General features: G+C 39.1%; 3 protein-coding genes across 12 annotated transcripts; 1 reads left to right on the plus strand and 2 right to left on the minus strand.

The window, feature by feature from the left end:
* The first annotated feature begins 800 nt into the window (after positions 1-800).
* On the plus strand, positions 801-70486 carry TCOF1 (treacle ribosome biogenesis factor 1). 10 transcript variants are annotated; one of them, XM_051978709.1, is made up of 27 exons: positions 802-1353; positions 4887-4942; positions 15942-16084; positions 16821-16906; positions 20039-20264; positions 21342-21412; positions 22099-22314; positions 23029-23256; positions 23930-24112; positions 24266-24460; positions 24653-24883; positions 25065-25292; positions 31792-32016; positions 32585-32815; positions 35694-35924; positions 36698-36928; positions 37295-37534; positions 37639-37812; positions 39010-39219; positions 42151-42288; positions 43636-43818; positions 43922-44131; positions 46954-47106; positions 63123-63291; positions 64126-64207; positions 67980-68130; positions 69863-70486. In XM_051978709.1, the coding sequence occupies exons 1-25, from the start codon at positions 1036-1038 to the stop codon at positions 64194-64196; spliced, it is 4647 nt and encodes a 1548-aa protein (XP_051834669.1). In that variant the 5' UTR covers positions 802-1035; the 3' UTR covers positions 64197-64207; positions 67980-68130; positions 69863-70486. The 10 variants fall into 10 exon arrangements, with proteins under 10 accessions (XP_051834672.1, XP_051834669.1, XP_051834668.1 ...); XM_051978708.1 differs by lacking the exon at positions 64126-64207 and having other exon boundaries at positions 67920-68130; XM_051978711.1 differs by lacking the exon at positions 64126-64207 and having other exon boundaries at positions 43922-44107; positions 67920-68130.
* Positions 70487-78981: 8495 nt separating this feature from the next.
* On the minus strand, positions 78982-90217 carry CD74 (CD74 molecule). Its single transcript, XM_051978719.1, has 9 exons — positions 89936-90217; positions 83765-83937; positions 83481-83560; positions 83081-83134; positions 82126-82221; positions 81730-81826; positions 80077-80268; positions 79784-79836; positions 78982-79626 (listed from the first exon to the last, which is right to left on the minus strand). The coding sequence occupies exons 1-9, from the start codon at positions 90010-90012 to the stop codon at positions 79624-79626; spliced, it is 825 nt and encodes a 274-aa protein (XP_051834679.1). The 5' UTR covers positions 90013-90217; the 3' UTR covers positions 78982-79623.
* Positions 90218-106344: 16127 nt separating this feature from the next.
* Positions 106345-110357, minus strand: RPS14 (ribosomal protein S14). The gene is made up of 5 exons (XM_051978720.1): positions 110267-110357; positions 107556-107706; positions 107297-107458; positions 106831-106907; positions 106345-106459 (listed from the first exon to the last, which is right to left on the minus strand). Exons 2-5 carry the CDS (start codon positions 107702-107704, stop codon positions 106392-106394), a joined length of 456 nt encoding a protein of 151 aa, XP_051834680.1. The 5' UTR covers positions 107705-107706; positions 110267-110357; the 3' UTR covers positions 106345-106391.
* Positions 110358-144179: the final 33822 nt, after the last annotated feature.

Genomic DNA, 144179 nt, shown 5'->3' on the forward strand with positions numbered 1-144179 from the left:
CTCAGAGTTTACAATGTATTAATCAATTGTGTAGATTTTTTTCTCTTAAAAAATGCTATTTATTATAGTAGATAGCTGGGGGAGAGGGGAGAAGGATCTTTGGGACAACAGTGACAAAGTAGAAACATTACATGTTAATAAAAGCTTATTTTCAATCAATAAACTTTATTAAGCACCTAGTGTCAGCCAATTAATAAACATGTAGTAAGCGACTTTTAAGTGCCAGTCGCCGAGCTAATAGAGAAAAAAAATAGGCAAAAGACAGTCTGTCCTTCAAGGAGATTACAATCTATTTGACGGGAAAATCGTGACATTCTACACAGAGTGCCACGGCCAACAGTCTCCAGCACCGCTGAGCACCGCCCCCATTTCTCTCTGGCCGCGTGAGGAGCTCTGAGCCGCTGTTCAGGGGCCTCGAAAGAAACTACATTTCAATATTTGGTGATTTCTGAGATGTAAATGCTCACAATCAATATTTAAGATTCTCAAACCTAATCTAACTCCAGTATACTCCTGCCTAAAAGTGTCTCATTTTGTTCCAATATCAAACTTAAATCATGGTGGAACTATCCTAAATCAGAACATCATAAATAATGAGTAAATTTCATCTTCCAAAAGAGAAAGTTGATGCCCTGTTTTGTCCACAGTCACGAAGGCAGAATTTGAATCAGTGTTTGTAGTTGTGGGCTACTTTGTTATCACGCTATTCTGAAGGATTTATGAAAAATCCTATCCATACCCATAGAAAAAACTGTGTCTGAATACAGATTGAACAATACGCTTTCTTTTCTTTAAACTTTATTTTCTTTGGGGGGGAGGGGTCTTTGTTTTTTTGGTGGAGGGGACATCTATGTTTTCTTTCCCGACATGACTTTTATGAAAATGTTTCGTATAACTTCACGTGTGCTTGTTTAATGGGGTTTGGGGATGGGGATAAGGAAGAGAATCTGGAACTCAACGTTATAAAACAAATGTAAAAATTATTTTTAAATGTAACTGGGGAAAAGCAAAAATATTTTAAAAAATTTTGTTGTCATGAAAGAAACTACATTTCCCAGCACAGCCCGAGGCCGGGGAAAAAACTCTCAGGAAGACGGAAATAGTAGAACGAGGTCTAAGGGCGGAGGGGCGGAAACTAAGAGGAAAAGTTGTGCGCGCGAGCCTGCAGAAGCCGGCCTGCCAACCCTTCGGTCCTCGTGCGCTCCGGACCCCGGTAGCACCCGCGGCTGCCCAGTCTCCGGAGACATGACTGAAGCTCGAAAGCGGAGGGAGCTGCTCCCGCTCATCCACCACCATCTGGTGCAGGCTGGCTACGTGAGGGCGGCGCGGGAGTTGAAACTGCAGAGCGGGCAGGTAAAGGACTGAGGCGCTGAGGGGAGATCGGTCCAGTCCGGGGCAGACCCCCTGCGGTGGCGCTGGGAGTTTCCTAGGCGAGGCTCGTGAGGAAGTGGGAGCCCGAACTTGAGAGCATTGTCCTGCAGGCTGTCCATGACACACACACACGCCGGCAGACCACGATGCTCTCCTATGGCTTCAAGTTCTTTTTGCTGAGTTCTCTTGCACGATTTGCGGACTCAGCCCGGGGAGAAATACTTAGTCATGTCTTCAAATACTATGGGATGACTTGCTAAGCGGCAGATGGCAGGGGATAGCGGGCGGAGGAGGAAGGGCATAATCCTTTGGGAAAATTGGCTGGTAATTGCAGTTGTGCCAACGGGTATGGGATAAGCCCAGTCGCAGCCCTTTAATTTAGTTTCCGCACTGTGTGTGTGCTTGGGGGAGACCGGAAGTTTGTATCTGCTGGAGATGGAAGGAGGGGTTAGTGGTGTCTCTCGGAGCAGACACGTGCTGCTAGGTCACTAGCTGCTCCTGGGAAGATCTTGGGAACGTCTTCGCTAGGAAGGCAGATTTCTGGATGGCTCTAGTACTTCCCCTCAAAGTGGCTTAAATGCTAAGAGGCAGCAAAGTGAATTAAGCTCTGGCCTAGGAGACAGAAACACCCGAGTTCAAGTCCCACCGCTGCTCCACACTTGTATATGACTATGGCTAAGTTAGTTAACTTTTTTTGAATCTCGGTTTCTTACCTGTAATATGGAAGGAGTTAGACTAAATTACCTCCAAGGGCCCTCCATCAGAATCTATGAGAAAGAGTCTGTGTTCTGAACATTCTCTCATTTCTGATGGCAGAGAAATGTTGTAAGGGAAGGATGCTCTTTAGTGACTTCCTTCTAAACTATGCTTTGGCAGTGGCCCTGGGTTTACTCCACAGAGTTCTGGGATTTGGTTCTAGTGTGTGGTAAATTGATTACAAGTGTAACCTTGATAAGGCTTCCTCTCTTGGGCTGTCACATACATAAAAGGAAAGTTTAGATTGTAAAGCTCCTGTAGTTAGGGCCCTGTTTCCTTTGTACATCCTCATTCTCCCCTCAGCAGGTTTCTAAGTCTTTGGAATCATCATCTTTTTGGTTGTCTTAGCCAGAAAGGATCTTGTTAGCGTTAACTTAATTTATTGTCTTGTTCTCCAAACTATGGATAGCTGGGGGGGGGGGGGGGGGGGCATACAAAATTGCAATAGATTTTAGAGATTAAGTAGCAGTATTAAGTAGCAGTTTCTCTCTTTCAGAGTGAAGAATATTTGCAAACTGAAAGTTTTTCTGAGTAGGAGATCTCCTGTTGCAGGAAAAGCAGAGATTTTATACACACAATAAATGGGAAGGGAGAGGGAAAGTGGATTATAATATAATCAGTTTCAGGACCTGAGTGCTTTCCCATGACAAACCTACAAATCCAGGACAATATGAGTGTTTTCCAGTCCTATAGGAATACTTTATAAGTGGTTGTTTCATATCATGGGAGCTGTTACTTGGTGGGGAGACAGGATCAGAGTTCTATGACGAGAACAGTTTCTATAATCTTTGAATTACTTCATTTAACATACACAGGAGAGCGTTGTCAAGAATAGATTGATCATTTCAAGCTGCATTGTAAGACTGTGACTCCCAGGCCAAAAGAAGCAGTTCTGAGAAATCGAAATTATTAGGATATTCATTACACACATCATCTTGTGATTATAAAAATATAATAATATTTCCTCAGTAGAGAGGAATCTTAGGGGAATTTTGAATCTTAATCTTAGGGAAAAACTGAACTCCAGAGAAAGGGAGCAGATATGGCACTAGAATCCAGGTCTCTTCACAATACTTTATAAGCATTGTCTTATTTGATGATCTAAACAACCCCGTGAGGTAATTTTTGCAGGTATTAGTCGCATTTCTCAAATGGGGAAATCAAGATTTATACAAGTTGTGACTTACCCATGATCCTCCAACTATCAGACATCCATATACCCAGTTCTTCCTGACTCCTTTGTCCATTGTGGTACCCACCACTTCATGCTATCAAAATCCTTTATTAGTATTGGACTTCATTCTGAATTTTTTTCCTTTGGAAAGAACTCTCTAGTTAGCCAAATCTCCCCTCCCCCAATACCCCTTGTCTTCTCTGTCCATTCCCTTAGGGACATTCCTCTCTCTCTCTCTCCCCATTTACTTTGTATCTACTCTGCTTGTACTTTGTATTTACTTAGCAGTGTTGTTCACCTCCCTATCCCATCAAAAAAGAGTAAATTCCTCTAAGGGAGAAGCAGTTCTTTTTCTTTCTCTTTTCCTGTTGACTTTTCTGCTTTGCCCCACCTTACTTGGTAAGAGAATGGGGAGCCAGGGATACAATCTTGGCTTTGTTTTCTCCTGAAGTACATGCTAAATCAGGTATACATTTTCTTTTCTGTTTGTTCTTGGGAGATTGGATTGGATGATTATAGGGATGAAGTGTTTTGGGGAGAGGGAGTTGGTGCCCTAGATGCTTGAGCTTTGCTTTATCTAGTAAAACTAGAGTGAACTTTGTCTCATGAAAAATCAGGAATGGAATGAAAATTGGCTGTAAATCTCCAGACTCCAGTTTTCTAAACCTATGCCAGGTATTGTTCTTCTCATCATTTAGGATTGGAACTGATAGGAAGGAAAGGATTTTCCAGACATACTATTGGATACCTCTTATCTCAGAAGTGTCAAAAGACCAGAGACTTCCTGGTCAGTCAGGAAGTCTGGAAGTCAAATTCAAATTCCACTTCTGAAACTTAGTAGCTTTGTGACTGGTCAAGGAATGAATTCTTCCCTAAGCTTTAGTTTCTCTGTAAAAAGGAACAATACAATGATTCCATAATCCTATTTCATAGGGTTCCTATGAGATTCAAATGAAATCATATGTATCATTTTGAAGCACTATATAAACTTCAGCTTTTATTTTTATTTATTTTATGAGTAATCTGAAAATATTTTCATTCTTTCTCCTGCTTTGGTTTCAAGAAAGTGATACGTAGTGTCCATGGACTTTGTTTTTTTTTTACTTACTTGTTATGCAGCAGGTCCTATTTTCCCCAACAAGGTTGCTCCATTTAGAATCTTAGAGGCTAAAATCTATTCAAGCTCAGTCATTTTATCCAATTTTACTTCTTTTCTATTTAAGTTTTTAGGCAGCCTCAAATTGGAAGAATCTCAGATTGAAAAAAATTGTAGAGTCCATCAAGTCTTATCCCCAAATATTAATTGAAATTATGCGTTAGTTGTAAGATGTGGATAGGTCTTTCCTAAAAATATCTTGCCTTTTCAGTTTACATTTCCTCAATAATACATACACACACATATATATATGTATATATATATATTAGCTCAAATCCCTCAGTGTAAAAAGTTGGTTGCTTTTCTCCTTCAGGTATTAAAGCAGTAATGAATCCAAGGAAGCAATCATTTCCTTTTTTTTTTCCTCTAGTTTTGTTGGGACCTTTCTGATTACATGCAATTAATCCTTTCTCTTCTATTCCTTCATAGAAAACTTTCCCAGAACAATCAGTGACCCTTCTGGACATCTATACCCACTGGCAACAGTAAGTCTGCACCTTGGTGCATCCAATTTGGGCTAAGAAAAAGATAGAAAGATAGCAGGTCTAGAACATAACTCCTCTGGAAACCGTATGATGACTGCCTTGAGTAGGATAGCTTGGTATTAGTGTTTGAGAGGTTGTAGGGACCCCCATAGAAAACAATAGAGAGGGCAGCTATGCCTACATATTGGTACTGTTGGGGTTGCAGGAGTTAGGGTGGGATGGATGTATGGTCTATGGGATCAGGTCAAGAGGATGAATATAAACCTAGAGTTTTCAGTCAGCTTGAACTTAGCTTGACCTTCATAGAAGTTGCAGAGTTAATCTAAGAATAAGGAAAGAACATTTCACAGTTAAATGATAAAAGAAGGGCTCTTTATCTGAAATTTTGTTTTTGTGGCCTTTGTTGGCTGTGGTAGAAAAGAATCTTAAATTGGTTTGGTTGTATTCTCTCTGAATTATGGGAAGGAGCCATTGACCCTGGATTACATTCTCAGTGGTGAATCAATAAAAGTTTATTAAATGCTTAACTTATGTCAAGCACTCTGTACTTTCTAAGGATGCAAAAAGGGGCAAAAGACGTCCCTGCTCTCAAGGAGCTTTTATGCTATTTTAAAAACCTCTGCACCAAGATGAATAACCTTACAGGTTTTGAGGTTGTTTTTTCTTCTGCTTTATAGTATTTTTAAACAGGATATAAAGACAAAAGTTTTTTGTTTTTAATTTTTATTTTCTCCAGTTATATCTAAAACCTTTTTTTTTTTGTTGTTATACATGTATATTCATTTTTTGACATATTTCCTTATGAGAAAAATCAGAACAAAAGGGAAAAAACCACAAGATAAAAAACAAAAACAAAAAAAAAAAAAAGGAACATAGCATGTGTTGATTTATATTCAAATTCCATAGTTCTCTTTCTGGATGCAGATGGTGTTTTCTATCCAAATCTTTGGATTGCCTTAGATCACTGAACTGATGAGAACCAAGTTTGTCATAGTTGATCATCACACAATCTTGCTATTGCTATGCACAAAGTATTCCTGGTTATGCTTATTTCACTTAGCATCAGCATAAGTGCAGAAATATATATAGAAGAATTATACATAGAGGGAAGAGAAGAAGAAAAATTTGGAACCCAAGATTTTGCAAGAGTGAATGCTGAAAACTATCTCATGTATTTTGAAAATAAAAAGCTATTTTAAAAAAAGAAAGATAGCAGGGATGAATTTGGAGAGAGTAGTTTCAGTTGAGTGATGAGGTCAAAATCCAGGTTCCAAATGATTAAGAAGTAAGAGGAACAGTAGAGGCAAGAGATATCATTGTCTTTTTTCTAGGAATTTGTCTAAGAATAGCTTGTGGAGATGGCAGGGCTGGACATTAGGAGAAGAAGCAGTAGATAGAGAGAAATTGAAGATTATAGAGGAAGAGATTTGGAAGTCAAGCTCTTCATAGAGACAGGATGGAATAGGTCCAAAAGTTAATCTTGGTAAAGAGAAAGGATATTTCTCTACTAGACACTTGAGGCAGAGGAGGAGGGAGGGATAAATGTCAAGGAATTTTGATATATTAAATAGAAGACAAGAGAGAGCTTATCATGAAGTGATTAACTTCTGGTTTTGTTTTTGTTTTTTCCTTTAAAACATATATGTACATATATGTATATTTAGTAAATTTATTTTGTTTGTTTTTATATCACATTTTCCAGGATAATCTCACTCCCCTATCCTTTATGATAAAGACTATAAAAGGAAGAAAGAAAAAGAAATCCCACAAACTATTCAGCATATTTAAATATTAAGAAAAAAAAAAGAATGATGCTATATGTAGTAGTCCATTGCTATAGACCTCCCTTCTGCAAAAGAGATGTGGAAAATTGTATTCTCATATCTCTTCTTTGAGGCCAAATTTGATTATCATTTCATTCGGTTTCAGTTTTTTATTGTTAAACTTTTCATGCACATTGTCATAGTCATAGTATAAATTGAGAGCTAAGACCCTTTACTGAAGGGATTGGGTCAAGAGTCTGTAGAAGACCTTTGCAACAACTACCATATGATATGTCATTTAGGTATGAGGCAAAATTACTTGGGACAGTGAGGACTCTGCTGAGATTGGATAATAGAAATTTATAATGGCACATTTGTGACTTCCTGCACAACCAGTAAGCAACTTTTGACTAGGATTGGGGAAGGTGTACGGTTGGACATGATCCATAATGGGGATTCCCAAGGCAGGAACACTGGATGTGGTACTTAAGGAATTTAAGAGTGGATGGAAGATAAGGCACCTAGCTGAATTAACTATAGGGTAAAATTGGGAAGAGAGAACTGTGAAGTTAAAGAACACTGAGAAGTAGGAGGGACTGAAGTTCATTGTGAGGCTGAAGATAATGATGTTGATAATGGTGGTGATAATAAATTATATTATTAATCAATTAAATGATACATAACTAAATTTTATAAACTATCATCTAGCATTATGTAGAAAATTCTATGTGTGTACATATGTATAAATCTCATCATAGCTAACATTTATGTAAAACTTAGTATGTACCAGACATTGCTAAACATGGGTTCTCTTGATCTTGAAAATAGAACACTGAGTTATTTTCCATCTATTCTCTATGTCTGCTATGTACCTAGTTATTCATATTATCTTCCTGATAGACCATGAGCTTCTTGAAGGTAGAAACTGTTTTTTTGCCTTTCTTTGCATCCCTATTGCTTAGTACAATGCCTGGCAGGCATTGTATACTCTTGAATAAATGCTTGTTAACTGATAATCAAATATATGACTGTCCCTTTGTGGGACTGTGTTAGAGTGAATTGGGAATTGAGGAGGTTGATGACCTGCATAATTGGTGTATTTGAGTGATCATCAATGTGTATATTGAAATCCTCAAATATAAGGATAGGAGTATGGGTGGGGAGGAAAACTGGGACCAGGTTCTAAACTTGGAAAGAGAAGAAAATGACCTAAGCTCAGCAGGTAACTTAGCTAAATTTTTGGGGTAGCGTTAGGTACAAATACTTGGGCATGTTTTATTACAAGATAAGCAATATGTTCCCTCATGTGCTCATGCAATAGCCTTTATATCACAGAGGCTAATAATAGTCATACTTCCTTTTAAGTTTTACTTTATAAATTTCAAACTGTTTCCCATTCATATTGTTTCCCATTCATATTGTTTCCTTTGATTTGCACAATAGCCTGTGGAATAGGTCAGATGAATATTATTTTCCCTAATTTATTAATGAGGAAGCTGGTTTAGAGGTGAGCTCCCTTGTCCAAGATCACATTGCTAGCATATAAGAAAAGACAGGACTAGAATTCAAGTCTTTAATGGGATCTTAGATTTAGAGCTGAAGACATCTTTGAGACTATGTAATCTAACCCCCAAATTTACAGAAAAGATAACTGAAGCCTAGAGAGGTTAAATGCCATGTCCAAGTATATACAGCTAATGTCAGAGGGGGATTTGAATGCAGGTTCTATAACTCCAAAGCCAGTACTTTTCTACTGTACAGCCTGACTCCATTCTAACTATTGTCTCCCTGGATGGCCGGGCTCCTGGGTTGAATATTTCTACCAGGTGGAGAATTCTCTACCCCTCCAAGTACGTTCATTCATTAGCTTCTTTCAAAGCCCAGCTGAAATACTATCTCCTAAAAGAAACTCTTCCTGATGCCTTTTCCACAGAATTATTTTTTATTTCTTTGTATGTAAGTTATATTTTCTTTGTATTTGTGTACCTACTGTTTTCCCCAGTAGAACATAAGCTCTATCAGAGCAAGGACTGTTTTTGTTTTTCCATTGTTATCTCAATAACTAGTATAGCTCTTGGCCTTTGGCACTTAATAGGTGCTTAATAAATGCTTATGAATCAATCATTGTATTATACACTTCTTTAAAAAGGAGAGGGCCCAATCTTCCCTTTTTCTGTACTGGTGAGAGGATGAGCTGTGATAAGTTCCCTGATGTCTTTCAGTTATATCCATATGAATCTGAGTCCTCAGTCCTGGGAAGAAGGTAGGAGAAGGGAAAATATAGTTGTGCTAAAGCCCTCCCCTAACCTCATCGCCAGTCCCTTCCTGCCATTCCCCGGCGCAGGACATTGATGGTGGGGCCAGCTTGTCGTGGCTGACCCAGCTGACCCATGCTGGTTGGGATGAGGAGGGAATAAAAAGTCAGGAAACGTGGTTTCTCTTCTTTGCTGTCTTGAACAGACAGTTGGCATGTCACTGGATGATCTTTCCTTTGCCCCACTTGACAAGTTGTGTTAGAGTGAGGACTAATTAGTCTCTAAGGCCCCTCTGAAGAAGGTGCCATATAAACACAGGATTCCGGCATTAAAATTCTCTCTTCCACCTCAGCAACTGACTCCATTCCAGGTAACACTTTCTTTGCTGTTAGCGAGAGGAAGAGTGGTCTAAGGGATAGAGGGATGACCTTGGAGTCAGAAAAATCTTGTCTCAGCAAACAGTGTGTCTGACTGCAAGCAAGTCACCAGACCTCGGAGCCCTTCAGGCAGCACTTCAAACTCTCGACCAGTTGCCACATCTGTTGAGGGAGTTTCCATCCTGGAGGAGGTTTCCCCACACTGATGAAATCACAAATCTGGCCAGAAAGGTGCAATGGTGGGATTTGGGGCCAAATGGTCACTGGCCTTTAATGGCTGCTTACTGGGATGGCCTTTAAGGAATGCTTACTTACTGTCCACCTTGAATGGGGCTGGTACTGTGAGGAGTAAAGTACAGGTTAAGACACGACCCTAGCTAAAGTGTGGCTCGCCTTGGAAGACCAAAGCATGGGAAACTGGAGTATATAAAACCTACATCAAACAGGCCTTAAATTGTATGATTTAGGCTAATGATCTCCAAATGGGGCTTCAGGATATGAAAGATAATCCATTAGGGTTCTAGAAAGTATTTCAACTTCTTTTTTAATATATTTTTTAATCTACTAAGAAGGAAATTAAGTTTTACTAACATTTAAAATGTAGCTTGATACTGGTGCCCTGATTCATTGTTCCCTAAGGTCATAAGGAAGAGGGAAGAGTGAGAGTTTCTCAGCTCAGAAACATTGACACAGTCATCCTCATTCTTCTGTTTTCAGCGGGTTGCAGCCTGTTGTAATTTATTTGGAACAAGTTAAATGGATTTAGAGATTACAACTTTTAGCTAAATTAACTCTTATAAAATGGACAACTGGGTTAAAAAGATTCCTGCAAAGAAATCGCAGAAGGAAGATAATACTAATAAGATTATTTGCACGGGGGAAAAACTAAAAAATAGTAGAACTCATATTTCTCCTACCCCTATTTATAAGTTTTTCCATCAACTATATTGCAAGGTAGAAAACCATGATGAACTAATCAGATTTGGCAGAAGTAGCACAAAATAAGTTGAAAATATCAAGACTATTGCTATGAATTTATTATCTACTGTTTTAAATAGTGAGCCTGTGCTTAAATGTATATCATATCTTAAAATATTAATGATAGTATGAAACCATCATGACAGCAAGACATCAAAAACTGAGCACTTGTTGAAAAAAATTATCATTTATATAAAAATTCTCAGATCTGCATAATTTGAAAACCTGGAAACAGAATTTTCTAACCTCTTAAATCTTCCAGTGAGCTTCAGTGGAATTTGAAACTCATTGGTTAAAAATAGAAAAATATTATACTTTTTAATGAGTTAGCAAAAATAGCTGATTAACATAAGGGAAGATGGAAATTGACAAGTCAGATCATAGCAAAAAACCTTTACATAATTAGTGGATGGATTGAAAAATGAATATCATGTTTTACTAATTACAGCCAATCATGTATTTCAGTTTGGATCCATGAATATTTGTGAGGAATTTTTTTTTTAAGTTATTCTAAGCCAAGTAGTAAAATAAGCAGAATTTAAAATAGACCTTTGAACTGCTATATCAAAATGTGCTAAATCAGGATTTTTAAAAATAATAAAGCATACTCAGTTATACATTAATTGATTAATAAATGCTTTTTCTACGTTACTTTCACTATAATATTAATCTTATAAAATAACAAATATTTTCATGAAAGAAAGGGAGCTTTGTACTTTGGTAAAACAAGTATTTTAAAATACTGTATAATTCATTTTTCATCTCATTCTTTTTAAAAATTTAAGTGAGAATGAATTACATAGTATTTATGTTTGTGTCTGTTTTCCAAAGTGATGCAGTAGCTAGAGTGCTAGGCCTAGAGTTAAGAAGACTCATCTTCATGAGACCAAATCTGACCTCAGACACTTAATAGCTTTGTGACCTTGAGCAAATCACTTAACTCTGTTTGGCTCAGTTTCTTCATCTGTCAAATGAACTGGAGAAGGAGTTGGCAAATCACTCTCTAGTATCTTTACCAAGAAGACCCAAGTGGGGTAGGGTATGAAGCCAGAGAAAACTGAATAACAACAAATGTTTTCTAATGTATATAATACTAGTACAATAATCACGTATATGATTTATGAATAAATATGCATATACTTAGGGTACTTAGCCAGACATATTTATTGATGGGTTAAAATTAAGGTTGGCAACCACTGTTTTAGACTCTAAAGTCAGAGAAGGGAGGGATCATTGTGGGCCTGAGTCATTAGGAGAAGGTTTCCTTAAAGCAGTGAAGTTAAGCCCAGACAGAAGATTGGCGAGGATTTGGATTGATAGGAGTAAGAAGTGTATTCTATAGGACAGAGTGGTAATGATACTCTTTAATAAAGTGCTTTGGGGGTTCATATTATGATAGTTCATATTTAGATCTGAGCTACCATTGCATAATAAAGATATGAACTGTGATAAGGAGCTAGAGGAGCTATTATAAAAATAATATTATAGCATAATAAATACTCTTCTTATAACTACTTTGTCAGGTAGGATGGAATGTGTTGTTATCCCAACTTTATAGATGAGAAAACTGAGACTGAGAATGGTAAATTGCTGCTGGTAATCCTGGAGTTGTTACTGATTACAGTTATACACTGATTCTACTCTAAACCTAAAAGGTTTATTCTGCTTGGTTTCCGTGGTTGGAACTAGAACTAGTTTGGTAAAAGAAAGGAATTTTCCAATTCTCAACATTCAGAGCTATCCAAAAATAGAATAGAACTGTCATGCATGGAAACTAGATGCTTAATACTGTAAGTGTTGAAGAAGAGACTGCAACACCAATTGTTGGGATGTTGTAGAAGTGTTTTCTACATAAGTAGGAATTGGACTAGGGCATCTATGAGATAGATCTCTTCTAACTCCTGTGATCTTGTGATCATATGTAGAAGGTCAAAGCAGTCTATAGACAGGGCTGTTCAGTATTTGTTCAGGCCTTGAGTTAGTTATGAATGGGACTGGGCTGTGAATCAAAACATGACTCAAATATTAACTTCTTGGCCATTCTCGAGTTTAATTATTGTTTGAAATAGATGAGCTTGTGTTTTCTTAATTCATTTTCCCATTTCACTTTTAAAATGAATCTGAACGAGTTCTAAAGGAAGCATAGACAAATAAAGCAATTTTGTTACTATCTTATTAAACTTAATGTACTTTTTACAGAAGAGTTCATAATTTCTTATATAACCTTTTCTTCCCTTTGAATGATTAAATGATAATTAGAAAAAAGGAAATATATAAAAATATACAATAAATCTGATCAGAAAAAATAGAATCCAAAATCCAAAAATAGCATGCCTGCTAAACACAATAATAAGAGGACCAAGTTGATAATACCTACATACAGAAAATGTCAAAAAGAATTAGGAGAAATGGTGATATGATTATTAATACATTGAAGTCATCTTTGGGATCAGTGCTAACAATATCTTAGTGTTTTAGTTTAAGTTGGTCCTTTTTTAAAAAAAATTATTTCCTGTACATGTCCATGTATTTGGATGCCTGTATTTGTTAATGTGATAAAGTGATAAAGAGGGAGGTTTTAAGGCAGTTAGGTTTGAGGGGTTCTAGTAGGCGAGATCTTGCCTGTTCTGGGAATCTAAAAGACTGAAAGATTATAAAAGAACACATTCCTTAGATTTCTTCATTCCTAGTCAACCAAGAGCTAGGAAGAACTTTAAAGATCATCTATGACAACCTCCTCATTTTACAGATGAGGAAACTGAGGCTGCGAGAGAAGTGGTGTGACATGTTCCCAATCACACAGGTCTGTCCCAGCAGAGCTGAGAATGAGACTTGGCATTCAGGGCTTGTTTCCCTGCACAATTCTCTGCTCTCCCACTTTTTCCTTATGATCCCAAACTTTTATGGGTTGTTAGGATTGTTGGGATCTTTTTAAAGTATAGATCTGACCATGTCATTTTCTACTCAGGAAGCTCCATTGTCTCCCTACTTCCCGCAGTGCCTGGCATTTAGTAGGTGCTGAATAAATATATATTGATTCATTGACTTGAATGCTATACATAATGAATGCCTTGAAAAAAAAATTAAGTATATGTTCACTTGTCCTCTAAGGCCCCTAGCATAGTCTTTAGACATAGTAGGTACCTGATAAATACTTGTTGAATTGAATTATTAACTGTAAGGATAAATAGTACAGGATCCTTGGATAAGAGACATGGGTGAGAAGGAAGAGCCTAAAAATATGAAAAAACATGGAGAGAGCATGTGATATATTTAAAAAAAAAAAAACACTAAAATCAGAAAGATCTGACACTCTTGTAAACAATTTGTGTGCCTGAACAAGTGTCATTTTTCTTTGTAAAATGGAAATAATATACCAGTTTGTGCCTGTAATAGAGCTGCAAGTACTTCTTCACAAATGTGAGGTGGAATCATAAGAAGAAGGAGGGGACATCAGAATAGATCTTTGAGACCTTGCTAAAGACCCAAAGGCTTAATCAAGGTCTCTCTGTTGGTGCTATTCAATCTTTTCTGTTTTCAGTGGATGAGACATTTCTTTTTTTTTTTTTAATTAAAGTTTTTTATTTACAAAATATGCATGGGTAATTTTTTTCAGCAATGACTTTTGCAAAACCTTTTATTCTAAATTTCCCCCTCCTTACTATAATTTATTCACCCATTCTCCAACTGATGGGCATCCATTCAGTTTCCAGTTTCTAGCCACTACAAAAAGGGCTGCCACAAACATTCTGGCACATACAGGTCCGAGGAGAATAGTTGGGTAAATTGTGGCATATGAATGTTATGGAATATTATTGTTCTGTAAGAAATGACCAGCAGGATGAATACAGAGAGGCTTGGAGAGACTTACATGAACTGATGCTAAGTGAAATGAGCAGAACCAGGACATCATTATATACTTCAACAACGATACTGTATGAGATTCTGATGGAAGTGGATTTCTTTGACAAAGAGATCTAAACTCAGTTTCAATTGATCAAGGATGGACAGAAGCAACTACACCCAAAGAAAGAACACTGGGAAATGAGTGTAAACTGCTTGCATTTTTGTTTTTCTTCCCAGGTTATTTTTTACCTTCTGAATCCAATTCTTCCTGTGCAATAAGAGAACTGTTTGGTTCTGCACACATATATTGTATCTAGGCTATACAATGACATATTCAACATGTATAGGACTGCTTGCCATCTGGGGGAGGGGGTGAAGGAAGGGAGGGGAAAAGTCAGAACAGAAGTGAACAGAAGTGAGTGCAAGGGATAATGTTGTAAAAAAAATTACCCAGGCATGGGTTCTGTCAATAAAAAGTTATAATAATAAGAAGAAGAAAAAAGGTATGCACAGTTTGATAACTTTTAGACAATAATTCCAAACTGCTCTCCAGAATGGTTGGATTCGTTGAACCAACACTGCATCAGTGTCCCAGTTTTCCCACATCCCCTCCAACATTGATCATTATCGTTTCCTGTCATCTTAGCCAATCTGACAGGTGTATAGTGGTATCTCAGAGTTGTCTTAATTTGCATTTCTCTGATCAATAGTGATTTGGAACACCTTTTCATGTGACTACAAATAATTTCAATTTCTTCATTTAAAAATTGTTCATATCCTTTGACCATATATCAATTGTAGAATGAATTGAACTATTATAAATTTGAGTCAATTCCCTATATATTTTAGAAATGAGGCCTTTATCAGATTCTTTGGATGTAAACATTTTCCCAGTTTATTGCTTCCCTTCTAATCTTGTCTGTATTAACTTTGTTTGTACAAAAACTTTTTAACTTAATATACTCAAAATTATCTATTTTGTGATCAGTAATCTCTAGTTCTGCTTTGGTCACAAATTCCTTCCTCCAGAAATCTGAGAGGTAAACTATCCTATGTTCTAATTTATTTATGATATTCTTTATGTCTAGATCATGAACCCATTTCGACCTTATTTTGGTATATGGTGTTAGGTATGGGTCTATGCCTACTTTCTGCCATACTAGTTTGATGGAGGCATTTTTTAATGTAGCAATTTAAAAAATTGTATTAATAACTTTCTATATATAAAACATATGTATGGGTAATTTTTCAACATTGACCCTTGCAAAAACTTCTGTTTCAACTTTTCCCCTCCTTCCCCCCACCCTCTCCCCTAGATGGCAGGTAGTCCCATATATGTTCAATATGTTAAAGTATTTGTTAAATACAATAATATTCTATAATATTCATATACTACAATTTATTTAACCATTCTCCAATTGATGGGCATCCACTCAGTTTCCAGTTTCTGGCCACTACAAACAGGGCTGCCACAAACATTCTTATACATACAGGTCCCTTTCCCTTCTTTAGTATCTCTTTGGGGTATAAGCCCAGTAGAAACACTGCTGGATCAAAGTTTGTGTCCCTGTTTTCCCACATCCCCTCCAACATTGATGGAGGCATTTCTTAAAAGAATCTTAAATAAGTCAGTTCTTCAGAATGTGATACAAAGCATTCTTATTGATCTGGGGAACATGATCTTGGAGAATGGGATGTTGGACAACATATCACATCCCCTCATTTGTTAATTGTGCTTACTATATAATCTTTTTCTTCCCTTGTAAAATCTTTCCTGTAGAACTTCAAGAGTTGCTAAGAAACGCAAGGCAGAAGAAGCAGATGGAGAAATTCCCTATAAGGTTAGAGTGTCTGATCCTACAAGCAGCTCTGAGAGCTCAGAGGAGGAAAAGGAACAAGAGAGAATGGGGAAAACTGTAAAAAGTAAGTCTAACTTTTAGATTTGAGGAAGAATGTGAGGAACCACATGAGTTCCCTAGCATCCCAGGCTTTTGATTTGTTGACCTGTTTCTTCTCCTCTTTGCCCATCCCAGAACTCTGGCATGATGTCCCCTTTCTTAGTGGTATTGGTGGCTTATGTTCATTGAATCTAAGCGAGTGAAAATTGTACCTTTGAGATAAAAGCCACTGAGTCTCTTGGGATTGTCTGTTCCCACGACTTCTCTTTTTAATTAAGCTCTGACAATACTTTGGTGGGTTTTGGCTATCTCCAGTATTTTACAGAGATTGGGATTTGGAATTTCCAACCAGAAAAAAAGCTAGGAGAGGAGAATGCAGAGGAGGAGGTATTAATTAGTGTGTAGGAGAGGTATATTGCCTCTGAGAATTTGCAAGTTTTTTGTGTGTTCCCCCATGAGGGTTTCCTTCTAGAAGCCTGGGGAAAATCCATCTGGAGGTTAGTTTGGATTTTTTTGGAGATAAAGATAAAACTTGCCTTAATACAGAGTTTATTATTATTAGCGGGAAAACATCCTGAGTCTTGATTAACCACAATAAGCTGGAGTCTGGACAGCATTTCTCTTGTCCCTTGAGCTCTATGTCTAGACTGTTCCTAGATAATAAATATCCATTTTTATCCTTGCATGCCTGCTTAGCTGGAGAAGGTCTGGGTTCTTAATTAAGCTACAGTTGACTCTGGCCCCCCTTCCCCTTATTTCAGCCCTCAGAGTGCTGCACTCCAATTCTGTATCTGTGATAAAGGACACCCAGTGCAAGAATTCACTGTCACCTAAGGAGAAAGTCAAGGTAAGCAAAAAGGCTACTTCTCATGAATTGGTGCATTTGGGTGCTAAAATCCTGGCAGGCAGATATCCTTAATGGTTCCATCAAAGCCTGGAGTTAGGTGTAGATAACTAGGCCTAGAGAAGGAGGCCAGGGAAGTGTCCCCTCCCTAGTAGTTCTTGAGTTGCATCATCTAGGCTATCAGTCCATTTGTCTACTCTATATATATACTTAGAAATCATAAAATCTTAGAGCTGTGAAGAACCGTGGTTCTCAAACTTTTTGGTACCAAGATCTCTTTAAAACTATTTAAAATTATTGAGGACCTTCCAAAAACTTTTTATATGGATTATATCTTTCAACATTTATTCAATTAGGCATTAGAAGTCTTAATGTGGTTTTGAAAGTAGTTTTGATTTTAAAGGCCCCCTGAAAGTGTCTCAAAGGCCCCCAATGGTCCCTGGACCATACTTTGAGAATCTCTATCTTAGAAATTAGTCCAAATACATCATTTTGCAGACTCCCCACTTCCTCAGGGGCCCCACATAGCTATTTAATGGTATAACCACTAGAACCTATATCTCCAGACTCTAAAGTTAGTGTTCTCTCCACTATATCTTATTTCTCTTAGCTATCTATATCCTCTTAAATTTTCTTATCAGTGAAGAAAATATCAGCTTCCTTTATAAAACATCACTAAGGAGAAGGGAAGAAATTTGAATTCAAGCCTCCCAGAAACCTTTCATCATAAAGCCTCCATTGTCAAAACCCAGTTCCTTCATTTCATCATGTAATAATCATTTAATGTCTGCAATATACAAAGCACTGCCATGCACTGTTGGAGATAGACAACTAAGGCCCCATCCTTATTCTTAGAGAGCTAACCTTTTGGCCAATGATATTATATATGCACAGATATCCACTACCGTGTAACTTAGAGTGACTAATGAAGCATAGAATACAGTTAGATGTACAAAATATGCTGAGGTCTAAGGAAAGGAAGTTTCTAACTGGGAATACCAGAGAAGGGTTTAGGGAGGGGGTGGCATTTGATTGGAAGGTATGGGTAGGATTTCAACATGCAGAGATTGTGGGGGAGGATATCTTAGCTGTATGGAACAACTTGAATAGAGGCCAGAGAATGTGGGATGTATATGAAGGAAAGTAACTTACTGTAATTTGTTAAAATAGCTCAGTGTGGAAAGGAACAGTATGAGATAAGATTAGAAAGATGGAGAAAGATACCAGGATGAGGAATATGGACTTTGTTTAATAAATAATAAGATTTTTAGCAGAGGAATGACAATAGATTATAGGTTCATAGATTAAGATCTTGGGAGAGACCCTTGAAATATAAGCTCTTTTTTTTTTTTTTTTACAGAAAATAAAAACTGAAACCTAAAGAGTCTTGGTTCAGGTTCACCCAGATAATAAGTGAATGTAGATTCAAACCCAGGCCTTCTAATGCCAAATTTAGTACTCTGCTACTGAACCATACTTAGCCTATCTATGAATAAGGAAGACAAATATGGCAGTCAAATGTCAGGTCTCAGTAATAGAGATTGAGAGGAAGCTGTTTTATTTGTGCCAGTAATTGTAGCAAGCTGATGGCAGTGGAGATTCAAGAGATGCCATTGGGAATAGTGTTGTCCAGGCAGGTTATTAGCAAAACCTTAGAATGGAAGAGGGCATCAAGTCCAGCTCTGATCTAAAATAGGAATCTTTCTCTAACCCCTATTCAGTCAGGATCCATCTGTTTGAATAGCTGCCAGGGACAAGGAATTTGGGTGAATTGAGAGGGTGGGGTTATAGCTCAGAAAGAAGCTTCTGAACCTCCCCCAGGTAGGGGCTTCTGTTTGACATTTTGTGTCTCTGCTTTGCTGTTGTGGCAAAAAGACGCGGGTCTCCTGGGCATGGCCCCTTTGTCATTCCTAGGGCTCTAGCACAATAAAGTAACTAGCTGTCCTGGTCTCAGGCTGAATGTGGCTGCCCTTAGGAACCTGAGGGGCTTATAACAGTAGGCCTTTCCAAAGAGCTGTGAGAGCTCGGGAGCTGGGACATGAGAGCCCCAAGGTCTTCTTTGCTGGGCACCCCTGTGTTCGAAGCTCCAGGGCCTTAGGTTGTCAGGCCTCCCAGCCTGTGGGGAGAGGCAAGTCTAAGGCAAAGGGTCCCACTGGAGCCTCGTCCATCCCCCACAATGCTGTGGGTGAGCCAGACATCTCATCCAGCTTCCCTCATTTTGCAGATAAGAAAATTGAGCCTGAGTTTTCAGTGACTTTCCCAAGATCACAGAAATAGTTATTAGCAGAGCTGAGGGCTGAGCTTAATACAGAAGAGGGGAAGGTGGAACAAGCTTGTGAGGATGGACAGTTGGTTGACAGAAGGAAAATGCCCTCTTGAAGAATTGGTTGGTAATCTCGGCCAGCTGGGAACTCCCATCAGCACATGTAAGAGGAGTCCTGATCCAGTGGTGGAGTGCCCACTCTGTGCCTGGGGGAGACTGAAAGCTTGTACCCACCTCGGGGAGGGGGGAGGGCTGGCCAGCTTTCTTAGCTATGACGTGTGCTGTTAGGTCACTAGCAGATCTTTGGAGAGGAAGGCTGGGTACCTGCTGTGTGACTGGGCAAGTCACTTAGCCTCTTTTTGTCTCAATTTCCTCATCTGCAAAATGGAAGGAGTTAGACTGATCTGAGTTGATCTGAGTCACCTAACTCAAGCATTAATCTGGTTGTTCTAACCTCTGGAACCAAGTAGAAAAAGACTACAGCACTTTAACAAAGTGACTTCTTCACAACAATCCTAGGTGAGAGGTAATACAAAATTAACTGTCCTCATTTTATAAATAAGAAAAAATGAAGCTCAGACAAGAACCTTTTAAAAAGGGATTTACTTAGGACATAACACGCTGTAGGTCCCCTGGATCTCACCATCCTTCCCATGACATCATTGAGTTAAGATATTAAGTGAATAGCTAACTTATCATTTTCTTCCTGCCTTCTCCCATTCCTCAGCATCCCCAGGACTGCTTCTCCAGGTCAGACATTCCTTCATTCTATTCATCAGTGGGAATGTTGTGGAAAGGCACAAGACACTTCATAGGTTTTCCTGTCTCTTGTGTATTATCTGCGATTATGATTGTTTCTCTTTCTTACATAGACAAAGAATAAAAAAGGAACCGCGGTGACCTCTGCATTACACCCTGACCCCCTTGAAGCACAAACCGCCTCTGGAAAGCCAGATCCAACTGTGTCAGTGCAGTCCCATTCCAAAAAATCCCCAGCAGCCCCCAGAAAGCAGGCAACACAGCCTGCGAGCAATAGCTTGGCCACACACAGTGAGGAAAAGGTCGCTTCCCCTGTTGTTAAGCTGTTTCCCAAACCTGGTAAGAGGATTTTCCCCATCACCTCTTGAATTGTTGCGACATTCCTGGGTTTAGGGGAAGGCTCTCTTCTTCAAAACACAAGACTTTATCCCCGAAATGAAGGGACCAGAAGGAGTCGTCGTCTTTTCTGTGTCCTTTGGATCCTTTCCTTGGCAGGGTAGGAGGAATTATCTTCTCCCCTCTCCCCCCCTCCATATTTTCCACAGGCATCTTTCTCCTTCCTTTGGGTTTATAATGTGTTCATAACCATAATGAGCTGTGGGGAGAAGGAGCGGGTGATGAGGGGGACAGGTAATGCCTTGTGATGCCTGTCTGAGATGCTGGAAAGGGAATTCCTACATGGAGTTCAAGGCTGGGCTAGGTGACCGCAGAGATTAGGAGGGGTCTCTAAGGCTAGAATCCCACTCCTTCCTGTTTTCCATTAGCTTCTTTTGAATGGGCTAGTACTGTCTAAACACCTTTATAGCCTCTGAAGGAGTTCAGGGATGCCACTGACTAAGAAGAGAGAAAAAAGCTTGTTCTAGGTCCCTTCAGAAATTATTAGGCACTTCCTGTGTGTAAGATCTTATAAGGAATACAGAGATACAAAATGAATGGGAGGATTAAGCATTTATAAGAGTCCTATTGTGTACTAGGTATTGTGCCAAGCACTTTATAAATATTATCTTATTTGATTTTCATAACAACTCCGGGAGGAAGGTGCTATTAGTATACCCATTTTACAGTTGAGGAAACTGAAGTGACTTGTCCAGGATCTTATAGCTACAACATCCCTGAAGGGCTTTGAACTCAGGCTTTCCTGATTCCATACTTGGCACCACCTACTGCCTGCTGGAAAAAGACAGTGTGGAATTAAGCCTCAGTTCATTCAGATGCATATATGGAGACAGCTGTGGGCAAATACTCTAACTCATAAGAAACCGAGCAGCTAAACAAAGATAAACATGGGCTCGGGGATCACTGCTCTTGGTTGATATTTAGCCTCCAGCCTTTCCAGGGCTTCTGTAATAGACTTTGTCCTCTGCTCCGCTGAGGGAAGGGGGCAGGCTTCTATCTCATGTTTTTCTCATGTTCCAGCCACAATGCCTCTGGACAAGAAGACGGAGAGCAGCAACGAGGACTCCTCAAGTGATGAGACAGATATAGAGGTAATTCCCGTGTCCTGGTACCCTTCTGTGCCCCTTTCCCCTTCCCCCCCACATCCCAATATCGATAGTAACCAGTTCCCCCAACTGCCGGCATAATCAGTCTTTTATGTATTTGTTCATTCTGTGCCAGGCCCTCTGGGACCTAGTGGTCACTTGTTCTCACTAGAGGTTAGTAGGTTGGATAAAACAAGTAAGACAGGGGCTGGTCTCTTCCTTTTAAATGTGATGGGATTACATAAGGCACTCTTGGATACTTTAAAGCTCTAGTATGATCTTTACTATTTTGTTTGGTTTTTTTCGGGTGGAGGGAATGGGATGGAGGGGGTAGAAAATATCCAGACATCTGAGGTGAAATGTATTAGATGATCAGAGTAAGAGAACTTTCTATTTATTTATTTATTTTAATGCACAATATTTAGTATTTTAGTACAGAAGCCCTGGAAATGCTGGGGTCTCTTGGGTATGCTATAGTGGAGCTCTGTTACTGCATTCTGCATGATTCCCTTAGAATTTCACTGAGCCCACTGTAGACAAGTACAAGAGAATGGGAAAATGTGTTTTGATGCAGATGAAACACCAGTATATTTGTCTGATTCCTATTTTTTATATATTTTCCCTGCCCCAGTTAGCTCACCACGTTGGGCTACTAATAAGTTCTTTCTTTTTATGATCCTTTCTTTGATCAGATGGAGAAACCAATGGGAATTCCCCAGGGCAACTCTGTACCAGTGAAAGGTGACCCTGCTGCCTTAGCTTCCACCAAGGGAAACCAAGTGATTATCCCATCTCCTATCAGAGTAGTGGCTAAGGTTCCTACAGCTAAGGAGGAGAGTCCAGAAGAGACTTCTGAGAGCAGTGATGAATCTGAGAGTGACGATGATGTCCCGTGGCCTCAGAGACAGGTGAGGCTTTAGGGGTAGAGACAGTATAGGTATAGTTTAATTATCAAATAAGCCTTTGTTCAAGAAGAATATACTTCTAAATTGATAAAAACTGAGTCCTGAGGCTTCCTTTCTCCTTTGGACCCTGCAGGGGGGAATTTGAAGTTTTCCCTAGAATACCTCTTGAGATCACTTTTTAATATATCCTGCCTTTAAATAATAATAAAAAAAAAACACACATACACAAGAAAAACCTGAAAGGGATGATGATGTTGATCAGTGGAAACTCTTTAACTCTCAGAGAAAAAAGGTTTGGCTTCAGCTAATCTCTAACAGTGGTTAGAGAATATAGCCCAAGGCCAGCCCTCACAACTGGAAAGTGTGAAAGGAGGCCCAAGTGTGCCAAGGATAAAAGTCTCTTTTACTCAGTCCCCGTTAACCATGAAGGAAGCATTTGTAAGTTCCTTTACCTGCTGAGTTTTCATTCTAAAGAGGGAGAAGGGACCATCACCTACCATTACCCTCATTTTCATGTTTCATCATGATGTAGAGAAAAGGACAGTGGAATGGTAATCACAGTTCATATCCCAAAGGTGTCACTGATTGGCTTTGTGAACTTGAGCAGATTGTTTAACTTCTTGGCACATCAGTTACATCATCTGCAAAAATTAGTGGGTTACTAGTTGGTCTTGAAGGTCTGGCTCTAGAGTTTATGAGTTTCCTTTATGATTCTAGGCACAAGAAGGGAAAACACCTCATCTTGGAGCAGTGCCAGCATGGGAGGGCAAGACCACTCCAACCGCAGGGAAAACGGTCACTCCATCCTCCAAACCGAATTTGGGGCTGCCCTCCCAGGTAGCTGAGACCCAGAAGTCAGAGGAGAGTTCAGAGAGCAGCGAGGAGTCAGAAAGTGAAGAGGAGAATGCAGAACTTAAGAGGCCACAGATGAGGACTGGGGGAGAAGTAAGATATGAACCCTGCTGAACCCCAGCTAACCTGGCCTATTCTAGGTCTTTATAACTTGAAAAAAAATCAGGCCTGTAGTCCAGCAGAGCTGCTTGGCTGGGGATGGTAGTTGATGGATGGGGGTGGAGTTTGACTTACTTCTTATCTTACTGGTCCCACTATCCATTTCAAAATTTGCTTTCCAACAGAAGGTGCAACTTTGACCCTTAGATTAGATCAGAAGTCCCCTTAGATTCCTGACCTCCCTTCATCTTGTCCCATCTGTGTAACTGGTTTTCTGGAAAAAGCTGACAGTGATAGCTCTCTAGGTCAACTTTCTCTGAGCAGAAAAGGCCTCACTCCAAATTCCATCAAGATCCACCCCCCAAAAAGTGACTGATTCCTCTTGCTCTCTAGAAATTGATGATGATGGCTGCCAGGGCCAAGATGAGAGCACCTGGACCATTGGCTCACTGTAAATGCTCCCCCAGCCAGGAGGAGACTGAAATCTTTTCAGAGCTGTCGTTCTCTACAACAATGTCATCATGCAAATGTTGTCTGGTTCTGCTCACTGCACTCTTCATCAGTTCATATGGCTCTTCCCAGTTTCCTCAGAATTCTCCTTTGCATCCCTTTTGACTGCCAGTGCTTTGTACATGATCGGTGACTAGTTAAGGTTTGTGTTCTTCAGGTTAAAATTGCCCCAGCCTCTGCTGTCAAAGTATCCCCAGGGAAAGGAGTGCTTCCTGCTTCTGGTAAGCCAGTGGCTCCCCAGCTCCAGGCCCAAGCCTCAACACCTGGAAGTGCAGAGGCTGGTTCGGAGAGCAGCGAGGACTCGGAGAGCGATGGAGCCGCCTCAGCCCCACGGGGACAGGTGATGCTCCCCACCACCCCTGAGCCCAGGCAGCCCTGCAGGTGTGCAGCTCTCTCAGAGGGGCTGGCCTCAGGGCCTCAGGGAGGGCTCTGCAGTCCAGAGAGCTGCTTAGTGTGAGTCTCACACTTTCGTTCTTCTCTCCTGTGGTCTTAGGAAATGTCATCCGTGAAGTCTCCCCAGGCCAGCGCCGCCCCAGTAAATAGAATCCCTGCCCCCAGCCTCACTAAGGGACCCCTGAGCAAAGGGACCCTCCAGGCTAAGGCATCTGAATCCAGTGTTTCAGAAAACAGTTCTGATAGTAGCGAGGATTCTGAGAGTGAAGAGAACATCATTGTGCCACAAACACAGGTGGGGCCTCCTAATTTACACCAGTCTCTTTAGTGTAAGGACCTATGGAACTCGGGTTGCGCAACTCTGTGCAAGCAAGTTTTCTCTCATTTGGGACGTGTTTGCTGGTCAAGGAGAGCCATGGAGCCTAGCAAGGGAATCACTCTGAATCTGATTTCTTCCCTCTCTTACTCTTTCTCCTTGTGATCTTAGGAGAAATCATCAGGGAAAGCTCCCCAGGCCAGTGCTACAAAAGTGAAAGGGACCCTTCTTGGTGCTGAAAAACCAGCGTTTTCATCCCCCCAGGTCAAGATGGAGCCATCAGTGGCCCAAGTCAGGACAGGGCCATCAGCCATGGCTTGGGAACCTAGAAGTTCAGAGTCTAGTTCTGAGAGTAGTGAGGAGTCTGAGATTGAAGAGGAGATCAAAACACCTCAGGGAAAGGTAAGGATGTGGATCTGTGCCCTACTTGGGAGGTCCAGGCTACTGCTGGCTAGGAGATCCTTTAGATAGGCAGTCTCTCAGTGAAATTACTGTTCAGTTGGGTCTTGTTTACTGGGAAGGAAGTCCTGAGAGTTCAATGGAGTTATGACTCTGAATTTTTTTCTCTTTCTCATCATCTTAGGAAAAATCACCAGTGAAAATTCTCCAAAATAATGCCATAACAAAAAAGGTGGCTTCTGCCCCCAGTCAGGAGCCTCAGGGGAAGGAGGCCTTTTCTAGTCTTGGGAAATCAGGAACTCGTACTGTTGAGATTAGGGTGCCATTGGCTGTAGACTCTTCTGGGTCAGAGACCACTGAGAGCAGCGAGGAGTCAGACGGGGAAGAAGAGACTTCTACACTCCAGGCTCAGGTAAGACTTGAGAGAGGAAGACATGAAATAACTATCTAGGACCAAAGTTCAGGAAATAATGACTTCTGAATACCAGTTTCACCTTTCCATTCCTGAGTTTGAGTTGTCTAATCAGCAAATGATTAGTGTATAGATCCTTCAAGATCCCTTCTGGGCCTGTAGGTGGAAACAGCAGCGGATATGGCCCTGGGTAAAGTATTAGAACTCATCTTTATCAGTTCAAAACCAGCCTCAGACACTTATAAGCACTGTGACTCTGGGCAAGTCACTTAACCAGTTTACCTCTTTTTTCCTCATCTATAAAATGAGCTGGAGGAAGAAATGGCAAGCCATTCCAGTATCTTTTCCAAGAAAGCCCCCAAAAGGGTCATGAAGAGCCAGACACAACTGAACAATAACAAAAGACCCTTTAATAATTCTGACTCTCTGATTAATTTTGCATTGTCCTATATCTCTGACTACCTTATCTCCTTGTCCTGTTGCCATACCTATTCTAGTCCCTCTGTCCTGGATCACCTCTACCATCTACCTTCTCTATTTGTATTTTCAAACTACTGAGCATTGTGGAAGAAAGTATACCATTGGGCAAACTGAGTTCATCATAAGTTCTTGTTCTCCATTCTTAATGGCTCCCTCACTAATACACAGAAGTATTCTTGTTTTACTTTGAGTAACAGTCTGTCCCATTCTTCTCTGTGATTGTTCTACACCCTTCTCTTCTTAAGCCCCAAAATGTCTCCCCTTTTGTCAAATGTTCTTTACTTCTGTATAACTGAGGAAGTTGAAGCCATTCTTAATTTCCCCTACTGCCCAATATAAAACTGCTCTACATTTTCACCATCTCTCCTGTTTTACTTCTGGCCCCTTCATGACTTCCCATTTCCCTGAAGAGCCTGCCTTAGTCTCATCTTTGGTCCTACCCTATCAACTCTTTCCTACAATTGCTTCCCACATCCTTAAAAAACACTTGCACTTGATCCTGCTAAGCTCTCAAGCAATTGTTTTATTTTTCCCTTTCCCTGTTGTACTCCTAAAAAAGAATTTTCGGTCCTTGCTACCTTTATTTTTTCCCTGCCCACTCACTGCTCCATTCTACACTATCTGCTTTCTGACTATCATTTTTCTTTGTACATGAAATTTTTTTTACTAAATAAAAATGTTTTCTTTTTTCCTCCCTACCCCCAAGAATGAGGAGGAAGGGAAGAGTCCATTTTAACAAGTAGGTTTAATCGAGCAAAACATTTACCATATCCAAAAAGTATATATTTTAGTCTTCAACCTGAATTCAGCCATTTCTTTGGCAGGAGGTGGGTGATGTGCTTCATCATGAGTCTTCTGGAATTGTGGTTGGTCATAGTGTCGATAGGAAGTCTTAAGTCTTTCAGAATTATTGTCTTTGTAGGCTTTGTATTGTATCCTGGTTCTGTGCCTTTCATTCTATTTCAGTTCAAACCTATCTTGCTAGGTTCCTCTGAAACTAACCAACCCTTTGCTTATTTTTAGTAAGAAATAACACTGGGAGGATTCTGAGACAATGGCAGGGCAGGGCAGAAAATTCAAGGCTCTTCAGATTTCCCCTACAAATAACAAAATTGTGAACATAGATTGATGAAAAACAAATAAAACTGGGGCAGAACAGGGGTTATCTTTGGACAACTGGAGAAGATCAGAAGAAAGATCCCAGGACTGAGGTTTAACCAACATGAAGTGTAAATACTCGAGAATATCTGGGCTAGTGGGGAGACCTGGGGCTAGCTGGGTTGAGAGATAGCCTCAGCCTAAACCCCAGGAACTTTCAGCACCTGACAGCTTAGAAAATCTGGGGAATAGGGGTCTTAAGTCTAGGAAGATTGCGGGAACCTTTGCTGATAAGGAACATCAGGTTCATCTGTGCTTCAGAGACACAGCCCTAGGTGAAAAAGAACCAGTATCCTGGTGAGAGCAGAAGCAGTGGGGCACGGTAGCTGCTGGCTACAGGCCAAGAGGTTCGAGTCCTTGGTTTTAGATTCCAGGCCAGAGTGGGGAACTGAAGTGAAGCCAGAGGTATCATCCTTCCTCACCGGAGGACTAGAGGCAGTTAAACTAGTAAGTTTTAATTTAAAAAAAAAAATCAACAGGCAGAAGAGAAAAGAACCTATACTATATGATTAGGGAATACCAGAGTTCATCTTCAGAGGAGTACATTAAAGTGAAAAAAAAAAAGCCTCCTCTACACCAAAGAGTAATGTTAAATGACTATCTGTCCACCAAGAATTTATAGAACTCAAAAAAGACTTTAAAACAAACAAAAATTAAGATCCAAGAAAAAGAAGATTATGAAAAGAAAGTCAACCAAATAGAAAAGGATATCCAGAGTCTTAAAGAAGAAAATGATTCTTTGAAAATTAGAATTGGACAAGGAGAAGCTAGTGAAGGCATAAGAGACCAAGAAACAACAAAACGTGTGTGTGTGTGTGTGTGTGTGTGTGTGTGTGTTTAGCATTTAGTTTTATTTTTTAATAATTAAAGCTTTCTATTTTCAAGATTCATGTTTTACAACATTCACCTTTGCAAAACCTTGTGCTCCAAATTTTTTCCCTTCTTTTCCCCTATCCCCTCCCCTAGATGGCAAGTAATCCAATATGTGTTAAACATGTGCAATTCTTCTATACATATTTCCACAATTATTATGCTGCACAAGAAAAATCAGATCAAAAAGGGGAAAAATGCAAGCAAGCAACAAAAAGAGTGAAAATGCTATGTTGTGATACACATTCAGGTCCCAGATTATCTCTCTGGGTGTAGATGGCTCTCTTCATCACAAGATTATTGGAACTGGCCTGAATCGTCTCATTGTTGAAAAGAGCCATGTCCATTAGAATTGATCATTGTATAATCTTCTTGTTGCTGTGTACAATGTTCTTCTGGTTCTACTCACTTCACTTCAGCTTCAGTTCATATAACTCTCTCCAGGCCTCTCTGAAATCATCCTGCTGGTCATTTCTTACAGAACAATAATATTCCATAACATTCATATACCACAGTTTATTCAGCCATTCTCCAACTGATGGGCATCCATTCAGTTTCCAGTTCCCTGCCATTACCAAAAGGGCTGCCACAAACAGTTTTGCAAAAATAAAATCTAAAGAATGAACAAATAGAAGAGAATATAAAACATAAGAAAAACAACAAATCTGGAGAACAGATCAAAAATATAATTGGATTACCTAAAAGTTATAACCAAAAAAAAGAACCTTGACACAATAATACAAGAAATACAAAATACTCTTTGATTGAAGAGCATTGTCCTGAAGTGATAGAACAAGAGGAGAGAGTAGAAATAGAAAAAAATCCACCAATCGCCACCTCAAAAGACATCCTTCAAGGAAAATGCATCAAAATATTATGCTAAATTTTGAAACCCTGAGATCAAAGAGGAAATTTTACAAGAAACAATTCAAATATGCTGGATGTATAATAAGAATTGTAAAGGATTTATCAGCAGCTACAATAAAAGACTGCAAGTCTTGGAATATTATATATTGACAAATAAGAACTAGCCTGTGGCCAAAAATATTATATCTAGCAAATTTGAGTATAATATTGAACTTAAAAAAATGAATATTCAATGAACTCTCAGATTTTGGGGAATTTGTCTCAAATCTGAATTCAGTAGAAAATTTGACATGTAAGAGCCAACATCAAAGACTAATTTCAAAAGACTCAGTAAGCACATTATATCTTATACTTGGAAATATAAATCATACGTCTAAGATTAGCACCAGTAAATAGGTAGTCAGAAAGATTGGGGCAGAGCTGAGTATGATCTGACTCCAAAAAGGTAAAAATAGTTATTATAAGAGTGAGGTGCAGAGAAAGAATAAACACAGGCATTTAAAGGGAGAAGGAGGCATGGTAATTATAAAAACCTACTCACATCATGAAGGGGTTAAATAGGGAACACTTTGTGTGTGTTTGTGTGTGTGTGTGTAGCACCCTCCAAAATCTATAAAGAAATAAGGGAGGGGAAGAAGGAAGAGCATAAGATGAGGTATAGAAGGATACATGCAGATTAATGGGAAAGGGATAAAGAGGGAAGGAAAGGGTGACATAGGATGAAGTGGAGTTCAGAATGTTGTTTAGATTAACAGGAGTGGGATATGGTGTATACATATCCAGTTGGACTGGGATAAAGAGGGAAGAAAGGGTGGAAAGAAGAAGACAGGATCCTTGGGTGAATAGTAATTGCAAGTTAAGGAGTAGTATTACAGTAAAAGAGTTTGTAGGGATAGGAAATAGATATTCACAAACACAATAACAAGGGGTCAGAAGCAGAACTTATTATGAAAAAAAGGTAGGACTAGTAATCATTGATCTCAGAGTCAAACTTAAAGATTCAACTAAGATAAATCTACATTATATGTCAGCCATATTGTTTTTGATGCATGCCTATGCATTTGTAAATGCATATATGTGTGTGTAGATATACAAGTAGATGTATATATGTATGTGTGTATAGATATGTGTATGTAGGTGGGTGGCGAGGTGTATCTCTGTGTGGGTGTATGTATACATAAATATATCCAAGAACTCATCTATAGCCCATTTGGGGGAGGTAAGGAGGATGAAAGGGAGAAAAAGGATAAAATTTAAAATGTACAGCATAGAACAAAAGAATAACCTACAGAGAAGCACCCTCTCCCTCCCCCAAAAAAGGACAGTCACGAATATATTTCTTCTATTATGATATATACTTTATTGAAATGGAAATTTATTGTTACATATTTCAAATCCTTCCATGTTCTGCTGCACACATGACAATTTTTTTTCCTTTTTTTTTTCATAATTATAATATTATTATATTCATAATTATATTTATTGACAGAACGCGGACCTGGGTAATTTTTTACAACATTATCCCTTGCACTCACTTCTGTTCCGACTTTTCCCCTCCCTTCCTCCACCCCATCCCCCAAATGGCAAGCAGTCCTATACAAGTTAAATATGTCACAGTATAGCCTAGATACAATATATGTGTGCAGAACCAAACAGTTCTCTTGTTGCATAGGAAGAATTGAATGACAATTTTTTTCTTATTTTATATTTAGTTCAAGTAAATAATTAAAAAAAAATAATAATAATACCTTACTGCTTTCCCATGCCACCAATTTATTTATTTTTATGGTCACTCCCTTAGTTTGCAGTTATTTGCCATCACAAAATGATCTGTTGTAACTTTGTGTACATTGAGTTATCATCTTCTTTCATTTGGGAATATAGACCTACCCTAGTAGTGATATAGCACAGTCTAAAGAGTTGTACAGTATATTAACTTTTTTGTATCTGTTCTGTATTGTTGAAATGGCACATTTCAGAGTTCTTAGTGATCATTTAATTTAATGACTTTTTCTCAATTATCCACCTTGATTTCTCTAAAGCTTTTCATACTGTTTTGTTAACACCACCACATTCTCTTCCTTTAGGTTTCTATAACATGTTCTTTGCACATCCTGTCTGTATGACTATTCCTTCTCTTTCTTATTTTCTGGATTATCAGTATCCTACCCCCTAACAAGGGCTCTGTTCTAATCTCTGTGATGCCTCTCAGATATAAATTGATAGATGGATAGATAGACAGACATCGATGGAGATAAATAGATGTATGTCTAGAGATAGATGTATAGAGATAGATGAACAGACAGATAGACAGATGAATAGATAGATAGTTATTCATCCTTCATTGCTGTCCTGAACTCTTCTCCCCACTCTTACTCCCTTGCAGACATCTCCACCTGAGTGTGCCTTTATCATCTTAAGCTCAGCAGGTCTCAAATGATTCTTATCAAGCTCCCTTCCCTTTGGATTAATTAAACTTCCCTTTTTATTGACAGAACCCATGCCAGGGTAATTTTTTACAACATTATCCTTTGCACTCACTTCCGTTCCGATTTTTCCCCTCCCTCCCTCCACCCCCTCCCCTAGATGGCAAGCAGTTCTTTACATGTTGAATAAAACCTCCCTTTTCAAGAATTCATCTCTGTCTGGTGAGAGCACTCCATCTCCCAAGTCCCTCAAGTTTGTAACCCTTACCATCCCTAACTCTTCACTCTCACTATCCTTCTGCAGCCAGTTACTGCCCAACTCTTGTCCCTGTACGTCTCCCACATTCTTCCCCTTTTCCCCTCCCACCCTGTTAGCTCTCATTCTACATCAAACCTTGCTCATTTCTTCCAAGGTTAGAAGCTAGATGACATTATACATAAAGTGAAGGGCCTTAGAAAGACCTGAGTTCAAATGTTACCTCAAACATCTATTAACTGAGGGCTCTGTCTGAACAAACCATGTACTCTCCCTGGCCTCAGTTTCCTCACCTGAAATAATAGAATTAAAGGACTTTGCAGACCTTAGAGCACTATGTAAATGCTAGGTATTATTCTTAAAATATTCTCCTAATTGGACTATTTTGATTTCCTTCCATGACTCCTAATTCTTTCTCTGAACTTTAACTTTCTCCCTCTAGGTGAGGCCTTCAGGGAAAACTCCAGTTAAAGCTACCCCTGCCCCGCTCCCCAAGAGCCTTCTAGAGAAGGGGGCTCTTCAACCTTCTGGGAAAATGGCGACTGCAGCTCCCAGTACCAAGGGGACTTCTCCAGCCAAAGGGATGAGACCTGGGGGATCAGAAGACAGTTCTGAGAGCAGTGATGAGTCAGAAAGCGAAGTGGAAACTCCTACATCCCAAGGACAGGTGAGAAGTCTGAGAGGGAAGTAAACAGCAGTTGGAGGCAGCTGAAAGGGCCAAAAGTTGTGACCTTCATCTGATATCTCTTCCAGCTCTAAATCCTATGATCCTGCTTGAACTTCAAGTTTCCTCATCTGTCAAATGGGGATAATAGTGCCTTGTGCTAGCTATTTAGCAGGAATGGTTGTAAGAATCATAAGTGTGATATATAAGAGTTATGTGATATTTAAATAATAAACACACTGCCTCCCTCATCTGTCTCCAAGTTCACAGCTTATAGTCACAGGTATATGGTCTTTTGGAAAGTTTAATTTTCTTTTTCTTTCTTTCTTTTTTTTTTTTTTTAGCCAGCCTTTAACTGAGGTAATCTGAAAACTTTACCAATGTTGCTTTTTAATGATACCTTGAGTTTCCTCTCCTGTGGGTGTGGGGGGAATCTAACTGGATATTGCTTGTATTTCAGATAAAGAAAATGGTTTTCTCTTTATTGTCATCAAAACTAGCCCCAAACGGTCTACTTAATTTTCTCATTTGACTCCTAATTAATTCTCTGGTTCTTCTTTCTTCCCACCAGGCAGTATCATCAGTGAAAACTCCTCAACTGAAAGCCTCTCCTTCCCCTACCACCATGAGGCCATTGGGAAAAGGAGTTCTTCCCACTTCAGGAAAGTTAGTATCTGCAGCTTCCAATGGCAAGGGGCCATCTCCCACCAAGGCCGTGGGGGCTGGGAAGCCAGAGGAGAGTAGTTCTGAGAGCTCTGATGAGACAGACAGTGATGTGGAGGTACCTGTGTCTCAAGGACAGGTAAGTCATCATTAGGCTCTGACTTCTCTTCAGACCTGTCTTTGTGTAGAATAGGAACAACATAGCATTTTCATTCTTTTTATTGTTTGCTTGCATTTTGTTTTCTTTCTCATTTTTTTCCTTTTTGATCTGATTTTTTTTATGTGCAACAAGATTATTGTATAAATATGTATGCATATATTGGATTTAAGATATATTTTAACATGTTTAACATATATTGGATTACTTGCCATCCAGGGGAGAGGGTGGGAAGAAGAGGGGAAATTTGGAACACAAGGTTTTGTAAGGGTCAATGTTGAAAAATTATCCATGTATATGTTTTGAAAATAAAAAGCTTTAATTTAAAAAATTAGAATAGGAACTGCTTCTGGCTGGAATGCCAATCTCTAAAGTCAGCCAGTCAACTGGTACCTATTAAGTATCTGCTGTGTGCTGGACACTGGGCTAAACTCTGGGCATACAGAGAAAGATGAGAGTTTCTGCTTTCTGGGGCCTTGAATGATCTAATGAGAATGATACCTGTAAACAACACTGTTGAACAAGATCTCAGGAGAGGGTAAATTGGAGAGAGTCACTGAGGGAAGGCACTCAGATTAAGGAGGAGTAGAAAAGGCAGAACTTTAACTGAGGCAGGGAGCAAGCCAGGAGGTAGAGAGGACAGAGTGCATTCCATGGGCAGCAGCTACTGAAATACTTAAAAGTTAGGAGGAGTATCTCCCATAAGGAGATACTGGATCAAAGAATATGCAGGAGTACATAAAGTATAGGAAGACTGGAAAGGGAGCCAGGTTATGAAAAGCTGTCCAACAGGATTTTATATTTGGTCCTTGAAGAGATAGGGAATTTCTGGAGAGGGTGGGAGGTAGTATGGTCACACCTGAGATTTAGGAAAATCAGTTTGATAGCTGAGGAAAATGGATTAGAGTGGGGAGAGACTAGAGGCAGGCAGACCATCAGCAGCCTATTGCAGTAGTTCAGTCATGAGGTGATGAAGGCCTGCTCTGGGGGGTGGTAGCAGCATTGAGGGGAGACCCAGTCTTTGTGATGACATAGGGGAGTGAGAGATAGTGACTGAGAGGGTGGTAGGACCCTTGATGTGAATAAGGAAGTTTGGAAAGGGGGGAGGTTCAGAGAGAAATAATGAACTCCATTGTGGACGTACTGAGTTTAAGATATCTCTAGGACATCCGATTCAAGATACCTACTAGGTGTTTGGGGAGGGCAAACTAGAAGTATTAGGGAGAAAAATTAAGTTTGAACTAGTACATCAGAAGCATGTGCATAAAGATAATAATTGAAGATAGTAGAGTTTATGAGATCACCTGGTAAAATAGTAGAGAGAGAAGAGGGCCCAAGAGAGAGCCTTGGGAGACTCCTAATCATAGGGATACCACTAATCCTAGTGGGCATAATATGAATTAAGAGCCAATAAAGGAAACAATAATTAGTCATATGGGCAGGAAGAGGACCAGGAGAGAGCAATGTCTGCAGGTTTGGGGGTGAAAGTCCTTCAGGTCCATTTTATGCTTAGCTTTTTTTGTTCCAGACCTTAGTCTCTACAAAAGTAAAGTAACTTCCAGCCTGTTTTGCTGGGCAGTGACAGATATGAGGTCCATAAAACAGATTTCCTGGAAGTAAGGAGGTGAATGAGTACATAGATCCAGATCTCTGTATTACAGGAGGTCCTCAGAAAAGGATCTCTTCTCCACTAGGACAAGGAACAACCTTGACAGTAGTTGTTGGTGACCACAGGAGACAAAATGTACATTCATTTTTACTTAAAATCAAAGCTTTTTTGTTAAGTTCTTGAACTCTTATTAATATTAATATGGCATGGGGGGTAGAAAGTGTAACTGTACCGATTTGTGTCTTTTCCCATTCCCTGGGTTTCTGGAAACCAAACCCATTTGGCTTGTGCTCAGATGATTGAAGTTTCTTTTCTTTCTTTTCTTTTCCCCTTTCTAGCTTTCCCAGTTTGTAATACATAGTGAACAGCCTCTTCCCTTCTTCCTTCTCCCCTCCCACCTACTTTTCTTTTTCTTTTCTCCTCCCCCCCCCTCCTCCCCCCCGCAAAGGACAAAGATTTTATTACACTACTAAGAGGGTGCCAAATCCCAAAGGTTTTTAACAAGGATAAGATTTTAGCAATTAACACAGAGGAAAATACCAGTAAATGCCTTGAGGCATACATTTTGATAGGCAAACCCTAAAACCCTAGTTAGCTTCTGAATGGGCATATTTTTTAATAGGGGACATATTGGGGGAATTGACATCATAACTTGGCTTTCTGATTGGATACAATAAAAGTACAGTTTCCAAAGACTTCCACCTGGGGTGGGACTATAATCAAAAGTCCATTTGAACAAAAGACCTGCTTAAGAACAGAAGGCCTAAATAAAAAAAAAAAGGGATTCACTTATAATTTTATGAGTGTTCCCCCCTGCTTGCCCCAGGGAGTAGCCAGGTTTCCAGATTGTTTACTGAGATTCTGACTTTCTGGGCTAGTGTCCACCTAGTTATGCAGGACCTCACCATTTCCCTCCCCTCAGTAAATGGGACCCAGAATCTTTTAAGGTGAGGGAGAAAGGTCTCTTCTTTTTGAAACTACTTTCTGCTGGGCATAGAATTGTCCCTCTCTTAGAGATCCCACTCAAAGGGGTGATGAGCTCTAGAACCCAGAGGCTCCCTACTTTCTTTTTCTTTCCTACTACTTTCTTTTTTTAACAGGATAAAGCACACTCTTTTTTTCTTCCCTAGGAAAATACAATAAATAAATAAAGACATTGGTATTGAGGGGAGAAAAAAGTGATACAGCTTCATCCCTGGCTAAGAGTCCCCTAACATTTCTGCTTGATCTATTTTTCTTTTGTGACCTTAGACAAAACCATCAGTGAAAACTCCCCAAATCAATACCTCTGCACCGAAATTGGACACCATCACCTCCATCTCTTCTAAGGGCACTCAGGGGAGAGTATCTACTCCAGCTCCATGTAAATCAGGGACTTTGCCCCTTCAGGCCAAAGCAGCAGGACCTGGGAGACTCGAGGACACTTCTGAAAGCAGTGAGGAGTCAGAGAGTGAGGAGGAGAGCCCAACATCCCGGGGAAAGGTGAGACTGCATGAGGACCCTTGGGTCTTTTTTAGATCTGAAAGGGAGTTGATCTATGTAGCGCCTTCCTTTTACAGATAAAGAAGCAAAGGTTAGTTTTCTCTGTCCAGTTACCTTCTGGTCTGCATTGGTCCTTTTTGACTTAGAAGGGGACCTCTGAGTCCTCAGGGGAAAGAGACATGTTGTTTGAAATGCCTGTGGGACACACAGTTGTAAGTTTCTAGTAGGCAGTTAGTGATAGCATACTGAGCCTAGAGCCCAGAAGAGATTCCCAACTGGATATTCAGATGTGACAATCTGCTTTGAGATTAAAGCCAAGATTGCAGATGAGGTTGTCATGAGGAATAACATAAAGGGAGAAGAGGATCCAGGACATGGGGTACACCCTCCTTTAGGGGGTGTGATGTGCAGGAGCAGCCAGTAAAGGAGGTGGTGAAGGAGCACTCTGATACTACTGGTTGGTGGAGAACCAGGAGAGAACCAGGTTACCAAAGGAAGGGTGTCAGGTGGAAAGAAGGCAGTTGAAGAGCAGCCATCCAGTAGGACAGTTAAGCGATCACAAATAACTGGTTTCACCAAATGAGGAGGTTGGAAAACCAGACCCGTTAGGTGTGAGCAGTGAGTGCTGCTGCTTCCTTTCCTTTGACTCAGCATCTGTGGTTTCTGATACATTCTCATCAGTTTGTTTCTAAGAACATGAGCAGCTTTGATTTTTGCATCACAGTCCTCTATTCCTGATCTTCATTTATGTTTTTCTCTTGGTGCAATCTTAGGCAAAGCCCACCATGAAAGCTTCCCAAGTCGATACTCCTCCAGGAAAAGGGGCCCCCGTCATTCCTCTCTCCTCTCAAGACACTCAGGGGAGAGTATCTACTCCAGCTCCCTGTAAATCAGGGACTTTGCCTCTCCAGGCCAAAGCATCAGGACCTGGGAGACACAAGGACACTTCTGAAAGCAGTGAGGAGTCAGAGAGTGAGGAAGAGAGCCCAGCATCTCGGGGACAGGTGAGACCAAAAGAGGACCAAAAGACCTTGGGTCTTTTTTAGATCAGGAAGAGAATAGTGAAGGTAATTCAGTGTAACTCTCGATTTGTAGATGATGAAATAGGAGTTGCTCATACTCCAAAGCCATGTCCAAGTAGATTGTGAACTTCTAAAATCTGAGGCATAAAAGGGAATGAAAAGTAGTAAGAGCAGGAGCTTTCTTATTTTAGGAGTGGCTCTTGTCATGCTTTCCTTGGCATTTGGTTCAACTTCTGCTGATCCTAATAGCTTCTCATCTATTTGATTTTTGATCAACATAGAACTGGAATAAGCCTTGATTCTTGGATCACAGCCCTTGATTCCTTTGTTTTCATTCTATGGTCTTAGGCAAAACTGGCAGTGAAAACCCCTCAAGCTGACACCATCTTAGGCAAAGGGACCTCTGTCTCCCCTAAGGGCACTCAGGGGAAAGCATCTACTCTGTCCGCCTTGAAATCAGGGACTGTACCTCTCCAGGCCAAAGGAGAAGTCCAACAAAAGATAGGTTGGCTTGGGAAACCAGAAAACACTTCAGAGAGCAGTGAGGATTCAGAGTGTGAAGAGAGCATCCCAGTATCTCAGGTCCAGGTGTGTCCCTTGTTTGTAATTATCCTCATCCAGTCTCTTTAATCTAGAGGGGACCGTTAACCCCCTTGTCTATCTCTTCTCATAGTGCTTTCTCTTGGTTTTAGGTAAAACCTGCAGTCATACTTCCTATAGGTTTGGAGGGAAAGAAAGGGACTACTGCATCATCTCCTAAGAAGTCAGCAGTTCCCTCCCTTCAGGCCATGAAGGTGGATTCCAGCAGCTCAGAAGAGAGCTCCAGCAGTAGCGATGAGGTGGTGATCCCTCCAACCCAAAGACAGGTGAGGTCAGAAGGAAGGGGGAAAGCAGTCATTGCAGCTTGAGGCCATGTCAGATTGGCCTTGTTCCCCACTTCAGTCTTCAGGTAGAGCATCCAGAGAGCAGTTAGTGTGATGCTGACCATTCTCATCTCCCTTCTTTGTCACAACATGGCTCGGCTCTTTAATGTTCTTCAGAATAGATAACCTGATGCATTGGAAAGACCACTGGTTTGGGGGACAGTGAACCTGTATTCAAATCTCAGCTCCAGGGGCAGCTAGGTGGCGCAGTGGATAGAGCACCAACCTGAAGTTAGGAGGACCTGAGTTCAAATTTGGCCTCAGACACTTAACACTTCCTAGCTGTGTGACCCTGGGCAAGTCACTTAACCCCAATTGCCCCAGCAAAAAAAAAAAAAAATCCCAGCTCTGCCTTCTGTGTGGCATTAGATATGTCACTTAACCAAGAAAGTAAAATTGAAAAGTGAGGTTATCTTTGTACCTTTAAAAACTCCTCCACTCTAGATCTGTGGATTTTGTATCTCCCTTGTAACTCCCCATGTTCTTTTATCATATTCCTCTTGCCAAAGGAGGCAAAAAAAGTTTCTGGGAGGTCTTTTCAAATACTCCAAGCCACCATGCTTACACTTCCAGTGATTGCCATCTCCAGATGTGTTTTTTTGGGTTTGTGACATTTATAGCCTTAATCATCTCCTTATCTATGCTTGTTAAATTCCATTGAAGATGCTTATCTCTTAGGCATTTATTGTAAAGATGTTGATCAGAAGAACATGTTCCCAAGAACTCTAAAACTCCTTTTCCCTAGTTTATTACCTCTCTGGAGGTTTGGTCCTGCAGTAAGTGAGGTAGTTAATAATGATGATAGTGATATTTAAAAATTCTAGAGTTCTTAGCAGATTACAAAATAGTATCCTTGCCATAGACTTAGGAGTCTAGATTTTATTCTCATTTTACTGATGAGGAAATGGTCTTAAAGAGGTGATTAACCTATTCAGGAGCAAAAATGTAAAAGTATTATTCACTAACAATCAACCTAGTAACTAAGGTAATTAAAGATTAACATATCAAAAAGTTAAAGTGTATGTAGGTATATAAAAAGTAAAAGTGCCCTTGTATGTGGGTATGTCTGTGTCTGTCTTTGTGTATGTCTAGGTATGTAGACATTTATTCATTTATGTTAATCTTTTGGTACAATATTAGGCAAAACCCACAATGAAAGCTTCCCAAGTCGATACCCCTCCAGGAAAAAGGGCCCCTGTCACTCCTCTCTCCACTAAGGACACTCAAGAGAGAATATCTACTCCAGCTCTCTGGAAGTCAGGGTCTGTTCCCCTCCAGGCCAAAGCAGCAGGATCTGGGAGACCCGAGGACACTTCTGAAAGCAGTGAGGAATCAGAGAGTGAAGAGGAGGTAAAAAGCATCTCATTTGTTTCCATGTTCCTTTCTAAATGTTTTTGACTGCATTCATCAGATGTTTGTTGTTATTACTATATAATAGTAGCAGTATATGTGTTCTTTTATGAATGTTCTTTTCTTCATTCTACATAACTTGAAATAAAGTCTTCCTATGTTTATACCTGTTTGTCTTATAATAACTGTATCCTCAAGTTATTCTATTTCCTAATCTTTGGATGCACTGGTTTTTATAGTACTGACTAAATAAAGAATAGTACTGACTAAAATATTTTTGTATAGATGAGTCTTCCTAGCCCTAAAATCTTTAGATCAAAGGATATAAATAGTTTTGTTGTTTTTAAAGTATAATTCCATATTGCTTTTGAAAAGGCTTTGTTGATTCAGAACTCCTTTGCCCACTCCCATTGAATTGCTTCTTGTCACAAAGGAAAACACTTCCAGTACAGGGACCACGTGTAGCAATGTCTGCTGCCTTCATCCCTGTCCCTCCCCAACCCCTCTGCCTCAAGTAGGGCAGTATGTTCTCTCAGACTTAAGTTTAGGTTTTTTTAGTTTCTCAGAGTTTATCTTCTTTTTTAGCGATCTTATCGTTTTTATTGTAATCATTGTGTATGTTCTTTTGTTTCTGTTAAGCTCATCTTGTTATCAGTTCATGCACATCTTCTCTATTTATGAATTCCTCATTATTTCTTTCTCCTCAGTAGTTATTGACTTCACATATCATAAAGGTTTGGGTTTTTTGGTTTTTTTTTTTAGCTTTTCTCTAGGAAATGAGAATCTGCTTTGTTTTTTTACTTCTTTCATCACAGGAAGTGCTACCATGAATATTTTGACATCCATGGAGTTTTTGTTCCATTATTGACATCTATAGGGTACATGCCTGATCAAAGAATTCCCATTTCAAAGGAATTGGCCTTTTCCTCCTTAATTACAAACTGATAGAGAACAAGCCTCAGTTTTCTTATCTGTAAATAAGAGTGCTAGACTTCATGGCCTGTATTTTATTTTTATTTCTTTTTTTTATTATTACAGCTTTTTATTGACAGAACATATGCATGGGTAATTTTTGCAACATTGTTCCTTGCACTCACTTCTGTCCCAGCTTTTCCCTTCCCTCCCTCCACCCCTTCCCTTAGATGACAGGCAGTCTCCTACATGTTAAAGTGTATCTTAGATACAAGATATGTGTGTAGATCCATACAGTTCTCTTGTTGCACAAGAAAAATTGGATTCAGAAGGTAAAAATAACCTGGGAAGAAAAACAAAAATGCAAGTAGTCCACATTTATTTCCCAGTGTTCCTTCTCTGGGTGTAGCTGATTCTGTCCATCATTGATCAATTGGAACTGAATTGGATCTTCTCTTTGTTAAAGATAACCACATCATCAGAATACATCCTCATTCAGTATTGCTGTTGAAGTGTATAATGATCTCCTGGTTCTGCTCATTTTACTTAGTATCAGTTCATGTAAGTCTCTCCAAGCCTCTCTGTATTCATCGTGTTGGTCATTTCTTACAGAACAATAATATTCCATAACATTCATATATCGTGGCCTGTTCTTAATGGAAGATTCCTTTTAGGTCTAAATCTATGATTCTTTTTTTTTTTTTAATTTAAATTTTATTTTATTTAATAATAACTAAATCTATGATTCTTTGTTAGCATATTAACCAGCGGTCAGATCTCCCAGCTTCGTAATAATGTGTTTTTCTTCCCGTATCTCATCCAGCATTTACCAATCCATTTTTGTCATGTCTCCCAATTTGTACCACCTGCTTCTCAAAAAAAATTTTTTTTCCAGTTACATATAAAAAAAAAACTTTAACATATCTTTGTTTTTCTTTTCAGTTTTTGAGTTTCAAATTCCTCACCTGCTTTTTATATTTAAAAATATCTTTTACTGTTTGATTAATGTCATATAACTTTCATGTCTGTGAAACACAATATACAACAGTCAGAGCAGAGTTTACTTCAGTGCTTTAAAAAGATTATTATTTCTTTGATGTGGGTACTTGCTATAAATCTTGGTCAACAGTTAAGAAATAAGTCACAGATACCATTTAAGTATATTATCCATTTACTTAATTGCTTCAAGTTCTTATTCACTAAATATTTCCTAATTTATCATCCTCATCTTTGACTTCTCAGGCCCTTTTCAATATCTCTGACTTCTTAGTTCTAATTTAATTTTATTTATTTTAACTTTGATTATATCCTTAACATTCTCATTCACAAACTTTGTGAAAAGTCCCAGCAAATTTATAATTCTTTCTAGAACTCAAAAGTCAGTATTTTCTCATTAATAGCTCCTACTTCATAGGATTATTATGAAAATGGAGTACTTGATGAGGTTAATGAGGTAACATACATAAAGTGCTTTGTGAGCCTTAAAGGTATGTATAAATACTAGCTCTTATTATTTGGGCAGCTGAGTGGCCCAGTGGACAAAGTACTGATCTTGGAGTCAGAAGTCTGAATTCAAATCCCAATTCAAATCCTTACTAGCTGTGTGACTGGGCAAGGCACCTGTTTGCTTCAGCTGTAGAAGGAAATATCAAACCATTCTAGTATCTTTGCCCAGAATCCCCAAATGGGGTCACAAAGAGTCAAACACCAGTGAAATGACTGAACAACAACAAATTATTGTTGGTGGTAGTATTTAATTATTGTTGTTGTTTTCATGAGGATGATTCCTGTATATCAGGAAGATAACTTAGTCATTCTGAACTGTAATTTTTGATAGATAACCATTTAGTCATAGATATCCTGACCAATTAAAAGATCCCTTTAACATCTGGCTTCATGAAAGGACTAGATTCCTAAATTTTCTAAACATATAAAGCCATCAAAAAGTCAAGTTATACCCAGAAAAAGTTAAGTAGATTTCTGCACAACTTGCTTGTCTTTTTTTAAAAAAAACTCTAGGTAAAGTCATCTGCCCAAATCCCCCAGAGCAAAGCTGCTGAGAAGTCAATGGCCCCTGTCACCACCGTAGAGGAGACATCATCAGAAAGCAGCCAGGATACAGAAAGTGAAGGAGAAGTCCCAACTCCTCAGGGGCAGGTATATACGTGTGTGTGTGTGTGTGTGTGTGTGTGTGTGTGTGTGTGCGTGTGTGTGCATATAACCTATATTCCGTCTTTCTGGGCACAGGAAAAGAAATTATACAATATTAAGTGTGTCTATAGTCAGCAAGGCAGTAAATGTAAAAACAGAAATAAAACTTTCCCTGCCCTTAAGGAATTTACATTCTAGAGAGAGAGAAACATGTATATCTCTTCAGTATGTTCAAAATAAGTATGTGGTAATTTAAAAGTATTGATAGAATTATAAAGTATGTCACAGAGGAGGACAGCTAGGTGGGAGGGTAACTTAAATTCAATCCAACCTCAAACACTTGACACTTACTAGCTGTGTGTAATCTTGGGCACTTCACTTAATACTACAAAAAGAAAAAGAATATCACATAGAAAGTGATGTTTGATCATTTTTTCACTTTTTTTTTTCCAACATAGCTAATATGGAAGTATGTTTTGCATAATTTCACAAGTATTCACAAGTATAATTATTATCATGTTTCTTGCCTTCTCAATAGGAAAGGAGAGGAAGGGAGAGAATTTGGAACTCAAAATTTTTTTTTTTTAATGTTATAAATAATGAATTCTTTTTTGGACAGAAAAAAAGTAATGCTTGAACAGAGCTTTGAAGAAGACTAGGAAAATTTGGGGGCGGGAGCAAGAAGGGAGTGCATTCCAGCAATGGAGACACAGGCTGTATAAGAGTGTGGAGATGGAGCCTTGAACAAAAGGGAGTAGCAAGAGGCCAATTTGGCTGGTCTGTAAAGCCCGTGAAGGGGAATGCTGTGTAATAAGGCTGAGAAAATAAGTTGGAGCCAAGTTGCAAAGGGCTTTAAATGTCAGATGGGGCAGCTTGGTGGTGCAATGGATAGAGTACCAGCCTTGAAGTCAGGAGGACTTGAGTTCAAATCTAGTCTCATACTTTAACATGTTTAACATGTATGAGACTGCCTGCCATCTAGGGGAGGGGGTGGAGGGAGGAAGGAAAAAGTCAGAACAGAAGTGAGTACAAGGGACAATGTTGAAAAATTACCCATGCATATGTTCTGTCAATAAAAAGCTATAATTAAAAAAATATATAGTCTCAGACACTTAACACTTCCTAACTGTGTGACTCTGGGCAAGTCACTTAACCCCAAGTGCCTCAGCAAAAAGACAAAAAAAAAAAAAAAAAAAAAAAACCCAGGAATTTGGAAAAGTCATAGGGAGCTATGAGATTTGTTGATCTCATGAAGTTCATATACTTCAAAGGGTGTCTCTCTCTCTCTCTCTCTCGCTCTCTCTCTCTCTCTACCTCCCTCTCTCCCTCTCTCATATTTCTTTGTGGTTTAAGATAAAAACTGCTATGAAAAGTACCCAGATCAATACAGCCTCAGGAAGAGAGAGCAGGAGCATATCAGCCTCAGGAAAACCTGTGCCTTCCTCCCAGGCCACAAAAACTGAGCCAATAAGCCCGGAAGAGCCTTCTGATAGCAGCGAGGAATCCGAAAGTGAAGATGAGGTCATCTCGGTGCAGGTATGTCACCTGTCTTTGTTCTCCTTAAGTCATTTTCCCAACAGGTAGTCCAGTTTACTGAAGGCTCCTTCTTTTCCTTATAAATATTTCCTCATGGTTTTAGATAAAAACTGTAATGAAAACTCCTGAGGTTGCTGCAGCCTCAGCAAGAAAGAGCGAGCCCGTACCAGCCCCTAGGAAGTCTGCGATTCCATCTCCCCAAACCCAGGTGAGGCCTCCAGCTCAGAGCGCTGAAACCTCAGGGTCAGAGGAAAGCTCCAGCAGCAGTGACGAGTCTGGCAGCGAATTGGTGAGCTCTGCATCCCCTGAGCAGGTGAGCCTGCACTTGGGCCTGGCACTCCCTTCTAGCCTTTTCCTGAATCCTGGACTTTAAGAGCCATCAAGGACCCGAGAATCAAGCTAGATCAACCCCCTCCCCTTTTTTTTAAAACAGAGAGCAACTGACACTTGTACCACACTCAAGTTTGCAGGGTGACTTACACACAGTGTCTCTCATTTGAGTCCCAGAGCTTAAGTTTCCATGCTTTTCCAGTTCCAAATCCTTGGGTCCCAGACTACATGCTCTTTTCTTTCCGCTTTGCCTCCTAGGAAGAAACTGAGGTCTGGAAAGGAGGAAGGGGCTTGTTCCAAGTTTCATGGCCAGTCCGTGGCATTGTTAGTGACAGGACTGGGGCTTGGAACCAGCCTCCTAATCCTCAGGCTGCTGCTCCATCTGCTGCCTTCCTTTCTACAGCCATCCCAGGACCTGTCCCTTGATCCTAGAACTGGTAGTGGGAATCCTGAGGCAGGGAAGGAATTAGGACTTGTTCTTACTGAAACACACACTTTTGTTTATACACACATGCAGCTCATGTTTCTAGATGTGTTTTTTGTCATTTTTTTTGGATTTCCATTTACCTATAGAAAGTGACCAAGCACATGTCAGGAAGCTTATTTGTTGACCATAGACCCTCTTTACACTCCAGAAGGTTTCAGTATTCTCCTTTTAGTTTTCTTATCTCTTCTGACTTTGACTGTATAGATCACAGGCGTTTTTTGGCAGCTAGTCTTTTTTACCTGTGTGGTTTGAGTTACTTTCTCTCTCCATTTGGTTCTGATTAATTCTGAAGACTTCTAAAACAAGCAGGCCTGAACACACAGGCTCCAGCTGACCGGCAGATGGGCTCTGCGGTTTTCACCCAAGTACACCCTGGTTATTCTCTTCTAACCCCAGCATCTTTTCTGCATCCCAACTCTCCCCAGAGAGGGTGTGTGTCCACTTAATCCCCAGCTGGGAAACAGGCTCCACGAATGTCCTCCTCAGTGCCTCATGGTGAAGAAAGCTGTGTCACTGACGTCTGGGCCAGTCTGCTGGCTCTGACCACCAGTGCTCATCAGCCTGGAAAATCTTTGCTCATTGGTGATTTTTCTTTCCATTTTAAAGGTACACTAGATTTGGAATTGGAGGGTTTGAGCAACTGTCCCAGCTCTGTCTTCTATTGTCTGTATAACATGGGGCAAATTATTTAATGGCCCTAGATCTCAGTTTCCTCATTTATAAAATGTGAAAGTTGGACTTGTTGACTACTGAAGTCCCTTCCCACTCAATCTTATGAGTATGTGTTACCAAATTACTACAGAAATTCATCTCCTTTACATGCCATGTGGTTGGAATACTGTAATATCTAGTGACATCAAAGCCACCCCCTCGCAAATAGATAATCACAAAAGGACACAAGTCCACTATGTTCTAAAAATGATGGTTAGAAGGAAGAAAACAAGTGTTTATTAAGCACCTACTATATGCTGGGCACTGTGCTAAGCACTTTACAAATTTAGCTCTCCCAGCTGCCCTGGGAGGTAAGTGTAAGTTTTTGGTGGGCAAAGTAAAATTTGCCTACACTCACATAGCTAGAAAATGTAGTCAATACATGAACTGATGCTAAGTGAAACGAGCAGAACCAGGAGATCATTATATACCTCAACAACGATACTATTTGAGGATATATTCTGATGGAAGTGGATCTCTTCGATAAAGAGAGTTAATTCAGATCAAAGATGGACAGAAGCAGCTACACCCAAAGAAAGAACACTGGGAAACGAATATAAACTGCTTGCATTTTTGTTTTTCTTCCCAGGTTATTTCTACCTTCTGAATTCAATTCTCCCTGTGCAACAAGAAAACTGTTCAGTTCTGCACACATATATTGTATCTAGGATATACTATAACCTATTCAACATGTAAAGGACTGCTTGCCATCTAGGGGAGGGGGTGGAAGGAGGGAGGGGAAAAATCGAAACAGAAGTGAATGCAAGGGATAATGCTGTAAAAAAAAAATTACCCTGGTATGGATTCTATCAATAAAAAGTTATTAAAAAAAAAAGTGTAGTCAGAATTGAACTCAGCTGAACTGGATAGCATGGGATGGTACGTTGATATTTGAAAGATACTAAGCAGAGGAAAGATCTCAGCACATTGTGGATGGAAGATTTTTGGAACCATATGTGCACGATCAACCCCATATATATCCTGGAAGTGCTGTGATCAGCCATATTGGGGCAAGATCTGTAATATCATCAAGCTACAGAGCATTCAGTAGAGCAGGTGGGAGAGTTGGCTGCTTCAGTCTCCACAGATTTGAGGTTGCTCTGGGATGACTCTGGTTTCCTGGGACAACTAACATGTGATTTTTCTCTGCTGGGAGAGTTGAACTTCCTTCTTCCTCTGTAGTCTTTCATAAAAGTCAGCACAGAAATAGGGAATCCTAGTTCTGGCCCTGCCACTAATTCCTGGATATGAAATCTTGACCAGGTCCTTTAATTTTCCTAGACCTTATTCTAAAGAGAGCTACAGCCTGGGCCTATATTTCATTCTTATACCTTAGGAAATCCCTCTATCCATGCAGATTGTTGCCTTCTCAGAATCTTGCCAACCTAAAAGTGATTTTGTTGAGAGTCATCATAGGCTTATAGTTTTCCAACTCTAAAGGACAAAACAAGCCCAATCAGATGAGATTATATGTGAAAAAGTATTCTGAAAAAGAACTATTATTAAATCTCCATTATTAATTTTTATTGAGATCTCTGGGCAGATGTATCATCACTTTATCTGAGGATAATTTTTTCTGTCTCCTTGCCTCATCCTCATTATCCCAGGTTTCATCAGGGAAGAAAACTGAAAAAGCTGGAACTGTCAAGAACAATGTAGGGAAAGTGTCTACTGCATTGCCAGACAAGCAATTGGCTGCACCTGACACTACTAGGAACCATAAATCTGAGAGTAACAATGGAGAACCGCCAACTGCCCAGGTAGGACCCTGGAGTTCCAGGATTTTCCTCTTGTCCTTCCTTTCTCTTAAGTCATCCCACTGCCCAAAACAGCATTATAGTCCTTATGACTGGTCTGTAAAAAGACACTCAACAAACAATTATTATGTGCCTACTGTGTGCAGAGCATCCTGCTAAATGTTAAAAGGTTATCTCTGTTTTTATGGATCTTAACAGTTTAGCATTGCAATGAATAACAAATTGGTAATTATAATTATCAGCCTAGATTATTTCGGTAGTTTTCCCTTGCATTAGAAATATCTCTTTGGCATTAGCAAGTATATGGGAGGTAGATTTTTGCTTTATTAAGCTTAACATCCTCTCTCCCATCCACCCTATCTCCCATTTTTCATCCTTCCAACTCTTCCAAATCCACTCTTCCTAGAAAGCCCCTATTTGTATTTTGAAATCCTGCAGGAGCATTTAGGGGAGAATCTAGGACAGTTTGGAGGAAAAGGTTCAAAGAGAAAGTCCTTCTTAAAACAAGGGTTCTTAACCTTTGTGTGCCATGGACCTCTTCTCAGAATAATATTTTTAAATAATTGAAGGAAATGCTAAATTTCAACTAAAGGTTAATAAAAATAAAGATGTACTTTTTTATCTAGCCAAGTTCACAGACTCCCTGAAATCTATCTGTGGACCTCTTGGGGGTCCATAGACCTCACATTAAGAACCTACATTAAGATCTTCTGTTCTAAGGAAAATCAAATATGTTTTCCAGAATTTTTTACTAATCCCACTTTCATGAATGACATGGAATTCACTTTTTTGTCAGGTCCTTGTTCTTGAACATTTTTTACACCCTGAGCATGAGGGAAGCATCTTAGTAGGGAGCACTGAGGTATATGTAACCCGGCCTGGCAGTACTCCAGTATCATAAGCAGCCCTCTCAGTGCTGGCACTTGGGTCAGGTTCATCCTCCAATCACTTCCCTCAGTCCATAAGATAAGTCTGATGAGGGCTTCCCATAAAGGCCTTTATCAGAATGAGTCCTGAGGTGCCACATCTACATATCATTGAATTGAAGCTTCTGGATACTTCAGAGCTGTTGGGCCGCAGTCATTGGGAGGCTCTCAACACTGCCTTACATATACTATCTATATTTGTTTCCTGGAGGGTTCTGGCAGCTAGACTGTTAGTGTATATGATTTTACCAAGCCTGCATATAAATAAATTTGTTTTTTCAATATCTATGCTAATTCAAGCCATTCAGTCAAACAGAAGATTTATTTTGCTACTTCTGTGTGCCAGGCACTCTGCTAAGCATTAAGGATAGAACCACAGTGGAAGAAATTATTCCTACTTATGAAGAACTAGCATTACAAGAGAAGACAAAATAAGAGGAGGGATGTGTGTGCACACAAATAGAAGAATATTCAGAATTTAATGTATTTATATATAGTAATTTGAACAGTTAAGGAAATAAGGAAAGTTTTCATCTAGAAGGAAGTGTTTTTATACTCATGATTATGTTAGTTACCTATCAGACATTATTCTTATACTATTGTTTTATCTTCTTCAGTGAAATGGAACTTTGATTGCAGTTATTGAATTAGATAATGCAGCCATTTGGCTTGAGGCCATAATTCTACATTCTGAGGCCAGGGATCCTTGCCATTGAGACATGGGCTATGGTCCTGTCTCTGACGGAGTAGTGTGGGACCTGACATTGATTGACCCATCTTGGGAATCTTCTGCAGTCTGACAACAGAGCCCATCTTCCTCCAGCAATGTCTTTGTGAAGGAGCATCAGGCTGGGGGTCTCTTTGTGCTGCTTTCACTGGGATCTTGACATCCAAGAGCTGATGAAGTATCACATTTAGCATTTTTCTCACCAGTTACCAGCTGGCAACTTTTTCCTTTGGAAAATCCATCCGAGCATCCCTCCAATGGAGAGTAAAGATTTGGACTGTGATGGAATCTCCTGACCCTTTTTTTCCTCTCTAGCTTCTTTTGTCCCCATTTTGCTGTTAGACAAATAATTTCATTTGGCTGCTTCCTGATCCTTGTTCTTTCCTCCAAAGGTCTTTTTTAGTGACATTTTATGTAGTGATTTAAACAAATCAAGAGACCTGGGCAGATAGAATAATAGAATGTTAGAGCTGGAAAAAACCTGAGGAATGAAATTTTTAAAAGCATTTATTAAGTGCTTCCTTTGTGCTGAATGCTGGGGTTACTAATGGAAGAGCAAAACAGCTCTGCTCTGAGAGAGCTCACATTCTGATGGGGCAGATATATTCATGGAAAGTTTCAGCTGCTAATAAGATGGAAAAGGCACATCATCCTTCAGAACAGCAGCAGGCAGATGGCAATGACTCTTTTTAATGCCATTTCCATTGATAAATTCTTTTAAATTTCTGATATTGAACCATCTGACAATTGCCCAGCACTTGGGTGGCAAGAACTTCCTTTTCTGTTTCTTCAGGAGCTTTTATCTATATAGGGGCTACTTCCCAGCATGATGTCTCCAGGGTATTTGGCTGGAGGTATTGCTGTTCAGGGTCCTGCTCTTTCTCCAGGAAGGTCTAAGGGGAGATAGTGGTCAAAGTGGTGATGATTTGATCTGCCGGGCACTTCTGCTGCTTCTCTTCAGAGTGCCCTGCTATTTTAGCTGGGTTGGCTTGTCTGCCCTAAGAATGACAGCTAGTTGACAGTTGATGGGCATAGCTGGTCTCTTTTCCTTAGGATTTCTTCCATGGATGGTCAGTCTGTGTAAGATATGGACTAAAAGCAAGATGAGTGATCTGGGGGTAGGGTTGCCACTCTCTTGAGTTTGTAGGGCCCCTTCTCCACAATGATTTCTTCTCTTACTGATGGCTAAGGAGGCTAGGCTGGAAGCCAATCTGGTAGTTGGAAGGTCACTTCTATTTCTTTTCTTTTTCTTTTTCTTTTTTTTTTTTTTGTTTACAAAACATGCATGGGTAATTTTTCAACATTGATCCTTGCAAAACTTTCTGTTCCAACTTTTCCCCTCCTTCTCCCCATCCTCTCCCTTAGATGGCAGATAGTCCAATATATGTTAAAGATGTTAATATTAAATCCAATATATGTATACATATTTATACAGTTATCTTGCTACATAAGAAAAATCGGATCTAGAAAGAAAGAAAAAAACCTGAGAAGGAAAACAAAAATGCAAGCAAACAATAAGAGTGGAAATGCTATGTTATAGTCCACACTCAGTTCCCACAGTCCTCTCTCTGGATATAATTGGCTGTCTTCATTACTGAACAATGTGAACTGGTTTGAATCATCTCATTGTTAAAGACAGTCACATCAACCAGAATTGATCATCATATAATCTTATTGCCATATATAATGATCTCCTGCTTCTGCTCATTTCACTTTGCATCAGTTCATGTAAGACTCTCTGAAATCATCCTGCTAGTCATTTCTTACAGAACAATAATATTCTATAACCTTCATATATCATAACTTGTCATAATCAGCCATTCTCCAATTGATGGGCATCCATTCTGTTTCCAGTTTCTTGCTATTACAAAAAGGACTGCCACAAACATTTGTGGGTTCCTTTCCCTTCTTTAAGATCTCAGGACACTTCTATTTCCCAAAAACCATATAGTCCAGTTTTCCCAATCTTCTGGTCCATAACAAATTATTACTAGTTTGTAAAACTTTCATTATCAAAGGTCTGTAGTTCTTTTTTTTTTTTTCTTTTTCTTTTTCTTTTTTTTTTTTTTTTTTTTTTTTGCTGAGGCAGTTGGGGTTAAGTGACATGTCCAGGGTCACAAAGCCAGGAAGTGTTAAGTGTCTGAGGCCAGATTTGAACTCAGGTCCTCCTGACTTCAGAGCTGGTGCTCTACTCACTGCACCAACTAGCTGCCCCCTGAGGTCCATATTTCTTAAAATTAAAAAAAAAAAAATGACTCCTTAAGTTTTTTACTCCTTAATTGTTCTTTAAATTAAAAAAAAAAAAAAGGCTTCTCTTCCTCTCCCATTGGCTCATGGATCATGAGTTACCCAAAAGCCATTCAACTAGAGGGAGATAGAGTACTTCTCACTAGCAAACTTAGACATTTTATTGGCCGGAAGTCTAGTTTGGGCTAGAAAACAGTAATCTGGTTCCCTTTATATACAAGCAGAAATTGAGGCCCTGAGAAAGAAGTGACTTGTCTAAAACCACATAGCAAGGTAAGGCTGGAGCTGAGAGTCTCCAGTTCCCCATTATTTTCAGCACAGCACTATCTTATCATTTTCAACTATTTAGCTGAATAAATTTTTAAGAATCCTTCCCCTTTAGAATAGTATCTAAACAGATGGTAAAATAGAAACTTGTTCTCATTGTAGTACTGGACAGTTAAAAAGAGTACCTAGAACTGCTTGGTGCATTGGGAAACAGAATATGTTTGGAGTCCAGTTACCTGCTTTGGGTCCAGACTTCCACTTAATAACTTGTGTGACCTTTGGCAGGTGATGAAACCACTCGAGGACTGTGTCCTCTTCTGTAAAATGTGGATTTCATGACATTGAAAGATCCCTTCCAATTTTGAATCTTAAATTCTGTGAATTAATAGATTTAGAGAAAATGAGATAACATATTGATGGGACTAAATGAAATAACAGGTATATCTTAGAACATTCTATATATTGAAGCCCTGTAAATAGAGCACTGGGCCTAGAGTTGAGAAAATCTGAGTTTAAATGGCCTCAGACATTTACTAGTTGTATATGACTCTGATTAAGTCGCTAAACTACTCTATGCTTAGTTTTTTCATCCATAAATGGGAATGACATAGCGTTTATCTCCTAAGGTTGTGATGATTGAATAAGGCAATATTTGTAAAGGATTTTGCAAATCTTAAAGTATTGTGTAAATGACTCTCTTTATTATATGTGCAGATTCTAGATTCTGTTAAATTTTTTAAAAAATCTTAGACATCTAAACATTGCTTCTGAAGTACAGAATTAGAATTGGATAGTGGCATTGGGAAAACTACAGGTTTTTGGTTCTTTTCTTTTTTTTTTAATGGTCATTATCACATATTTCTGTGTTTTTACAGTGGCATAATTTAATTTTTTTTAGAAATTTTTTTATTATAGCTTTTTATTTTAAAAATACATACATGGATAATTTTTGACATTCATCTCTATAAAACACTTATAATTTTTCCCCCCTCCCTTCACTCCTCCATTTGGCAAGTGATCCAATATATGTTAAACATATTTCCACAAATATGCTATACAAGAAAAATCATATCCAAAAGGAAAAAAAATGAGAAAAAAATGCAAGCAAACAACAACAAATAAAGTGAGAAACACTATGTTGTGGTCCACATTCAGTTCCTACTGGGTGCAGATGGTTTTTTAAAAAATAATTTAACAGTCCTAGGGAAGCTAATCCATCCTGGCTATGTAGAAGGCTAACATGGGCTCCTCAAGAGCTGCTTTTCTTTCTCCTTTCCCTCTTCAGGATGCTAGATAACTTGGCACAATGGAAAGATTGATGGGCTAAGAGGCAGGAAGCTCAGGTTTTGGTTGTGGTTCTTCTGCTAGTGAGAAGTATGACGCTGCTCTGTGTATTTGTTTTCTTCATTTGTAAATGATCAAATAAGATAATATTTGTAAAGTGCTTAACAAACTTTAAAAGCACTACGTAAATATTAGCTTTTGTTATTGTCTGTAAGTAATGGGTAGAACTTGATGATGGCTCCCATTAAGTAGTAATAGGCTGTGATTTTGTGATTTGCTCTCGCCTGACCTCAGTCTTCCCTCTTTGTACTTCGTTAATAATTACATTTACCCAGCTCTTGCATTCCATCATTTCCCTTCCCAAAGCTGCTAGGAGAGTTTGTTAATTGCTTCCCTGCTCAGGGACAGTACCGGGGCCCTTGGGCCTTAGAGAACAGCAGCACAGCTCAGTAAAGGCAGATGGAGGAGGAACCGACCCTTTTCACGGGTAAGCCTGAGATGAAACAAAGCAGGCACCGGATCCAGCTGGGAAGGGGATCCATTGCCGGTTGGGGACTGCCCACCCTCTTCAGGACTGTTGGTAGGCTTTCCCTCCATCCCTTCTCACGCCCAGGCGGGAGAGGTTTGGTCCCAGGAAGAGCTGACTCCTCTCAGTGCTCCTTTGTCCCCCGTCAGCCCCTCCTCCCTGATCCAAGGCCCCTCGGCAGTCTAAGGCTCCAAATTCAGGGCTCTGGGCATCCTTAGTACATGATCGGTAGGGTGGGGCTTTCTAGGCTCTCCGTGTCCTTAGAGCCTGCAGCCACGAGGTGGTGCCAGAGAGTCACCAAGGAACTTGTTTCCCCACCCCCAGCCCAAGCTCAGGTTTCTTTCTTCGCTTATCTCTTTTGTAGCTTGGTTTTGTAACCAGAAGCTCAGGTCACCTGGGGGGCTGGAATTTCCTGTGGCTGCTCTAGAACTGGCCTGGCCCAAAACCCTCTGCTTTTGGCTGGGCCAGGAACAGCCTTTTGAGGAGATGATAGTGGATGGGGATGGGAAGCCTGATTGAGGGGGAGGGGTGCCTGGCTTTGGATTTAACTGGATTAGGGCCAGCAAGCCTCTGGAGGACAGGATACTTAGCTTTCCTTATGAACAAAGTGCTTTCTTACCTTAACAAAGCTTTTAAGATTACCTCCTTTAATTCTCAAAACAATCCTGCTGGGCTAATGTAGCTTTTCCCCCCATTTTTAGAGATGGGGGCTAAGGCACAAAAAAGGTCAGCAGCTTGGCCATGGTTACCCATCTTGACTACAAGTACAGAGGCATTTCTACAAAATGCTGCCATGTCTGAAAATGTGAGCTGTTCTCATCCTCAGTCCCTGCTGCCTCGCTATATCACCAACAATTTTATTTCTTTGTCTTTTCATATATAAGAATTTTTCTTGAGCTACCATTTGAAAGGACTGCTATCTGTTTGGCTTTTTATCTTTATTACTCCTTAAAGATACATGGTCTCTTTCTTTTCTTTTCTTTTTTCTTTCCCTTTCCTTCTCTCTCTCTCCCTCCCTCCCTCCATCTCACTCTTTCTTTCCTTTGTTTTTGTTTGGCACAAACAAGAGTTAACATGGGTGGGCATGAATGGGCTGCCCTCAGCATCACTGTGGGAACTCCTAAATCAATGAGATCACATTGGAGTGATACTTGTCCTATATGGAATGCCAGAAGGAATCTTAAAAGTCATCAGGTTCAACTTATATCTAAATAGAAAGCCTTCTCTACATAACACTCATTTTTTTTTATAAATAATTTTTTTTATTGATAGAACGCATGCCAGGGTAATTTTTTACAGCATTATCCCTTACACTCATTTCTGTTCCGATTTTTCCCCTCCCTCCCTCCACCCCTTCCCCCAGATGGCAAGAGTCCTTTACATGTTGAATGGGTTGCAGTATATCCTGGATACAATATATGTGTGCAGAACCAAACAGTTTTCTTGTACAGGGAGAATTGAATTCAGAAGGTATAAATAACCCGGGAGGAAAAACATAAATGCAAGCAGTTTATATTCATTTCCAGTGTTCTTTCTCTGGGTGTAGCTGCTTCTGTCCATCTTTGATCAATTAAGGCTTTCTTTATCAAAGAGATCCACTTCCATCAGAATACATCCTCAAACAGTATCATTGTTGAGGTGTATAATGATCTCCTGGTTCTGCTCATTTCACTCAGCATCAGTTCATGTAAGTCTCGCCAGTCCTCTCTGTATTCATCCTGCTGGTCGTTCCTTACAGAACAATAATATTCCATAACGTTCATATACCACAATTTACTCAACCATTCTCCAATTGATGGACATCCTTTCATTTTCCAGCTTCTAGCCACTACAAACAGGGCTGCCACAAACATTTTGGCACATACAGGTCCCTTTCCTTTCTTTAATATCTCTTTGGGGTATAAGCCCAGTAGAAACACTGCTGGATCAAAGGGTATGCACAGCTTGATAACTTTTTGAGCATAGTTCCAAATTGCTCTCCAGAATGGCTGGATATAACACTCATTCTTAGTAGTTATTCATTCTCTCTCAAAATTTTCCATTCATGAATAGCTCATCACTTTGTCTTCCACACTTCTTTTGGACAGTCCTATTGTTAGAACACAGGCTGTTTTTGCTTCTCTCCCCTCCCTTCCCCCTTCCTCCCCCGCCCTTTGATCTCTACAGCATTTGGCACAGAGTTAGGCATTTGGTTAATGCTTGTTGACTTTAGAAAGCTTTTCCTTACATTAATTCAAAATCTCTCCCTCTGTAACTTTCACCCACTCTTTTGAACTTGGCATTCAAGTGCCAAAGGAACAAACCTAATCCGTTTCCCACTAGATAGCCCTTCTGATATTTGAAAATTATGGTCATGACCTTCCTGTGTATTCCCGAACCTTATGATAGTTTCTCATCCCCTTTACTATCCTGGTGGCCCTCTTTAGGGCACAATTCAACTAGTCAAAATCCTTCTAAAATATGGTGTTGCACTAGATGTAGAAATTCCTCAAGAAAAATAAGTAAATAAATAAATGAAGATAAGAATGAATTCTTTGTGAAATCTTGAACAGGGCAGGGCATAGTAGAACTGAAGGACTATCTCTTCACTCATTCTGGATAACAGACATCTAATTTATTCTCCTAAGGTATAATTAAAGTTTGTTTGGGGACCTTTTGACTGCTAAATGGTCCTTTATGAAGTTTACAGATCTAAGATCTGTTACAAACTACTTTAGCCACACTTCTGATCCTGTACTTTTTAGCCACTGAACCCTCTTGTCGTCAAAATCTTAATCCATTGGGGTTGGGGGGGAGGGAGTTGTGTTTTGTTTTTGTTTTTAAAGGTAATTAAATTTATTAAATTAATTTTAAAGGTACTTAAAAACCCTCTGATTTTTGTTGACCCCAAACATAGTCCAGCTGACAAGGCTGCTGTCCCTATGAAAGCTGGGACAGTTCCCAAGAAGAGACAAGTATCAGAGAACAGGGAACAAAGCTCATCTGAGAGTGAGAATGATGTGATCCCTGATATCCAACATCCAACTCTTCCTAGTAAGACCCCTGTCCTCATATATATATTTATGTTTACATATATATGTATATGTATATATACACACACACAGATGTATATGTGTGTATGTGTATGTATGTGTATACACACACACACACACACACACACACATACACACATATCTGTATATCTCCAGCCACTAAGGGTCAGATGTTGGGTTGCTGACTATTAGTGAGTGGAGTTTGCAGGATCCTATATAACTACAGTCTAGATAGATGGAGGGGCGGGGAGGGGGGGACAGGCGAAGAAATCTCCTTTTCGATACTTTGATTTTGGTATACCCCCTTCCTCTTGAAGGGACATTGGCTATCCTGGTATAGGAAAAGTCATCAAAATTCTACCTGATTCTCTTTGGACAAATGCTTCTGATAGTATAACTGGAAGCATTTTTGAAACAAGGATATTTTTGACACTTTTGCAAGGATTATCTACTTATATTTTTATGCATGTGATTGATTGGTGAAGAGGAGATACTGGTAGAAACAAAAAATAGTAAGTAGGGACTCTTAATTTTATCTTTGCAGAATAGATTGGGGGTGGGGGGAAGAAACACAGTATAGACTTGGTCCATTCTCTTTTGCACTTAACAAATCTCCCTCACTCTTACCTGTTCCAGCAATAAAGGTCAGCATGGTGAAAGTGGCCCCCATGTGCCAAAAGGCAACTTGTTTATCCAGCACTGGCCAGCCTGAAGCTAGTAGTGAAGAGTCCAGTAGTGAGTCTGCCTCTGAGGAACAGGGAACAGGAACCTCCCAGGTACCTGGAAAATGGCCTTGAGGAAGGAAATTTAAAACAAGGCTTAGGGTTACTACTTCTGTTCAAGTCCAACTGACTAGTTTGTTGGCTTTCGTATAGTCTGTCTTTTGAAGTGACAGGGTAATATAGTAGATGGAGTCTAGACTTAGAATTAGGACACCCGAGTTCAAATCAAATCAAAATTTTACTAGTTATCTGATCATGGGCAAAACACCTACCATCTTAGGATCTCCACTCCCTCCTCTGTCAATTGAGACTTTTGGGGGTTTTGTACAGAGTACAAATGTAAAGCATTTTTATAAAAAGTGAAATGTTAATTTCATTATTAATATTATTATTATTAATTTTATTAATTCATTATTGCTGCCATTACTACTACTACAGCTACATAATTAAGCCTGAAATCCAAACACCAATTCCAAGATTTTTCAGGTTTCCTGACTTCCCATCCTTTGTATTTCAGACCATTTCTTCAGTCCTATATGGTTAACAAAGGGCTGTCTTTGCATTGGGCCTGGAAGAGCCATCAGAAATATAAATAATATCTTAATTTTTTGTAGCTAAAGAAATGTAGATGAAGGGAGCCATTCAAAAGCTGCCAAGGAACCTTAAGAAGGTCTTAAAGTGGCTCCTTATTCAGGATTGCTATAGAACATGTATTCTTTACCCTTTTTGTTTGTCACATGGCACTTTCTGGTACTGCCCATGGATGCCTAAGATTTTAAAGGATTAAAAAAAGACAATTATCAGTTTTGTTTTGTTTTTCCCAAAACAAGTTCATGGCATTATTGCCATGAATTGTATATTTAAGCACCACTATTGTGGAAAGAATTCTCAGTCAGGTATGGATATTTCACTAATTGATTTCTAAGGTCCCTTTCAATTTGGGAGTTTTCAGTATTTCAGAACTAGAACCTGACCCCAGGGCTGATTTATGATTCTGAAGTCCATAGTTCTCCTCAGAGGGAGACCAAGCTTCTTAAATTATAACAACCCCATGTGATGTTTCATAACTTAATGTAGGAATCATGAAATTATGATTTATTGTCGGTAAATGTTTGATTTGTATACCTGTTGTATATACCTATGTACCTAGAATCATGTTAAAATTTTTTATGTGAAAAGTTTTCTCAGACAGAATTTTAAGAAGCCCTGAACTATAGAATGGGTAATCTACACCTGTTGTACCTTTAAGGACATGGGGAAGAATAAAAATTTTTCCTCTTGTTTTTCTTTCTTTTTCCCTTTGGCATAATAACTATCCCTAAGGTGTAGTTGAGATTTTTTCCTCCCTATATATTTTGAATTATCAGATCAGGAAGATAATTTCTTTGTTATCTTTTTTCTTCTTTTTGTATAGCGCAGTTTATAGCATTTAAGAGCTGGAAGAGACCTCAGATATCTAATGAAATGCAACTCCCCTTCGTTATAAAGAGAGGGAAACTGCTCATGAAAATATACGGTTTCTTACATCTGCTTATAGTTTTTATAGTTTTCAAATTATCCCAACAACCTAGAATGGAGGTCACACACACATATATCCCACAAACTCTCATTGCAGCCTGAACCAGATTAAATTCTAATGGGGAAATATTTAAAAAGATAAATAAAAAGCAATAGAAGTAGATAGTATGTGGTTTTTTAAGTCAATATGTGGCCCATAGGGATCCTTATATATGGCTTTGTGTCTCCCTTTTCTGTTTGAGTTCGACGTCACTTCTTTAGCAAAGAAGCAGGATGATGTCATCATTGCCATTTTATATAGTTGAGAAAACAAATACCTAGAAAGAATAGCCATTGATGACATGGGATCATATAAGTTCAGTGCTAGTAGAATCAGTACTCAAACCCAGATCTTCTGACACCATAATTGTCGATGCTTTTAAGTGTTTTCAAAACTTTTCACTACTAGCAGTTAGGACCACTTTTCTATTTAATAAGATGCTTTTTTTGTTCTTAGTAACCATCATCAAAAATAAATATTCAAGTAAATCAGGATTTGTAAATGAAAATACATAAAACATTGAATTTTAAATTATTTACAATTTATTTTGAGGTATTTTTTAAACAAACAAAAACAATGACCTGCTTGCTTTCCTTTCTCATTGTTTAAAAAGAAAAGTTTTATTGTTACCTCTTGTCATATCCGGGGGGAAGGAAGTCCCCTGTCCATTTTTCATTAAATTCTCCTTGTAACACAGAAATGAAGGTCAATAAAACCCTTTAACATAATGCCCACGGATAACTGACAGTGGATGCAGCAAAGCCATATGACATTATTTTTTCTCTGTGACTATCATTGGTCTTCAATTACTTAAGAGTTTATTTTCCTTTTCATGATGTTTTTACTCATTTGTCATTTTTTCTTACATACACTTTAAACATTCTGTCATTATTTATTCTGTGTGTGTGTGTGTGTGTGTGTGTATGTGTGAAGCAGTTTGGGTTAAGTGACTTGCCCAGGGTCACACAGCTAGGAAGTATTAAGTGTTTGAGGTTGGATTTGAACTCAGGTCCTCCTGACTAAAGGGCTGGTGCTCTATCCACTGCAACCCCTCGCTGCCCCTGTCATTATTTATTTTTTTACTGTAGTTTATAAATTATCTAATTCTGCTTTGCTTCTTCACTCTGTATCATTTACTCCAGTGAGTCTGCATATTACTTCCTCCATGGATAGATTTCAGCACTGAGGGATCCTTGTTCATGATCTCCCATAGTCTCACTATAAGGACTAGACACAAATTGGAATCCCTATCCTCTCCTGCTGGGTAGTGAACCCCCAGGAAACCCCATAGACTTCACTTGGCATCTCTCATGCCTTGCTCATGTCACCTTCCTACTGCCTTTTTTAGGACCACTTGCCAGAAAATCATACAGAATCCAAAAGGGGCACTTTAGAAGTCCTCTGTGCCAGAAGTGTCAAATTCAAATTGAAATAGATCCCTCAGGGCTGCATATTGACTTCAGAAAACAAAACAAAAAAACTACTATTATCTATGCTATATGTTAAAACATTTCCCAGTTATATTTTAATGTGGTCCATGATGCTCTTGGAACTTTTGCAGGCAGTGAGTTTGATACGTTTGACTAAGTCCAACTTGATTGTTTAAAGAAACAAGATTCCTCTGTACAGTCAGTATGCCAGGCAAGAAATCCAGCCTCTGCTGGAAGACCTCTACCAGAGAGTAATCCAAGAGCTCCCAGAACACCTCAATCCTTTTTTGGACCGCTTATTGTTTAGATAAGTTTCTTTAATTGATTGTAAGTTTACCTCTATAGTATCTTTTTTATAGTATCTCTTGTTTTTACTAACTATAGCCAACCAGAACAAGTCTTTCTTTATCCCAAGACAATTTAACAGATTTTGGAGTCAGACTTTCAACAGTGGAATAGCCTTCTTTGGAAGACTGTGGACCCCTATTTACTGGAGATTCTATATCTATAAGATATTCTATAGGATACCTATAGTGACCTATAGATAAGGTCACTTACCTAGGATCTTGTAGAAGGGTATAGATTGCACTCTGCCTCCTTTGAGGTTTTTTCCAACATTCATTAATTGCCCCTAATTCTTTCATCCATCTTTAGCTAGGCAGAAGACTGGGCAGACCTGGAGTCAGAAAGACCTAAATTCAAGTTCAGCCTCATAGACATTTCCTAATTGTGTGACTCTGGACCACTTAACCTCTGTCTTCCTCAGTTTCTTCTTCTGTCAAAATTGGGATAATAAAATGGCACTTACCTCCCAAGGTGATTGTTGCAGGGATAAAAGGAAATAATATTCATAAAGCACTTTGCAGACTTTAAATTACTTTATAAATTCTAGTTATTATTGTTGTTGGTGGTATTCTTATATAACATGACTTCCAATTTTCTTAACCACCATTGGTCCTGTTCTAGCAGCATTATTAAAATTTTTTAAATGAATAGAAAGAACCATACCATTATACTTTCTAAAATGGGGAAGTGAACATTTTTGTATTTGCAGCTGTGATCTGACCAGAGCAGAGAAAGCAAAGCTGTAACTCCTTCATTCTGGAAGCTGCTGCTCATTTTTCCTAATGAGGTTGCTTATTGCGAAGGCAATTTTAGACTGGCATTGATTTATATTGTTTGCAGCCCATGACAGCACCCCAACACCTAGCACTGGTTCCACTCTATCATTATGCACTTTAGGCCTGCTGCTCTCGCCACCTACCCCTTGTACTGTACAGGTTGAGTAAACCCTTCCTGTTGTTGGATTTTCTCTTATCTTTGTTGTCAACCCTTGGTATGTCTCTCACTCTTCTAAACTAAGCAGGCTCTCTGCCCTAGCCACATTGCTGCAGTATTATTCTTCCTCATCCACTCCCAAAGTTCCTTACCATGAAGAAGGGTACTCACTACATTCGTTGTATTTATTTTATTGTCCTTCCTGCTAATAATCATCCCTTAACTTGAGGTAGTATTTTCCAAAAAAGTTTTCCCCTGTCCTTTTCGAATGGTTTCTCCTTTCATTATCTTACTTATACATGTACACACACGCACGTGCAAGCGCAGCTGGCTATTGTTACTGTCTAGGATTTTCTTCCTTTTCTGTACTCATCCTTTACTAGTCAGCCCCCACAAAGCTCTGGGGAAGTGCATTTTTTCTCTACTTATGGCTGCTGATACCTTTGCCTAAGTTCCTTGTCAGTACTTTCTCCTAACCCTTCCAAGCTCTATGGCCTGTGAATCTTGGTTCAACCAATTCAGAGTTTAGTTATTTCCAAAACATTCCTTTATTTAAGAATAAATGAAAGAAGTTCCAAAATTTAGTTATAGAGCCCAGAGCCATCAGATGGCAGAGCACAGAACCCTGAATTAGAATGACATGTCACTTCCCAGTGACTCCCCTCTACCCCACCCTAGGGTTTCTTATTTCAAGTAAGTACAGAAAGCACAGTCAGGTAGAACAAATCAGCACAGTGACTGTGGCTGAAAATAGATTCTCTGCCCCATCTCTGCCAAGAACAGAAAGGCTTACTTCATTCACTCTCAGTTCATCTCTGAGTTCATCATTGATCAGCGTCATAGCCACAGCCACTGCACTTTTCTCCCCTCTTGGTCATTGTGCATATTGCTTTATGTTTTACCTTCTTTCCAAGGTCAAATGACACAAATATTCCCAAGTTCTTGGAATTCTGTTTGTTATTTTTTATAGCATAATATTTAATTCATATATCACCACAATTCATTCCACTATTCCCCAATCGATAGCTTTTCTGTTTGTTCTTTGCTATGACAAAGTGCTACTATAAATATATTTTTGTATTTGTTGCTATTAGGTATATATCCTTAAAGAAGGTCAAAGATCCTACATAGCTATATCAATAGTAACATTGACATATACTTAAAGAGATATACCTTGGAGATACTGTAAGTTCCATTCAAGACCACTGCAATAAAGCAAGTCACATGAATTTTTTGTTTTCCCAGTGCACATAAAAGTTATATACTGTCATCTGTTAAGTGTACCAGTAGATTATATCTAAAAAACAATGCAAATAATGTAATTTAAAATTTTTGCTAAAAAATGCTAACTTATCATCTGAACCTTCAGCAGATTGTAATCTTTTACTGATGGAGGGTCTTCACTTGATGTTTGATGCTTGCTGACTGACCAGAGTGGTTATTACAGAAGGCTGAGGTGGCTATGGCAATTTCTTAAAATAAGATAGTAATGAAAATCTTAGATGTTTATATGAATTCCCAGCATATTTTAGGTAGCCACTTTATCAAAGATATTTTCTATGTAAATTTTCCTGTTTAATCGCTTCTCTTGTTAAACCTAACAATTTTGATTTTGCTCATACAGAAACTTTTCAGTTTGATGCAACTGATTACATGGTTTTCTTAATTTATCGTGTTCTTCATTCCTTATGATGTACTAATATTCCATTACATTAATATGCCATAATTGGTTCAGCAGTTCCTCAGTCATTGGGTACATATTTTGATCCAAGTGGAATTGTCGGGTCTCAAAGAGAATAGTAGACATTGATTGAAAAGAGGATGTAGGAGAATAAGACTGCTTTAACTAAGAAGATATCAACAGGGTCTATGACAGACTTGAATTTTGAATGCTGAATTTGAAGTATATATGAGGAGGCAGGGATGAAGTAACTTATTTCCTTCTTCTTACCTCTCCCTTTTTTTCTCCAGTTGGATTAAGATGCCATTGTTTCTAAGAGACTCTTCATGTTTATTCCACAGACCACTTGTGACAAGAACAAAACAACTAAGCAGGACAAGAAATCCAAGCTTGCTGAGAGGACCCAAGCCACAGCTAACCAAGACAGCATTTCTGTGACTGCTAGCAATGGTATAAAGAGTGAGAAAGAAGACTCAGATGCAACCAGAGCAAAGCAGGCACAAAGTCTAGGTAAGGGCGCCTAAAAAATGGCCCTGTGTCCCTTCCACTAAGCTTTGATAGAGGTGGAGACAGCCAAGGGCAGGATGTTTGGGAGGAGACTAGCAAACTAAGATGGAAGAATTTTAGTACAGAGGAAGAGCAGGATCTTCTCTGGGTTCTTTCTTCTGTTTCATGCTAAGCGAAGGGTTGGGCAGTTGTCATTGGCTTCTCATGGACTCAAGGCTAGCAGGGATCTTGGAAGTCAGAGCCCAGCGCCTTCATTTTGCAGACAAGGAAGCTTGAGGCCCAGGAGAGGTTAAGTGACAGGTCCTCCAGCAGATTACTATGAAAGCCAGAACTGGAGCCTTCTGACTCCATGTGCAGTGGGCTTCTCCTCATGCCAGCTGGCCTTTAAAGGTCCTCTCCAGTTGAACAGTTAGCGTGCGGTCTGTGCTGCCCGTGCATCTCTATTTAGCATGGTAGAGCGTCGTTGCCATTTTAAGCTCCATTTTGAGAAAGCCTAGACCGAGTCTTCTCTACTGATAAAGGCAGTGGTGGCCCAAGATAAAAGAGGGGCCAAGGTAGCCCCAAAGTGTTTGAAGTTTGCTAATAGAGGGGTCCTCTTACTAGCATTTGGTTATTTCTAGAACCCTGAAAGTTTGTGGAAATCCACCTAGAAGGAAAACTTATATTGAGAGATTTGAAAACAAAAGGAGAAAAGGAAGCTGCTGATTTGGTCTCCAGGAGGAGAATCTAGCGGGGATGGAAAGTGGGCAGAGAATGAGCATTGGGGGAAGCCAGCCCCTGAGAAGGGCCCTGTCCTGCCGTCCCTTCTAACGGGACCTGTGTGTGCTTCTCCCACAGGTCTTTCCCCCAAGGGCAAAGCATCAATGAGACAGAGAGCCCCAAGGATTCTAGTGAAGATGAAATTATAGAGCCTTCCCAGGTAGATTGGGGAATGTGGGGTAAGAGGGGAAATGTTCTGTGTCCCTGAGTAATTCTATCAGCTCTTGTTATTAAAGATGGATCTCGCGGAAAGTACAGAGAGCCGGCCAGGTCCAAGGTCTTCCCCATTAACTCTAGGATTATAATACATGCAGAAAGTGTGGAGCCAAAGTGGAATGGGGGGACTACGTTGAGACTCGCCTCAGAGGCTATCTTGGGGATTTGGTTTGCTTCCTTAGGCCTCAGTTTCTTCATCAAAAAAATGAGGTGTCGAACTCAGTCATCTCTTCCAGTCCTAGATGTGTGATTCGGTTATCTGTATTGATAAGGGATGTTTCCTTCTTAGGAAACCACAGATACAGGTTGGCTTTATGAGAAACCAGGGCATCTCAAGGCTGTAGTCAACAATCCTATTTCTCCCATTTTACCAGTGAGGAAATTGAGGCTCAGAAAAATGAACTGATTCATTCTTTCAGTTGTTTATTTACTTTTTTTTTTTTTTTTTTTTTTTTTGCTGAGGCATTTGGGTTTAAGTGACTGCCAAGGGTCACACAGCCAGGATGTGTTAAGTATCTGAGGTCAGATTTGAACTCAGGTCTTCCTGATTTCAGGGCTGGTGCTCTCTCCACTGCACCATCTAGCTGCCCCTTGTCTATTTACTTTTGTTGTTGCAAGCAATGGCAGGGAGAGCTATTAACTACTAAGAGAGCTATAACTAGAACATGCAATTCTCATTGCATTGTGATGGTTTCATCACATTTTACAGCATTATTCATCACCATTTGTAAACATTTTCCTGTATATGATCTCTTTATGCTCTCATAGTCTTGGGAGGTAGGTTTTATTATCAGCCCCATTTTACAGATGAGGACACTATGGTTGAAAGAGTTAAATAGCTTAAGATCACGGCCAAATAAGTGTCTGAGGTTGGACTTGAACTCAGGCCTTCTGATTCCAAAATTAGCACTTTATCCACTGATAAAATGAAATACTGCTCATAGTATTTTATGAAAGCATTAGCAATTAGGCCACTACATAATTTTTCAAAATATATCCAATATATAATATATTCAAAATATGCTGTAAATTGGTAGTCTTTAACTTTGGGGAGGGTACATTAGGTCTTTAAGTTTTCATACAAACTCTTATAGTATTTGAGCAAAGCTTTAACCAATATCCTAACATTCTTCAGGCCCATTAGTGCTTGGTCCTCTGTTTTCTAGAAGCATGACTAACAAAAGAATGGCTTTTTAAAAATTACTTTTGTTTACTTTTTTGTTTGACATTTCACTTCCCAATAGTCTTCCATCTCCTATGATTTTCTTCCCTTAAGAAAATATTTTTTTCAAATTTTTATCAAAATTAAGTGTTCATAGTGATTATAACTGATAATATTTGTAAATTTTCACTCATAGTTTACTTTTTATTTTTTTATTTTTATGGAGGCAATTGGGATTAAGTGACTTGCCCCAGGTTCACTTCACTAATAGGACATGTCAAATATTTGGAGTCATTTTGAGCTCAGATCCTCCTGACCTAAGAGTGGATACTCTATTGTGCCATACACTGTGTGCCTATACCTCTTTCTTAATAGGAAGGAAGGAAGTATACTGTTGCTTATGTATCTGGAGTTAACACTGGCCATTGTGTTCCATAGAAATTCATTTATATTTTAGTGGTTTTTTCATTGATAACATGGTAGCCATTGAGTATATTATTCTTACAAGGTTCTGTTTACCTTACTCTATATCTTTTGAAAAGACCTCTTTGGTTTTCCAGATTTTTTTTTAGAATTCTTCATGTTCCTTCAATCTGTTTATTGTTATTTTTATTTATTATTCATTCCTTTAATGTAGTTATGTAACACATTCCTTTGCATTGATATTCCACAATCTGTTCGTTCAGTCATCCCCATTCAATGGTCATATTTGTTTTCAGATTTTTGCTTTTTGCAAATAGTGCTGCTACGATTATTTCAAAACATATTGACCCTTTCTTTTTTGACTTCCTTGGGATATAGCCCAGGAGTTCGGGATTGTTGAATCAAAGATTGTGACCATTTTGAAAACTCTTACATAATTCCAAATGGATTTCCAGAATAGTTGGATCAATTCCCAATTCTGCCAAATGTGTGTCTTTTTTTTTTTCTCACAGTCTTTCCAGCATTAACTATTTCTCTCTCCTATCTTCTTCCTCTTTTGATTCATGTAAAGTAGTATCTCAGTGATGTTTTAATTTGCATTTTTTCTTATTAATGATTTGGAATATTTTTCATGTGGTTGTTGATAATTTGCATGTTGTCTTTTGAAATCTATTCTTACACTTTGATGGGGTTTTCATTTATTTTTATTATTACTATTATTTTTGATTCTGAGCCTCCCCATCTCATCTACACCAGAAATACAGCACCTCCTTAAGAACCTGATTCCTTTCCAGGAAGTGGCTCCACTTCTGACCAGTGCCTGTTCTCTCCTCTCTGAGCAGCCTGGTGGTCCCGGTGTACTCAAGGCCTTACCAAACTGGTGCTGGTAGACTTGGCTCAGCATCCTCATCTGTAAAATAGGGTTAGTCATAGTTGCATTTTCACTCCACAAAGTGGTTGGGAACAAAATACTTTGTAAATTAAAACCCATAAGTTTTTTTGAGTCATTTCAGTCAAATTCTACTCTTCTCCAGATTTGAACTCAGAAAGAAGAATTTTCCTGACCCCAGGCCTGGCACTCTACCCCCTGCACCACCTATCTGCTCAAAATGAATATGAGTATTATGTCTCACTCTTCCATTAAAATCCTCCGGTGCCTCCCAGTAGAGTGGAGGTCACTCTGGGATTTCAGAGGCTGTACCGGCCCTGCCCCTGGGGGGTGAAGTGGTCATCCATGAAATGGTTTGGGAGTGCTCGTCGCCAGGAGGCTGGCCTCTGAGCACATCCTCAGAGAGGGCTCAAAAAGACCTTAGAATCAGATAGTCAGATCAAAGAGGGAGGAGCCCCACCATGAAAAGACTTAGTTTTGTCATCCATGTTTACTGAAGTTTATGTAGACTATACTACAACAATGCCTTCTTGACCCCCCATGCCTATGATGTCTTTATTTTAAGAGGAAGGTCTTGATTTTTAATTAACAAGCTCTGCTATTGATCTGTATTAGTAATAAACAAATTCTGAGAGAGAAAAACCTAGATTGATTAGGGTAAAAGAGAGATCACAGGACTGCTGGGTGACTTAGGGCATGTAGTGTCATACCTAAAGCCTCCTCTTCCTGAATTCAAGTCTGCCCTCAGACACTTAACAGCTGTATGACCCTGAATTAGAGAAGGAAATGGCAAACCAGTCTAGTATCTTTGCCAAGAAAAGTCCAAATGGGATCCTGAAGAGTCAGACACAACCAAAAAACTACTAAATAATAGACTACAGGCAAAAGGCAGGGCCTTCGCCTGGGAAAAGGAGAAGGCAACTTTCCTATGATGGATTTGGAATTAGAGAACATGGGTTCATGTCCTCTTTTGCTCCTCTCTACCTGGGCAAACATGGGCAAGCCAGTCCCCTTCTCTAAGGTATGGTTCCCTGATATTTGATGTGAAGGAATGGGACTGTACCCTCTCCAGAGTGTACTAGCTGCCAGCTCTGTGATCTGGCCCCAGACTGTGGGCACTGGATTCTGATAGCAGCCTTACTTCTGCTCTGATCTCTTGTGTAACCTGATGTGTCTTGTCAGTCTATCCTTTCAGCCTATGCATTTCCCAGTTCATCTCTCCCTATATCCATCAACCCTCAGCTACAGAAGGCACCTCCTAAGCAAAGACCTGAAGCAGTTACCTCTGCAGGCCCAGCTCAGCCAGCATCTTCCAAAGAAAGTCCTCAGAATGACAGCAGTGATTCTGAGACCGACAGTGAGATAAGATCAATAGAGAAGCCTCCGCAAACGGGTAAGTACAGGGTCTCTGCTGGCAGGATTAAACAAATCTATTGGCCTGAACCCTGTTTCCTGAAATTTCTAGCAAATAGAGGCTCAATAGTGTTAATGTTAAGTAGCAACTTGAATATGGAGTAACTATGTTCCTTTGTTAGTGAGGGGCTTCTGCACTCAGAATTCATCAGTTCTTTCTCTGGAGATAGATAGCATTTTAAAAATTTTATTGACGCTTTTTATTTTTAGATCATATGCAAGGATAATTTCTCAATATTGACCCTTAAAAAATCTTGCATTCCAGATTTCTCCCTCCTTCCCCCCAACCCCTCCCCTAGATGGCAAGTAATCCAACGTATGTTAAACATGTTAAAATATATGTTAAATCCAATATATGTATACGTATTTATACAATAAATAGATAGCATTTTTCATCATGAATCCTTCGTTGTTTCTTCTGAAAACTCTGTTTATATCCTTTGAGCACTTACTAACTGAAGAATGCCTCTAATCTTTGTAAATTTGGCTGTTGCCTGTATATTTGAGGAAATGAGGCCTTTACCTGAGAATTTTATGTATTCTTCTCCTCCCTCTCCTCCCCCCAGTTTCCTACTATCTTTCTAATTTTGACTGTATTGGTTTTACTTGTACAAAATCTTTTTAATTTCGTGAAATAAAATTATCCATTTTATTTTCTGTGATTGTCTGCATTTCTTGTTTGGGCATAAACGTTTCCTTTATCTATAGATCTGACAAGTAAAGTTTTCCATGCTATGCTAAATTAGCTTGCTTATAATAACACCCTCTTTTTTGTAAATTATTTACCCATTTTAGCCTTATTTTAGTATATGGCATGAGATGTTGGTCTATACCTTGTTTCTGTCAAACTGCTTTTCAGTTTTCCTAATGGTTTTTGTCATATGATGAATTCTTGACCCAGAAGCTTTGATCTTTGGGTTTATCAAACACTAGATTTCAGTAGTCATTTACTTCTGAGATCTGTGTACTTAATCTATTCTTTGATCTACCACTCTCTTAGCCAGTACCAGATTATTAGGATGATTACTATTTTGTAATATAGTTTGAAATTTGGTATTAGGCCATCTTTCTTGACTTTTTTTTCATTGATTCCCTTAACATTATTGACCATTTGTCTTTCTAGATGAATTTCATTTTTTTTTCTACCTCTGTAAAATAATTTTTTGGTACTCTGATTGGTATGGCACTGAATTAGATAGAATTCTCATCTTTTACTGGTTCAGCCTACTCACTAGCAATTAATATTTATTGTTTAGATCTATCTATATTTGTATGAAATCCAGATTGTGTTCATATAGTCCCTGGGTTTGTCTTAGCAGGTAGACTCGTAAGTATTTAGTAATGGAGTTCCTCTTTCTAATTCTTTCTGCTGGGTTTTGTTAGTAATGTATTGAAATGTTGATGATTTGTGTGAATTATTTTAAATCTTACAACTTTGCTTAAATTGTTACTTGTTTCTGTTAGATTTTTAGTTGATTCTCTAGATTCTGCAAAGAGTGATGGTTTGGTTTCCTCGTTGCCTCTTTTTATTCCTTCAGCTTCTTTTTCTTGTCTTTTTGCTGTAACTAGCATTTCTGAAACAATATTAAATAATAATCGTGAATTTCCTGAGTCTTGATTGGATGTTACATGTGACTTTTGACTTGTCAAAAGCCAAACATAAATTGATCTATTCCAGAGTCCATGACATCATTTTCCCTCCCAATCTCCAGGAAAAGAACTTAAGATCTCAGTCTCCAGGCGTCAGATGATAAGAAAGGGGTTCAAGCCAGGAGCAGTCAATTGTAAAACTACTTCACCCAAACAGGGGAACGACTGTCAGAGTCCCATGCAGACTATGGCTCCTTCCAGCCTCCCTTCTCTAATTCAGCACCAGGTCTCAAACGTTAATGAGAACTCGGAGCTTAACAGTACATTCGTCAGTTCCAAAGCCACTGGAATAATAATGCTCAGTGACCTGCCACAACTAGAGAAGAAGAAAAAGAACACTGAATCCCTAAAGCCAGGCAAGGGGAGCAAGAAGTCAAAATCAAAACGAAAACTGACTGAGGAGGGCCCTGTTGCTAAAGCCCCCAAGAACAAGAAAAAAAAGCTGATGGGTGAAATCCATAAGGATGGGGAGGTTTTACAAGAAAAAACCCCTGGAGCTCCCCAGGTGGGGAAGAAAGAGAAAGCTAGTAGTGATACTAAAGAAAAGAAGCCAAAGGGGCTGCATCACTCCAAGAAAAACAAAGGGAAACCAGATGGAAATGTTACAGTCACAGTGGGAGAAAGTAGAGAAATGCTAGGTACCAAGACCAAAAAAGCGAAGAAGCATAAAAAGAAATCTGACAAGAGTAAGTGCCTGATATTCAACTTCTAAAGTACATCTTCCAGGGCCCTCTTGAGAACATGCAACTCAGTGTTCCCTATCGTGGGTCAGAGAAGTTCCCAGACCTTTTGGGGGAACCTACTGATGGGCAAAAAGATGGTGCCCAAATGGGAAGTATCCTCAAGGACATAATTCATGTCCTTGCTGCCAGGCTGCCCTTTCCCATCTCTTATAGTAGAGCATAGCCAAAGTTTTGTATCTATTTCAGTTACATATCTCAGGGGTCTCATATCTTAGTTGAGTGTCTCTACTACACAGGGCTGGAAGCCTCCCATCACTCGGCTCTAGTCTTCTGGAAGTCTGAGTAGCCCCAGAAGGTGGAAAATTATATGTGGATTCTATATTGAATCCTAAAGCTACCTTGCTCTTTTGGCTCAGATTTTTATCTTGTTCTTGAACAAGGTAATCCTGGCATCCTAGATTCCTTCTTATCTTCTCACATCCCAGCCCTTTAAGTAACAGAGCCTATTCTAATATCCATTAGTCATAGTCATTTTTCTTTTCCTGTTTCTAGAGAAAAAGGACAAGGACAAAAAGGATAAGAAGAAGAAAAAAAAGAAGTCCATTTCCAAAGATCCTAATGCTGCCTCAGTATCCCTCAAGAAAGAGAAGAAAAAGGTAAACTGTGGAATTGAGCAGGAATATAATGCATAGAGTTTAACTTTTTTTTTTTTTTAACTGGATTAGTGTTATAAAAGCCAAGAAACTCACTCCCAAAACTCATCCTTGTTAATTTACAGAAAGGGAAATTGAATGATTTAGGTGCAGTGATTTGACCCAAGCTCAGATACCACAGATTACCATAGATAGTAAATAATAGAATTGGGATGTGAACCATAGTCCCCCAGACTACAGTTCTGTGCATACTATCCCACACTGCCCTTACCACACACTATTCACATTCCACATTCACTTTTTAGCTCTGCTAATAGGAAAATATAGATGTGTTATTTGGCTCTACTCTGCTTGTAATTATAGGTAGTATTTCTTTACACCTATTTTCTCACTGAGCTTTCACAATACCCCTATGAGATCCTTGGTACAAGCATCATTATCCCTATTTTACTATATCATTTTGGACTAGGCCCGTGATTTCATTGGCTTACGGAATTCCCAGGAGGAAACTCCTTCTTCTAGTACTATTGTTATTTTGATAACAATAGCTCATAAGCACATAATGCTCTAAGGTTTAACATAGCCTTTCTTTATAATAAAACTATAAAATAGAGCACTAATTGTGGTATCCCCATTTCACAGATTAGGAAACAAACCCAGAGAAAGGAGAAATGACTTGTCTCAGATCACATAAAATCAGTATTAAAAGGCAGGGCTCACATCAAAATCTCCTGGCTCCAAATTCTAGGATACCTTCTACTATCCCAGGGCTTCTTAGCCTTATTTTTGTCCTAAACCTTTGGGCAATCTGACAGACCCCCTCACAAAAATGCTCTTAAAGGAACAAAATTGGGATTACAAAGAAAACTAATTATACTAAATAGTTTTCAGAATGTTAAATAAGTTCATAGGCTTCGGGTTTAAGAACCCTCATAACATGTGTTGCTCCCCATTTTAGAGATAAGAAAGACATAATTCGGTGAGATAAGTTAATATATTCAGGGCCTCATAGCTGGTAAGGAATGGCATCAACACTTGAACCGACATTCAGGGACTCTTTCACAAGGTCATGGAACCTGGGTTGATGAGTCCAAACCTTCCAATATGAATTCTGTTATAGCCAGTTGCTAAAGATTGTCATATATTTATTGCCACAAAAGGAAGTAAGTAGCAAATAAGCTTTTTGAGAGCAGAGACTCTCATTTTAACTTTTGTTAAAGCCTGGAAGTTTGGGTTCACATCTCATTTCTGATACATATTCTTGTGTGACCCTCAGTACTCCCAAGGGTGGCAGAATCATTGGGGGTATTCAGTTTCTTCAGTCATGTCTGACCTCATAACCTGCTTTGGGGTTTTCTTGGCAAAGATACTGGAGTGCTTTGCCATGTCCTTCTTCAGCTCATCTGACAGATGGGGAAACTGAGGCAAACAGGGTCACACAATTAGTAAGTATCTGAAGCCAGATCTGAATTCAGGAAGCTGAATCTTCCTGACTTCAGGCCCACTGCTCTATGTGCTATGCCAGCTAGCCGCCATATTATGGTAGAATTGTATTAAAATGTAATTGGGAAATATTTAATAAAATTAATAAAATTAAAAAAAACATAAATGATATTAAATAGGTAGTTTTCTTCTGGGGGGAATCCTATTCAGTATAATGGCCCCTGTTTCTATTTGATTTTGATACCATCATTCAAAGTGATTCCATAAGACTGTGTGTGTGTGTGTGTGTGTGTGTGTGTGTGTATAAAATCCATTTTTGTTTTTGTTTTTCCCCTGAGGCAATTGGGGTTAAGTGACTTGCCCAGAGTCACACAGTCAGGAAGTGTTAAGTGTCTGAGACCAAATTTGAATTCAGGTCCTCTTGCCTTCAGGGCTGGTGCTCTATCTACTGCACCATCTCGCTGCCCTGTATATAATCTAAAGACTTAGGGAAGATGCCTACCTAACTTGGTAGTGGGAGTTATCTCATCTGGAGTGCTCTGTATTGAAGAAAAACACAGGGCTAATCCAGTTGCCATCCCCGTACTTAGCATAATACTTGTACGGTGTAGGTGCTTAGTAAACGCCTATTGTGTTAAATGGACCCTCATTTGTCCCTTCTCTGCTTCTGGTACTTTTCTGAGGTTCCTGAATTTGCACCAGCAGTCTATATTTGGCAGGAAGCAGGTCCTAGAAAAGCAGCCAGAAAAAAACTGAGGGCACAGGACAGAGAAAAAGAAGGCTATCGCCCTCTCCTCAAAGGTGGGAATTTTGGGAGGCCAGAGGGTCGCCCACCTGCTGGCCCCCTCACCCACCTGCCAGCCATATCTGCATTCTCCGTCAGGACTGTTTTTCATCCACATTAGATAGCACCCGCATCATCATCACCTAGATTAGACAGAAAAGCTGCCTCACGGCCTTCCTGACTTTTACATACTTCCCTTTTTTTCTCCTTTACAGAAAAAGAAAATTAAACAAGTAGACTGAGAGGTATTAAGCAGCAGGTGAGGAACAGTCTTCCTGTCCTGTATATTCTGGGGAGGGTAATGTAGTATATGCACTCTGACTCACTGGGTCTCACTGAGTGAAGAGTAACTTACTTTTTCTCTTTAAAAAACGCTTCTCTGCTACTGGGCTTCTCTCCATCCTTCCTAGTTAGGTGTTATGGTCCCAGATCCCAGATCCCCAGTGGGGATCTTGAGCTCTGGCCAGCAGCAGGGTGGGCCTAGAAGTTGCTCTGCCTTTTTATGTGTTTAAATATTAAACCCACTATTTACTCCCGCTTCAATGCATTTTGACATATGGAAGTTTGTGGGTCATTTCCTTTGGGGTCTCCTTGACCTTTTTTTATTTATCACCTTAGATACACTTGTAGTTAGTTTGAGTTTTGTTCTCCTTTTGTTTTGAATCACATTATAAAGGTCTTTCCTGATTTTTTTAAATGAATATAAGCTTATTGTTATATTCCATTGTATTAACTTATCGCAATTCATACCATAATTTGTTTTGCTGTTTAGCTATTGCTCATTTTGTTGAGCATTCAAGTTGTTTCCTTTTTTTTAGTTACAAATTGATGTCACACATATCCTTAATCTTTTTTTTTTCTTGCTGAGGTAGTTGGGGCTAAGTGACTTGCCCAGGGTCACACAGTTAGGAAGTATTAAGTATTTGAGTCTGGTTTCGAACTCAGGTCCTCCTGATTTAAGGGCCAGTGCTCTATCCCGCTGTTCACTGAAATGCCTCGATCTCTTTTTTTCTTAGTGATAACTCATCATATTGTCCCAGTAGCAGTAGTATGATCATTTTTACAACCTTTATAGGTTCTTACCAGAGTTAGAAAGCCAGAAAGGTTTTGGTAATTTGCCATTTTACCAACAAATATAACTAAATTATTTTTTCATGGTCATGCCAATTTTGAGATTTTAATTAATTGTGCCAATTAGTGTTAAACAGGTATGGCATAGTACCTTGAAGTTGTTTTAATTCACCTTTCTTTGATCTTTTTTTGTATATTCTCCAAATGCTTATTTACTATTTGTGCTTCCTTTTTAATAAATTGTTCATAATCTTTTGTCCATTTGTCAATTAGAGAGGTATGATTCTTTTTGAATTCCTGATCTGCACTATAAATTAGTTTTTTTTCTCTTAAAAAAAGATGAGCTAAATTCAGATAATGGGCAAGAGCTTAGACCATTCATGGCTATTGCTCTGATTTCTGCAGGACTAGATAATGTCATTTTTTTTTTTTACACCAGGTATCATTTTAGTCATTTGGGTTCTTGCTCTTGCTTCTTAGTGAGTTGTTTTTCCTTGTAACAACAAGGACCACCTTATAGATGAGGGTTGGGAAAGATAAGGGAGAGAGGTCCCAGGTCAGGGTTCATAGATAAGGGATTTTAAAGATAAGGAATAAAAACAGAAAATTAACTAAGCTAAGCTGCCATGCATTCTGGGGGTTTTTTGTAGCCACAGTAAGATAAGCTCAGTCTCTTTCTCTTGTTTTGCTTCAAAAATACAACAGCCAGAAAAATCTTACATGTTTTCTTTCCTCTAGGATTTTTCTAGCCAACTCTTGAATGTCTATGCCAACCTCTCCCACCCGGGGAAAAAAATCCAACCAAATCCCAGCCCGACCTATGAGCCAGTGGATCCAGCAGGAGCACACTAGGGTAACGGGAAGGAGCGCGCTGCTCTCAAACGTGTCCCTAATGAATTGAGTGATCTCCATAGAGATTATACCTAATATTTATATATATATATATATATATACATATATATATGTGTACAGTATTTTTTTAAAAGAGAGACTCTACCCTTCTCCTGCTGACATTTCTGTTTCCAAAGGCCTTTAGTATTCTTCGACTTGGGAAACTTCCTTTCCCCATTTTGCTTGGAAGACCTGGACAGTGCTGCTGCTGACGCCACCATCAACGGGCACAGAGCGGGCTCCTTCTGCTGGAGTCTGGCTCACACAGGCTTCACCTGAGGGGCTTTCCCCGTCCTTGTTATCTTTTTACCTAACTTGTTTATAAAAATCTGCTAATAAAAGATTGGTATGGAAGAAGTCCCTGGCTGCTGTGTGTGCTGGGGGGAAAGGGAGAGGGAGGACTGGCCCAGCCTGGCGCTTGTAATTGGCGAGGGGGTCTGTTAAATGCCTGAGGGTAGAGGGCAGAAGCAGGCATGCAGACACAGGAGCGGCTTGCAAGGATCTTTGATTTATGTATTTTTTGCGCAAAGTGATGGCAGTCAATATTTACATATTTTAAAGTACTTTATATACAAAGCACTTTAATATAAACTTATCTCAGCTGAGTTTCACAACCCCTTGAAGCAGATACCGCAGAGCTTCTTGTCTGTGTTTATGGTAAGGGAACTGAGTGTGAATCTCGGAGAGGTCCTGGGACTTGCCTGCATCCATTGAGTTTTTGAACCCAGGTTTTCCTGACTTCAGATCCACCACTGTCCACTAGGCTGTATGGAAAATCCCAGATGGAAACCTAGTTCCAGAGCAGACAAGGTGATTGCCTTCACTCACTCCCACAGCACTGCCTTAGATGGACCTTTTTGGCAAGAGAGCTACCAGACGGGAAGGGGATTAGAGTCCATGGAATGAAAATTAATTAAGAAACATGGGAGTGTTTAGAAGATTTATATATAGAAGATTTAAGGCAAAACATCACAGCTGCCTTTTATCTCCAAGAGGAGCTAGACTTGGTCTGTTTGGTCCTAGAAGAGAGAATGGGAATCAGTGGGAAAACATTCTAATAATGCAGGTTTATTTTTTACTTTAAGAAGAAAAATTAATATATATTTGATTTTCTTCAAAAGCTCATTGAACTGCCTTGAGAGAAAGGGAACTCCCCATTGCTGCTTGTCCATTTGGGGGAGGATATTCCAGGGGAGATTTCTGCTGAGAGATCCATTGGCCTGATGCCCCCCTCAACCCTGAAATTTAGTGAGACCCTATAGTATGGATACTAAAAAAAAATCTGGTATTTTCTTGTTTTGTTTTCAGGACTGAGGGATTGAAGCAAGTGTAATCTTTCCTTGCTACATCTTTGTCTTGTCAGAAGGAATTTGAGGCCCCCAGAGGGAATGAGCTGTGTGGGGTCACATAGCTAATGAACTGGGGAGCCCAGACTAAGAACCCAGGTTTCTCACTTTCACTATGGAAAGAATCCAGCACTTGAATTTGTCATTACCCTCTTTTATCAGTGTCCAGAAATGGAAGCTCAGTGCCCTCCATCAATTGCCTGTCCTGTGGATTAATTTCATCAAGATGATAGAATCCATCCCCCAAGTCAAAACAAGATTTCTCCATTTTTTTCTGTTTTAATCCCTTAAGTGGCTATTTTATACGGGGTGAGGAAGATACAAAGAGCTTTTTATCTCACAAGTGGAGACAATGTGTACATAAATAGATACCTATGAAATAGATGCAAGATAGATAATTTAGAAGGCCTTCTTTCCTTCCTTTCCTTGGAAATGGAAATGAAATGGAAGGTATGGAGACAGGAAGACTTCGGACACAAAATGGTGCTTGAGTTGAGTCCAGTTTCAATCCAGCGATTCTAAAAGGTTGAGATGAACACTAAGTATGTTTGGTTTTTTACTTTCTCAATGTGGGGGTGTGGAAGGAAGAAATAATAGAAGTGAGGAGGAAAATAATGACCTGGAAATAAAATTGAAGGGAAAAATAATCCCAACTCTTACATTATCTGTGTTGTCCTGGGCAAGATACATAACCTCTGAACTCGGTGTGATTTGTAGGGATGATATTCATGGAACCTACTTTTATCAAAATTGTTGTGAGGCTCAAATTAATTAACCACTTTTATTAATATTTTATTATGTTAATAAATGGTTATGATAGTTATTAATGATTAATCATTATTAACAATAAATCACATTGCAAACTTTAAAGTACTTTTAAATTTTTTTATTAAGCCAATTTCCTTCTATTATAGAAAAAGAAATTTTAACCAATGATCAAGAGATCTAGATCCAGTTTCTTCTCTACCACTTGCCTAATGCTTGTGTGGCCACGAGCTGCATAGCTCACCTGCCCTCTTGTACCTCAATCCTCATCTGCAAATAGGAATTGGATTAGAAGAAGTTCGTTTAATAACAGTAACATTAATAGCTAGCATTTGTCTAGTGCTTTAAAGCTGGCAAAGTGCTTTTACAAGTATTTCATTTTATCCTCACAACAGCCCTGGGAGGTAGATGCTATTATTATTCCCAATTAGCAGATAAGGAGACAGGCAGAAAGGAAGTGATCTTCCCAGGGTCACTCAGCTAATGAAGTGTCTGATTTCACTTTTGCAACATCCCTCAAATACATACACCCCCATGGGTCCCCTGACACTGCCACTATCCTTATGCAGGTCCTTACATCACCTCATGCAATTATTGCAACAGCTTGCTGGTTGTTCTGCCTGACTCAAATCACTCTTCTCTCCAATCTATCCTTCCTTTCATCATTAAAGAGGTTTTGCTAAAGTGCAGATCCTGCCCTCTCACCACCTTACTCAATAAACTCTGGAGGCTCCCTGTGGCCTCCAAGATTAAATACAAAATCGTTTTTCTGACATTCAAAAACCAAATGACCAAGACCCCTCTTGCCATTTATACCTTATTCCCCCACTTTTATTTTTTAATCCATGACACTGACCTCTTTGCTATTCCTTAAACAGGGCACTCAGTCTCCTGTCTCTAGGTTCCCTAGCTGCCCCTCATACCTAGATTTCTCCCCCTTCTCTGTTCTAACCATTGACTTCCCATGCTTTCTTTGGGTTCCAATTAAAATCCCACATTCTACTAGAAGTCTGTCCCAACCCTTCATAATTTCAGGGCTTTCCTTCTGTTTATTCTTCCCTATTTATCCTGCATATAGCTTTTTTGTATGTTTGCATGTTTTTCCCCCAGTATATTGGGAGCTCTTTGAGGGATGCTTCTGTCTTTTGCCTCTTTACATCCTTAGTTTTCAGGACCATCCCTGCCACATAGTAGGTGCTTAATAATTTGTCAATTGATTGATGTCAGATTTGAACTCATTTTCTGGTCTTCAGGTCCAGCACTCATGTGTCCAGCTATTGTGTCACCTAAGCTTTCTGTGTCATGGGGTCTCTGGCATACTGGGGAAGTCTTAGGGACACCCTGTCAGAATATATATATATATTTTTTTAATTTATGAAATAAAACTATTACAAAGGAACCAAAAGTATTGAAATACTTATTAAAATATTTTAGAAAGTTCATAGACCTCCTCCCCACAGATTTAAGAACATCTAGACTAGACAGTTTCTAAGATTCCTTCCAGCTCTTATGTTTTAGGGTGAATCAAAGACAAACATGACACCATTTCCATTTCCAACTTTTATTTTAATGTGAAACTTTAGTTTCTTTCAAGCAGATGAAATTGCAAATGAATAGATAGCTTTCTTACTTGGAGGATACTGGAATGAGGGAGAGACAAGAGATTCAGTAAGACTTAAGAAAAAGGAAGGAAATTTTCCCACACATACCCCATCCCCTTCCCGACCTTTCCCTAGTTCGTGTGATTAAGAAGCTTGGTGCTACTGTGTACTACTACAGAGAAGCAAGAGTGGGTTGTTAAATGAAGGGCCTCAAGTTGGGGAAGGGAAATGGATCTGTTTGACTTTTACATCTTCTCCACAGCCTAAAATGTAAATAGTTTGGATAGGGATTTACTTCCCCATCATGGGTTAAGAAAGCAGGTTGTTTGTCCCAATACTGCCTCTTAGTCATAGGCAGGTGTTTCAGTTTTGAGTATCAAGATGGGGATCTAACTTGGGGCCCAAAAGAAAATGGGATTTGGGGTTTCTGATTGAGAGGAGCAGGGGAAGAAGACAAGGAAGGGATGGATGAGTCTATGGCTCCTAGGATTGGGTAAACCAGAACATTCAAGCGGCAGCCATGCAGTTTGCAGGTCTGGGACTATTTGATTTTAATTAGCTCTTGCTCTTCTTGTTTCCTCTTAGATTACTGCCGGGGGAGAGAAAAAGAGGTGAAAGGTTAAGGCCCCACAATTCAGGATCCATCCCATCCAGGAGAGCCCCTCCTCCCTCCTCTTCTTCTGTATCAGTTGGGTTGGCCGGAGTTAGGGACAACCCTGCAGGAGTCTACGGATCCCCTAACCTACCTGCTTAGGAAAACCCAGTCCAGAGGAAAACATCTCTTCAGCATCCAAGGGACCTGGAAGTAGAGCAAGCAGCTGGTTCACGACTGAGCCAGCCCAGGACTAGACCTGTCTACTCTAATGGAGGTCACGGAGCCCAGGGGCAAAGAAGATGATGAGCTAAATCCATCTGCTGGCCCGGTGATGAGTGTTGAGAGACGGGCGGTGAGTGCGTGTGGGGGGTAAGCACAGACCACTGGACCCTGCGCAGTGGGTGGGTTGTAAGAGGGCCTCTTTTCCCCAAACAAGGTGCTTACCACCGCAGGCGTGGCGACCGTGGCTCTTGGTGTGGGGGACCTCGGTGCCATTGGGGTAGACACACCAGCACAAACCAGTGCTGCCGTGGCACTGGAGGGGCTCATAGTTGCCATTTTCGTCGCACTTGGGGCAGAACATGCCCGGGTGGACGGGAGGAACACGGCTCGCCTCAAGCTGGCACTTGGTCATAACTGAAGCAATAGTTTTGGAGACACATGATGAGCTTGGGGGCCCACCCAGGGCCCCCTTTCAGCTTTTTACCAGGGCCGGTGACCACACACCAAGCAGAGCATAGATCACGACTGGCCCAGAGTCTTCCATAAAGTCCTAGTGCTGGATGAGGAAATGGGCTGAGAGTAGCCTAGCAAGTACAGGAAGAGATTGAGAGGTAGAATTTTAAACCTTAACTCTTCTCTGAAAATAATAGGGTGGTAGACCCCAAGGGACCCCAAGAGTACATTCAGTCTGATCACCTCCAAAAAATGGTCCCTACATATCTACGGTAGGTTTATTACAAATCTGAATAGAGAAAATTCATGCGATTCTCCAGCACATCTTCAGCCACACAGCCAGGGAGCAGTGCAGAGGTGGTAAGAACCCACCTACTTGCTACAGCAAGAAGCTTCCTTGAAGGCTCATCATCAAAAAAGGTGTTCATGTTTTAAGATCATTCAATGACAGAGACATATTCAAGTGACTTTAAAGACCTTTGAGACTCAACTATGTCCATACCAGTGATATTCTTGATGGACAGTTGTTATATGAAAGAACTAGATTTTTTTCTGCTTGGCTAAAAGTCATGTGTTAGAAAAATTACCAGTTATCTTTCCAAAAGTAGAATGGATTATCTGGAGAGTGTCAAGAAAAGAATGGATAATCATTTGGAGGGTAATTTGTAGACGAGCTTATATTGTACAGGACTTACAAGGGCATTCTTGCCCATAGTAGGCATATGATTAATAAACACTAAGTTCAATTAAACTGACCTAACCCTAGCCATACAATAGAGTCCTAAACCCGGAATCAGAAGGCCTCCATTATTTGAATGTAGAAGAGATGGGAAATTATTCTAGAATTCAAGATGAGTCCTCTTTACTGAAGATCTTGTAAGAGAAGACTGAAAGGCCTTTCTCAAGAAAGTTGTAAGAGAAATTTTTCTTCATCAGACTTCTAAGACCCCTTCCAACTCCAAAATTCTATGGCCTGAATTTGAGGGGCAAGAATGCTCATATTCCTTACTACCTTATGAAATGGTGAGCAAAGTGGTCTATAAACTACCAAGTGCTATAAGCCACAAGAGCTAGAAGGATTAAAGAATGTTAGAGTTGTAAAGAAAGCTTCCAAGAAGAAGGATGGAATCATGAGAAAAGCTCAGTCAACTGAACAATTATCAAGTTTATGAAAACATCTAGAATTTCTCCCCACCCATCCTCCACTATGCTCTAAGGGAAATCCTACTTGCCTCTCATTTCTCCCAGTTTTAATACCTGAGCCTATAAGTTGGAAAGAATTCACTTGTTAAACTTGTGCATTGGGAATTCGGGATGGGGGTGGTGAATGGGGTATATGTGCTCAGGGTATAGGAGAAGCTCCCAGAGGTTTCTTGCTAGGATTCCTTTCAACTTCTACCCTCAACCTCCTTCCTTTAATACCTTTCTGAAGAGGCTCAGTCTTTTTTTCAACATTCTCTTCATTGGGCTTCTTGCTCATCTCAAACAGAAGCCACTGGTGCATCCAGTTCTCAAAATTCTGGGATGAGAAGAGGGAGATAGAATCACCTTTTAATTCCACTCAGAAATTCAAAAGTGCCTTACATCATGCAATCCTAGGGGACGGAGAAGGGGAAAGTAGAGAGGAGGCTGGCTGGAATTGGGCTGGGGGGAAAGGAATTTGATTAGAGAACAGGGAAATCATTTTTTGGGGGGAAGGTTGAAAGGAATCTTCCATGGTCTGATTTAGCCCCATTTAAAACCGAGTTTCTTCCCGAGTACCTTCCCTTCCCACTCCCCAGCTATAGTTCTGAAGTTAAAAGATAAAAGATCCCTGACCTTCCAGTTCTTGGTTTCCATGTTGTTCTTGAGTTGCTTCATGTTCTCCTGAAAGCTTTTGGTCAACTCAGGGAAAGACCTTCTGGGATCAGACTGCTACAAGAAGCCAAGGAATCAGAGGGAAAGTTAATAAAAGGCCAGAAGGGACAGTGTCCCTCCTCTTTTCATCACCTCACACCTATTGTATCTTTCTGGTTAGTCTTTCCCCACTTCAGTCCATCTTGCAAGCAGCTACCAAAGTGATCTTCCATGTTACTCCCCTACTCAATAAACCTCCTGGCTCCCTATTACTTCCAAGATCAGATAGCTTTTAAAGTCCTTTACAACCTGACCCTTTTCTACTTCTTCAGTCTTTTTGGACTTTGCTCTCCCATAGGTGGCTTTCTTGCTATTCCTTAAGCAAGATACACTTACTCTTCATTCAATTTTCATTAACTGCCCTCCAAGCTTGGTACTCTCTCCCTCCACATCTTCACCTCCTAGCTTTTTTCAGCTTCCTTCAAGACTCAGCTAAAATCCTATTTCCAAGAAGTCTTTCAGAGTCTCTCTTAGTGCTAATACTTTCCTTTTATGATCATCTCCCAATTTATACTGTATATATCTTATTTGTATTTAGTGTTTGCATGTTGTACTCCCCATTAGACTGTGAACTTCTTGAGGGCAGGAATTGTTTTTGCCTTTCTTAGTATCTCTTGCACTTAGCACAATGGCTGTCATAAAGCAGACACTTAACAAATTCTTGTTCACTTGTCTTCTCCCCTCCACTTCTCTCAGGTAGGAAGCCCTGATCCATACTGGGATAAAGTATAAACCTTTGACATTGTGTTTCTCCTAAGTGATTCCCAGAAGAGGAGCGAGTGATGGAATTTGGGGGTGAGGTCAATCCTCACAGGGAGGCATGGAACTAGGCTCCCAGCCTATGGCATAAGAAACAGACTGATAATGGATTTCCTACCAGTAACAGGTACTTCACTTGGTCCTTGGTATTATTTCCAATTTTGGTCAAGTCCTGTAATAGAAAGGGGAAAGTCAATAGGAGAAACTGCCTGCAAACTGCTTTGACTCCTGGGAATTTGCCAAAAGTTGAAAGGAGAAATAGTAGCCTCACTCCCCTCATCACTAAAGGCAATGCAGCTCTTTAAATGTCCTTTGGGACAGTCTTCTTCCTCAGGTGCTAAATCTCCTCAGACCCTCCTCCCATCTCCACTATAACTAGATAATATTTATAATCCCCCTAATCCCATCCCCCAAATCCTTGTCATCCCAGCCTCTTTACCATTAATATATTTGATCAGATCTTTCCTCTACGGGGAGGTTTTTCATGGGAGACAGTGAGAGCAATGTGAGATCCTTACCATGGATGGGAGGTTCTCAGGCTCGAATTCTCTCATAAGCATGGGAGTGGCCAGTCGCAGTTTGTTCATTGGAATGGAGGCTACAAGAGAAGGAAAGACTTGAGTCCTCAGAAGGGGCTCCAAGTAGTAGCTCAAGTCAAGAGAGATGGAGTTTGGCCATCCCCGAAAATACTCAGGCCCCATCATATGAGGGCACTCTTTCCAGTTCATGATTTTGCACTCATTTCCCTAAGCTATTTACTTTAGGGATACAGGGAAGAAGGAAGGAAAAAAAACAGACTTGCCTTTAGGAAGCTTCATCTTCAGAGACTCAAGCTGTAAATTCTGGGAAGTGACCGTAAGCTTGTCCAATCTCCCCTGCTGCTGGTACACAAAGTAGACAGTTGCAGCTTGGCCAGCAATGAGCAGGGCCACCAGCACAGAGAAGCCAGTATAAAAGGCTCCTTGGTTACAGGACCTGAAAAGTCAAGAAAGTTCGATTAGTGAGGTGGAAGGGAATCAGGGAAGAAATCATGTGCAAGAGTAGAGCTGAATTTGGGGAACAAGAGAGCTGGATGCCAGCCCTGTCATCTCCAAGCTTCAGTTTCATCCTCTGCAATGTGACAAGGGTAACCTTGAAAGTCCCTTCCCATTCAAACTTGTGATTATCTGATGTTAAGGTCCTGGAATCCGAGAGTATAAGTGGGGGTCTCTTCCTTGATTAGACCATTCTCTTCTCAGTCATTCAACCATGTGAAGAAAGGATAACTCCTGTGCAGCCAATGTGAAGAGAGGAAGGGGTGAGGCAGAGTTCAGAAATGAAAGGAAAAATTCCAGCCTTTTCAAAGGAGAAAGTAAAGATATCCAAGTTTATAAGAAAAAGGAAGGAAATGAACAGGGAAAAACTGGAGAAGAGCTTGTGATACTTGGAAAAGACAAGTATGGGGAGGGGGAGACAGCTCTGTGAGGAACTGAAATCCTCAGAGGAAGAGGGGAGAGTAAACTTTTCATAAATACGTAATACTGGGGAAATGGACTAGCAATTAATAAATATTTATTAAACACAGGCACTGTCTTAAGTGCTAGGGTGCGGAAAAAGAGGCAGGAATTAGTTCTTGTCCTTAAGGAGCTTACAATCTAATGAGGAAGACAACATGCAAACAAATATATACAGGATAATTAGAAGATGATTAACAATGGTAAGACACTAGAATTAAGAAAGATTGGAGAAGGTTTCCTGTAGTTCAATCCCTAACATTTTTTGTCATAGATTCTTTTGGCAGTCTGGTTAAACCTCCTCAGAATAATATTTCTCAAATCATAAAATATAAATATATAGGATTACAAAGGAAACTAATTATATTGAATACAGTTATTCATCTAGGTCATATCTATCTATCTATCTATCTATCTATCTGTTTTTAAAAATGAGTTCCTAGACCCCAGGTTAAGAATCCTTGAACCTGATACTGTTTTAAGATCTTTTATGGCTCTGACATTTCTCCCCACAGTAGAAATCATAGGCAACCTAAGGCTGGGAAAACCATAAAAACTAAAACTGTGAAAAGTGCCAAAGAGTGTTCCACACATAGCCCACTCCTCCCTGGAGAAACAAGAAACTGGGCCCACCAGGGAGCTGGAAACACCTCAAATAAAACAAAATAAACTTTGCTATAGTGAATTCAGCAGGGAACCCAAATATTGGAGCAAGGACCTGGCAAATGATAGGAATTAAGATAGACAACGTTCTCTCTGTCAGCAGCACAGAATTCTAAAACCTCAGAAGCAGGAGGGATTTCAGAGTCAACACAGATTTATTTAGTGTTTACTACTCAAGAGGCATAGAAGATATGGAAAAAGGCAAAAATCAGTTCTTGCTTTTAGGAATTTCCCAGATCATTTACTCCAACCTTCCAATTAGTCTAGAGATATCTCCCCTTATTAAATGCCTTTAGACAAAGCTGGATGACCTCTTGGTATAGTATGGTAATTTTTGGTTTTGAAATGGCTCCAAAGTATGAAGTCTTATGAGTTATTCTTTTTTTTATGAGTTATTCTTAATGATAAATCATGCTGTTGCTAGTATAAAGCCAATATCACCACTTCCACAAATCATGACTTCAGTAACCTAAATAGTTACTTCTGCTTAATATTCTGAGCTTCTCAAGCATATCAATTCTCAGTTTTTTCAAAACTTTCATCTGCCTGGCTATAACTGATGTCATACCTATCTGATTCTCTCATTGATTAGCTACAAAAACCCTCAATTATTTTGAAGTGACTGTCTAGTTTGGGAGTGGGGGATGCGTCCCCTTTGTCTATCTTATGGGGAAAAAAGGCAAAAACTCTCAGAGTTTGGAAAAACCAAGTAGTTTAGATGCAGAATCTCTTCCCCGTCAGCCAAGCCTACTAGTGGTCTATTGTTGGCTGGCCAGCCTGGAACTCATGCAGAGGGGCCGAGGACTAAGCATGTATATGAGTATGCAATGTTTGTGAATATGCATGTGTGTTGTCCATCCTCCCCTAACTCCTCTTGTTTTCAGGAATAAGAATTATGCTAACCTTGCTCCCCAGACTATGGTGCTTAGGAGTCCATCCATTCTATTCCAAAAGTATCTGTGGGAATCAGCTTAGATTTTTGAGCAGTGTCCTTCACCAAGTCCTAGGAGGGTGATTAAGTATTTCTTTCTCCATTCAAACATGGCTTGGCTCAACAATGCAGTGATCCAAGGCAATTCCAATAGACATGGATGAAAATGTCAGTCACATACAGAGAGAGAACTATGGAGACTGTGGAACGATATTTTTTTCTTTCTCGTGGTTTTTTTTTTCCTCTTTTGGTCTGATTTTTCTTGCATAATAGGACAAATATGGAAATATGTTTAAAAGGATTGCATATATTTAACCTTTATCAAATTGCTTGCTGTTTTGGGGAGGAGGGAGGTATGGAAGGGAAGGTAAAAAATTTATAAAACAAAGTTTTACAAAAGTGAAGACTATCCTTACATGTATTTAGAAAAATAAAATATTTAATTAAAAAAAAAAAACCTTCAAACATACCATCACTCCCATTTTTGTTACCAGTAAGAATATGTGGTTTGCCTTAGGATAGTAAAGGATTTCAAAGCAGAGAACTTGGGTTCAAATCCTCACACTCTGCCAGTTAATCTGTTAGATTAAGTCTTTTACCTTCAGCTTCTATTTAATCATCTCCAAAATGAGGTTGGACTAGGTGGTCTCTGAGGCCCCTGTGGTTTATAAAAACATGACTGTGATCTCTACAATCTCAATCCATATTTTTTGCGCCTTTTCACCTTTAAATCTTGATATGAAGAGATTATGCCACCCCGGGTCTTCAGCTTGATCTGATTTCTTGGTTATCTAGCTCCAGGTCTCCCCCTGGAGGTCACAGTAACAAAGTTGATTCTGGCAGCATTTCTGATTGGGAACTTCTCAGAAAACCTTTTTACTTGGTAATCCATGACATCATAAATCAAATCTTGTTCTGATTTGTTCCTGACTAATTTCTGGGCACCTGTCCAGACCAAAGGAGGTTGGAGAGCTTCCAAATGTTCATTTAGAAAGGGGATTTGAAGAGGGAGAAACAAGTCTTGTAATGGGGGCAGGGAAGAAACCAAACTGGAAAAAACTTAATCACTGTTCATTCAGTGAATTTTGGGTGAGGCTGAGAGAATGAATAGGTTCCCATGAGTACCTTTAAATGGGGGGAAAGTGCCTTATTTCTTTGCCTAGTTAAGTTCCATCAACAATCTTGTCACCATTCTCCTTTCTCTCCCTCAGTCCTAATTGAACTATTGATTAGTTTATTTCAGACAAGATGAGGTAATGTGGTTTAGTAGTGGGAAGTAAACAGTTTGGCATCTGATGGCTTGGATTGAACTCTTCCAACCACTTACTTGCTATGGAACTCTGAATAAATCACGTAACTTCTCTGGGACTCATTTTCCTTATCTATAAAATGAGGGTGTTATAGATGATTATTGTTATAGATAGATATAGATAAACATATAGATGTTTCCCAGCTGGAAAGCTTGTGATGTAAGCCACTATCCTACCACACAAAGCCCCCTAAATTCTGACTTCCACTTGCATCTCCCAAAAATCCTTTACAAGCCTCTTCCATTTTAGTCAAGCTATTTTCCTCTCTAGAACCTGAGCAAAATGGAAACCATTCTTCCTATCGCCTAGCAAAACATTTTTTAAACTTAATTTTTTTTTTTTTTTTTTTTTTTTGCAAAATATGTAGTGGTGAAGGTATGCAAAGTCACTCAACTACCTCACTTGATCTATCCATCTGCTTAGATTCTGAACATAATCTCTGGAGAGACAGATTTTTCTAGCTTGACTTCAAATTCCTTTCTTTTTCCACTCCTCTTCCCCAATCTTGGTCCCTAGCCTGTCTTTCAAACCATCCTACCCTCTCCTCCACCTCCACTCCATCTTCCAAAAAAGGAAACAGACTACAGAATGAACCAATAAAAATTAGGTTGGTTAGTGACATCACGAGTTGCTAGGTAGAACTATTTCTGAAAGGCTCCTGATTTCACAGATGATTTCATAAGAAACAGAGCAAACCCGCATTTTAATTTAATTTTTTTTTCTAAAAAGAATGTACTGGACATGAATTTATAACACTGATAGATCATGTTATAATTAATATACAGATGATATAAATTCAATTAGGTCTTATGAATCTGAGTGCTTAACTAGTTCTGAGCCTAGGTTAGAGAGTTAGCAGACCTAAGTGATCCAGTCCTTTCCCTCTCTGGGTCCCAGTTTTCCTTCTGAAAAATGAAGGTATGATATCCAAGGACCCTCATGTCTCTAGTTCCATCATTTTTTTTTTTTTTAGTAGTAAGATGCAGGCAGTTTTTTCCTAAATTTTGTGTAACCTATTTCCTCCTTTAGACAAAGATTTGATTTTTTAAAAATCTCTACAATTCTGTTTTTCAGATTTTCTTATTTACAGGACATAAACAAATGTATAAACACCTTATTTGTCCCATATCCTGTTAAAAAGGTTTTAAGAGTTGGTAAATTAAAGATTGTGAAAATGGTCTGAAGGCTGGACACAGGGGAAAATGTTCATATATTGAGCCTAGAATGGACTTGAGGTGTCACCTTGGTAACCGTGGCACTCTAGCAATCTTTCTGAATCCAGACTTAAAATCATGGGGGACTTTCACAGGTCGTGACTTCAACAGCCTATCTGGTTACTCCATAGATAACAACCTCTTGAGCTTCCCAAGCGCACCAACCCTTTTGGCTTCCTCAAAATTCCTATCTGCCTGGCTACAGATGACATCATACCCTTCTAACTCTCTGATTGACTAGCCACAGGAACACGTTACTTGGGGGTCACTGTCTAAAAGCTCTAGTTTGCAGGAAAGGAGGAGGGTAGGGATTCTGTCCCCTTGGCCTACCTCCTGAAAAAAGGCAACACTACTTTTGTGGGGTTGGAAAAATGGAAGAGACCAGATACAATGACCTAAAGATTATAGTCAGAATTAAAGGAACGATGCCCCTTGGGAAAGGTTTGCATGAGGATACCAAAGCAACAGAAAGCAGCGGAGAGGGGAAAGAGAAAAATGCATTACTATTAGAGGTAGAGATTTTTTTGGGGGGAGGGGAAGGACATTCCTCCCTTGGGAAGTCACAATGAGGAACTATGAGAAGCATCCTAGAAGAAAGTCCCCAAATAAATACCAGGTCCCTAGGGTTTGGACCAAGAAAATTCTGAGGGGGTGAGGGTTGGGGGGTAAGGAGTGGGGAATCCCTTGAGATTCAGAATGGAGTTAGAAGGTAGAAGCAGTAATGGGTAAACAGGAAAGTCAAAGCTTTCCCTTCTAGAAACCTGTAAAGTAAGCATAATATTCATGGTTCCTGCCTCATGGAATAGTTGTGGGAAAAAAGCACTTTATAAACCTTAAATTGCTATTAGAAATGCGTGCTATGAGCTCCAAAATGATGCATTTCTAACAAAGGAAGCAGTGGAAGGGCCACAGTGTGAGCCCTGGCGCTGCTACTCACCTGTAGCATGAAAGGATCAAACTAGTCAAGTACCTAGGCTTTTTTCAGTTCTAAATCTTTGAAGCTTATTACCCACCAACCTAAACTGCTCCTGAAACAAGGAAATAGGATATTCATAAAAAAGGAAGGAGAGGAGAAAATCTTAAGAGAAAATCATCTGTTTTGAGTCCCAGTTGAGAATACCTCATCTTTTGAGCTGGTTCTGATTCCCATCAACTCCATTGATTAGGAGAAAATTCATTCTCTTTCTGTGTCTGTCTCTCTCTGTCTCTCTAATCTATCTGTCTGTCTGTCTATCTATGCTATATGGCTGGCTAGACAAACATATAGACATTGCATATTAGACTAGATTTGCTCAACCTCTTCCTATTCTAAGATTCTACAAAGAAGGATGATTTTTTTTTTTCTTTTTAAAATTACTATACCGGTGTTGTCCTCCTGCCCTTCCTCCCAGCATGGGCTGCTGCTCATGATTGGAGATGAGGTCTCGCTGGTCCTCCATGGTAGGTGCAGCTGGTTTGCTCCTCAGTCTTCAGCTGCTGCTGGTCTGACTTCCTCTGCTGTCTTGGGTTCTCTAACCCTGATATTCCCAGGTCAGTTCTTCAAATAGATGCTGAAAAGAAATTTGATTTGTTCAGAGAAAAGCCAACCCACCCATTTAGTAGAAGTGAAAGTCTAAGTTGGAAATACCCAACTCAGCTCTTGCCACCCCTCTCCCACTTCAGTGGACAAGGAAGAAGGGGAGTTCTTGATTCAGGTAGGGAGTCCTGTCATCCCATTGGCTGAGCCGGCAGCATCACTTGCTTCTAGGCAGATCTTTATGAAGAGAGAGCTCTTTGGACCATTAGAAAAAATAGAGATAAGGAAAAGCCAACATAATTCCTGCTTCCAGAGATAGTGCTAACCGATGGAAAGGCAATTTTTTTGACTCCCCCATTTTGAGATTGGCAGGGACAGAAAGAACTAATATGTGACCATGAATCCCTTGTCTTCATAACTCAGTTTCTTCCCTTATAAATGAAGGATTTGGCCCAGATCATCTCTAAGGTTTCTTCCATCTCTGACATTTAGCACCTAAGTAGTATGCTCAATAAATATTTTACTGATTGACCAATACTTTGTTAGTTTTTTCCAGTTCTGACATTTTGTTCTAAGATTCTGATACCCATCCTTTAAGGTCCCTTCTATCTCTGTCATTCAGTGCTACATGGTCCCTTCCAGATCTGCCATCTAAAGATTCATAGAATTTCGAGATAGAATGAGCTTGCAGATAATATAACTCATACTCCTTATTTTACAAAGGAAGAAACAGGCCTAGAGAGAGTAAGAAAATTGGCTGCGCTCATGCAGATAAGATTATGTCTCTAGAGCTGAAAGGGAACTTAGAAGTCATCTGGCCCAACAACAGATGAGGATATTAAGGTCTAAATAATTTCAATGATTGACACAGAGTCACCCCAACAATAAATAGGATTTGAATCCAGGTTGTGTAACTTGAAATCTACTCCTTGCTACTGTGCCATGTTAACTCCCGTGTCTCAGCTAGGGAAACTGCCTCATTCTAAAAACTCCTCTGAGAAGGAGGAATATATTATAGAAACCTAATGCCACTAAAGTGTATCTGATCCATGGGTCTTCAAATTTTAGGATCACTAGAAGATATAAGTGGATTGGATAATTCTACACAAAAGGGTCATAAAACAACCAGGATGCCAGAACATGCCATGGGAACTTTTAATGTCTGGGGCCCCTGCTTCCCTATTCTCCCAACGGAGAAACTTCTGTTGACTCACAGGAAAAGGTTCTTTACAAGGCAAGGGAGGGCAATGGGAAGATGAGGGTGTCTAGGATATTGTCAATCCCTCATCACTCAGATCTGACTAGATCTGAGATTAGACAGCACCAGGTTGTAAGGAGCTTCTGAAGAAGCAAAATAGGTTCTTTCCACCTCTCCAACATCCTGCTGCTTTTAAGCAACTAATTTAGATTGTTCTGATTCCTTTGGTTCTGGAAGATCAATAAGGTTTAGGAGTCTAAATTAATTCATAGGTAACTCCTAACTGGATAGGTTGCTGACAAGGGGCAAAAACTGCCTCCATATTTTCCTTTGGCTTCTTGTGTAACTGTGTTTCCAAGAGGCAATATAATCTCTTTGTGGATACAAATTCTTCCATTTTTTTTTTTTTTTAACTTTGGGGCACCAGTGTTTTGTTTTAGCAAAAGCTAAATAAATGTTTGCACATTTGAATGAAGGAACTATACTTGGATACCCTGTGGAAGCCAGTTGTATTTGCATATGGCCCTTAACCCCAAAGTGTGGTTCAGGTCCCATGTTCTGTTTGGTTTCTTCAACCTTACAACTTCAGAGTGTTAAACATTACTATGTGTGTGAGGAGGAAAGGAGGATATTTCTCTAAACCTATCCCCTACCTTTCCAAGTTAGGACGGAGCATGAACTTAGTTTGCCATTTTAAAAACCCTATGAAGAAACCACCAGCCTCCATTTTGTAGGTGAGGAAGCATGACTTTCCCAAAGTTTCAACAAAACTAGGCTGGGAAAGGGGAACAAAGTCTCTGACCACTCTGCGAGATTAGACAATCCTTAAGGATTTTTTGCATTTGGTTGGGGGGAGGGGAAGTGGTTCATAGTTAAGTAACAAACTGCCATCTGGACTATCGATCTGACTTGTGTTTATAGTAATGGAGATGGGATTTCTTGAACCACTCACACTCTTTCCACTCCCCTTGTAACTAATGGCAGGCATTTAGGAGCCAGTAGCCAAGGTTAAGGAATCAATGTGGAGGTTAGGCAGCCCATCTGGAGTTTTTTCTTCCTGAGTGCAGCATTTTAAAAGAAACATTGACAAACTGGAATCTATTCAGAGTGGGGTAGCTAGAAAAAGTGGATTCCAATGAGAAATGATTAAAAGTGACCTCCTTTTCCTTCCTTTATGTGGCTTTTTTTTAAAGTATATATTAGATTTATCAAAATAATAGCCAAAACCCAATTCTGTTTGCTTCTGGTTCCCCTTTTAATCTTTCTTTGTATTTTGGATTGGCAGTAGTCACCATATTTTTTGTCAAGCAGTTCTCTTCATATGCAGATGGTTCTGATTCTGCTTATTTCACTCTATTCCTTTCTATACAACTTCCCTAATTTCTCTGCATTTTTTGTACTTACCATTTCTTATGGTAAAATAATATTTTATGGCATTTGTATACTATAGTTTGTTCAGCTCTTCTCCAGTTATTGGTCATATGAATTCTTTTCAGTTTGCTGTTATGAAAAAAAAAAAAAAAGCTGCTATGACTATTTTTATTCAGATAGGTCTTTCTCTGCCATCACCACCCACCACCCCCACTCCCCAAAGGAGCTGTTCTCTTCTCCAGGCTAAACAGCTTGGAGAAGAAAAGACTTAAGAAAATATTACAGTTGTCTTCAAATATTTGAATGACTGTCACAAAGAAAAGAGAGCAGATTTATTCTTTGTGAGCCTATAGGGCAAAAGTAGGATCCGTAGATGGAAGTTACAGAGAGGCAACAATAGGCTTACTATAAGAAAAAAGTCTATTAATTGTAAATGTTTAATAATAAAATGACGCTCCTTCCAAAATAATGTGACAGTTATCATTAGGAATGTTCAAGTAAGGGCAGAGTCAGGAATTCTTAGAATGGCACACTAAATGATCCCTGAGGTCTCTTTTCATCCTTAGATTCTATGAATATAAGGTATTAGACTGAGGCCTGGTTAGGGATCAAAAGAGTGTGTGTGTGGGGGGGGGGGGGGGTGGTAGTGTGGTATCACTACTACAAAGGTCGTACCCATTGAACTAGCTTCCTCATAGAAATAGCACCACCAAGGTGGGAGCCATGTGAAACAGACACAGAGGCCTAAGGAAAGACAAAGCATATACAGATTTCCCTTTCATATCATGACTTTCCCCATTGCAGTTTTGACATATCGCGATATTAAATGGTAATTTTTTTTTGGAATTTTGTGGAAGCCACAGATGACACAAAAAAGTTTAGAAATTCAAAATGCATAAAAAATATATATATATAATATTATATAATATCAATATATTTTATCTTTTAATACCATGATAATTCAGACTTCTCTGATAAGAAGGGTCAAAAAATTTTATATGGATTTTCAAGAACACTATGTCCCTACACCTTCAAAGTGTAAGGGATAACTAATTCTTTTTTTAACCTTTCCCCCATGATGTATTTAAGTATTATTCTGTTCAGTTGCTTCCTAAAAACCATTCCTCTGCCCTTCAAACCTTAATGGCCATAAGGAGCAAAAATCTTCTGTAGTCACCCTCCCTGTTCCCAAACTCTCTGAATTCCATCTTCCTTTTGTCTATACATAGTAGTTATAATTTTTCATTCATATCCCTTTTCCTACGGTTTTTTTCTCCTTCCTTAAGCCAGTCTGCTCTTGCCCCAGAATGACAGCAATCAATCTTTGGAATGTTGCCACTTTCCCTGCCAAACATAGGCTGGGAATGGAATGGAAGAATAATTCTCCCAGCTTCTCTTAAGCTACTATTAATAATAATTCCCTATGCTAATAATAAGTTGATCAGACTACATCTAGAAGGTTTGAGGATAGAATAGAATGCATAGCATTCTCAGAGTTGGCACAGAATGTCAGAGTTGAAGGATCTCAGAATCCAATCCAAATAATGATTGCTATGTAGTCATCCATCAGTCTGTTAAAGTGGAAAAAGTACTGAATTTGATATTTGGGGACCTGGGTTTGAATTTCAATCTGTCTCTCTCTGTCTCTGTCTCTGTCTCTGTCTCTCTCTCTCTCTATCTCAGTCTCATATTCAGCAAAATGGAAAAAATGTCGATAAAAGAATTTTAAATGTAGTCAAGACTAGTCCAGTATCTACCTGGCTAGAAGTACTTGAGTCAGGAATCAACTAGCAGTTTAATTTCAGAGTGAGGAGAACAGCTTTTAAGCAAAGTTCTCCTGGGAAGAAAGGATTACTTGCCTATGGTAGGGGTAGGTTTTTTAAGCATGAAAACTACAAGAGGCTGAGCCACAACACAGTCATTCTTAGATCTTGAGTAAGTTCCCACATTTGGAGGCATTTGGGGGACAATACATTCTTCAGTCCTATGGGAACAGTTTCCAAGTTATTAAAATCTTTGTGATTGGGGAAGATTGGGGCAGATTGGGGCAGCTAGATGGCACAGTGGATAAAGCACCAACCTTGAAGTCAGGAGGATCTGAGTTCAAATATGGTCTCAGACACTTAATACTTCCTGGCTGTGTGATGCTGGGCAATTGCCCACTTGCCTTAACCCCAAATGCCATTGTGATTTGCCTCAGGTTGCCAGGGATATTGAACCCTGTGATCATCTAGTAAGGTACAGAACCAGAGTTAGTATGGCAGGTACAGAAATGCAGCACCTGGTTTAGTTCACTTAGCAATTACAAGTACAGGATTGTTACCATATCGGGAGATGTGATTGATTACTTTCTATTGCAACATGTCAGCTGCAGTTTTAGTTTTCAGGTCAGGATCTCCTGATAAATGGGGAAATTCCAACAAATCTAAATCATTACATATATTATATTAAGTATTATTTTATTCAGTTGCTTCCTAAAATATTCCTCTGCCCTTCAAACCTTAATGGGCATGGAGCTCTAACATCCCATAAGGATGACCTTCTGTGGTCACCCTCCCTGTTCCCGAGCTCTTTGAATTCCAGCTTCCTTTTGTCTATTCATGTCTCTTTTCCTAAGGTTTCCTTCTCCTTCCTTAAGTTAATTGGTTCTTGCAATATATTGCAATATATTGATTAGTAAATCCCATGACTGAATTTGCCAGAGGGTGAGTTCAAAGGATTGTTGTTATACCAAACTCAAGTTATAGCTTGCTTGCTGGTCCTTAGCTCTAGAAAACAGGATGTCTGCTAATATCTAGACAATGGAAATAATCAATGCTGAAAGGACTGCAGGAAGGCAATCACACAAATACATTATTGGCAGAGCTATGGATTGGTCTAATAATTCTTGAAAGCAAATTGCAATTATTACTACAAAGAAAAAAGGAGTTAACTAGTAAGTGTAGCAATTTGCTTAAAAAAAAAAAAAAGTCAATATTCTTTGATTCAGATGTCCTGATGCTAAGGATCTATTTCAAGGAGGTCAAAGGCTGAATTTGACCCTATGTTACCAAATATTTATAGCATTACTTTTTGTGATAGCCCCAAATTGGAAACAATGTAGTTGCCCATTCACTGGGAAATGGCTAAACAAAAGGTTATGTAATGGAATATGTTACATATAATGGATGTAATGGAATATTTCTGCATAAGAAAGAACAAATATGAGGAATTCAGAAAAATATGGAAAGACTTAGAATCAGGAAAACAATTTACAAAGCTATAGTATGTAAATGGAAAAACAAAAACAAACAAAAAATCCAAACTTAAAAACTGGATGATTCATAATTAAGAGCCAATAAACCCTAGAAAAAAGTTGAGAAAATGAATTTCCCTCTCTTCATTGAGAAGGTGAAGAACAATGAATATGGAATATTACATATGCCATTTGACATATTTGATATTTTGTTTACTTTTGTTGAACTATTTTTCTCCTCTTTCTTTTTCCTCTTCTTTGTTACAAGGGATTCTGGGGAGGTAGAAGGAATGAATTTATCTGGTAATCAGAGTGTCATAAAACAAAAGCCATCAATAAAAATAAGATTAAAAGATGTTAAAAAATAGAGGTTTGGACTAGATACTCTCTGTAGCTGCTTCTAGTTCTAAATCTATGATCCCACAAGGTACTCAGCAGTGATAGAAAACCTGTTACCTTCTAAGATAACCCATACCTTATCTCTATAGTCATTATTAGGAAACTTTCACTGACATCAGACCTGAATTTGCCTCTCTTCAGCTGCCATTCATTTTTCTGCTTTGTCCCCTCTATATCCAAATGAAACTAATCTAGTCCCTTTTCAATATGACAACCTTTCATAAAATGAAGACAGCTTTTATGCCTTCCTTTGTTTATTCAAGCTAAAAATTTCCCATTCTTTTAGTCAGTTTTAATGTGGCACATTTGTCCGTCACCTTGTCTTAAGTCCCCTTATCATCTTGGTCCATTCCCCTCTGAATACTCCAGCTTTTTTTAATGTCTCCTAAGATGTGATATAAATCCTATAAATGTAATCTGATCAGGACAGAGGAAAGCAAAAATACCACCTTCTTCATTCTGAGCACTATTCTTTCTTAAAGCAGCCTAAGAGGGAAGTAGGCGACACAGGGATAGAGCAATGGACTGGAAATAAGAAAACCTGAGTTCAAATGTGACTCAGAGCATTCTAGTTGTGTGACCCTGCGCAAGTCTCAGTTTCCTCAGTTTCCTCATCTGTCAAATGAGCCAGAGAAGGAAAGAGCAAATCACTCCAGTAGTTTTGCTAAGAAAACCCCCCATTGTGAACTCTGTTCACAGAGAGTTGGACATAATTGAGTAACAAGGTCAGATTTTGATTGTCATTATTGATGCATTTTGATGTTGCAGTTCACTAAAACCTTTGGGATGCCTTTGATATAAATTATCCAGCTAGACTTTTTTTATCTTGTACTTGTGAAGTAGGATATGTAAACTCAAATAGAGAGTTTTACATTTATGCTTAATCACTTTCATTTTATTAGTCTCTATACCTTATCCAGATTTTTTTGGTACTTATCATCGGGTACATTAGTTATTCTTCCTAGCTTTGTATAATCTAGCTAGATGGTGCAGTGCATAGAGTCCTGGGCTTGGAGTCAGAGCAACCTTAGTTCATAATCCAGTCTGAGACACTTACTAACCATGGAATCCTGGGCAAATCAAGTAGTCTGTCTCAATTTCCTCATTTGTAAAATGGAGATTATAACAGAATCTTCTTCCCAAGGTTGTTGTAAGGATCTAATAAAAATAATACTTGTTTGTTTCCACTTAATAGTATTTTATTTTTTCCAATTACATGTAAAGATAATTTTCAGTATTCATTTTATAAGATTTTTGAATTTCTGGATGCCCATCAATTGTAGAATGGCTGGGTAAATTGTGGTATATGAATGTTATGGAATATTATTGTTCTGTAAGAAATGACCAGCAGGATGAATACAGAGAGGCTTGGAGAGACTTACATGAACTGATGCTAAGTGAAATGAGCAGAACCAGGAGATTGTTATACACTTTGACAACGATATTGTATGAGGATGTATTCTGATGGAAGTAGATTTCTTTGACAAAGAGACCTAACTCAGTTTCAGTTGATAAATGATGGACAGAAGCAGCTACACCCAAAGAAAGAACACTGGGAAACGAATGTGAACTATCTGCATTTTAGTTTTTCTTCCCGGGTTATTTTTATCTTCTGAATCCAATTCTCCCTGTGCAACAAGAGAACTGTTTGGTTCTGCAAACATATATTGTATCTAGGATATACTGCAACATATCTAACATTTATAGGACTGCTTGCCATCTAGGGGAGGGGGTGGAGGGAGGGAGGGGAAAAATCGGAACAGAAACAAGTGCAAGGGATAATGTTGTAAAAAAGAATCACCCTGGCATGGGTTCTGTCAATATAAAGTCATTATAAAATTAATTAATTAATTAATTAGTTTTTTTAAAAAAAGAAAAAAAGATTTTTGAATTTCAATTTTTTTCTCCCTCCTTCCCTTCCTTTTCCCTTCCCCAAGAGAGCAAACAATTTGATATACTTTATACATGTACAATCATTTTAAACATATTTCCATATTAGTCCTGTTGTAAAAGAAAAACCAGAACAAAAGGGAAAAACCACAAGAAAGAAAAAACAAACAAAAAAAGGTGCAAATAGTATGCATCAATCTGCATTCAGTTTCCATAACTCTTTCTGTGGATATGAATGACATTTTTCACCCCAAATCTATTGGAATTGTCTTAGATTTCTTTAATGCTGAGAGGAGCTAAGTCTATCATAGTTGATCATCATACAATGTAGCTGTTACTGTGTACAGTGTTTTCGTGGTTCTGCTCATTTCACTTAGCATCAGTGCATGTAATTCTTTCCAGACTAAATAATATTTGTAAAGCTTTCGACACATAGTAAGTACTATAGAAATGTTAATTTATTATCTATATATTTGTCAAGATGTGTCCTTTGAAAACTTCATTTGCATCCTTAAAGAGAAGTATGGAAATTGAATATATATTGAAGCATAGTATTTTCATCTTGTGTTTCCTTTTTCATGGATTTTTCCCTTTTGGTCTGATTTTTCTTGTACAACATGACAAATATGGAAATATATTTAAAAGAATTGCAAAAAAAAAAAACCTATATCAGATTGTTTGCTGTCTTGGGGAGAGGAGACACAAGGGAAGGAGAGAGAAAAATCTGGGAACACAAAGTTTTACAAAAATGAATGTTGAAATCTATCTTTATATGTATTTGGAAAAAATAAAATACTATTGAGAGAAAAAAAAGATGTGTCCTATCCCTTTGTTTGAGTCACTAATAAAATGTCAAGGTTCAGAGCCAAGGGCAGAACACTTCATTGGAGACCTCCCTCCAAATCAGCATCAACTGATTAATGACCTCTCTGGGGGTTGGATCTTTCAACCTTCAGAATCCTCTACTGGAAACTTTATATAATGTGTGACTGAAATCTAACTTATTATGAGTATAGCATATCCTTCATCTACCTTGTCCAAAATATAGAGTTTGATGTGACATAAGAGTTTTTCTTGATGAAGTCACTTTGACTCAGTGAGTGTCACTTCCTTTTTTTGATGATCAGAAACTATTTCTTCAATATTATATGAGGTTTTGCAGGGAACTGAAATCAAGCTTACTGGCATAGAGATTGCAGATTTCACACTTCCCTGATTTTGAAGAAGATGCAATGTTTGCTTTTCCCTAGTCCTACAGTGCCTCTCACCATCAGCCATCATCAGTCACATCTACCAGATATTTCAGATGTAGTTCATCTGGACATTCCTGAACTTAATGAAGGGCACTTATGTACTCTTTTACAGTTTTCAGTTTCTAGCTGTCATTTATTCTATCTTCATTTTCCTTGGAAAACAGAAGCAAAATAAACTCAATTCCTCCTTTTCATTGTCTTTTATTATCCTCAGGCCTACTTCTGACAAGTGGGATTTCCATGCTTTCTCTGATTTTATTCTTGTCCCTGACATCAACAAACCAAAAACTTTACCATCCTTAACTTTCATCTCCAACTTATTTTTGCTTTTAATACTACTAGAGGATCTTATAGTTGTGCTTGCTGCTGTTCAGTCATTTTTTAGTCCTGCCTAACTTTTCATGATTCCACTTGGGGTTTTCTTGGCAAAGACATCGAAGTGATTTGCCATTTTCTTCTCCAGCTCATTTTATAGATGAGAAAACTGAGGCAAACATGATTAAGTTACTTGCCCAGGGTCACACAGTTCAAGTGTCTAAGGTCAGATTTGAATTGAGGAAGGAAGGTGTCTTCCTGACTTCAGGTTCAGGATTCTATCCACTACATCATCTAGCTGCCCTTCTTAGAAACAAACACACAAAAAACTACCCATATATAAATGCTAGCTATTAGCAACGTCTATCTAGGTAATTTTTTTTCTAAGATTTGCAAAGCACCTTAACATTTTATCTCATTTTATCTTTATAATACTGGAAATTAGTGCTATGATTACTCAGATTTTACAGATGAGGAAATTTGTCAGGGCCACAGTGTCAAGTGACTGAGACTAGATTTGAACTTTCCAACTCCAGGTCCAGAACTCTATCTACTATTCTAACTACTGTTGGATCTATTCTCTAGTACCTGTCCTTGCTTCCAACACCTTCATTTGTGTTAATAAGTTTTCTTCCTAGACACAAGTTTCTTTATATATTTAGAAAACTTCCTATCACTCCTGAACTTTGTCCCTGAAGAATTTTACGTCTCCTCTGAACCCTCTCTCTATCCTTTTGTGGAATACTTTGAAATCCACTCTCCAAAACTTAGGCTTCATGTCAGATTATATACAACTTTCTTCCTTATCACAAATTCTCTCAAGTGAGAAGAGAGAGAAATCCCTTTTTCTCAAGGTCCTCCATTCTTTAATGTATTAATGTATTCAAGATCTTCAATCTTTAATTCTTCTTTATAGTTTGAGGCAGGTAACAACAAATTTAAACTTGTGTAGATTTTGTATTCCTCTGGTAGAAAGTGGGCAGTCACCCATTCCACTTAGCCTCTCACTCTGAGGATGATCTAATTCATCACCCTTGCAATTTCCTCACCAGATGCCGGGCCACCTAGGCCAGAAAGCAAGCAAGGCCACATTTAACCTTTTCCTGCCTGGATCTCCCACTCACCCAGAGGCACTGTGATGATTGGTGGTTGCTAGCTATCCAATTTTTTTGCCAGCTGCTGGTGCTGCACCACCCACATCTCCCCTTTCCCTTTCTGGAGCCTCATACAATAACACCAATACTGGGAAAAAATTATGAAAGTTGTAGTCAATACAATGACTATTCATGATTCTGGAGAATAATCCAGAGACACATAATTTGTTTTGCTTGATTGTGAATTGTTACAAGAAATTCCCTCTTCTTTTTAGTAGGGTGGGAAGGGAAAATAGATTTCTGGTCATTTAAAAAAAAGCTGAGGGGAGGTGTTGTGCCACAAATGTGAAATGTTGCAGTTTTGTACTGGGTCACTGTATTAACATATAATAGTTATAATAACAGGATAATATAATATCCTATATACAATTTTGAGGAGAAAATACCTTATTTCTTTGCCTAGATAAGTTCCAACAATAAGCCTGTCACCATTCTTCTTCTCTCCCCTAGTCCTAGTAGAATTATTGATAAATTTATTTTAAGCAAGATGAGGTGATGTGGTTTAGTGGTGGGAAGTCTATAACTTGGGGTCAGATGGCTTGGATTGGAATCTTGACTCAACCATTTACTTCCTGGGAGACTGTGGATAAATCACCTAATTTCTCTGGGACTCAATTTCCTTATCTGTAAAATGAGGGTATTAAAAATGACCTGTAGATTATCTCTAGTTGGAAAGCTGTGGGCTTTTGATCCAAATCTAAACATTGTCCTACCACACAAGGCTCTCTAAATTCTGGCTTCTACTTGAATTTCCTTCCAAAATCAACAAGCTTCTTCTATTCTAGTCAGGCAATTTTCCTCACTAGGACCTGAGCAAAATGGAAACCATTCTTCTTATCGCCTAGCAAAACATTTTTTAAACTTATTTTACAAACTATGTGCTCATAAAGGTGTGCAACATCACCTAACTACCCTACTTGACCTTCTACACACCTGTTTAGATTCTGAACACAATCTCTGAGGAGGCAGAGATTTTTTCCAGCTTTCCTTCCTTTTTCCATCATCCCCCTCTATTCTTGCTTCCTGTCTTCTAAACCTTCTCCAGCCATATCCCTCCAACCCCAAAAAGGAAACCCAGACTATAGAACCCAACAACCAATAAAGATTAGATTGGTTAGTGATGTCAAGTATTGCTAGGTAGAATCATTTCTGAAAGGCATCTGATTTCACAGATGATTTCAGAATAAACAGAGCAAACTTGCATTTTAAGTTCAAATTATTTTCTAGAAAGAATGTACAGTGCTATTTCTGGACATTATTTTATAGCATTGATTATAATTACTAAATAGGTGATAAAATTCAACTAGATTTTATGAATCTGAGTGCTCATACTATAATTAGTTTTAAATCAAAGCTAGGGTAATCTTTAGTCCAGGCTAAGTGATCCAGTTCTTTCCCTTTCTATTTCCTTTCTGTTTTTCCAATTTTCTTATTCACAGGACATAAACAAATGTATAGGCACCTTATTTATCCCATATCCTATTTAAAAGGCTTTAGCAGTTGGTAGATTAAAGATTGTGAAAATGGTCTGAGGCTGGACACAGGGGAAAATGTTCATAAATTGAGCCTCGAATGGACTTGAGGTGTCACCTTGGTAACTGTGATACTCTAGCATAATCTTCCTTTCTGAATCCAGACTCAAAATCATGGGGGACTTTCATGGGTCATGACTTCAGCAGCCTATCTGGTTACTCCATGGATAACAGCCTTCTGAGCTTCCCAAGAATACCAACCCTTTTGGCTTCCTCAAATTTCCCATCTGCCTGGCTACAGATGACATCATACCCTTCTAATTCACTGACTAGCCATAGAACACATTATTTGGGGGTCACTGTCTAAAAGCCCTAGTTTGCAGTAAAGGAGGAGGGTAAGGATTCTGTCCCCTTGGCCTACCTCCTGAACAATGCTTGCATGGGCTTGAAAGGGTCCATTCGGCATAATCTTATTTTCCAAACCAAAAGACCCCTTCCCAGCTCTCAAGCTCTAGCATAAGCTGTTTTCACATTAGAATGTAAACCCTTTCAGGACAAGAACTGCTTCAGCTCTTTCAGCACTTATAAGTGCTGGCCTAGTAAACTTAGAAATTGCTTTGTAACTCCTTTGTGCTTTTTCAACGTCAAGCACAAAACCTTGCACTAAGTTTAAGAAGTGTGTGTTGGATTGGATTTAATTTAATCAGGCATAGAATAACAGTTCCCATCATCTTTCAGAAAAACGAACCAGTCTTATTGAAACAAGGATTTCTTTCCACTGCTCTTGGCTGAGTCATCAGTACAAATTGTCCTCCTCCTCCTGCTCCCACCCTCATCACTGCTGTCATTTATCCATGCCAGGTGTGTGATACTTCCCATATTCATCCTTTATTTGCCTTCTCTCCCAGGGAGCTCTAGCAGTGGTCTCTCAAGTACAAGAAATGTACCTCAAAGGCTTGAACAAGCATGGCTTGTTAAATGCACATGACAGAGCTGGGGTGCAGAAAAAAAATTACTTTACTTAACCTAAAAAAATCAGTATACTAAATATTTAATATATGAATTAACATTGGAGCACCGATTTGGCTCATTCTTGGAGTCCTCACAAAGTATAGGAGGGAAGGTGAATTCAGTTGTGCCCTTATTCCTGTTCATTGTATTAAAAAAAGTATTGCAAATTACATGTGCTTGATTATGTAATTTCTAGATAGTATTATATAGTTTTTACTAAATTAACTAGCCCTTGCAAAATAAGCGGCTTTAAAATATTCCTGCAAAGAAAATGGAGATTGAAGATACTAATTTGAGCACAAGTAAACCAGAAAATGGCAGAGCTGACATTTTATTCCAAGTATAATAGGCTGTTAGCCAAGTTACAAAGTAAAATTAATGACATGATCTAACAAGTCAACAGCCCCCTCAAAATTATCTGGAAAGTATTTTTTACCTATTTTGTAATAACAAATCTTGCACTTGAGTGTATTGTACTTTGATATTAACTAATGATAGTATGAAGCCATGATTAGCAAGACACTTAATATGCTTGTTACCAACAATGACAGATTATCTATAGACTTCTTTCTGGAAAAAGGGGAACAACCATTTATTAAGCATCTTCTATGTGCTATGTGCTCTATGAGTAGTATCTGCTTTGTTATCCAAACTTATCTGGAAATAGAATTTTCTAACCTGTTTAAAATCTCCCAATTTTAGTGGGTTTTTGGAATCATTTGTTAAAAATGGTTAAGACAAAAAAGGAAAACACAGCATCTTGTTTACAGGGGACAGTGCTGGAATCAAAGTTCTAAATTCAAATCTTACATGCTTGCTCAGATCTAGGGCGAGTATCTTAATCTGGGCCTGTTTTCTCACCTCTAAAATGAGGATATAAAATATGAGTGTATATATATATGTATATATATACACACATACATATACATGATATATATATTTGAAACCATTACATATTATTTCAACTAATTCCTATTATCAGGAATGATGGAAATGAGTTAATAGCTTACAATTAGAAAAGGCTTCAAGGTTTGTATGTTGTTTAATTTAGCTAAATGACATTAAAAAAAGCAACTGATTTAAATTCAGAACTTCTAAAATTACTATTAAAATGAAAGATGGCATTGCTCTTAAAATACAATTTTTGTAACTTAAAATTTAAAAATTGCTTAATTACCATCCCTTCTAAGTTTTGTCCATATTCCTATAGTACATGCATGTGCTTTATAAATACAAAAGTGAATGGAGGGGAAGGGAGGGAAAATAGCATCCTGAATAAATATTTACTTAAGGGTTTACAATAAAAAGTTTAAACTGGTTACTTTTCTGTTACCACAACCACTTCTGTATCTGTTGGTCTTTATCAAAGTGCTACCCATACACAGTTACCAGATTTTCTCTCCTTTTAAAGAGAAAACAAGTTATAGTGGCAAGAACACTGAAATGTTCAGGAGATCTGGATCCAAATTCTTTTGACACTAGTTATTTAACTATGAGAAATTACATTGTTTTCAAATCAAATGAGAATTTTGCAAACCTAAATGCTTCATAAACGCCAGCTACTGATTGCTATTCTGACCCTCACAACTGTTTTCAGCCATATTCCAAACATTGGGCTCATCTCTCCAAGTTTATTCATGAAATTTTAAAGTATCAAGTCACATGAGGAGTTACCTAATATTTGCATAGTTTTCCCATTAATTACTTGATTTTTTCTTTTTTGTGGAAGGAAACTTAGACAAATTTCCTTCCACAGGTGACCCCAATGTGATCCATGTTCTCTAATCATTTGCTTTTTAAACAGGTAACAATCATTTATTAAGTAAATACCAGTTTGGTATTTGGAGACATGGAAATTATTTTTACGGAGCTGACAGTCTAAATTTTAATGTGGATCATGAACTATGCAAACAAAACATTTTAATCTTTTCTGCTGGTTTACCTCTCCCTTCTACCTCAAAATGACATCCCAGAGACTGCCTTGATTTTCTTACATCCCACTTCTGAATCTGAGTTCCCTTCTAAACTGGTCCCGAGTTTTCCAAAAGCAGGACCAGGTTTTGCTCCACTTTGGTAACATTTAGCAACATATAAATGCCAACTTTATTGCCTAAATCCTGTGACATCAGTTGTATAAATCCCATTCCTAAACTATCAGCAGCTGGAACTACCAGACCAAAATGGGCTTTTTCCCTATGACAGGTTAAGGTAAAAGCAATCCCTGCTCCTTAATCTCCATCATCCCCTTGAACCTCACCTTTACTTTTAGGGTTAAGGGACAAGTTAAGAAGGTATGACTACAGAAATGAAGAAATAAGGCTTACTTATTATGCTTCTCTGAAGAGTGCTCTCTCCCCTTTGGACATTAGTTTATAAAACAGTAAATAATAGTTTTGCATTTTAAAACAGAAAAGAACCTTAGAATATAATATTTCTCTAGTGTTCCAAAGATTTAAGTATGATTCCCATTTCATTCCTTCTAACAAACTTTAATATAGTTTGAAACTTTGTGGATCATTTAATCCAACATCTATTTTAAAATGGGCCAGTTGAGACCAAAAGGAAACACGTTACCTTTGGTAACAAATCTTTATGGGAGTCAGGGTATAACAGACTCACAGCCTAGCATAAGAAAAGCAAAAAACACCAGGCAATGTTTAAGAATAACTTTCACATTACAATAGTTAGCAATGCAAAATGTAATTTAGGCATTAACAATCCAACAGTTAGAAAGTACTACTAAAGCACTGATTTCTAGCCAAGCCATTCTTACTGGTGTTATTTTTTTTTTAACCTTTTAATATTAGTGATATTACTGTTAAATAGCTTTCCCAAATTAATGCCCTAGACATGGGCCCTAAGCCACAAAAAGAATCTTTGTGAGACAAAAAAAGATAGACACTTCAAAGCAGATGGCATCAGATGAATATGCCATTTGAGAACACCAGAGGCAAACAGACCATTGTGACACTTTTATTGACAAAAATAATCCAGCAAATGACATTCACAGACGGCGACCACGGCGACCACCCTTTCTGCGAGTACTGTCAGAGGGGATTGGAGTGACATCCTCTGTGGAAAGGAAGAGAGAAAACATCATGTTTCTAGGACCTTACAATAATATTAGGAAGTTTTCAAATATATAACTAATACTAGAGTTGTAAGAGACCTCACAACCCTCTAAAATGGAATCTAACACAACGTAGAAAATAGAAGAACTAGATTAGTCAAAAGACAATCAGAATCCTGCTGAAAAAAGAAGGGAGGGGGAAGAATACGTTTGGTGATGAAATGTTATGCGACATTCCTTCCTGGTTCTGTCTATCTGATCAGAACCAGTACTTTCAATAGTCAGTCATCTACCTCTGAACAGAACTACAGTAATACAATCAGGTTCTCCTTGCATGCAATCATGTATAAGCCACAAGAAAGGAACAACTCACCAATCCGCCCGATCTTCATTCCAGAACGTGCCAGGGCTCTCAGGGCTGACTGTGCGCCAGGGCCAGGTGTCTTAGTCCTGAAAAAAAGTCATCAAAGTTAGAAAAAGGTCCTTAAACTATTCCTGAGCTAGGAGAATAAAACTTTAAAACACCCCATGGGCTCCAATTGTATGTGCGATATTACAGAGCACTTCATGGTTAGAAGGGACTGTACATATATTGCCTCATTCCATCCTCACAACATCCTGGTAAACAAGGTTATAGAGGAATGATGACCCTATTTTACAGACCTGGACCTAACTAGGGGACCAAAGTTTGAATCCTAGTTCTTTTGTTTACTATCTATGTAGCAGGAGCAAGTCATAGTGAATTAGGGGAAAATGCTAGATTATAATTAAGTGGGTAATAAGTTTTTTGATTACCAAGAAGCCATACCATCTCACTGAAAACACCAAGGAGCACACACCTGTTTCCCCCTGTGGCCCGAAGTTTGATGTGAAGGGCAGTGATGCCCAGTTCTTTACACCTCTGGGCAACGTCCTGAGCGGCCAGCATGGCAGCGTAGGGAGAAGACTCGTCTCTGTCAGCCTTGACCTTCATCCCACCAGTCACTCTGCAGATGGTTTCTCTGCAGACAAAGACATCATCAACATTAATTAAAATTCCTGGTCTCATCTGAGGCAAAAAGACAAAAACCGCAGTGGGCCCTTTACCCAGATACTCACTTGCCAGAGAGATCAGTGACATGAACAAAGGTGTCATTGAAGGAAGCAAAGATATGGCAGACCCCAAACACATTTTCTCCCTCTGCAACCTGAGGTCCAAGGCTGATGACCTGCTCTTCCTTCTTTTCCTTCCCTTTGCGAGGTGCCATTTCTAGGCAAAAGAGAAAAATACATGTTCAAATATGGAAAATATAGACCATTTTTTATGTAAACATATCCTTCATACAAAAGCTTAACAGTCAAGAAACACAATATTTAGTTTAGAGCGACTACACACTAGCATCAAAAAACATCTCTAAGACCTCTTTTACAACTAGGGAGACAGACCCAAAGACAAGCAGTGACTTGCCAAAAATCTCACAGAGCATGAACAACTGAGCTTAGACTGGAACCCAGGTCTCACCAGACAACTGCTTAATGTTTTCTTCCTTCCTTAGCTGGTCCTATTCCCAGTACCAATTGCCATTAGACTGATCTAAATCCTCAACACTAAGAATTTCTTTGGGTCCCATCATGTGATAACATGTAAATGCAACAGTCCCTGCCCTCAATAAGCTTTCATTTTTCAGAAATAAAGCACTGAATAAGAACTCATGATGAAGTGTTTCTGATTGCTATAAGAGTTCAGTTCCAAGAAACGGTATATATGTAGTAGAATTGGAGACTTGGTCCCACTTCTGAACCTACCTCCTTCAAAGAAGAGCTGATGTGAATAAAATATTACATAAAGATAAACCAGTATTATCTGTCAGATTGGGAGCTTCTCAAAGACAGAAACTGTCTTATTCATCTTCCCCATAACCTAATCTAGGAAAGTCCTTTGCACATAGGTTCACTGACTTAAGAGTTGGAAAGGACCCAAGTGACCATCTAGTCTATCCCCCCTAATTTTACATTTGGAAACTAAGGCCAGATTAAATGATTTACCAAATATGCATATGTGGCAACCGTCTGTAACTTCAGTTTTCTGAATTCAAATCCAATGTTTTTCTTACCTTACCTAGCCTTCCAAATCCAAAATAGTTTCATCAGCATACTAAATTTGCAGAACAGCTTATCTAAGAATACTGCACTCTATTACAGATCTGACTTATTTTGTACTTCCAATTTAAACTCTTTTTGGTCCATAATAAAATGCAACTTCTAAATCACACAGAATGAGTGCTGATATCTGAACTCCCAGAGGAAATAGAGCAACTGCCATGTAGAAAGCATTGTTGGTTTACAAAGTGCTTTCCTCATTACATTCTCTTTAAGTAGATAGATAGTACAAATATCTATGTATTTTAAAAGCCCCTACTAAGTAGGGTTTACAGACTCAGTCTTTAGTTGCTCCACAAGTCAGTGATAGAAAGAAGTGTCTTCTATCTAATTAAAAAGTTGGAAAGACCTGACATAAATGCATAAGCCAATTCTCAATTGATAAATGGCTTAAAAATAGTTCTCTGAAACTCAGGCTATTTATAGTCATGAGAAAAAATGCTCTAAACCACTGCCAATTAGGAAAATTCATATTAAAGCAATTCTAATTCTACCTCACTCACCCAGAAGAGCTAATATATAAATAAAATCACAAGCCTTGAAAGAGCTGTAAGAAAACATTGTTGCATTGTTGGACCTATAACATGTCTAGAAAACAATTTGGAATGTGATAAAAAAAAAAAAAATTACAAGGCAATGAAACTGTTAACCTACTGCAAGGCCCATGTCAAAGTAAAAATTTATGGCAGCTCTTTCTGTACTGGCAAAAGAACCTAAAATTAAAGATCCCCCTTAATCAAGGAATGGCTGAAAACTCAAAATGTAATGGAACGCCATTATGTAGTAAGAAATGAGAAGATACCTTCAAATAGATTTAGAAGAACTGATGAAGAGTAAAGGTATAACAATTTATGCTATTAGCTATATTATAAAAATAAATGACTAAGACACAAACTGATCAAGAATAAAATAAATAGAACTAGGAGACCAAATTATAGAATAACATTAATACTGGAAATGCTGTGAAAGCTGTAGTCGATACAATGACCATTCACAATTCCAGAGGATAATCCAGAAAAAATTATTTGTTTTGCTTAATTATGAATCGTTACAAGAAATTTCTGTTTTTTGATAGGGTGGGGAGGGAAAATAGATTTTGGTCATTTAAAAAAGGAGGTGGACGGTTGCTATAAATGCAAAATGTTGCACATTTCGTACTGGGTCACTGTATTAAACAATTTTGCTTTGTTACGAGACATCTCACGAAGCAGGAGTACTAAGTGTATGTAATGTAAAACACACGCGTACGTAAATTGAACTCTAATCTCTGGAGATTTCTTCCAGCACTAACATTTTGGTGCAAAAATCCTCCTTTCCACGTGTAACTCCGAGAACTAAGCCGCGCCGACTCCCCTCCCGGGCCCCGGGTTGCCCCACACAGTCCAACAGCCTTCAGGATCTCCCAGAGTCAGGGCCCCACGTTCCGCAACTCCAGTGCCAGAGAACTCTAGTCCACCAGGCCTCACACCCGCACCTCCCCGCTCTCCCCCGTCGCGATCCTCCCCGGGTCCCAACCCCCCAATCCCCGGACCTTCGCCCTTCTTCCCAAAAGAAACCGGCGGCGATAAAGGGAGGACAGCCCCAGCTTCTCTCCCGAGATGCCTCCGGACCCACCCAAGACTTCTAGTCGAAGGATGGGGACAGATGGAAGGGAGGCCGCAGTCCCTTACCTGCTACTCCGCTTGGGCCGCCAACACCGGAAAGGGAAAGCAGAGAGTCACGGGGTCCTGGATCACCTGCGATTACCCGGAAGTAGTACGTCAGAGAGCAGGAAGTGAAGAGAATAACTGAATTCTTCTCATTTCCTGAAGATAAAACAAAAATTTACATCTTAAAAGGACAACAAATCATTTTATGGACGTCGGGAAAAGAGACATTTAAAGAATTTTGGTGGTATTATTTTATAATGTCATAGGGGAAAAGGAAGAGGCGTATCCCAAAATGGCGACGCCCGGCGGACTAGATCAAGATCCTTTTTCAAGATGGCCGCTTCCATGCCTAAACTAGTTCTTCCGTACATTTCCCCTCCCCCCCCCCCCAGCAGAGGTGAAATAGAGACGTTAAAACCTAAAGTAATAGAGAGGAAAATTGAGATTCTTATAGCTATCAAAAATAACTCTTTTTTATAGTTTTTTAATATTTACAAAACAATTTCTTTACAACATATATCTGAAATAATGTATCTTTTTTCTTATTTTACCCATTTAGCAGAGATCGTCACTTGAGGTCCAGAATAAAGAAATTAGTTTCTGACTATCAGGCAACTAATAAAAGTCAGAGTCACGATTGTAATTTTACCATAAGTTTCAGGACAGCAATCTATCTGCTTTGGAGAGAGGGAGTTTTCTCATAGAGCTTTCTCCACACCAATGAAATCACAGGTCTGGACCAAAAAAGGTTAAGGAGAAAACTTCTAAATAGCAATTGGTGAATAGGACAGGGCCAAGATCCCTGAGAGTGAAGGAACCCGGTTCTACAATAAACTGGGACATCCTAGATGATCTCTTAGGTGATTCTGGGCTCTGATATTCGGTGTCCTAAGGGACTTTTCATTGTCCCGTACTCAAGACTATGAAGGAGACTGAGAACTCCATCCTAGGGCCATATTTGAAAAATATGTTTCTTTTCTGATCCAGGATTGTCTAAACAGAATGCCTATCTAGAATCACAGAATTCCAAGAAAGGATCTTTATCATTTTTCTCCCTCTTTTTTTTTTAATCCTTCCCACTTCCTTCTCTTGCTTCCCCACCCCCATCCCTCCTATCCAATGTCAATTCTACTCCCCCAACCCTTTCTTCATCTCTGCTCTGTCCCAGGCCCTTTGCCTTTACCTCCTTCCCCATTAGCTGAAACCCCTCCTTCTTTCTTTTTTTAGACTTTCAGTGGCCCCTGGCTTTATTAACCATTTCTATGGCACCTTTGTCCCTTAGTCTTCAGCCTCATTAATCTCTGAGAAAGAGCCACTGGATGTAATAGCTGTGGGGCCCTGTGATCCTGAGTCTGTCACTGTGATTGACCAGGATAAGAAACTGGGTCTCTACAGCAGCTCTTGGCTCCCCTAATGCACAAAGAGGAGCTTTTGTTGTTTCTTTATCTTTTTCCCACCCTTAAATGGGGACATTCCCTGAGGCTCTGTTCCCTGCCCTCTTTTCTCTATCCTCCCTCCTCTCTTCTGCAGCCGTTTCAACTTCTGAAGTAAGTCACCTCTAAGACTTACAAATCTTTATATACAACTATACTAATCTTTTCCCCAAACTTTAATCTCATATTTCCATCTGTCTGCGAGCATCACTTTCAAACTTTGTATACTACAAACTGAGTTCTACAGCTTGCTTCCTATACCGGCCTCATCTTTTATATACTGGCCCTACAACTTCTTAATTCTTCATTTTCCCTCAGCCTCTATATCCAGCTGGTTGCCAGAATTTATCTCTCCCAGCTCCCTATATTTGGACTCCATCCCTTCTTCATTCACACAGTCACTTCATTCCTTTCACCTGGAGGATTGAAATAACTTCCTAAATGACTCTCTCTGCTTTAAGGATCTCCCCTTTCTAATTCATTTTCCAGATAGCCACAAAATTGGTAAAGCTTCTGTAAAGTACCTGCTGTGAGGCAATCCTGCTATACCTGCCTTATTAACTCATTGCACTATTATCTGCACTGTAAGTCTTCCAAACTTTTTTATCCTTCCTCAAACCTCCAATGACTTGTCCTCCCCCTACTCTTTTAGCTGAGCACCTTACTTTATAGTTTACAAAAAAAAATAGATACTATTTGATGTGATCTCTCCCCTTTTTCACCCCATGACCTTCAGGTGCTTTCTGTCACTTTTTTCTCCTTTATTCCTTCATGAAGAAGTGGCCACACTCCTTACCGAGGCAAACCTTTCTCCTTGTACAAGTAATCCCATTCCACTCTATAAAAGATTGTTTCCCCCTTCTGTCATCCTCACTTCTCAGTTATTTTCAATTTCTCTCAGTTCACTAGTTTATTCCCTATTGCCTACAAGCATGTTTCTATGTCCCTATCCGAGAACAAACAAACAAAACCTCTCACTTGATTCTTCCATCCCTGCTAACTGTATCTCTTCCACCCTTTGTAGCTAAACTCCTTAAAAGGGCCATCTACAATCCATGTCTCTGCTTTCTCTCCTCTCACTTTATTCTTCACCTCTTACAATCCAGCTTCTGACCTTATCCTACTAAATATGCTCTCTCCAAAGTTATTCATGATTTCTTAGTTGCCGAAATTCAATGGTCTTTGCTCAGTCCTCGTTCTTGACTTCTCTGGGGTCTTTGACACTATTAGTCACTCCACCTCTTTTGATACTCTTTTTCTCTCTTGATTTCTAGGACTCTTTCCTTCTTGGTTCTCATTCTATTTTTCTAACTGTTCCTTATCTTTCTCATTTGCTGGATCTTCTTCCAGATGGTGCCCTCTGATCTTGAAGGTTCTGTCCCGGGTCCTATTTTCTTCCTTTTTTCTACATGATTTGGTGAATTCACCAGCTCCCATGGATTTAATTGCCATCTCTATGTTGATGATTTTCAAATCAGCTTATCCTGCTCCAACTTCTTTGCTCAGCTCCCATTTGCATTTCTAACTACCTCTCAAGTATCTTGAATTGGATGTCCAATAGCCATTTTAAATTCAATATATCCAAAATAAATACATTATCTTTCGCTTAAATGTTGCCCTTCATCCCCTCTCCTGCCACTTTCTCTATTGCTGTGGAAGACCGACATCACCATCCCAATCTAAGAACCATCCTCAATTCTTCATTATTTTTCAACCCCCAAAACCAATCTATTGCCAATGCTTGCCAATTTCACCTCTGCAACATCTCTCCTACTGTTTCTCCCCTCTCACATTGCTACCCTTCTGGTACAAGCCCTCAGCACTCCACACTTGGACTATTGAAAGATTTTACTGGTAGATCTGCCCTCCTCATTCCAATCCACTTTCTATTTAGCCCACAAAGTGATTTTCCTAATAAGATCCAGTCCTCTCTCTCTCTCTCTCTCTCTCTCTCTCTCTCTCTCTCTCTCTCTCTCTCTCTCTCTTCCCTCCCTCTCTCCCTCCCTCCCTCTCTCTCTCTCTCTCTCTCTCTCTCTCTCTCTCTCTCTCTCTCCTTCCCTCCCTCTTTCTCTCTCTCTCTTTCTCTCTCTCCTTTCCTCCCTCCCTCCCTCTCTCTCTCTCTCTCTCTCTCTCTCTCTCTCTCTCTCACACACACACACACACACACACACACACACAAACAAGCCCTACTACCACCCTTACCAGTCCTCTTATATCTTACTCCCAGATAGATAGTGTTCAATCCAGTAACAATGACCTCTTGGCTATTTTACAAACAATTTGTTCCTCAGAGTTCCAGGTATTCTCTCTGGCTGTCTGCCCAGCCTGGAATATGCTCCCTCCTTCCTCCTCCATTCTAATAACTGACCTCCCTGACTTCCTTTTAGTTTTAAATAAAATTCCTTTTCCCATAGGAAGCCTTTCCCAACTTCTTAATTTCAGCACCTTCTCTCTATTGATTTACACACATACATACACACATACACACACATGCACACACACACGCATATGTATTATTTGTACATACTTATTTGTTTGTTATTTCCGTGATTAGATTGGGAGGTCCTTGAGGGTAGGAACTATTTTTTGCCTGTTTTTATAGCTCTAATGCCTAACAGGGTGGTTGGCAAATATCAGACATTTAATAAGGCTAGGTGGCAAAGTGAATAGAACATTGGACTTGGATTCAGAAAGACTCATCTTCATGAGTTTAAATCCAGTCTCAGACACTTAGTAGTTGTGTTGACTCTGGGCAAGTTACTTAATTTTGCCTCAGTTTTCTCATCTGTAAAATGACCTGGAGAAAGAAATGGCAAAGCACTCTAGTATCTTTGCTAAGATAATCCCAAATGTAGTCACAAAGAATTAGACATGTCTGAAAATGACTCAACAAAGGTGCTTAATAAATCCTTAATGAATTTATTTAAGATAAAGCTTAAACACCATCTTTCCTGGACCGTTCTAGAGACTACTAGATGAAGCAATGGAAAGAAAGCTGGGCCTGGAATTAGAAAGAACTGAATTCAAATATGACCTGAAAACACCAGCTTCATGAATCCCAACAGATCACTGAACCTCTGTTTGCCTCAGTTTCCTCATTTATAAAATGGGGATATTAATAGCACCTACTTCACAGGGTTGTTGTAAGACTCAAATGAGATAGTATTTGAAAAGTGTCTGGCATATAGTAGTAGATACTGTGTAAGTGCTTATTCCCTGCTCTTCCTCTTCTTCTGTTTCCAAATGAGTGTTTTCATTCAAAGTAGTCACTTTTACAGGATATACACTTATTTCATTAGTGTAGCTAATGCTCTAAACATTTTTAGAATGTTAGAATCTCTGATTCTGAATAACCATGAAGACAAATCTTGAGGTAAGGAAGGGAGAAGACTGGTAAGAGAGGCAATAAAGTTATTGAGCTGTCACTTACTCCATTGAGAATACTGTCAAACTGTAGAACATATATGATAGGAGCAACAAGACTGGAGACATGCTAGGCAAGGCATCCAGATATATCACGATCTCAATTTACTAGCTGGGGACTCTGACTTTAGTCTTTTCCTTGTCCTTATGCCGGTAAAGCAGACTTGCCACATAGTGAACAACAGAACACCAACTTCTTGATATTGTTCAATAACATCTATTTAAGGAGATAAAGAATAACAAAGATAAGATGATTAAGACACATCACTCACCCTCTCTTGGGCTTCAGTGCTAAATAAGGAGGTCAGAATAAATGATCTGTAATGACTTTAAAAGGTTTAAGACCTAAAATCCTATAAGTCTATTTATTAGAATACATTATATAAACTTTAAAGAGTGAGAGAGACAGAGAGAATCAGAGAAAGAGACTCAGAGAGAGGAATAGAGACAAAGACAGGGACAGAGACAGAGATAGAGAGACAGAGAGAGAGAGGAGAGAGGAGAGAGAGACAGACAGACAGACAGATATATATACAGAGAGACAGAGACAGACACAGAGAATCAGGGAATTCTAGGAAAGCAAATTTCAGTTCACTGTAAGGACGCATTTCCAAAAATTCCTTTCTCCAACAATAGAAAGGTTGCCTTATTAAATAGTGAACTTCCTGCCACTGAAATTCTTCCCAGCTAGATGAAGGATATGAGGGATATGTAAAGAGGATTCTCACTCAGGAATAGGTTAAAGAACATTCCTGCTAATTCAAATTCTTTAATTCTAATGGCTTCTGGTATATTCTTCTTGTCTCTTCATCTAGGAGTTAAAGGATCATAGAAAATAATTAATACCTATTTCATTTCTACCAAGAAGGAGAATGATCTTTAGAATGGAAACAATGGAACAAAGCTGGTTTTGAGGGCACTGGAACCTAAGGTACTCATGTACCTGGAGATGATGAGAAAGCATCTTATTGCCTGTAAGGATTGCAAGTGGTTAAGCCCATCCCAAGATGAGAAGGACTGAGTTAACTAGTTAATGTGATTGCTGGATCTTTGAGAAATAATAAAGAGGATAAGTGCTGGGAGACAGAAAGACAACTTTTATCTTGATCTTCATAACTCTATGAGGTAGATGCTAACCTCATTTTACAGAAGAAAACTGAGGCACAGAGGCAGTAAATAACTTGTCTAGTTTGAAATATCCAATTGTAATAGGTGATATGGGACTGAACCTCAGGGAAACTAGGAAGGAAGACTAGAATTAGGAGTTATCTTTTCATAGGAGTTGATGAGATTACTGAAAGAGAATATAGAAGAATAAATGTAGAGGGCTTAAGAAGGAATCTTGGAGAATACAGTTAGGAAACCTAATGTACATAAGCCAGAAAGGAGGTGCAAAGGAAAGACCAGTATTAAGAAAGCCTGGAAAGGAGAGAATATCCAGGGGAGAAGATGGTAGTGCCAAATATTGTAGTTAAGTCAAGAAATATTAGAATTGTAAAAGTTCTAATTTCCATCAGATTCAGCAATTAAGATTGAATTTTAGTACTTTGGAGAGACCACTTTCAGTCAAGTGAAGACAAAAGGTGATTGCAAAAGAAGTGAGAAGTGTGAGTGAAGGTGAACATTGGATATGGACAACTTTTTATTTTATTTTATTTATTTAAAAAAATTTTGATATTTTTCTTTTTCCCAATTACATTTAAAATAATTTTTACATATTTAAAAAAACTGAATTTCATATTCTTTTTATTATCCCCCCATTAAGAAAACATATGTGAAGTTCTACAAAACATTTCCATAAAAGTCATGTTATAAAAGAAAACAAGTGTCCAAAAAAAAAAAAAAAAAAAAAAGGAGGAGAAAAAAGAGTATGTTTCATTTTGTAGTCAGACAAAATCAATTTCTTTCTCTGGATATGGATAGGATTTTTTATCATAAGTCCTTCAGAATAGTGGTGGATCATTATATTGCTGAGAATAGGAAAGGTAGACAACCTTTTTTTTTTTCCAGGAGAAAGGGAGGATAAACATATCCTAAATGTCTTTCCTGTGCCCTCCTTCAAGAAATCAAAATTAACAAACATTGCACACCATTTACTATGTATAAGCCACATTGTTAATGAAAAATCAAAATGACATCACAGACCTAGATGGTGGAGTTGAATTATTCTTCGTTCCCCATTGCTACTTTCAAGCTCTCCTAACACCATTATTCTGTAACCTCTTCTCAATCCATATTTACCGTCCAATCAAGATTTTGGTAGCTGTTATCCAATGACCGTGGGGACATTCTTAACTGTGTTCCCTGCCTGACTCCTCCCCAGTTCCTGTCCTCATACTAGGAGACTTCAACATACACATTGGCTCTCCCTCAAACACTATTTCCTAATTCTTTAACCTATGTATTTTCTACAATTTACTTCTTTACCTACATCAAAGATGGCCATCTTGATTTTGCCATCATCCATAAATGCTCCATTTCTATGTTTATGAATTCTAAAACTCCCTTTTCTGATCATAACCTCTCATCATTCCACTACTCTCTCTGCCTCCATAACCTGCTTTTTGTTTTTGCTGACCTTCAGTCCCTCAACTGCTCAGTTCTTTCCCAGGCCATATCACTCCTGCACTAGCAAAATTCTCCTCCCTTCCCAGTCTTCATATTTGCAGAACTCTAGCTATCTGTTCCACATCACAGTGGTCCCTATTGAGGTTTCTATATTTTGTGGGTCAGCATAAAAAAATTAATGGGGATTTTTGGGGGAGTTTTGTGGAAACCACAGACAACATGCAGAGGTCAACAGCTGATTCAAACCAAATTCATAAATTCATAAAATATATGTACAATATAATATTGACATATTTTATCTTGTAATGTCATAATAATTTGGATTTCTTCTCTGGTATGAAGCGAGGGCCAAAAACTTTAATGCAGATTTTCTATATCTCTGGAGTGCCTCCTAACGCCCTTGATATGGAAGAAATACCTGTAGTTCAGCACCACATTATCCTTTTCTTTCAAGATCATGCCCTGCCAAGCTTTAGATTCAGATTAATTCTATCATCTGATGCCTTTATCCCTATTTAAGTGTTGCTTAACAGAGTTAAGACAATCACAAAACCAAGCTGACTGTGTCTAGTAGAACTTTACATTGCACAATCTCAAGTGGATTGATTCTCACTGTAGCAAGGCAAACTACTTATACTTTTCTAGTGACTTCCTAGTCACTATTCCGCTCACCACATGTTTTCTAAACCTTTCCATTTCTCTTGAGACCCTCCTCTCCCCACCCACTCAGTGAAAGCCTTATCTCATATTTCACTGGAAAAAAAAAAAGGCCATTAACAGAGAGCTTTCTTATATCCCTTTTCATTTTACATCACTTAGATACTGCAACTTCTCTTTTACCCATTTTACAAGAAAAGCTTACCCTTCCCCTTACCAAATCTAATCACTTGTTTGTTTGTTTGTTCATTTATTTTAACACATTGCCTTATGAATCATGTTAGGAGAGAAAAATCAGAGGAAAAGGGAAAAAACCAAAGGAGAGATGAAAAAACAGAAAAAAAGAAGTGAATATAGCATGTGTTGATTTACATTCAGTCTCCATAGTTCTTTTTCTGGATGCAGATGGCATTTTCTGTCCAAAGTCTATTGGTATTGCCTTGGATCACCAAACCAATGAAAAAAACTAAGTCTTTAATACTTGATCACTGCACATTCCTGCTATTATTATGTACGATGTATTCCTGATTCTGCTTGTTTCTCTCAGCATCAGTCGCTTGTTCATTCCATTACTTTCATATACCAGTCTAATCACTTGTAATGTGATCCCATTCTATCCCTTGTTCTCAGTATATTGCCCTACTCTCATTCCTACTCTCACTAATCTTAATTCTTTTCCTGTCTTTTCTATTATTCGTGTCACCCCCAACTTCAGAAAACCCTCTCTTGAGCCATCTATCCCTAGTAGCCATAGTCTCATATCCCTCTTTTCTTTTCTGGCTAGACTTCTTTTGAACATTTATAAGTTCCTCTATTTCCCTTCTTTTCTTAATCTCTGTCATCTAGCTTCCAAAGATATCATTCAATTGAAAACACTCTCTCCAAAGTTACCAGTGATCTCTTAATCACCTAATTAGTGATCCTTCCTCAGTCCTCATCCTTCTTGATCTCTTTATAGCCTTTAACATTTTCGATGACCCTCTTCTTAATACTCTCTGTCTTTAGATTTTCATGATGCTGTTCTCTTTTGCTTCTTCTCCTGCCTTTTAAACTTAATTTCTTTCGCTGAATTGTCTAAGTTATACTGACTAACTATGGGTTTCCCCTAAGGCTATGTCCTATACCTTTTTTTTCTTCTCCCTCTCTACTACTTTAATTAGTGATTTGATCAATTCCCATAGACTCCACTTTTCACCTATTATCTCTATGCTTATGATTCCTAGATCTACTGATCTAGCCCAGATCTCTTTCTTGGCCACTATTTCTCCAATTTCCAACTGGACATCTTAAACTGGGTATCCTATAGATGTCTTAAACTCAATATGTTCAAACCTGAACTTCATTATTATTATTATTAATTATTATCTGTGTGAAATGGAGTTAAAGTGAAGAACTTCCAGAAATGTTTAAAATTCCTTTTCTATATTTTTATTTTTCATTATTTCTATGTCTCTGTGACCTGTATAAGTATGCTGTGTATTAACCAATATTTACTAAAACTTTAGATATATTTACTTAACCTAAAATGATGACATTTATCACTATCCAATGTCATCAATATTTAGATTACTAGTTGAATGCTGTTAACTTAGTAATCTAAATCTTGAAGGTCTGTTGGCACCCATGTCTAACATTCAATTATGGGGAGAGGGCACCTACTTTCTTAATGCTCTCTAATCTATGATGTAATCCTTTGTAACCAAACTTATAAAAACTGTATACCTTTCCTAAATCTTTAGCCCTTCTACCGTGAGCTTTCTCTCTTTCCCTCCTCACGGTGGAATTGCTCATTCTCATGAGAATTTATTAATAAACAACAACTTTTCTGCTTTTTGACTTCGAGAAGTCTCTGAGTAGTCATTTTGGGTAAGGGTTTTCTAAATCCCTCACATTATCCCTAACCACTCCCCATCTTTCCTATTTCTTTTTACTATCCAGGGCATTGATAAGATACATCATTAATAAAGGTTAGCACAGGGGATAAGACAGAGATGGAGGGAAGTCTAGTTTGCTAGAACAGAGTAGGTAAAGGGAAACAATATGAAAAAGGAAAGAAGAGAGCAATCATTTATTAAGTACCTACTATGGGACAAGTACTGTGCTAAAAGCTTTTATAAATATAATTTCATCTTAACAACAATCCTAGGAAATAGGTGCTATTAATATTTCCATTTTATAATTGAGGAAACTGAGACAGATAGAGGTTATGCCCAGGGTTATTCAGTAAGTGTCTGAGACCAGATTTGAACTCAGATTTTCCAGACTCAAAGCCTAACACTCTACCCACAGTCATTTAGCTGCTTTATAAGATGAGGCTGGAAAGGTAGACTGTGGCCTGACTACAGAGGACCTTAAATTTTAGGTAAGGAGTGTGATATTTCCAGTACTAAATTAATGATGCTTTAGGAAATACGCAGTCCCTAAGATGTGGGTGTGGGGTTGATATAACAAGATTCATGTATCAGGGTGATGTTTATGGGAAGTTTGGAGAATGGAGTCAGGATGACTGGTTAGCATGCTGTTATATAGGTGAGGGAAGAAATAATGAGGACCTAAACTAAGCTAATGGCAGTGGGAACAGAAAAGAGGGGCCAGATATGAGAAATTGTAATAATAGAATCAAGAGGACTAGACCAATTTATTGGGTTAGTATGATCAGGAACAGTTTACAAATTGTATGATTCCCTGGAGGCCGCCTCCAATATCTCAAACTACTATATTAATGCATAAAATAAAAAGGAATTTTATTTCTAATAAGCACATCTAGAAGTAGGTTTCTATGAATAACATCAAATCTGTCATTATTTACAAATGCAATTTGAATTCACAATATTATATTCAGTTATTACAATAGTTTGTTGTAAGCTTTTAACGTGAATAAAAAACCCAATACAATACAAAGATTTTTAACTCTAGAATTTTGAATTCTGTAGAATTGGGGATATGTGAAAAAACTACCTAAAGTACCTCACTGAAATAAATACAAAGAAATATATGTTCAGTTTTCACTCTAAAAAATCTAAAAAAGATAATCCTATTCTTTTTCTCTGCCCCTTCACTCCTTAGTAGAAAATAGGCTTCTTCAGGAAAAGAACCATATGACTTTTTATCTGTGTAGAGGGAGTTTGGTGCATGTGCTTTCCATAGGATCTCTCTACCCTATTCCCAGGAGAAATTCCAGAAGAATTGTTATGCCATATAAGGGAGAAGGGTCTTAGAAAAACTGGAGCTTCTTAGACATTCTGGAGCTAAGTGAGAGCAAATAACTTTACATGGAAGAGGAGATTGTTTGGCTTCTGCATTTAAAAAGACCCTTCATAGGGGCAGGTAGGTGGGGCAATGGATAGCACACCAGTCCTGATGTCAGGAGGACCTGAGTTCAAATTTGACCTCAAATACTTAACACTTCCCAGCTGTGTGACATTGGGCAAGTCACTTAACCCCAATTGCCGAGGGGAGGGGAGGGAAAGACCTGTCATCAAAGGATATGAACAAACAGTTCTCAGAATTGCAAAGTATTCACAACCACATAAAAATGTTCCAAATCTCTAATATAAATCAAAACTCTGACATTTTGCCTCACACTCTGCAAATTGGCAAAATGACAAAAAATGGCAATAGTCAATGTTGGAGTTGTGGGGAGATAGGTACACTCATACATTGTTGGCAGAGCTGTGAAACCATTTTGGAAGGCAATTTGGAATTATGCAAATAAAGTGACTTTGCAAATAAAATGTCACTTTGAACTAGACCATTACAAGAAAAACTTCAATAAGAAAAAAACTTTCCTACATGTTTCAAAATATTTATAGCATCTTTTTTATGATAGCTAAGAATTGGGAACAAAGTAGATGACCATCAACCGGGGAATAGCTAAACAAATCATAGTATGTGAATATAATGGAATATTACTGTGCTGTAAAAAATTATTTGTGTCAAATGACTAATGTGGAAATATATTTTACATGATTGCACATGCATAATCCTTCCTCCAGTAAGGAGGAAGGGAGGAAGGAAGGGAGAAAATTTGGAACTCAAAATTTTTAATTAAAAAGATTTTTTAAAACTGTTTTTACATGTAATTAGGGGAAAATAAAATATTAAAAATGAAATGATGTGTGTGGTGAAAAACAGAGAAGCATTAGAAAGGTATATGAATTGATGCAAAATAAAGTAAGCAAAGCCAAGAAAACAGTATACACAGCAACTAAATCAATTTAAATGATAAGAATGAAACCAAAAAATTAAAAGTAAAGAACAAAATTATAAAAAGTGGGACTCGAAGAGATATGAGAAGACATCTCCAACTTACTTCTTCATGGAGGTGGGAAGTTCATAGATGTTACACATTGCACATATTTTTGGACTTTCTCAGTACTGATTCCCCCCCTCCCTAAAAAATGCTATTTGTCACATGGGGTAACTCACGGGGAGGTTAGAAAGGGGGGAAGAATACATGTGATACCATGATGAAGAAGCAGAAAACATCAATTAAAAATAATTCCTATTATTCAGCTACAATATTTTGCCTCATTGGCTCTGGGGGATCTTAGGTACTCCTTCATTCATGATGTCAGGTGACGCAAGTGGGGTTCCTGACTTTAAGAGTTTTAAAAGGTGTGGAGAATAAGCTATAGAATTCCAGGACTCGGAGCCCACGTCAGGTATTTCAAGTAACTTCTCATCAATGCCCAGAGAAATCTTCCAGAGCAATTTTCCAGAGTGACCTTCTGGACACATACCAGCAGAAGTTGAAATGAGGACTTATTTGGCAGAGATCCTGCCTTTGTATATGAAGTTGGGGGAACTAATTCACTGTAGGAACTGAGTTAAATTTAGACTGACATGACATAGAGAAAAGCATGGCTCTAACTGTTTGGGTGGTAAATGTGCTTTGTTTTTGCTATATCTTTGAAGTAAATATCCCTTTGTAAAAGTTATTGATGTTAAATGGAACTAAATTGTTAATCACTGCTTCCTAGTAGTGAGGGAAATATAGTTGGTGACCCTAGAGAAGAGAGATCCTATCCCCCACAAAGCTTGAGGGAGATGTAATTGGCCCTGAGAAAATGGGGCCAGAGAACTTTGTGACATTTGTATCCTTATCGAGGCATAAAACAGAAAGACATATTTGTTGAAGGTATTTGTCACTGTGAGAGATTCAGCATAAGTTAATGTAAAAGAGAATTTGATTTTGTGAAGTGTTCTAGCTATGCCTGTTTGCAGATCTCTTTGTGCTGATTGCTTTAATCAATAAATCAATCAATCACTGGTATTTATTAATTGTTTATTTTCTAGAGACTAGAAACACAAATATAGGAACTACAGAGTCCTTGACCTCAAGGGGATTATGGGGTACCACGTGTTCACAGAGAAGTAAATATAGAATACTTACAAAATAAATACAAAGTGATTGGGGGAAGGCTGGAGGGTCATGGGAAAAACAACTGTGAGCACTTGGAAAAAGCTTCTTGAAGGAAATGGGACATAAGCTAAGTCTTGAAAAGTTAAAGATTCTCCAAGGTAGAGAGGTAAGGAGAGAGACTGATGCAAGTATGGGAATGGCAAGGAGGCAAGAGAGGCAATGTCCTGGACTTTGAATAGTTAATCGATCAGATTTGCTAGATTGTAGAAAGAGAATATATGGACAGCTGGGGAGATAGGCAGGAGGGCTTTACTGTGAAGGGCTTTAAATCATGAATATAGTAGAGTAGTTTATATTTTATTCCAGAGGCAATAGTGAACCAATAATGCTTCTTCCATAAGGGAGTAAATGGTCAGTGACTTTGTATTAGGAATGTAAATTTTGCAGCTGTGGAGAGGATGCTGCATGGAAAACAGATTGGAGGAATGAGAGCAGGGAGACCAGCTGGAAGGCTATTATAGTAGTCCAAGTAAGAAGTTATAAGGAAATGATTATGGTGTGAGTGGAAAGAAGAGGGTATATACCAGAGAAGTAGAAGAAGAAAGAAGGGAAAGAAAAAAAAAGCAATAAAAAACTTGGCAACTTGAGTATTTAATGCCTAGAATATTACAGAGACTTCTAATGAGATATATAACTATTTAGAAGTGTTGGATTAACCATCTACCTGGGAAAAACCAAATGGATGAAGATTGTGCCTATTGTGAAAGCAAGACTGCAAGACTTTAGAACTCTGATCAATGAAGTGACCAATCATGATTTCTGAAGACTAGTATACTATTTCTCTTGCCCCATGATCAGTCAATAAGTAATTAAACACTTATTAAACACCTATTATGTGCCAGGCATTGTGCCAAGTGCTGGGAATACAAAGAAAAGCAAAAGATTTTCTCTGTTGTCAAAGAGCTCACAAACTAATGCCTTATTGCAGAATGTAATGAGGCATGTTTTTAGATTTAGTGTGTTGATTTGTTTGGCTGTATATGCTATAATTAGGATCTTTATTGTATATGTGTAATGTGGAGTTTGTAATAGTAATAGTGTTGTAAAAAAAGAAAATAGCATCAGTAAAACTCCAAAGTGTATTCCTTGTCTTATTGTCTAGATAAGGATATACAATTGACTGGAAATGAGAATATATTTCAGAAAATCACAAAATTTCAGAATTGGAAGGAACCTCAGACTGTTTAATTCAATTCCTTTGTTTTATAGATGAGATAACTGAGGGTGAGAAAAATTTAAAAATTTGCTCAAGATTTTGCAGATAATAAATACCAGAGGGACGATTTAAATTCAGATCCTCTGACTTCACAGCTAGTGCCATTTCTGTGATATCACATTGGTTCATGCACAAAACAGAATCCCCACAATAACACAAGTGATTATCTAGTCTTCATTCTATTCTCTTCCCTTTGTGACCAATGACATACACCTTTGTAAGATTGTTGGTCGAGCTCAAAGCAAGGGAGAGAGGACAATTCATTTGTCCATTTGTGTGGCTGAGGTTCAGTGCAGACTGTTATTGGAGATCCTATGTAATGACTTTTGTTTTACTTGTAACCATGCTTTAATACAGATAGATTTGTCAAATATGGCCTCAGATACTCACCAGGTGTGTCACCTGGATATGTCACTTAGCCTATTTACTTGAAGTTTTCTTATCTGTAAAAAGGAGATAATAATAATAGTACCTCCTTCCAGGGGTTGCTTTTAGGATCAAAGAGATAATATTTATAAAAGAGCATAGCACAATACCTGGCACATAGTAAGCACTATATAAATATTAGCTATTATTATCAGTAGAAGGACTAATACAATAAAATTATAGGCTCAAGTCCTAGCTCCAATTCTGTGATCTTTATGTGAGCTTCAGTTACAGAACTGTATGGGGTCACACAGTATGGGCAGATTTGGATGGGCTGTAAATTAGATTTAAGTGAGATAGAGTTGAAAATTGTCAACCTTATTCTCTCTTTTTGAATCATCAAAGTCCAGTGGCAAGACAAAAGACAAGAGGTCTGGTGAAGGTCCATGATGCAGTAGATCAAAGACCTTGAATTCTTCTATGTCTGACCAAGCTCTAAGCATTCCACAATGTCTCTGTCAGCTGGCTTCCTGACTGATGGAACAAATTGTTCTGATCCACCCATTCTGCCAGGATAAGTTTTCATATACTTGAGGTAGACATCCCCTAACTCAACTCAGGGTTTGAGGCCTGTCAATTACCCTCACCCTGCTTTAGCCTATCTGCCAGAAAAGTTTATTTGGGAATTTTAGTTGGAGTGGGGAGGAGTTGGTGAGTGGTAATAATGATGAGAAATAGGAGAAAAGAAAGAAAAGAGTGACAATGAAATTTTTTTAAAAAAATAGAAAGGAGCAGAAAGAAATTCAAAAGGAGACTGAAAAGCAGAAATTTTATTCTTACTATGTTAAATTTAATATATAAACTATATACTATGAACTATATATAGTTCATACTTTCATATACAAACCTCTTTTCTTTGTATACTAAAATCTTGATGTTTTAGTTCATTATAAAAATACAAAATTTTAAAATTACTTTGCATTTACTTTGAGATACTTTACTTATGTGCACATACATCATTCCCTTTATATAATGTAAACTTCTTGAATCCAAAAACAGTTTTGAAAAAATATTATTTGTACCTCCTTTGCCTAACACAGTGTCTGGCACAAGTTGGGAACTTAATACTTGTTGATTTGATTCTAAGTTTTTAAAAGAAAAATTGCAAAGTATAAATAACTATTTGAAAATATGCTTCAAATCATTAGTGGTAAAAGAAATGTCAAATCATTTCTGAGATTTTACCTCACATTATTACATTTTGGGGAGGTTTTTTTTGCCAATCTCAGGAAGGTAGAAATACTAAAAAGTTGTTGGAGCTATAAATTAGTCTAATCCTTCTGTTTATTAGTTTACAATTATGCTAAGAAAGTAAACCATTTCTATCTTTTGGCCCACTCAGCATACAACTCAAAGAAGTCAAAGACAGAAGCAAAAGTCCAAAATATAAAAAATAAGATTATAAGAAAACAGTACTCTTTGTAATAGCAAGGATTGGAAGCAAAATGGGTGCCTGTCAATTGAAGAACGACTGAAAAAAACTTTGACATATGAAATGTAATAGAATGTTATTATACAATAAAAGCATTTAGTCTTTATAGTTTGCAAAGTATTTTTACAAATATTAGCTTATTTTAGCCTTGGAATAAACCTGGGAGATAAGAGCTATTATTATCCTTATTTTACAGATGAAGAAAATGAGGCAGTGAAATCACTTACCCAGGGTCACATAGTTAATAAGAAATGACAAGGAAAACAATATTGACAATGACTGAAACAAAGTAAGTGGAAAGACTGCCCACCACAAAATAACTGAAACTAAATGTTGCAATAATATAAAGAATAATATAAAGATTGGTCCCAAAGAAGAAATATTAAAAAAACAAAATAAAATTTTCCTCCACTCCAAGGGGGGGGAGCTTTTGCAAAGCTTAGACTCCACAGATATAGAATAGTACCTACCTATAATGTCATATTTTAGAAATGTAGTTGATTCATGCTAATTTTTAAAAATTGTTCTAAGTAGTAGGAAAATCATTGGAATCAACCCCCCCAACACTTTATAGGCAATATAGTGGAGAAAGAAGGATCCTGAAAGAATTTAGAGAAACATGGGAAAATTTGTATAAACTGATTTTTTAGAAGAATTTCTATTTAGAAGAAAAATCTCAGCTAAGTGGTGCAGTGGATAGAGCACCAGTCCTGAAGTCAGGAGGGTCTGAGTTCAAATTTGATCTCAGACACTTAACGCTTCCTGGGTGACCCTGGGCAAGTCACAATTGGCAACCCCAATTGCCTCAGCAAAAAAAAAAAAAAAAAAGAAAGAAAGAAAGAAAGAAAGAAAGAAAAAAAAAAGAAAAGAAAAGAAATGTAAGAGATGACTACAAAAATGCAAATGAAAAAAATCATTAAAAGGGAGCAAAACCCCAAGTGATTTTCAAACCAGTGTTGACCAAGATTTCAGAAGAATATGTAAATCATCTCTTTTTCTCAATGGGAGAGGAGAAGAGAGAAAGAAGGCTTTTTCTATAATAGAAAAAAAAATAACTATTATGATCCCCAGAAACAGATAATAAAACATAGCTCTGTCTTCACTGCAATGAATCGATATGCATTTATTAAGTGCTTACTATTTGCCAGATTGCAAAAGGGCTAGGAAGAACTAGGACAAACTATTGCATGCAATATATTATATATGTTTATATCTTCTTGGTCCTTTGAGGCTAAGATCATGAGTAGTAGATCGAATGAATTCATTGTATTTAGGTGATACAGTAGATGTAGTGCTGAACTTGTAGTCAAGAAGAGGAGTTCAAATCTTGTCTTAGATACAACTTTAGCTGCCTCAAGTTCCCTAAGTATGTGCCCTGGGCTCCTAGATCCAGTCTCCTTATCTGTAAACTGGAGATAATAATATACTCAACTTGTGAAGATCAAATGAGATAACATGAATGTTGTTATTATTATCTAACGTTTTTGCATAACTGTTTTTTTTTTGTGTGTGTGCAATGGGAAATTTTCTTTTCCCCTCAATAATGAATGTGATGTGAAAACAAAAGGCATTAAGAATCTCCATATTGAAGAAATCATTAATCCTTTTTTGGATCAACTGGCACAGCATACAGAACACCCAGCCTGCAGTCAGAAATACTTGAGTTCAAATTTGGCCGCAGACACTAGTTGTGTGACTGAATAAATTACTTTTTTTTTGCCTCAGTTTGCTCATCTGTAAAATGGAGAAAATAATAGTACTACCTTCCAGGATGGTTCCCAGGAATGAGACACTCTATCTTTTGGCTCCCGGCATTTTCTCTGACAATCCGCCTTGCATGGAATGTTTTCCTTCTTTATCTTGACCTTCTGTCTTCCCTAACTTCCTTTAAGTCTCAACTAAAATATTGTCTTCTGCAAGAAGCTTTTCTCAATTTCTCTTAATTATGGTGTCTTCTCTTTGTTAATTATTTCCCATTTATCCTATATATAATTTGTTGATATATATTTGTTTGTTTTTCTCCTCTATTAGATTGCAAGCTCCCTGATGGTATGCTTCTTCTTAGAATTTCCCAGGCTTTCAGGGATCCTCAAACTTTTTAAATAGGGGGCCAGTTCACTGTCCCTCAATTGTTGGAGGGCTGGACTATAGTAAAAACAAAAACTTTGTTTTGTGAGCCTTTAAATAAAGATTTAAATAAAGGGGGATAATCGTCCTAGCTACCACATCTGACCCGCGGGCTGTAGTTTGAGGACCCCTGGTACTAGAGTGTGGCCTACAGTGAGTTCTTAATAAATGGTTTTTTGTTGTTGTTGTTGTTGATTGTCAGATTGGCTATTTTGGTATTATGTGCTGTTTAACTTTCCCCCCCTGATTTGTACAAATTTCTTAGATGGTATGTTTATCTAAATAGAAAATGACAAAAAGCCAGCAAGGATTAAAATAGGATGACAGAGGTAGGATCCAAAGTTATCTGGAAAGGCTAGAATAAAAGAAGGAAATAAGCATTTATCAAGCATGCACCATGTGTCAGACACTGTGCTAAGCACTTTCATTTATTTATTAAAAATTTTTTTCTGGTTATACATGTACATTATTTTTTCTTTTTCTTTCTTTCTTTTTTTAAAAATGCATTTCTTTATGAATTATGTTGGGAAAGAAAAATCAGAACAAAAGGAAAAACCACGAGAGAAAAAAACAGAAGAAAAAAGTGAATCTTGCTGTTACTATGTACAATGTATTCCTGCTTCTGCTTGTTTTGCTAAGCAACAATTCATGCAAATCTTTCCAGGTCTTTCTAAAATCAGCTTAGTCCATTTAGAACAATAATATTCCATTACTTTCATATACTATAACTTATTCAGCCATTTAGCTGCTAGAAAAATTTTTGCACATGTGGGTCCTTTTCCCTCCTTTTTGATTTCTTTGGGATATAAACCCAGTAGTAACACTGCTGATTCACAGGGTATGCCCAGTTTCATTGCCCTTTGGGCATAGTTCCAAATTGCTCTCCAGAATGGGTGGATCATTTCACAACTCCACCAACAATGCATTAATGTCCAAATTCTTCCACATCCCCTCATTATCTTTTCCATTCATCTTATGCTAAGCATTTTTTACAGATATATCATTTGATCCTCTCAACAATCCTGAGAGACAGGTGTTAAATGATCCCCATTTTACAGTGGAGAAAACTGGAGGAGACAGAGGTGAAGTGATTTAGTTAGTCACATGGCTAGTTTAGTCTGAGGTCACATTTTAACTCCAGTCTTCCTGCCTCCAGGACCAGTAACTATCCATCACTTAACTGCAATTGAGTTGGGTTAAATTAAGCATGAATGTAGGTTAATTTTACCAGTACAACATGTGAGAAACATGACTAGAAAACAGTTGATCTGAAAAAGACCTAGGGATGGGGTCAGTATAGATCTACAATCTGATATAGCAGCCCACAAAACTAAAACAATTTTAGACTTCATTAGAGAAGGCTTGAAACCCAAAACTAGAGAGGAGATTGTTCCTTACTATACAGTGGTCAGATCATATCTGAAGTATTCTGTTCAGATAGATAATGACAAACTGAAGATCTTTCTGAGAAAGATAACCAAATAGTTGAAGGGTCTTAAGATCATGCCATAAAGTACCAAGAGAAGATGAAATAGATGGAAGTGTGAGGTCTTAAATTGAATTCAAAAATATCAATTTCTCAAATACAATATGGGGGAAGAGAAAACTTGGAAGGGGAAATGATACCTTTTACCAAGTATTTGAAAGTCTGTCATCTGGAAGATAGGAATTAGATTTTCTAAGCTCATCTCCAAAAGGCAGAATTAGGAGGAATGGGGAAAGATTATGGATCAGAGGCAAACTTCCTAACTAGTAGAGCTCTCTCAAAGTGGGTAAGGCCTCAAGAAATGTGGGTTCAAATTGATTCATTTCAAAGAAACATCAAATATGTACTTTTTGTCAGGAACTGAGGATGCAAAGACAAGCTGGTCTCTTCCTTCAAGAAGTTTACATTTTAATGGATGACTTACAGAAATCTTCCAAGTCTGAGTGAGCACTTGCTGGATATGTTGTAGAGGGAATCCTTAAGGTATAAAATAGACCAGATGGCCTTTGAGGTCCCTTCCAATACTGACATTCTATAATTTGGTGCCTACTTTAAGAATTTATCGGTAATTTTTCTGATTAATAGAGTCAGAATCCTTTTAAAATAGTTTGTCTCGTAAGTAAGTTAAATATTTCCCTAACCTCATTTGAACTATTAGTTCCTAGCTAGTCTTTTTCTTTTAAACCTATAATAGCATAAAGACAAACTTTAGTCCTGCCATCATTCTAATCAGCTAATGAGTAGGGTCTGAATTAATGAGGCATTACTGTATTAAGTAATAATACTAACTGGATTCCTTTTGCTTTGGGGATTCAAATAACTCATCTTTACCTTATGAATGGCAAGAGGTAAGATTTATACCTTAGTATAAAGTCTGGAAGTCTGGAAAGGTGAGAGAGGAACAGATGGTGAAAGGCTTTGAATGCTAAGCAGATCATTTTGTATTTGTTGAAGAGAGACAATAGGGAGTCCCTGAAGTGTATTGACTTCCGGGGGTGACTAGTCAGAGTGCACTTTAGGAATTTCATTTTATGAATGGAGGATATATTGAAGTAGGGAGTGACTTGAGGCAGCCAGATCCTCCAGCAGAGTCATTGCAATAGTGAAGGCAAATGGTGATGAAAGTTTATACCAGACTGGTCCCAGTGTCAGAGAAAAGGTTGATCTTAAGGTGAAATCAACAGGCCTTGGCAATTTATTAGAAATGGAGGGTTGAGAGTTTAGGAGGAGTCAAGGATGACTCCTAGATTGGGAGCCTGAGGGATTGGGATACTAATGGTGCCCTTTACATTAATAGGGAAGGTAGGAAAGTCAGGGAAGGTTTAGACAGAAAGATAAGTTCTGTTTTAGATGTCTACTGGGCATCCATTTAAGATGTCTGAAAAGTAGTTGGAGATGTGAGACTGGCGGCCAGTGGAGAGTTGGGGCAGGATAGACCAATTTAAGAATCATCAGTAGAAAAATGGTGATTAAAGTCATGGAGATAAGATCACCAAGTGAAATGGTGTAGAAGGAAAAGAGAAGAGGGCCCAGGACAGAATCCTAAGGGACACTGTAGTTAGATAGTATCATCTGGAGAAGGGTCCAGCAAAGAAGACTTAGAAGGAGCAATTAAATATGTAGAATCAGAAAAGAGTAGTGTCCTGAAAAAGAGAAGAGAGTATCAGGGAAGAAAGTGTAATAAACAGTGTCAAAGATCAAAGAAATTCAAGGAGAATGAAGATTGAAAAAAGGTCATTGGATTTGGCAACTTGAGAGAGAACAATTTTAGTGGAATGGTCTAAGTCATTCCCTTTTTTTTTTTTTAAGCATTCTTTTAGAGACATTTTTTAAGTGTACACTGGACAGTCAAGTAACCTTGATTTTTTAAAAAAGTCTTGCATGAATCTTGGATGTCATGACATGTCATTTATAACATTTTTGATCATTAAAAAATAGGATATTCTGAAAACATTGTTTTAATAACATGCTCTAGCATTTAACTTGGAATCAGTCAAATTGATGAGCCTCCAATTTGAACACTCCATTATCTTCTTTTTTAATTGAGATATTTGGCCTTCTTCAATTTTGTAGCTTCCTTCCTGTTCTTCAGAATTTAAAAAAAAATTACTGACAGCTTAGCAATCATGTTCCTCAGTACTTTCAGTACCCTCGGATATTTTTCTTTTGGCTTCTTTATTGGTTTTTTTTTTTTTTTCCTGTGAATTTCTGGGTACCTTGCCTTCTATCTTTTCTACGTTGCTGCTTGAACATGGTGGATATACATGCACCGGCAATCTTCTTCCCCTTTCTTTTTCAGTTTAAAGTGTCCTTGCAGATAAGATAGAAGGATATGAACTGAATGGTTACATAGTTAGATGGGTTCATAGATAGCTTAATGACTCTCCCTCCCTCCTAAAAGTGTTAATTAATTGCTGGAAATGTAGAGAGAGGTTTCAACTGGGAGCTATAGGATTCTGTGGTGACCTATTCAACATTTTTTTTAAACCAGGGATAGGAGAAATGATAAGCTTATCAGATTTTCAGATAATAGGATCCTAGATTTAAATTTTGGAAGGGACCTTCAGGTACATTATTTAATCCAACCCTTCATCTGGTGAAGGAGCTGAGACAGAAATTAAGTGACTTATCCAAGATCATACAGGGAGTAAATTCAATTTAATAAGCATTTATGTAACACCTATGTGCCTGTCTCTGTGCTAAGTGACAGAGATACAAAAAGAAGCAAAACAATTTCCCTGCCCTCAAGGACCTTCGAATCTAATGGGCAGCAGATCCAGAATTCAAATTCATTTGTCTAGTGACAACTCAAAATTGGGAAGGATAATGAACACAGAAGGATGGCCTTGGGATTGCAAATGATCTCAACAGACTGGAACAATAAAATGAAATTTAGAATACCGGAAGTGGCAGAAACTTTGGAAGTCACAGATTCCAGCCCTTTCCTGCTATGTGGATCTCCTGTACAATCCTTGTCAGATGGTCATTCAGTTACACTCAACACTAATTGAAAGTTTATTGTATGCTGTATGGCATTAGGCTCTTCCATACTCTGAAAGAGTAGGATCACCCATTCCATCACAGAAGGGTGAAAGTTCAAGAGACTGGATGTCATGTATTAGCTCACCATTATTTCATTGGAAAACTGATGGGAAGAAGTGGGCATGTTTAGTATTTATTTCTTATTCCCACTTATATTTTTGAGGCAATATCTCCGGACCAGAGAGAGGTGCCTGGAGTTACACACGCATTTGTAGAGTCCAGGACAGATTCCAGAAATCGTCAATGCTGTGCATTTATTTTTAAGAGATGTTGCTTTCTTGCTCTGCTCTGAGCTGGGGGTAGCTGCTGCTCACTCTGCTTTTCCAACCTTAGGGCTAGTCCAACGGGAGCTTCCTCTGAAAACCTTCCCTTTCTTTCCCTCCAGGCGTTTTCCTTGGTCTTTATATGCTAATTTCACCCTTTCTCTTGCCCCTTTTCCTTCGGCTCTAACTTTCCCCTCTTCATCCGTTCTATTTGTGGCTCCCACTCCATTTAAAAACCTTCCCTCCAATACTTGCACTAATGGTCTTTGTTCGACTTCATTCCTTGTGGATCCTCTTTCTGGCTTTCCCAGAACGGTCTTCCGGTGATAAGCTTTCTTTGACCCGAAATAACTTGTTAGTTTACTAAAAACTCAGGTTGTCTTTTCCCGGGGTCAGCAGTTACTCCGGCCCCAGTCTGTCCTTGGCCCCGGCCATCGCCCTGGTCCCACATCTGACAAGCACCCCCCCTCCCCCTTTCCCTCCCATCCTCCCCACCCCTTTACTCCCCTCCCCTCCCCAAATCCGCCCCCAGACAGGGGTCAAAGGCAGACCCGAGCATCACGTGTTCGCACAGCACCACAAAACAGCTAAGAATCCGCCTTTGGAGTCAGAAAATCCAGTAGGAGATTCCGGAATCCTGCTGGGCCCCGGGGTCGGAGACTCCCTGCAGAATCGGGGCTGAAACCTCGGGAGACCTACAGGATCCATCCCCGAACGCCAGAACCAGGGCGCGTTCTTAGTTAGGTAGGGAGCTTTTCTGAGGGAAGGCGGGGAGAGTCTCCCCTGCGCTCCGCGTGCGCCCTATTGTGTGGAAGAACCCCGAGGAGCTAGCCCCCCGGGACCAGCGGCCCGGGACCCTCACAATTCGAGCCCAGCCTTTCGCTTCCCGGGAAAACTTCCCAGCCCAGCCTGGGGTGCCCTGCTCAGGGACCGGGGGCTGGGCACCGGGAAAGAGGAAGGAAGGAAGGAGGGCGGGCTGGAGGAGGCAGTGGTGGCGGCGCTGGCGCTGCGCTGTCGGGGAAGGGTTACCCGCGGCGGGGGCGGGGGGCCTGGGGCCGGTGGTTGCAGCGGGGCCCGGCCCAGGGCTTAGGCGGTCGTGGCGGCGGCTCCAGCTGGTGTGTGCACGGCCCCCAGCTCCTGAGGACGCGGCTCAGGGGCACGGGGAAGCAGCGGCTGCAGCTGTCTGCGTCCTCTCCCAGGGGCGCCCGGAGCTCGCAAGAGCAGCAGGTAAGACGCGAGCCAGAGCCGGGGGGCCCGGGTCGGGGGGCCGGGGGATCCCTCCCTCCTTCCGTTGGGCTGGAGAACCATGCAGGCCGCGCAACCGGAGCACGAGCAGACTCCGCCGGCCGGGAGCTCTGGGCTCCGGTGTGACCCAACCGGGAGGGGCCCAAATACCGGGCCCCGAGAGGGAGCGCCGAGCCTCGGGCGGTGAAAGGGGGAGGGGGTGTGGGGCTGGAGACAAAGAGGAGGGGGCCCCCCAGGAACGGAGCTCCCCGGGGAAGGGGGAGAGAGGGGGAGCGAGGTGCAGGGCCGGGGCAGCAGCAGCTGGAGGTCACAGATAATGTCACTTGCGAGGAATTTCTCCCCACCCCCCCCGGCCTCCCTCCCCTCACCCCCTCTCCATCCCCCACTCCAACCCCCCTTAGCCTCCTCTCCAGAACAGGGAAAACTTTTGTCTTGTGTGTCCCAGCTTCGTGGAAAGGGAATGGGCTCCTATGGCAATGCGGCCCAACCGGTTTTCCCCCCAATGGCCTTTTCCTCTTGGGAAGACTGTGCGTTCTGCTCCCCAATCTCCTCCTCCCTTCAAAACACTTGGAAAATGTATTCCCCTTGTATAGGAGCTGGGTTTTGTTTGGTTTTGTTTTGTTTTTTGGAAATGAAGGTCGGTAAAGGAAAAAAGATCCAGGCCTCATTGAACACCCTATTAGGCTTCAGTGACCCTTAACTAGGGGTCCAGGAGCCGGACTATTTGCTCTTCGGCGTGGGGTTAAGGAGACCACTTGGAATGAATTTAGTTCAATTCCATAAGCATATATTAAGCGCCCACTAAGTGTAAAGCCTTATGTTCCTTGCTGGGAGTAAAGAGATGAAATCAAACTTAGTCTCTGCCCACAAGGATGAATGTTAAACTTAACAGCATTTGACACGTTCACCATCTCCTTCTGTCTATCTCTTTCTCAGACTTTTGTGACACTGCTTTTCTTCTTCTACGGGTCTGATTACTCCTTTATTGAGCAGCCCTCTTCTTGTCTCCCAAGTGTGAGTACTCGTAGGGTTCTGTCCTGCAACCCCTCCACATTTTCTCCTGTAGTGATCTCATCAGATCCCATGGATTTAAATTATCATCTCTGCACATGACTCCTACATTGGTATTATCCAATGGCCTTAATCTCCCTTTTGCCTTGAGTTCTGCATCTCCAGCTGCTTTCTGGGTATCACCACCTGGATGCTCTGCCTGGCACATCAGTCTCAGCAAGTTGGAAACTCAACCCCTCATCATTTCCTCCTAATCCTGCCCTAACTTCTAACATTGAGATTTATTTTGATGGCACCACCATTTTCCATCGAAACTGGAAAAGCTGGTATTTCTTTGACTCTTCCTTGTCCCTCAGTCCAAATCAGTTGCCAAGTCCTTGAAAGTGTTACCTTCTCCAAATCTCTTGAATTTGTCCTTTTTTGCCACCTTTGGTTAAGCCCTCATCAACTCTTTCTTGAACTAGTGTAATAACTTTCTAACTAACTGTCTCTAATCCATCTTTTATACAATTGATAAAAATCTTTCTAATGTATAGATCTGGTCTAATCATTTTTTGACTTGAACTTTCAATGGCATCCTGTTGCCCTTAGGATAAAATGTAGACGCCTTAGGTTGATACTTCAGGTCTTCCACTGTCTGGTTTCGGCCTTCCTTTCCAGCCTGATTTCATGTTACTCTCCATTACACACTCATCATTTTAGCTGAACTGGACTACTAGCTGCTCTTTGAACTTGATATGCAATCTTCTCCTCTGTGTAATAATGCTGGCCATTCTCCATACCTGGAAGGTACTTCCTTAACTCTGAGAATCTGTCTCTTCCCTGCAGGCTCAATTCAAATGTCAACTCCTTTTTGAACTCTTCCTTGATTCTACTATCTCAAAGTATTTTCTCCCTCCTCAGGATTTCCTTCAGTGCTTTTCCAGAATTTTTCCTTTTAACTATTATGCCTTGCTTTGCATTATACTTTTGTCTGTAATTGGATTGTAAGATCCTTGATGACAAGGGACTGTGCCATTTAAAAATCTTTGTAACTCCCAGGTGAGAATTGGACTGAATCTAAGTTAGATCCAGAATAACAGTTCCCTTTGAAAGTGTTAGTAACAATTGTTCCTTTTTTGGGGGGAAGAGGGCATTTTGCTTTTTGTTCTTACATGTATCTTATGTCAAATACATATTCTTTCCATTTTCACATGAGGAACCTCCTCACAAACCTTATCTTCTTGTTTTATTTTGTCTCAGAGGTGACATTGAGTTCTCAAGCTCAGCCAGTGAAATTCTACCAAGCTGGAGAGGCTCCCAGTATAGGCCTGATGAAGGACTGATTTTGTCATCTGAAATAAATTTACATAGGATCGTCCCTGACAAGTTGACCATCATCAACCAAAATGTCTTTTGGTCCACTGTAACTCATGAAGATAGCTCTACTAAGGGCTGAGGAGATGGGGATGGGGAGTGGAGGGAGTGCAGAGATATGTAATCTTCATCTGTGGAAAGATTATATACTGTGGGAAACTGAGACTCTGAGAATTGAGATGACTTGCTTGGGTGACCGGAACTTGTCTTTGCACTTTGAAAACAGTGTCGTGTTGTCCAGAATTCCTTGTGGTGTCTCCTGTGTGGAGAAATAGCCAGTTGTCCTTTCCTACCTCCTATTCCCTTCCATTATAGGAGCTTTGGTTAGGTTCAGTATATTGGATCTTTGGAAAAGAGGATAAGGGAAGTATTTGAATACATTGATTATCAGCGCAGTTAACAAAACAAACATTTGCAGAAATGTTAGGATGTAGTAAGAGTAAGCCAAGCTGCATCTTCTGTGATCAAGATCCTTGGATAGCTAATGATTTTGTAAACAAGGGTTCTCCAGGTCATCTTTTTCTGAGGACACCTATCTTCCTATCTTCAGATTAGCAGTGAGCTGGAAGAGAGGGATATTACCTGACTCTTGGTTTGTAATTGTTACACCCATTTTGCTGCTGATAAAAGAGACAGTTAAAGTATAGAAACTCTGCTTAGTCAAGAAAATAGATCAGCCACTTGTAGCTCAGAGACAGATTCCAGCAACCTCAAAGGCCCCTGTCCTCTGAAGGGGGCTGCTTAAGAAACCTTGTCAACGCCAATGTGAGCTCTTGGTTTATATAATAGTACCCGACCTGGGTAAATCAGAACAAGGTTCTGTATTTGAATTTCAGTTGCATGGTCTGTACAATGGCTTAAATTAAGGCTGGTCTTTCTAGCTTGAAAACTTTTAACAAGCATTTATTAAACACCTAATGTATGCCAGGCTTGAGTGTTGTGCAAAAATTATCTCACTTGATCCTCTTGACACAAATTGGTGCTATTATTATCTTTATTTTATAGTTGAGGAAACTGAGGCAGACTTGCCCAGGGTCACACAGGGCTCTACCCATTGGAGTATCTATGGTTATGGGTTGGAAATGATCCTAGGATGTGAGTGTTCCATCTCAATTGAAAACCCGTGTAAGGGTTGAAGTCTGGCTGCTCTTTGAGGCAAAATTTTCCTTCTTAAGGTTGCTTAGCATTTAAAAGGTTGGAGATGAAGGGGACTGAAGATGAAGGAATAAGCTCACCAGTTTTAAACTCACCACTGGGCTGCTAATTTAAGCCTTGATTGACACCAGCTCTCTCTGCCTCCTCTCCCTCTGATTGGAGGGCTGGAGGGTGGAGTACTAAACTCCTCCCAATGCCTTCTTTTATAGAGTGCAGAAACTGGACTTCAGCTCCCTCCACTCGGCATCTGCTGCCCTTTCTGGTTTCTGCTGGAGCCAGATGCTCATTTCCCAGGACCCCTCTAGTGCCTCATCCCCACCCTCTCCCCTCTGCCTCCTTTTGTGAGTTGTCTCCTTCTCCAGACTGTAACCTCACTGAGGACAGGGACTGGCTTTTTACTGATTGTATTTCCAGCTCTTAGCAAAGTGCCTGGCTCAGGGAAGTGCTTACTAATTGAATATTGGATTGAATTGTTGGAAATCTTGTAGGCTACACAGATTCTAGGTGACCCTATGGACAGAACTCTGGACTTGAGACAATGACTGCTCTCTGCTTCAGGTTCCTCATTGATAAAATGAAAGTAATAATAAAAACTAATGAGTTACTGCATGTAGAATACTTTCAGGACCTGGAAGTGCTATGCAAATGCTGGCTATTGTTATTATTATTACGTTCCAGCAAAGCAGAATAATTCCTTGCCCATTGCTCAGTCTGTGGTCAGAGTACCTTTTGGTATGTTCCTAGATGCCATAGATAAAAGAAAAAGCAAAGCAAGAATAACTGTGAGATGTCTAGCATGTCAGGTGTGGCTTTCAAGAGGCAGCATCTCAAGGGTAATAAGATCAAATGAGGTAATATTTGTCAAGCACTTAGCATGGTGCTTGGCACATAGCAAATGCTTAATAAGTTCTGGTTCCCTAGTCTCCTCTGTCTCCTGCATTAGACTCCTCCTTTATACTTTTTTTAAAAAATGAAATAAAACTTAGAACTTTTCTTCACTTTACAGATAAACAAAATGAGACCAAGATAATAATAGTGTAAAAAAGATAGATAATATTGCAATAGAGTGCTGGGTCTGGACTCAGGAAGACCCAAGTTCAAAATTGCCCTTAGATACCCATTAGCTCTTTGACCCTGAGCAAGTGACTTAAATCTTCGTTTGCCTCAGTTTCCTCATCTATAAAATGGGAAATATAACATCACTTACTTTGTTGTGACTATCGAATGAAAAAATATTTGTAAAAGTGCTTAGTGTAGTGTATGGCATGTAACAGGTATCACATAAATGCTTAATCCTTTCCTCTTTTCTCGTTTGAGACATCAAGGATCTTACAATCAAACTTTCCCAAATGCCATCCAATCAGATGTCTCTTTCCTGTTTACCGATGGGGTACAGCTTATTGTCTACATGTAGTAGCAGTTCAAGTTATAAACTTTGGTCTGAGGATGAGGTACGATGGAAGGAGGTCTGGGCTTGGAATCAGAAATTAGTCGCTTACTCTTAGCTGAATTTTGATGATTCCATGTGGAATTTTCTTGGCATAGGTATTGGAATGATTTGAATGATTTGCCATAAGGCACAAAGAGGTTAATTGATTAGTGAATATCTAAGACTGAATTGGAATTCAGGTCTTCCTGACCTTGAGACCTAGTACTAAGCTTCTTTGGAATCAGGAAGACTTGACACACTTAAACAGAAAACCTGTATTCAAACTGATTCTCTCAATCCTACTTGCATGACCTCAGTCATGTAATTTTCCCGAATCTCAATTTCTTCATCTGTAAAATGAGGGGTTTGGATTAGATGATCCTGAAGGTTGCTCCTAGTTCTAAGTTTCAGTTCATAAGGATGGAAAAGGACATTCAGGGATATCTGAGTCTTCTCAGATCCCTTAAAATTCTAAATCTATGACCTTGATAGGCTCCTCATTCCAGCATTGCATGAACAGGGAAATATGGGTTTCTCTTCCTCTCTCTTTGTAGTATAGTTGGTTAAACCCTTCTTTTTTGCATTGGTTGGATTTTAGCACAGGCTTTGTAGGGTTCTAATCCTTGAGATAATTGATCCAGTGCCGCCTGTGGTCAAGAACATTTGGGGTAGAGGCGTCAAATTTGGACCCTGCAAAATTCTAGAATGCTGCTGGAACCAGAAGAAATAGAATTGGGAAATGTTTGACAAAATAAAAATACAACATAAATAATGTTAATTCATGGTTTTCTAAGTCATTATTGGCCTCCTCCCCCTTTTCAGTTTGACACCACTTGCAGTCAAATTGGGTAGAACATTTTTACAAACATGTGGGTTGGAAAAACCTTTATTTGCTGAAAGCCTTGTAATGTGCTTACAACAACAGTTCACATTTAGATGAGTTTTAGTTTACATGTAATTTCTTCAAGTATTTTGGGATAAGTTGTGTAAATTGTATTCTTCCCATTTTATAGATGAGGAAATTGAAACAAGAGAGGTTAAAGAGAGACTGTCCCAGGGTTCATGCTATTAGAGCTGTCTGAATCCAAGTTTTCAGATTCTGAATCTCTCTACTATATCACCGCTGTGCCCCTCATCTGACAATGTAATGTTCATTCGTTGACCTGTAGGCCCTGTTTTTCCCCCCTTAGGTTTCTCCTTCCTGGCAGATGATCTGAAAGTTATTTGTTAAATTCCTTTGTGCGCTCCCTAGGAATTGAATTGGGAAATAGAAGGCGTTATGGAAGAAGTGTTGGCTTGAGAGTTAGGAGACATGGCTTTTAGTCTTAATTGTGCCATTAATTCATTGTGTGACCTTAGGCAGCTCACTTCCTCTTTCTGGGGCTGTCTATTCATCTGTAAAATGAAAAAGAATTGGACTAGACACTAAGGTCCTTTCCGTCTTCTTTGTTCCCAGGCTCTATTTAGCTCTGAGTTGGTCAAAATGTACACACACACACACACACACAATTTTTTTTTTTGCTTGAATTTTTTTTTTTAATTTTTATTTTTTCACTTTACCTTTATGGGCCTCAATCTCCTAACTTGTAAAATGAGGTTTGTTTTGACCAACTTCTAAAGCTTGCTTAAACTTTTAAATCTGTGATCTTCACAACCTGTATCCATTCTCCTACTCAGAGATTTTAATAAGTGTTGTTGCTCATAGAATCAGATCCTTATTCTTCCATGTGAGGGCCTCTTCACTTGACTTCAGCCTCTTTAAGGAACCCTATTACCTTTGACTTCTGTTTGTATATTCTACATTCCAGCCAAAATGGGACTGTCTCCTATGCTTGATTCTCATGAAGCTCTTTCCTATCTATAATCTTTTTTTAAATAGTATTTTTTTCCCCAAATACATACAAAGGTAGTTTTCAGCATTCCCCTTTGCAGAACTTTGTGTTCCCAAATTTTTCTCCTTCCCTCCCTCAACTCTTCCCTTCCCAAGACAGCAAACAGTCCAACATAGATTAAACATATGCAGCTCTTCCAAATATACTTCCATATTTGTCGTGCTGTGCAAGAAAAACTAGACCAAAAGGGAAAAAAACCAAGAGAAAGAAAAAACTAAACAAACAAGCAAACAAGGGAAAAATAAATAAATACCATGCTTTGATCCACATTCAGTCTCCATAGTTCTCTCTCTGGATATGGATGGCACCTTCCATCTCAAGTCTTATTGGGACTGCTTGAATCATTACATTGTTGAAAAGAGCCATGTCCATTATAGTTGCCCTGTCTATATTTCATTGTTTATGTGTGGACTTTCTTCATATTTTTCAGGCATTGTGTCCAACCCTTTGTGACCACATTTGGGGTTTTCTTGGCAAAAATACTGGAGAGTTTGCTATTTCTTTCTCCAGCTCATTTTACAGAGGAGGAAACTGAGGCAAACTGGGTTAAGTGACAGGCCCAAGGACAAGTTAGAGGTCAACTTTGAACTTGGGAAGATAAGTCTTCCCTATTCTGCTGTGCCATCTAGCTGCCCTTCTTTATATCTGTATCTATTGAAATCCTTTCCATCTTTTAAAATTCATCACTAGTGCTATTTCTTCCATGATGACTCCGCTGATAATCCCCAACTATAAGTAATGACTCACTTAAACATATCATAGTACTGTGTTTGAATCTCTGCTCTTCTTTTATATATTAAAGCTGAGTATTTCTCTTGTTCATATTTGTAATATTATAAGCTTCTTTCAAGATAGGAGTTTTTCATCTTTATGTCCTCATTGTCCAGTATAGTACATAGCATATAATAGACATTTAATAAAATATTTGTTATATTGAAATAAGATCTAATCTGGGTCTTGGGAACATGGAAAGGATAAATGAAAAAGGACATTTTACAGATGGGGATGAATGTAGCTTTTTGGGAAAACACGGACTGGATTAGTTTAGATGAAAGAGAGGCTTGGTAAACACTTAATAGTAGATGGAAATAAATTGAAACTTGACTATGGAGAGCATTGAGTGCCAGGATAGAAAATTTTATTCTGTTGGCAATAGGGCTGTGTTAAAGGTTTTTAAAGAAGGGAATAGCATGCACAGTAATGTTAAATCAGGAGGTCTAGTTCCTTTTGGTAGAGAGGCCCAGAAATATTTAATGATTTGCTGGAAATTACATAGCAAATACATGAGCGAATCTGCACTAGATTTCAAGCGTCTTGTCCCTGAGGCCAGTTTTCTTAGAAGAGAAAAAGAATGGAGAAGAATCTCTTGGTTGGGAGATCTTTGTGAAATGATATTCAATTTGGTAGCACTCCGAACAGACACCAGAAACTGATGTCTGCACCTTTGAGATCATCCCTTAATTTTCTAGTGGAGGAGATTGAAGTCAGGCGGAGGGAAATGACTTGTCCCACTTCTGGTTTAAGGGAGCCAGGATTAGGACTCAGGTCTCCAGACTCCTGGTCTAATGTTTTGTTTTTAATGAAATCTTTTATTTACAAAACATGTATGGATAATTTTTCAATATTGACCCTTACAAAACCTTCTGTTCCAGATTTTTCTCTCCTTCCCCTCACTCCCTCCCCTAGATAGCAGGTAGACCAATACATGCTAATGTTCTTTCTATGGCACTGAAAGCCCCCTCTAAAAGAGACCCTCCCCATTTACAATTCCCCCTTCTTTGCTCCTTTTATCTTGGGCCTTAAATCCTTTTCTTGGGTCCTGGACATGTGGCTTTTAATGAGAAGCATGGCACCCCCTTCTTGTCTGTGGGAACGTGGGCTTGCTCAGTCATGGGACCCATTCAGAACTTGCCGCTTGCCACTTCCAGATCAGGTGGTGTGGCCCTGCCCCGGGTGTATCTCGCTTTGGGAGGAGCCCAAATGAAAAGCAAGAGAGCCTGCTTGGTGACTTAGCCGTGTTTTTTCCTCCAGGCCCATGTGGGTTTCAGGTGTGGCATTTTTGACCCAGCAGTACCAGCTCTTCACCTGCTTAACCTGCTTCTTCTTGGACCTTGTGCCATTGGGCCCGAGGGGCCTTAGCTTGTGTACACCCAGAAAATCAAGCCAGCAGCCACCTGAAGCAGCATTCCATGAGGCCCACAGCTGGCCATTTCCCAGTTCCCCTCCTGCCAGATTTTCAGGTCCCAGCGCTCGGCATCTGCTCCCTCCAAACAGGTTATTTTTTTTCCTTTTAAAATGAGGGTTTGTCTTAGACTTGGTGATCTCTAAAGGCACTCTTAGCCTTGTTG

The sequence above is a fragment of the Antechinus flavipes genome, chromosome 2, assembly GCF_016432865.1.
Source record: "Antechinus flavipes isolate AdamAnt ecotype Samford, QLD, Australia chromosome 2, AdamAnt_v2, whole genome shotgun sequence".
NCBI lineage: Eukaryota > Metazoa > Chordata > Mammalia > Dasyuromorphia > Dasyuridae > Antechinus > Antechinus flavipes.

Bases quoted from the DNA above. Each gene is read 5' to 3' on its own strand.
- TCOF1 (XM_051978708.1), top strand. From the start codon at position 1,036: ATGAAAGAAACTACATTTCCCAGCACAGCCCGAGGCCGGGGAAAAAAC. The intron at 24,884-25,064 runs GTAAGGATGTGG...TCATCATCTTAG, and splicing joins TCAAAACACCTCAGGGAAAG to GAAAAATCACCAGTGAAAAT. The intron at 25,293-31,791 runs GTAAGACTTGAG...TTCTCCCTCTAG, and splicing joins CTTCTACACTCCAGGCTCAG to GTGAGGCCTTCAGGGAAAAC.
- RPS14 (XM_051978720.1), bottom strand. From the start codon at position 107,704: ATGGCACCTCGCAAAGGGAAGGAAAAGAAGGAAGAGCAGGTCATCAGC. The intron at 107,459-107,555 runs GTGAGTATCTGG...CTTTGTCTGCAG, and splicing joins GTCACTGATCTCTCTGGCAA to AGAAACCATCTGCAGAGTGA. The intron at 106,908-107,296 runs GTGTGTGCTCCT...ACTTTTTTTCAG, and splicing joins CGGGCCACAGGGGGAAACAG to GACTAAGACACCTGGCCCTG.
- CD74 (XM_051978719.1), bottom strand. From the start codon at position 90,012: ATGGAGGACCAGCGAGACCTCATCTCCAATCATGAGCAGCAGCCCATG. The intron at 83,938-89,935 runs GTATAGTAATTT...TTGACTTTTCAG, and splicing joins AGGGCAGGAGGACAACACCG to GTCCTGTAACCAAGGAGCCT. The intron at 79,837-80,076 runs GTAAGCACCTTG...CTCTACTTCCAG, and splicing joins CGGTCGCCACGCCTGCGGTG to GTCCCTTGGATGCTGAAGAG.